Source organism: Gymnoscopelus braueri (assembly GCF_963280865.1).
Source record: "Gymnoscopelus braueri genome assembly, chromosome: 23".
Taxonomy (NCBI): domain Eukaryota; kingdom Metazoa; phylum Chordata; class Actinopteri; order Myctophiformes; family Myctophidae; genus Gymnoscopelus; species Gymnoscopelus braueri.
Genome location: NC_137625.1, coordinates 18,830,947 through 18,933,504, shown reverse-complemented (window position 1 = coordinate 18,933,504; position 102,558 = coordinate 18,830,947). Strand labels below are relative to the sequence as shown.

At 41.5% G+C, this 102,558-nt stretch overlaps 4 protein-coding genes and 1 long non-coding RNA gene across 5 annotated transcripts; 1 reads left to right on the top strand and 4 right to left on the bottom strand.

The window, feature by feature from the left end:
• Positions 1-18,036: 18,036 nt before the first annotated feature.
• Positions 18,037-46,041, bottom strand: LOC308079424 (uncharacterized protein). Its single transcript, XM_080420900.1, has 18 exons — positions 45,824-46,041; positions 39,007-39,065; positions 32,305-32,939; positions 30,485-32,177; positions 30,132-30,398; positions 29,535-29,951; positions 28,870-29,259; positions 27,017-27,409; positions 26,185-26,577; positions 25,337-25,729; positions 24,574-24,825; positions 24,224-24,472; positions 23,730-23,990; positions 23,230-23,532; positions 22,724-22,993; positions 22,521-22,604; positions 22,275-22,386; positions 18,037-22,046 (listed from the first exon to the last, which is right to left on the bottom strand). The coding sequence occupies exons 3-18, from the start codon at positions 32,636-32,638 to the stop codon at positions 20,730-20,732; spliced, it is 7,128 nt and encodes a 2,375-aa protein (XP_080277026.1). The 5' UTR covers positions 32,639-32,939; positions 39,007-39,065; positions 45,824-46,041; the 3' UTR covers positions 18,037-20,729.
• Positions 46,042-46,752: 711 nt separating this feature from the next.
• On the bottom strand, positions 46,753-61,776 carry LOC308079518. The gene is made up of 7 exons (XR_013932615.1): positions 61,674-61,776; positions 60,653-60,677; positions 57,748-57,789; positions 57,152-57,231; positions 54,416-54,478; positions 54,122-54,168; positions 46,753-48,982 (listed from the first exon to the last, which is right to left on the bottom strand). It is a non-coding gene; the product is annotated as an uncharacterized lncRNA (long non-coding RNA).
• Positions 61,777-64,479: 2,703 nt separating this feature from the next.
• Positions 64,480-75,534, bottom strand: LOC308079352 (heat shock 70 kDa protein 14-like). Its single transcript, XM_080420804.1, has 14 exons — positions 75,436-75,534; positions 74,929-75,009; positions 73,426-73,508; positions 72,214-72,262; positions 71,600-71,705; positions 70,701-70,791; positions 69,755-69,859; positions 69,062-69,223; positions 67,659-67,814; positions 67,102-67,204; positions 66,371-66,586; positions 65,679-65,840; positions 65,153-65,220; positions 64,480-64,663 (listed from the first exon to the last, which is right to left on the bottom strand). The coding sequence occupies exons 1-14, from the start codon at positions 75,490-75,492 to the stop codon at positions 64,585-64,587; spliced, it is 1,518 nt and encodes a 505-aa protein (XP_080276930.1). The 5' UTR covers positions 75,493-75,534; the 3' UTR covers positions 64,480-64,584.
• A 712-nt stretch (positions 75,535-76,246) lies between these two features.
• On the top strand, positions 76,247-84,096 carry cdnf (cerebral dopamine neurotrophic factor). The gene is made up of 4 exons (XM_080420524.1): positions 76,247-76,430; positions 77,122-77,249; positions 83,264-83,405; positions 83,855-84,096. The coding sequence occupies exons 1-4, from the start codon at positions 76,361-76,363 to the stop codon at positions 84,025-84,027; spliced, it is 513 nt and encodes a 170-aa protein (XP_080276650.1). The 5' UTR covers positions 76,247-76,360; the 3' UTR covers positions 84,028-84,096.
• Positions 84,097-84,768: 672 nt separating this feature from the next.
• On the bottom strand, positions 84,769-98,981 carry LOC308079760 (DNA helicase B-like). Its single transcript, XM_080421352.1, has 14 exons — positions 98,687-98,981; positions 95,869-96,249; positions 95,148-95,440; positions 93,220-94,155; positions 92,439-92,616; positions 89,802-89,943; positions 88,779-88,924; positions 88,538-88,622; positions 88,290-88,349; positions 87,652-87,790; positions 87,338-87,496; positions 86,396-86,706; positions 86,108-86,273; positions 84,769-85,456 (listed from the first exon to the last, which is right to left on the bottom strand). The coding sequence occupies exons 1-14, from the start codon at positions 98,901-98,903 to the stop codon at positions 85,259-85,261; spliced, it is 3,411 nt and encodes a 1,136-aa protein (XP_080277478.1). The 5' UTR covers positions 98,904-98,981; the 3' UTR covers positions 84,769-85,258.
• Between the last annotated feature and the right edge of the window lie 3,577 nt (positions 98,982-102,558).

The following is a 102,558-nucleotide window of genomic DNA, read 5'->3' as shown; positions in this document are numbered from 1 at the left end:
CTATTTTCACATGGGGGTCCGTGGACAAATACGTATTAATTTCGGGGTTCTTGACATGAAAACGTTTAACCACTGCTTTAAATCTAACCCTAAATCAAGTCCTCATTTCCTTAATTTTCCTCATCTTTCTATCCTTGTGAAGACATTTGGCTCTCACAAAGATAGCAGCACAAGTACACACACACACACACACACACACACACACACACACACACACACACACACACACACACACACACACACACACACACACACACACACACACACACACACACACACACACACACACACACACACACACACACACACACGTACACATCTCCATTAGTTAACTTGCGTTTCCTCTGGTCCCATTTCCCTCCTCGGGGCAGCAGACTGAACCCGGACCTCCCACATATGAGAACCCTGAGTCTGTATGTGTGTGTGTGTGTGTGTGGACCTCCCAGGTGGCCATGGCTTTAGTTCCAGACAGGGCTGACTGAGTTCATGAGGTCATGAGAAGCACCCCACGATGGAAGCAGCTGACTGTGTCTACCTGTACATACTGTACACATGCGCGCGCGCGCACACACACACACACACACACACACACACACACACACACACACACACACACACACACACACACACACACACACACACACACACACACACACACACACACACACACACACACACACACACACACACACACACACAGACAGTTTAAATGTCTGAGTGCTTGTGTGGCTAGAAATCTATGCAGAAAGTGGTGAGTAATAAGTCTGCCTGTCTATCACCGTTCCAGTGACTTATTTTCTTAGCACTGAATTTCCTCAACCACTTATCCTGTTCACTGACTATAGCATTCGCTCGGGTGGTGCAGTGGTGAAGTGGCCTGCCCACCACCACGGAGGCTGGGTTCGAATCCACCGCGGCACATCCGGCTTTGTCGAGCATCTATATCTACAGTAGGCTATAAGAACACAATTTGGCCCGTGTTCGGGGGCGGGAAGCTCGGCGTGGAGGGTGATAGTTGTCACTGCACGTACTCCCAGGGGCTGGGGCGGCACCTGTCAGCAGGGAGTGTTGGACGGGAGCAGTAGGACGGAGGTTCTACGTCCTCCCGGTGAGGGCTCCTCACTACAGCAGCAGTGACAACACACAGCAATGTGTGTGGGGAGGAAATAATTGGCACAACGACTAAATTGGGGAGAAAATGGGGTAAAAAGCTACAACAAAAACAAACTTTGTACGTTGCTCTGGATAAGACCAAGATAAGTTGAAATCTTTTCATCCATCCATCATTACCAGGTCATTTACTGTGTCGCTGAAGTGTGTGTGTGTGTGTGTGTGTGTGTGTGTGTGTGCCTGCGTGCGTGCGTGTCTTGACTTTACCATGTCGGAGGCGCGCAGTCTCAAGCGAACTGGAGCCACGTTGCGACGTTCACTTGAGCCTACTCAGCGCCGTTCGAGTTATACCGATAGGCACAGAATGGTAAATCATGTTGTGGGGACTTCTCTGCTTCAGGGTTGCAACCTATGTTATTTCACCGTGGGATTCGCGGCTCATATGCCCGGGTTTTCTGGTTTTCTAGTCGTCTATTTACGGAATTTTCATTCTGTGCTATTTCACCTACAGTATGGAGCGTGAGATCAGGCCTGACTTAAAGTATACTACTTTTGTTACATTGATCTAAGCAGGAACGCAACTGATTGATTGATCATTAAAATGCTCTGAAAATGCACCTATCTGACCAGTTAAGTGGATGGGCAGATGGGTGGGCGGCGCGCTGCGGACACTTCTAAGATTTTCAAGTGGGCCCTGATCCAGAAAAGGTTGAGAACCACTGGCCTAGATCATGAACTATATGGCTTTTTCATTATCTTGATGTTTCATCTCATGAATACTTTAGTACATTACTTACTAATGCTGAGTAAGCATTAGTAAGTAATGCTTACGGATCCCACATCCTGAAGATTAGTCATTAACCCATTCAATCCGGGAACACATACTGTGTCATTTTAGATTTTTTTGCTATAACCATTATTTTATACTTTGGGCAATTCAAAAATAGCAGATTGTTTATTGTTTATTTTAGATCCCCATTAGTGACTATTCTTCCTGGGGTCAAACAGTACAATTAAAACAATTATAGTGCAATTAAAAATATATAATTGATAAGCACAGATAAAATAATAAAAAAACCAATAGAATTCCCATGGCAGGGGCATCCTCTTCCCTGAGCCAGGCCTAAACTGACCGCATACCAAAGCTACGAGCTTGTAGATCTGCTTTTATTTTATTTTATTTTGTATCTTGAAAATGTGTGCACATCTTTGAATAGATATGTTTTCAAAGCAAAGATAAAAAAATAAATAAACAAACTTATGTTATAATATCAGTGGTTCTCAAACTTTTTTCAAGGACCACTCAAAATGATATGTATTTGTCCGCGGACCCCCCCCCCCCCCCATCTCAAAATATTTAGTTCCAGGGACCCCCGGAAGCAAAGATTTGAGTTAAAAATGTATATATACAAAGATGTGCCCAAATGTTCAATTTCTTTCAAAAATAGCAGATCTACAAGCTCATAGTAGATCTCGGTGCCACGCTATGAGCTTGTAGATCTGCTATTTTTGAATAGCCAAAGAAATCTAAAATGACAGAGATGCGTTCCCAGATTGAATAGGTTAAAGTTCACAGGATGACAACAAGAGTGTCTCTTATTACTTGGTTTGGTTTCTGGGATCACAGGAAAATCGGGCTGGACATAATATCAGTCAGTCAGTAGGTGTCATCACTCAATCAATTCATTAACCAATAGGTACTGTAGTCTAGGTGAGGTTCCCCTCCCATGAAAAGGATCGAAAATCTGTCAAGGGGCCATTCTCCGACCTAAGCAATAATATGTTAGAAACATACAAAATACACCAAAACATACAAGAAACGGTCTGATATCAAAGGCCAAGTTCATACCAAAAGGTTAAAATGTTTTAAGTTTATATATCCCAAAATTCTCCAGTTTAAGTAGGAGAGGTTCCCATTTGATCTATCTTTTCCAATCCAATCATCAATAGGCTGCCCCACAGTCTGATCAGAAAGGTCAAGGTCACAGTATTGGGGCAAGTTCAAATGGGCAGATATTCATGAAACTTGGGAGATATTTAACTTTGTAGCTCCCCTCCGGTTGACATATACGATCACAAGGTGTTCTTTTCTTTTACAGACATTTATTAAATGCCGTGAGAATAAATAAACATAAACAGTATACATTAATTTAATTAATTTGGTATAACATTTTCTCAAACAGAACAAAACATTCAAAACCATACAAACAAATACACTGGCAACAATGTTTACCTCATTGACAAAATATGGGGAAACAATCTTGAACTCTTCTTTAAATATTGACCTAAACAGCATCCACAACACTTGACATCCTCTGCTTGTTGCATGTTCTAATGCTCTGTACAAAATGAATGCCTCTTCCTCTGCTCTGGTAATTAACCATGATCTAAATCACCCTTGCTGATTGATTGATTGATTGATTGATTGATTGATTGATTGATTGATTGATTGATTGATTGATTGATTGATTGATTGATTGATTGATTGATTCAGCTGCCAGAGGTCAGTGTGGCCCTATTCATCACCAGGAAACACAAAGCAACTCAATACACAGCTAAAACAATCTAAAACATGAATAGAGGCTATGCGCGTGACATCATCGTACCCGGAAGTTATGCGGGAACGCCTACTGAGTGGCAAAAAAATACTTTCTGGCCTTCACAGCCCATACATCCAGACAGAAAAGTCCTATATGATTGTATCAAACAACGTTAAACTCACCAACATGGCAGCTGTAAGGAAAGCTTGAATTATCCTCTTTCTATCTGCAAAGTTTGTGTTTCTTAATAAAAAATCCACCATAGACATGTTCTGAGCTACTTTCTGTCAATAAATTCAAGTTAAAGGGCAAGACCACTTTGGTAGAGGTTTGGTTTGTGTAGTTACCTTGCCATGATGTAACTCCAAAGGTGAACAAGAAATGAAAAATAATTGCTCCATTAATTAGAAATTGATCATTAAAAATATGCTCCCCATTGACTTACATTGTGCACTGAAACAGCTCTCAAAGTCACTCTTTTAGCCCATAAACGAACACAAACTAAGCTGATTCAGACAATATAGAACATCAATAAACCCAGTACTGTTTATTTTCTTAATAAAAATGTAAACTTCCTGATGATTTTATTATTTGAAGATCCGGATCCGGATCCGCCGATCCAGTCCAGGTTTTCTTTCTAATAAAAATAGCTAAATCAACAGTAAGTTAACATTTTTATTTAAAAAAAATACAGTACTGGGTTTGGTAATATTCTATATTGTCTGAATCGACTTTGTTTACATTCATTTACATGCTAAAAGAGCGACTTTGAGAGCTGTTTTACTGTACAATGTAAGTCAATGGGGAGCATATTTTGAATTATCAATTTCTAATCAATACAGCAATTATTTTTTATTTCTTGACCACCATTGGAGTTACATCATGGCGAGGTAACTACACAACCCAAACCTCTACCAAAGTGGTCTTGCCCTTTAAGTGTCAGAGTTTGGAAGCGCTCGTTTTAGAAACAGGTGGTACGCAGGACCGTTGAGTGATTTCCAACGAGCGCTTCCAAACTCCAACGCTCCATGCTGCTCAATGCTTTGCCTTTGACTAGATGAGGGGGGCGTGTCCCGGTGGGAAAGTGACGCATGTGCATACTCTCTATTGACCAAAATCCAAAACAAAAACATTATGAACTTCTTAACTTATTTACTTGTTTATAATAAAATGAACTTTTAATCATGACGGCAGCTACACACTTCAACCCCTGCATACGTGTTGTGGGGAAATCTTTTGCAGAAAACGGCCGATCTACAAGTTAGTGTACTGTACTGACAATGGGTACAACAACGTTATTGCATAACTGAAGGGGCATGCGTTCCAGTGGGCCTCGTCCTATATATTAAATTACCCTTGAGGATACCACAGTGACGCCACCACTTACTGCGCTGACCACAGAGCGGGTGTCATGCACGAATGCAGCTGAGGATGTCTAGCTCTAGCTAGCATCTCCTTTCTCCTCTTTGCTCATCTCTCTCCTCGTTGTCCTAGATATATAAAACAGAAATGCCTGAACCACTTCAAGCCTATTGTTGCTGTTGTGCAGAAACGTCTTTATATATGCTAACTTTTTGTGCTTTTTTCGTAAATGAATGCCCTACTTGATCATACCACAGTGTCACACAAAAGTAGCAGATCCACAAGCTCGAAACGCGGCGCGAAGCGACGCGTTTTGAGCTTGTAGATCTGCTACTTTTGAATTTGAATCCTGAAAAGTAACAGTTTTGGGTTTCACCCGACAGAGACGATTATAGTTCGTAGACTAGGGTCACCCAGGGGTCTCTACTCCCCCTTTTCCTCTCTATATCAAATATACCACATCTATACCAAACATTGCAAGCGCCACGTGTTGCGAGCTTGTAGATCGTCTACTTTCGCATAATGTTCGCCTATTATGACACACCCAGAATAGGGACTCCAGGGTTCGTGTGGTTAAAACAATACTCCTATAAAAGCAGCGGTTCCCAACCTTCTCTGGATCAGGGACCCATTGAAAATCCTAAGCGTTTGCGGCGCACCCATCTGACCACTTATCATACAGCGGCTGCCGTGTTAAGTGGTCAGGTTAATGATCAATCAATCGTGTTCTGTCTTGGATCAATGGAACCAACGTAGTGTACAGCACTTTAAATTGCTATTTATCAATGAAAACACATTTTTCAATGTTTAAAAGAAAAAATAACATGACTTCTTTTTTTACATAAATTGTTTTATATTAACGTTACATAATCAATACAATCGTATGTGTTTTGCCAATTAGTTGGGGGCCCACTTGCGATAACCTCACGGACCCACCAGTGGGCCCCGGCCCACAGGTTGCGGATCGCTGCTGTAAAGAGAAAAGTGAATCATCCAATAAGCAAAGCAGAGTTTTCAGCCTTTGTGTATGCAGTGGCATGTTTGGACAGGCTGAGTGTGTGCTGTCACTGAGGACTTTATGGGGTTAGTATGCTGAATGTTCCAGCCTGCACATTACATAAGTTGAGGTGTTTAACAAGAGTACACACACACACACACACACACACAAACACACAGGAAGACAGGAGGGAGAGATGTCTGATGATCTGAGATCTGAGGGCGTGTGGGTGTCAGAGAAACATTTAGTGTGTCTGGCTCTCTGACAGGTTACAGAGCACTGTGTCAAAGTGCTCATAAGTGCGTGTGTTCGTCTGCGCGAGCGTGCGTGCGTGCGTGCGTGCGTGCGTGCGTGTGTGAGTCTGTGTGTCATAAAGATAAGGACAACACTTACTGTACTGTATGTTTTGCTTGTCATAATAACTATCCGTCAGCTTCTAAGCTAGTTAGTTCGGAATAGGGTTAGTGTCATAATAATGCTAAGAGGAATGAGGCAGGTAGTGGATGAAGGGTAGGGGTTGGTAAGTGAATGCATTCAAAGGTTGTCACAAGAATTCTAAAACCAAGTATTGCTTGTCTAAGAGTGGTGTGTGTGTGTGTGTGTGTGTGTGTGTGTGTGTGTGTGTGTGTGTGTGTGTGTGTGTGTGTGTGTGTGTGTGTGTGTGTGTGTGTGTGTGTGTGTGTGTGTGTGTGTGTGTGTGTGTGTGTGTGTAGGAAAGAAAATACATTATGTGGAAAAGCCACACAAATAACACTATAAGATGAGTTCATGCACGTTTGAAAACACATTGCATGAACAGTCGCATGCATACGGTACGGAATCCTGTGCATAAAAGCAGTTTTGAAGTCAGGCACGGCCTCGTAGCATGAACAGGTGGCCACGCTCTCCCTGGACCAGGTGTGCTCACCGCTGACGAGCCCGGTTAGCGTGCTAATCAAAAGGTGAAAGGGCAAGAGCACGCCATTAACACGCTCGATCCAGGCACGCTATGGGAATCAACTGCAATGACCTCATCATGACACAGTTTGATGAGAGAAACACAGATCACAGCACGCTATTTTACCTAATGTCCCCAGACAAACACAAGGGTGAAAAGGATCACTTGCAAGGTGTAAACTTCAGACTATTTATATCAGTCATTCACAAAACTTTTTAATTTCAAGGACCCTAATAACCCCCTCAAGGAAGCCTGAGGGTCCCTGCCCCCTGATCCCCACTTTGAGAAACCGCTGATCTAAATACAGTGGCGTAAAGTAACTAAGTACATTTACTTAAGTAATGTACTTAAGTACAATTTTGAGGTACTTTTACTTTACTGGAGTATTTCCAATTTTCTGTACTTTTACTTCTACTCCACTACATCTCAGAGGCAAATATTGTACTTTTACTCCACCACAATTATTTGAAAACTTAAGTTACTAGTTACTTTGTAGATATAAAGTATTACATTATAAAACATACATTAACCACTTTAGCCCTATTTTATACCTAGGCTATTTGAAAATAGCAGATCTACAAGCTCACAACGCGTCGCATCGCGACGCGTTGTGAGCTTGTAGATCTGCTATTTTCAAACATTTTAGTACTTTTACTTTTGGTACTTTAATTACATTTTGAATTTTTTATTCCGGACTTTTACTTGTAACGGAGTACTTCTACATTGCAGTATTGATACTTTTACTTAAGTAAAACATTTAAGTACTTTTTCCACCACTGATCTAACTAAATATATCAAATCCAAATGTAAAAATGCTTCTCAGTAACACGCTCAGTGTTAATGTATCAATTTTTAACTAACACAATTAAACACTCTGAGTTAAACTAACTTTTTTTTTTAACAATGTAAAGTAGTGGTTCTCAACGTGGGGTGCGGGGACCCCCAGGGGTCCTTGATGGGGTCCCCAGCTAAAAGGTTGATGGTTAATCTTCATCATTATCACACGTGTCAGTAAATACAGCCAGATAATGTACAAGAATGGCGTTGGAGCTTGTATATATCAGCTACTTTTTGTGACGCTGTAGTATGATCAAGTAGGGCATTCATTTATGAAAAATGTTCTCAGACTGGGTTCCCAGATAAAAGAAACATATCAAATGTAGTCAGGGGATATTAATTTTTTTGGGGAATAAATTCCTTACCAAAAAAAATCTTCACCAATGTGTTTGTAAAGGTGTCTAGTAACACATCTCACAAAGACTGAAATGCAGTTTCCCTAGGAGAATTTGTGACAGCTCCTGAAAGTTAGGTACCCACCATAACCTTATGCGGGGGGGAAAAGAAATCTAAATGTAATTCTGTTTTAAGTAGCATGTGAGGGGTCAAACTAGGGTGTTTTTATGATTCTGAATCCATTGCAAGCATTTGTTTTGCACCAAAACCACTCCTTGGGCTAAAAACGGCCATAGCCATCCTTTTCCAGGTATACTTTTTGTGTAAAAAGCCCATTGAGATTGGGCCGTTTTTAGCCCAAGGAGTGGTTTTGGTGCAAAGCAAATGCTTGCAATGGATTCAGAATCATAAAAACACCCTAGTTTGACCCCTCACATGCTACTTAAAACAGAATAAAATTTAGATTTTTTTCCCTGCATAAGGTTATGGTGGGTACCCCTTTGGTAAGGAATTTATTCCAAGATTGAATTTTTTTCTGCTAATATCCCCTGACTAATGGGGGTCCATGGCTAATGCATGTCAAATTGAGGGTCCTTAACCCATAAAGACCGGGAACGCATCTGTGTCATTTTAAGATTTATTGGGCTATTCAAAAATAGCAGATCTACAAGCTCATAGCGTGGCACCGAGTGCCACGCTATGAGCTTGTAGATCTGCTATTTTTTTTTAAATGTGTGCAAATCTTTTATATACATTTTTAACTCAAATCTTTGCTTCTGGGGGTCCCTGGAACAAAATATTTTTAGATGGGAGGGGGTCCGCGGACAAATACATATTATTTTGGGGGTCCTTGACATGAAAAAAGTTTGAAAACCATTGATAATATAGCAACATAAGTAAAAAAAAAAAGAAAACAAAAAATAAGATTTAGAAGACATTTGTAGAATCCCTAAAAAGAATCGCTTTAAAAAAAGTATATATATATTGTGATTTGCACACATTTTCACGATAAAAAAAAGCAGATCTACAAGCTCATAGCGCGGCACTCGGTGCCTAGATCTGCTATTTTTGAATAGCCCAAAGAAATCTTAAAATGTCACACAGATCCATTCCCGCTCTTAATGGGTTAATTAAAAAGAAGTCAGAATCACTGGAGCAATATTCTCTGACAGGGCAGAACATGGCTGTCAGTTTGGGAGCTCCTCACATGTATCCCAAGCGCTTGCAGAAGTGACCTCATACCTGACCTCTGTGTGACTGTGAAGAGGAGACCAGCGACTAATGAGAGATTTTTGGGATTCTGTACTTGTTACATAAGGAACATTTAGTTAAAGGCCCTTCTGTCCATCCATGTAATGGATAGCCATTTAAACAAGCATACACATGTAGAGTATGAAGACACACACACACACACACACACACACACACACACACACACACACACACACACACACACACACACACACACACACACACACACACACACACACACAGTTTAACCCTAAACCTAAAGCGAGCTTGTAGATTGGCTATTTTCGGTATAAATCAGGCACAACCTAATATAATCAGGTCATCGCCATGCTGGCTTGTGGTGGACATTTTTTGTCAAAATGCTACTGTATCTTTGCGATGGACATACAAATATGTGGGAAATTATATTACCAGAAACACACAAACCTTTACAACTCTGAGAGCGCACAAATGGAACCAAATGGATACCTGGATACTGAGACATTCAGTAAGTGAGTCTTATGATCAAAATAATGTAAAAATCAAAAAATTGCCACAGACAAGGCCAAGTCTAGCCACGGACACATTTGTCCGTGTACGGACACATTGATGACCCCTGGGCATAACTCTTACCCTGACCCCCAAACCTAACCTCTAAATGTCTAATCCTAGCCTGAATCTTTAGTAATTCTAACTCTAAAAATATTTTAACCACAAAAAGGTAAAGGTTTGTGTGTTTCTGGTAATATAATTTTCCACACATTTGTATGTCCATCGCAAAGATAGCATTTTGACAAAAATGTCCACCACAAGCCAGCATGGCGATGACCAGATTATATTAGGTTATGCCTGATGCACAACCACACAAAAACAGTCATTACTCTTATGAGGACCAGGGAAACTGTCCTCATAATGTGTATTTGTCAAATACTACTATACTTGTATATACAAGCGCACGCACACACACAGAAATGAGTGCTTGTAGGAGTGAGCAGGTCAACCGTAATAAACACATAGCACCTTTCATCTCAACATGCTTGGATGTGGAAGGAACACGGCTGCCAGGAGATTGTAATATTGAAGGTAATTTTCGGTGTGTATAGCTCAGAGGGACGAACGTACCAGAGAAACAACTTCAAAGGGCCTGGGCATGTTGTGACATCACGACAGACACACATGAAAATACCAAAAGGGTAATAGTTGGTTTACACACGCACATGCGTTGTCTCTCTCTAACACACACACACACACACACACACACACCCCTGGTAACTCCTCTCTGAAGCCCATTCTGCCTCTCTGTATGTATGTCTCTGTCTCCCCATTTCTCTCTCTCTCTCTCTCTCTCTCTCTCTCTCTCTCTCTCTCTCTCTCTCTCTCTCTCTCTCTCTCTCTCTCTCTCTCTCTCTCGCACAGCTGCAGATGAGTCACGTATCAGACGGAGCTGTTGTCCGTCAACAGGGTGGTACTGTACAGTCATCTTTCTCTCATCCCTCGTTCCCATCTCTCTCTCTGCCGCTGTCACGCAAACCCCCGGCACTCTAATGTCTGCACACTCTCTCTCTCTCTCCCTCCCCTCAATCTGAATTCAATGCTTTTTGTTGGTATAACTATATTAGACCAAAAGGATGCATTCCTTTTAGTCTAATATAGTTACACCAACAAAAAGCATAAGAAAATAATTAAAAATAAGAATGAAAATAAATGAATGGCACCTAATTCACATGCGTTTGTGTTGCGTTGAGCTCTTATTCACTACAATAGAACCTCTATCATTCGGCGTATCAGTAATTCAGTTCATGTGCCTACAATGTCTTTATACAACACAAATGTAAATAGAAACATTCCAACAATTAATCACAGAGAGCCCTTACTGGTCCATTTCTACACTGGCAGGTGACATGACCTCTCAAACAACAGGGCCTGACATGTCTCTCTCTCTCTCTCTCTCTCTCTCTCTCTCTCTCTCTCTCTCTCTCCATCTCTAGGTGAACGCCCACAAACTTGTTATGTAAGGTTAAGGTAGACTCCAGGACAGAGAAGATGGACTTGTTCCTCCAACTGTCCAATTATTCTATTAGATAACAGCTGGAGTCAGCCATTAAATTTGCACAAAAACACATGAACATTCTTCATGGCCAGCTCAGTGGCCTCGTGGTTAGAGTGTCTGCCCTGAGACGTGGAGGTCAGGGTTCAATCCCTGGCCAAGTCATACCATCCAAAAGACCATACAAATAATACCCAATATTTCTCTGCTTGGTTCTCAGCATCAAGGGTTGGAATGGGGGTAAGTACCTGCTGAATAGTCATGTTCAGGAGGTTTACTTGTGCATCAAGCTGCCTCATGCTATATGAAAACAGCCCGACACTACTATGCATGCGAGACGACGCGCAGAGTGACGCACATTTCCCAACCGGGAAGAAGGGGTGGAAATTGGGGAGTATGCGCCGGGTGAGAAACTCCATACAAGTGGATGGGCGGGGATTTCCAGTGCCCTCTCTATTATTTTTAACTCTATGGTACATTTGCATCCATAGCCTTCACAACACACACACACACACACACACACACACGTACAGTCACATCATATTGCAAACGGCATCAATCACTAGCCAGTCAACTATATTTGTCTTCATCTGCGAGCATTTGGAAAGCTGAGGAGCCCGCGTGGGGGGCCAGGGTGAGCAGGCCAGGGTTTGTTGTGGTCCCTAAGGTGAGTGTCATAAGTTATCAACAGGCATTTATTTGCAACATGTGTGCCTTTTCAACAGACAGAAGATAATACCCATGAGTGCACTGCACACGGTAAAATCCACAGTGTTCATTTATCCAACTGTAACTATGAGATTGTGCAGATGTTACCAAACAGACCTTTACGGGTCTGTTTGGTCTGTTGGTTACATTTTTACAATACACTCACAGTCACAGATGCACTTACTTTAACAAACACTTGACAACAGAAAGACAGGGTGTTTTGACTGTGCTCAGTGCTGACTACAACAGACAGAGGTGACCCACCTTTGACCTTGGTGGACCAATTTTTTTCTGCTTGGCTGGCGGTCTCTGGCCCGTGGTGTCATTATGCATTATGTTGATTTCGTCGACTAAAACTATGACGAAAAATGTTGGTCGATTAGCTTTTTTCACTCACGAAAACTAAATAAAAACTAAATAAAAACTAAGCTATGATGACTAAAACTAAGACAAAATAATATATTGACAATTTCGTCAATAAAAACTAGATTAAAATGTTAGTGAGGGACTAGTGGAGAAGAGATCCAGTAGAACTAAAAGACAAGCCATTTGATCTTTGGTTGCGCTCAGGTGTTGCACTCTGAAAATAGCAGATCTACAAGCTCACAACGCGTCGCGCTGCGACGCGTTGTGAGCTTGTAGATCGGCTATTTTCAGCATGCAACCAAGTGTAAAATCAGCCATTATGACGCCATCAAGGCACCGCCAAAATACATTTTAGTCGAATCAACTGTAGATTTAGTCGACTATAATCTTATGATATTTAGTCAACTAAAACTAGACTAACAGTAAAACATTTCAGATGACTAAAATATGACTAAAACTAAATGGAATTTGATTCAAAAGACTATGACTAAAACTGAATCAAAATGTCAAAATCAACAACACTATTATGCAACCTGACCCCCACACACAGTCACACGATCAGATTAGATCGTTTTCATATTTTAAGCATTAAGCGGGTGCTTTCTTCCAGAACAACTGACAACAGGTTCAGGTTGTAAACACTTTAGTTCCTGCTACACAGTAATAAAAGCATCATGTATGGTGCACAAGGGTCACAGCCATAAAGCAATATTTCCCGTCATATACTACTAGATTAAGCCAGTGGTTGCCAAAGTGAGGTGACCCAGGGCCAAGGACCCCTTAGCTGAGAGATAGATGAAGCAGGGACCCCCACTATATATTGGATTCATGTTTATGTGTATTTTCAGACTTTTAACGACTTAAAACCCTCAACTTTGTAAACTTGACCTTTGGATCTGTACTTGGTCTGCTAGGTCCCCTAGGGCAGGGGTCTTCAACGTTTTCAGGCCAAGGACTCCCTAGCTGAGGGAGAGATGAAGCAGGGACCCCCCACTCTATATTGTATAAAATTGTGTTTCAGATGAAAGTTTTTTTTACTTAGTCTGCTCTTTTTTCCCTCTACACCTATAGCCTCTTTGCCAAAAATAGCCGATCTTCAAGGTCTCAACGCCATCAGCTATTTTCAGCTAATGTTCCCCTCAGAAAAGGAATTCTAGGGTTCAAGTGATTAATGTAAAAAAAACTAAATCCTATCACACAAAGATTTGGCAGACCCCCTATAGTAGCTCTGAGGACCCCCTAAGGGTCCCGCACCCCCTGTTGAAGACCCTGCCCTAGGGGTACCGGACCCCCTGTTGAAGACACCTGCTTTAATCCATCAAATTGCTGTTTGTGCGGCTCTGCTCACAACCTTGCCTGCAAACTGAAGTAGGACATTCAGTAGAAGGGGGAACGCTTCTTTGACTGCAATGTCATGTCTCAGAACATCCCGTGCTAAGTCACTTCAAAGAGCCACCAATTCCCGGTTTTAAGTGGGTTATGAGGTCTCTGCCTACAGAACTCTCTGCTCCTCTCCAATCCTTTCATTTTCTATTTCCTCTCATGTTTTTCTCCTCTCCTGAAACCATTTATTTTACTCTTCCTCTCGTCTCTCTTTCCCTCCTCATCCCTCTGCTGGTGTCCTCTCCTCTCCCGTCCTCCCACCTGGTCTCCTCCTTTGACATATTAGTGACTCATGTCGACCTCTCCCTCACTCTGCATGCAGACCTAGAAACTATAAATTCAACGGAGGCTATATCAGTCAGGACTATCTATCACACCCAAGTACCATCTCCCCTGTGCATCCATCTGGGTCAAGTTGAAAGATGAAATGGGTCATTTTGCTCCTGTTCTGCAGGCAAACCGCACCATGGAATATAGTGTGCTTACTGCAGCACAGCACCTGCTCAGAATTGAGAACACACTCCAATAGAATTCAATGTTTTGTATGTGTACATTCATAGTTAGTTATGCTATATTAGTCTATGCTTAGTCTGTGCTCTTCAAGATTATTTCAGTAGATGACATGAGACAGGATCATCATCACATTGGTGGGAAAAGTGATAAGTGGGGAACGACTATTTGATTGTGAGACACCGCCATCTAGTGGATAGGGAAATAACTGTAGGCTGCTGTAAAAGTCAAGACATTTAAAAGGAGAGAGGAGGTGGGGAATGATTGACACTGTCATGTCAATCATTGCTCAACTTGAACTGCTCATTTCAACAGTTGTTATCACTGTCAATTTGACAGTGATAACAACTGTTGAAATGAGCAGTTCAAGTTGAGCAACATCAGTTATTTTCGGCAAGTGACACGGTTGTACAACAGAAGAACAAGGCTTTAGTCTCAGCAAGTTGGAGATAATTAATGGAAAATGGAGAACTGTAGTCACCATTTTCCCCACAGCTTTGGGAAACAACAGTTTATGTTAATGTGGCCTTTTACATGGACGCACAGAGCTTCTAGAAGAGTTATGTTGGTCCCCTGCAGCGCTGTGAAAATGGCATGCTATCAGCAGGACCACCTGCAACAGTACACACACACACACACACACACACACACACACACACACACACACACACACACACACACACACACACACACACACACACACACACACACTGTCTCTCTCTCTCTCTCTCTCTCTCTCTCTCTCTCTCTCTCTCTCTCTCTCTCTCTCGCACTCTGTCTCTCTCTCTCTCTCTCTCTCTCTCTCTCTCTCTCTCGCGCACACACACACACACACACACACACACACACACACACACACACACACACACACACACACACACACACACACACACACACACACAAACAATAGAGCCACTGTTTATCCAACACAACATTTGCCCTGCACTTTTTCACTATGCCTTTTAGAGCGCCACCAGGAGGCTGAGTTTTGTAAAACTAATTTTTTGCTCTTACTCCTTCAGATTCTGTCCAAAAATCACGCAAATCGGTACCCAGTATCTTTATAGTCATGTGATCAAGATGGATGTGTCCGATATTTCATATTCCATCCTACTTGGCTAACATTGGCTTCCAAAGTTTGCAGGATAGGTCCGTTTTTAACAAAATTCCTCAAATCATGAACGCAGTGTGCGATTTGCATGCACATTCCCACTAGGCCGAGGAAAAAATGCCACCCTTTTCACATTGGCCTGTTATAGCGCCACCAGCAGGTCTAATTTAGCAAACCACATTTTTGGAACAAAATGCCTCAAATCATGAATGCAGTGTCCGATTGTCGTGCAAGGCCTAAGAAGAAATGGCACCCTTTTCACATTGGCCTATTATAGCGCCACAAGGAGGCCACAATAATATACCTGACCTGGCGGAGACTTGTGCTCCGAGGAGCACTTTTTCTAGTTTTGTTTATGTTTTGTTCTATTTCTGGTGGTTCTCAAGACGACCAGAGCAGCTCCACTTCATCATCTGAGCCGTTCTCCAACATCCAGACAACATGGTCTACCGTAGAGTGTGGATACACCAGCGAACATGTGGAACAAACTGCCCTTTAAGCTTGGTACAGAGCCCCTAAAGCAGGGGTCTTCAACCAACACAGGGGCCCGGGACCCCTAGGGGGTCCTCAGAGTTACTACACAGGGGGTGCCAAATCTTTGTGTGATAGGAACTTTTTTTGGTACATTAACCACTTGAAACCTATAGCATCCCTATTCTGAGGGGAACTTTAGCCAAAAATAGCTCACAATTGAGCTTGTAGATCTGCTATTTTCGGCAAAGAGGTTTTTGGTGTAGGAGAAAAAATAGCAAGTTTTACAAGTACAAGTTCTCTATGTATTGACTGTTTAAATATTTGACTTTAAAAAAAAATTGTGTCATTTTATCATCTACTCAGGCTTTTGGGAGCACCCCGGACAGTTTTTAAGTTGCTTGATTCAGTGTTTTTTTTATTACTTCATTTTCCCCAAAAAATATTAAAACTAAATGGAAAAAGTAATTGAAAGAACACGTTCTCACGTATTAGAAGGACAATATCAGTCACCAGACACAAGGACGGGTGTTTCCGATGAATCTAACATGGTTAAAATGGAGTTTGAAGTTATAATGGGTTTGTATAGGAAGGGGGCGTGTCTGATAAAATTCATATCAAATATCTAAATACTGAATCAAGCAACTTAAAAACTATCTGGGGGTGCTCCCAAAAGCCTGAGTAGACGATAAAATGACACACATTTTTAAAGCGAAATATCCCTTTAAGCCAGACTTTTCTGGCTCTTCCTGAACACACCTGTGGATTATACCAGGGACAATGACTTGGACTTTAGCCCCCCCTCGGACACACCTGTGGACCACACCAGGTACAAATGACTTTTTGTTGCACTCCCTCATGGAGCTACATGCGGATTATACTAGGGTCAGTCCACTCTAGGTGGACACGCACTGACCTTTTGCACCTTAATCCCTTGTATAACGCACTGACTTTTTTTGGGTCTTTTTTTATTGTGCTCCTTTTCCTCTAAGCACCTTAACGTCCATTGTCTATCATGCACAGTATAAGTATAACATGCACAGTATACAATACATTGCTGCTATGCTCAGGCACCTTAGTTTAGTTTTTTTAGTTTTTTTTATTATCTCAGGTAATTTGTAAATATGTAGATAACTTGTCTGGCCTTCTGTTGCTCTCTTGTTTTTGATCTCCTTCCCACCTGCCCCCCACCCTCTTCTTCTCCCCCCCCTCTTCTTCTCCCCCCCCCCCCCCCCCTCTTCTTTCTATGGAAACTAACGTTGCGATGGGAACGATGTACAAAAAAGAATTTCACCCACTTTTTTACCTTGTAAACCTGTGATGTGACAATAAAACTGATTCTGATTCTGATTCTGATTCTGATTAAGTGGTTAACTGTCTGAAAATGCATATACAACAACTCTCTCTCACCTAAGGGGTCCTTGGACTGAAAAACGTTGAAGACCCCTGTCCTAAAGGGACATAGCGTTGTTATCGTCTTAAGTCGTAGGAACATCATTATGTTGTGGCCACGACTTACAAGCAGTGATGGAAGAAGAAGTACTCACATATTGTTTTACTGAAGTAAAAGTATCGATACCGCAATGTAGATATAGTCTACAAGTAGAAGTCCTGTATTCAAAATGTACTTGAGTAAAAGTACAAAAGTATCGGCATCAAAATATACTTAAAGTACCAAAAGTAGAAGTACTAATTGTGCAGAATGTCCCATTTCACAAAATGTATTATAGCAGATCTACAAGCTCACAATGCCTTGCATCGTGACACATTGTGATAACAATCAAAATCTACAAAGTAACTAGTAACTAGTTTTCATATACTGTAGGTGTAGTAGTGGAGTAGAAGTAAAAGTATTGAAAATTGTAAATACTGATGAAAATGAAAGATACCTCAAAATTTGACTAACGTACGTACAGCACTGTTTAGAAGTAAACCATGGCACATATGTGGAATGGCCTTGTTTTAACTTAATCAGTTCAAATATAATCTATTTTGGGGGGTCGCAACCTGAAGTTTGACAACCACTCTGTTAGAAGAATGGAGGATCAATCTGGGATATTTTTTTTTTTCATTCATAAAACCACAAAAATGCAATTTTGTAGTTTTTATTAATTGAAATGTATAAAGGCACTGTAGAAAACTGTAAAATAAATAAATAAATAAATAAATAAATAAATAAATAAATAAATAAATAAATAAATAAATAAATAAATAAATAAATAAATAAATAAATAAACTAGAAAATGTGCTCCTCGGAGCACAAGTCTCCGCCAGCAGACTATAGCAATTATATTATCATAGCAATAACTAATGAGATACAGTAGAGTAAAAGATATATATTTTAGTTAAATAAAAAGGTGTATGTTAAAGAAATATTTATTCAAAAAAAAATGATTTAAAAATCATATTTTGTCTTCTAATGTTTAAAAAAATGTTTAAAAAAATGTTTAAAAAATGTTTAAAAAAAGATAGGATGAAAAAAAGAGATCCAAAAAATTATTTATTTATGTATTTCTTACAAAAATTTATATACTATGACGCATCTGATATATATCAATTATATTATCATAGCAATAACTAATGAGATACAGTAGGGTAAAATATATATCTTTTAGTTAAACAAAAAGTTCTAATACTTCTAAAAGTTCTAAAAGTTCTAATAATTAAGATGATTAATTTCATTCTTTCTTTATGATACTTAGCTCTGTTTAATTGAAGCAATGCTCTGTTTACATTGAAGCAATCTATCATATGGGAGTCGTCGTAATTGACTGGTTTGTTCAAATACTTGTCTGTCTTCTTCATCTTCATTGTCTTGAACAGTTTCAGCAGTTGATTGGTGTGTTTGATCTATGTCAGTTTTCTCTAGTGCTACATAATGTATTTGATCAAGGTGGCCAATTGTTATAGTATTAAGACTTCGGCCTTGTTGTGGGATCAATTCAACTCTAGTCCTCTTCTGTGTTACTGTTGTAGATGAGTATGCTTTCTTAGCTTTGGCCTTCTGCGCCTTTGTTTGACCAATGTTACACACATACGCACGAGGGACACACACACGCACGGACGGGTGATTTGGACTAGAAGATACTGTTCCAATCAAGACTGATTGATCCTGTCTTACCTCGCTTCAAAAACGTAAACGGCTTTTTGAAGGTACACACCTATTTATAGAATTGTATTTCGTCATGCATCCCTCTAGCCAATCAAAGGCATTGGTGTCAACATATTAACACGTATTAAGACTTCGGCCTTGTTGTGGGATCAATTCAACTCTAGTCCTCTTCTGTGTTACTGTTGTAGATGAGTATGCTTTCTTAGCTTTGGCCTTCTGCACCTTTGCTTGACCAATGTTAGGTGTTCTCAGAGGGACACACACACGCACGGACGGGTGATTTGGACTAGAAGATACTGTTCCAATCAAGACTGATTGATCCTGTCTTACCTCGCTTCAAAAACGTAAACGGCTTTTTGAAGTGACACACCTATTTATAGGATTGTATTTCGTCATGCGTCCTTCTAGCCAATCAGAGACATTGATGTCAACATATTGACACGTATTAAGACTTCGGCTTTGTTGTGGGATCATTTCAACTCTAGTCCTCTTCTGTGTTACAATTGTAGATGAGTATGCTTTCTTAGCTTTGGCCTTCTGCGCCTTTGCTTGACCAATGTTAGGTGTTCTCAGAGGGAAACACACACGCACAGACGGGTGATTTGGACTTACTGAAGGTACTGTTCCAATCAAGTCTGATTGATCCTGTTTTACCTCACTTCAAAAAGTAGAGGCTTTTTGAAGTGACACACCTATTTATAGAATTTTATTTCGTCACGCGTCCCTCTAGCCAATCAGAGGCATTGGTGTCAACAAATTGACACGTGTCACGTGGAGCTTGCCCAATGTTAGCTTGGCTAACAATGTTTGCTCACACACGGCGGGACGAAGCGAAAACATATTCTCCACCTTCGGCGGAGACAATAAATAAATAAATAAATAGAGAATACATTCAATGGCTTTGAGTCATTAGACACATATTTATCACACTGTTGAGCAATGACATCATTGTCAAGAAAATAACTCGGCTCTCCAGCTCTACAGGGGGGTCACGTTATATAAAATAAATATAACATTACTATACAGTAATCGTCAGTCGCCCATCTCATCCTATAGCTTGCCTATAACAAATTTAAGATCAGATTAAAAATACATATCATTCCAGGCAGAGGGAGCACAGTACATTCACACACAACTCAGTGCAAGTTCTGGGTACTGAGGCATGTCAGTAGTCTGTTAGCCCAGTGTTTATCTCTAGCCCTGTGGACTGCCTGTGAGTCACTTGTATCATGCGGTATATAATGTACAATAGAGAGTCGCGCGCATGCGTGGCTGTCTGTCTGCGTCTCCAAGCTGTTTGCGCGTCTGGGTCTCCAACAAGTTAGGTCTGCGCATGTGTAGCCCCCACAGTCAAATTAGCCAGAACCGGCGTGCAACAGACCTGCCAATCGGGCTCAGCCCTATTGGCATGACTGGTAACACGTCGGACTGGCGAGTGGGAACCTCGGGTTCAATCCCAGCTCACTGCGTTCCACTACACATGCTTGGCTGTCTAAGTCTCCAAGCTGTTTGTCTGTCTGCCTCTCCAACAAGTCAGGTCAACGGCTAGACGGGAGGGCCGCGCAGCGGCCCGAACCTCTATATTACATTCAGCATTCTGTGAGGTGCACAGTAAAATCCTGTAGCCAAATTTAGCCAAATGTAGCCTTATGGAAAGATGGAAAGATATCAACTAACATATCAACTTAAGATGTTTAGCGAGTTGTGGGTCGATATCACAGAGAATCAATATCATGCTTGAACTCGCATCAGGTCCTTTTTTCCTCACTGTAGTAATGACAAAACGAGCTTTGTCCTCCCTCCCCCGCATATCTTTGGTCGCATCCTGCTCAGACTCGTTTAAAACCCTCTTCTCATACAGTTTGTCTATGATCCATGAGAGAGTGGGATGTGAAACGCTTGTTATAAAGCTGCTCTGACAAGAAAACAGTCTGTCTTTTGGTGAATCACTCAGTGTTTGCTTAACTTGTTGATTTCTTAAAAAAGGGGCTGAAAGGCATACATAGCGTTCCAATGCACAGTCTGAGGTGTTACTGTCTTTTAGACACACTGTAACATGATCCCTAATCCCTCCCTTGAAAATTACTTGAAATGTGTCGATGTAATTCTTATAGGATGATTCGTCAACTTTAAACGTTTTTTCACGTGGTTGAATGATGATGGAATCATCTGTAGGGGAAGTGGAGAGGGTATATTTCTGATTTGGGATTAGATCACATGAAGGTGTTACAATGTAAATCTCTTCTGGATGTCTGGTCCCCCTTTCGTTCAGCACTTCACGCAGCACAACACTCATAGGAAGCAGTAATACCTTCAGGAATGAATGAGGATCATCAGCAATTGGTGGTATATAAAACAATAACACCAATGCCTCGATAGGACTTTGGCTGTCGGCATCAGTGACGTTACCATAGGCAGAAAATCCAGTTACATTTATGATAACATGAGTTTCAGTGATCACATCAGGCCTGATAAGCTCAATCTCCTCATCCATCACATGGGCAACAGACAAGGATCTGTCTCTACCCATGGAGAGGATCTGACAATGTGGAAGGTGTAACTGACGCACAGACCTCTGAGTACATTTGATGTCAAACAGTGGTCCTGCAGGCCTCTTGCCATGCTGGGCTAGAAGCCTTCGGTTCCAAGGGACTGTCCTGTAAGTCACATCTCCCTCTGCCACCATCTTAAACACCAGGCCGGTCACGCTGCATTGGAACAGTCCTAATTGGGAGCAGTGGAATGTGTAGCTTTCCTTGTTTTCAGCAACAATGACGTCAGGTGTAATTTTCTGTGTTTTGTCCAGTAGTGTAACGTCATTTAAGCTGTGGGACCGCTTTGCTCTGAAACTTGCCTCGTTCTCTATAAATGGAATTTGGCTCAATGAGGGTAAGCTGCGAGAACGAGGCAGGGAGCTTGATTCTCCCATCCTACAACCACTGATGCGTGGTCCATCAGTTTCCATCTCACCATGCAAAGGCATATTTCCCTAAAAAAGAGAACAAAGAATATCAAATCAAATCATGGATATACAATAAAATAATAAAATAAAATAAGCAAAAAAAGTAATAGAAATCACCCTCCCCGTCTGGCTTCCCTCCCCTGAACCTGTGCCAATTGTGTTTGTATAGATGCTCAACACAACAATGTACAATTTCAGATAAAGACTCTCAAGTTTGATCCATTAAGGACAGTTGACTATAACATTTACATTTACCATGACACATTTGTCTTCTTGGAACAAAGCCTGCTGTTGATTGGTTGACCATATTTCAAAGCGTTTGTCTTTCAGGAAGGGGCTTGTGTCCACGAAGCAGTTGTTGAAGAGTCTGGAAAGACATCAAAGGACGGAACATTTGACTTCAACAGGCATGATGTGTTTAGTAAACCATGTTGATGATTGATTCTCTACACGCCTGAGAACAATACGTTCTTCTATTAATAATGCACACATTCTACTCACCGTACAGTGTGGATGGAGGTATTGATGGAGAGCAGCTGGAGTAATCGCTCCGTTAGAGCATCAGTGAGTTGATTGTGACTGAGACTACAACAACACAAGGAAGACAAAGGAATAAATTAGTACCTCATGGTCACGCACGCACGCACACGCACACGCGCACGCGCGCACGCGCACACACATACACATTCTATAAGACGACTCACTCCAGGACGTGTGCTTTGTGCAGGTGGGGGATCAGAGTCTCTAGTAGCTGGTCAGTGAGTTGAGAGTGACTGAGGTCCAGTTCTGTCAGTCCCTCAGAGTGTTCCAGAACCAGGGCCAAACATCTGCAGGCCTTCTGATCTAGTCTGGTCTCACTGAGGTCCAGCTCTCCACCCAGGGCTCCAGCCAGGGAACCTGCTCTCATCACTGTGTTCCTTTCACTGCCCACAAAGACCAGAGATAGGAGCTGGAGAAGGAGGGGTTTGCTGCATCTGGAGAAGAAATGCAGAACATAGAGATAAATGTGGTTATAAACCGCGCCTACAGCATCCCCGGCGGGAATTAAACCCAAGACCTTTTGCTGTGAGGCGACAGCGCTACCGACTGCGCCACCGTGCCCCCTCTCATCTTAGATTTAACCTAATGTTCAAACACTGCGTCAAGTCAACACATAATGAGACCAGTGATGAAAAAGCAACAGCAGGCAGCAAAGTGTTGTCCTTCTCACCTCAGATGGACTCTGTTGAGGACAGGGAACAACAGGTCCAGTCCACTGTCCTCTACCTCACAGTCTGATAGGATGAGCTGTGTGTCCTGGCTGCTGCTGTGTCCCAGGACAGTAGAGATGTCCCTGCAGTGTGTGACAGTCAGAGACAGAGACACCACCTGCTGTTGCTCTGACAGGTCCACAGAGGAGGAGCAGGACAGATCCAATCTGTACTGTAGAGCTCTGAGCATACCTGCTGCCCCCTGCTGTGTCTGACAGGTAGTGCAGCAGTGGAGGAACGCCAGCAGCAGACTCCTGTCAACACTTGTATGAGGATGTACAACATAACACATTAAATCATCACTTTACTAATTAATATCATTAACATGAAAATACATAACCATACAAAGCAACTAGACAACTTGAATGATCTAGGATGTATACAACATGTTTATGTTCACACTGCTTATTCTACTGTAAAGGCATGTTACAGCATTGATAATTGGCTACATCCCACTTACCTGAGATGAGAGACTTTGTCCAGAGAGTACAGGATGTTCTTAACTGCTTCTGGTGGAATGGAGGTCCACAACAGACTGAGTTCTGTCACTTTGTCACAGTGTTTGAGGGTAAAGAGCAGAGCATCACAGTCCACTGTGTCCAGCTCTGTGTTGTTCAGGTTGATTACATATTCTAAGGACCTCAATAAACTGGACACATAGCTACTGGAACGACATTTATATGTCTCTCTGATGGCACCCAATGTAAATCTGGGACTGGGTCTGAAAACATGGATTATTGTTAGCATAGAATACTGAGCTACAATTACAGTAACACTGTAACTGTAATATGTACTACATTTTTTTTATTGTAAAAAAAACATTTTATATATATATATATATATATATATATATATATATATATATATATATATATATATATATATATATATAAACACATATATGGTCTACAATACAAAAACTATATTCCGATACAGTGATCATTTTAAACTCACCTTTTAAATACAACTCTGTCCAGAAAGGGTAAAAGACCTGTGATGTTTCTCTCTGAGATCCTGTTCTTCCTCAAGTCCACAGTGAACATTTGGTCTGATGACTGCTGTAGCAAATAGAGAAGAACCTCCCTGTCTAGAGAGCAGGAGGTCAGATCTCCCCCAACCTTCTCCAGGAAAGACTTTGCCAGGTCCTCATCCTGAGCTGTAAACACAACACCAGCCAGCTCCTGCAGAACCTCTGGACACAGTCTAATGGAAGTATGGATCAGAGTATGTGGACAAATTAATTAACATGTTTAGAATGGAGTTAGTTAAGGTGTTTTATTGCTCAACAAAACAAACTGATTTACTTGATTGTCAGTTGATCATGGTGACTCAACAGTGGAAGGAGGAGGTATGAATGGATGCTGGACTTGGTCAAGTCCAAACATCTGACTGACCAGTGTCTCAGCAGGGATGCCACATTACTAACAACTCTGGACAATAGTCTCTCCGATTGTGGTGTGGTCTTTAGAAGTGAAAGCTCTTCAATAGCTACTGGACAGGGCAAACGTCCTGCCCTTACCGATCGAAAAAGTAGCAATACCATGCTTTCACACAGTCTGAAAATCAAGGAAAAATAAATAAAACATTTTAGGTATGAACTCTACTAATCCTAACTACACAGCTACAGTACATCATATGAATCAGAGTCAAGCTTACATTTAGATTTTAGGAATAATGGCCAAAATCTTAACATAATCTAAAACAGCCTACCCTAGACTTTGGATTCGTGCAACATGTCTAAAAAGAAGTTACATCTGGTCTCAGGACCAGATCCACTCTAGAGCCACAGAAATGCAGAAGATATATTTTCTACTTCATCATTTGACACTGTCCTGTGGCGAAAATAGCCAATCTCGAAGTTCACAATGCATCGCATCATGTCACGTTGTAAGCTTGTAGATCTGCATTTGCGTTTTTTTGTTGTTGAAAAGTAAAATGTTTGCCTATAATAACATGCCCAAAATAGGGACACCGGATTGAAAGATAAGATTACATAAACCATACCTCATTATCTAAACATATCTATTGAGCTTTTATATGTAAACAAATATTAATTAAAAAAATAACCTGAGTTTTGAGATGTAGGGTAGACACTGAAGGAAGATCCTCACTTCACTCTCTTCATCTGACCAGCCTCTCAGCTCTACTGGTTTCTTCTCTGGTTGGAGTTTCAGCACCTCTAGGAGAAGAGAGACCTTTCTCTCTGAGAGGTCTATGGACCAGACAGTAGGAGCTGATTGGTAAACTGGTTGTAATGCTGGAAGAACACTCTTGCGTGTTTGAGTCTCATAGTCTTTAACATAGGAGTACAGGTCTAGAATGAAGTCCCATTTGTGAGACCAATATTCAGACAGTGAAAACACTTGCTCTATTGTTTGTGTGTTTAACCTCTCATGGATAACTGCTTGCACGCACAGATTCATCAGAAACCTGTGTCCTGTTTGATTCTGAGAAGTAAACCTGTGAAGTTTATGAAACATAAAAGGAATCAGAATGAAACACTTGATCTTAAAACATCATGTAATTATACAAGTAACAAAAGGTAATCATGTGTAGCTAAAATACCAGAATTACATTTGAACTAGCTTTCATCAAATCTAGTATAAAAGACTAATACATAAATTAATGATACAGGATAGCAAGATCCATAAATGTCAACATAAATTTATAGCTGTATGCTAATAACAAAGATAACTTTAAGAGAAAACATTTTAAGCTCCTGCTCATACTGTACGCTTGGAATTCCACACAATGAATAACCATAACATCTTATTCAAGTTGGCCCTAAATGAACATTCATGTTAATTATTCAAATACCCCTTTGTGAGAGATGCCGTTGCCTTCTTTAAAAATAATGTAATTTCTGAAAGTTTAAATGTGATGATGTAAAGAGTATTCAATATAATCCCAGTTACCTGAGCTTTGAGATGTAGGGTAGACACTGAAGGAAGATCCTCACTTCACTCTCTTCATCTGACCAGCCTCTCAGCTCCACGGGTTTCTTCTCTGGTTGGAGTTTCAGAATCTCTAGGAGAAGAGAGACCTTTCTCTCTGAGAGGTCTATGGACCAGACAGTAGGAGCTGATTGGTAAACTGGTTGTAATGCTGGAAGAACACTTCTGCCTGTTTGAGTCTCATAGTCTTTAACATAGGAGTACAGGTCTAGAATGAAGTCCCAGTTGTGATGCCAATATTCAGACACTGAAAACACGTCCTCTATTGTTTGTGTGTTTAACCTCTGAGATTGAGCTGCTTGCACGCACAGATTCATCAGAAACCTGTGTCCTGTTTGATTCTGAGAAGTAAACCTGTGTAGTTTATGAAACATAAAAGGAATCAGAATGAAAAACTTGATTCATGATCTTAAAACATCTTGTATTTATACAAGTAAAAAAAGGTTATCATGTGTAGCTAAAATACCAACATTCTATTTGAACCAGCTTTCATCAAATCTGAAGTATAAAAGACTAATACATAAATTAATGATACAAGATAGTTAAGATCCATAATTGTCAACACACATTTATAGCTGTATGCTAAAAGAGAACTCCTGTTCATACGCTTGGAATTCAACACAATAAATTACCGTAACATCTTATTCAAGTTGGCCCTAAATGAACATTCATGTTAATTATTCAAATACACCTTTGTGGGAGATACAGTTGCCTTCTTTAAAAATAATGTTATTAGTATTACTGAAAGTTTAAATGTGATGATGTAAAGAGTATTCAATATAATCCAAGTTACCTGAGCTTTGAGATGTAGGGTAGACACTGCAGGAAGATCCTCACTTCACTCTCGTCATCTGACCAGCCTCTCAGCTCCACGGGTTTCTTCTCTGGTTGGAGTTTCAGCATCTCTAGGAGAAGAGAGACCTTTCTCTCTGAGAGGTCTATGGACCAGACTGTAGGAGCTGATTGGTAAACTGGTTGTAATGCTGGAAGAACACTCTTGTGTGTTTGAGTCTCATAGTCTTTGACATGGGAGTACAGGTCTAGAAGGAGGTCCCATTTGTGAGACCAATATTCAGACACTGAAAATACGTCCTTTATTGTTTGTGTGTTTAACCTCTGAGATTGAGCAGCTTGCACGCACAGATTCATCAGAAACCTGTGTCCTGTTTGATTCTGAGAAGTAAACCTGTAGATAATGAAAAACATGGGGAATAAATATAAAACATGAATCTAAAACTAATCTGTGTCATCGAGCCATTGCACCAGTGCAAACCTGATTTTAGTGCCTAGTTGTTCTAGCGTGATCAGGACGCATGCTATCTTCCCCACAGACTTTGCGCTTCAACTTAATACCAGCTTCGACCTAGTCTTATTCTACCTATATTAGAATTGGCTTAAGGGAGGACCGGCCAGCAGTTGGGCGGGCGGACGGAAGGACATCGCGCTCATGTCACAAATATGGAGTGTGTTGTCTAACCTCAATGCGTCGTCATGGCATCAGGCGCAAACAAATCACTCAGCTCCATATATGGTCACAAAAGGGGCATGCCCATATATGGGCATGTACTGATGACATCAGGGATCTTCATATACTGACAGATAAATATAATACAGTATGTAACTAGAAAATGTGCTCCTCGGAGCACAGGTCTCCGCCAGGCGAGGTGGTAAAAGAAAGTACTGTTCCTGATTAATCCTGTCTTACCTATTTATATTACATATTGTGATGTCACGTGAAGCTTGACCAATGTTAGCTGTGAGCGGACGGACACACACACGGACGGACAGAGGGTAAAACATGCCTTCAGCCTGGCGGAGACAATAATATAACTTAACTTAAGAATGTCATCAATCCATAGGGTCATTGTGCCATTCTTTACTGTATCTGTCTCTGTAGTTATCCACATCAATATCCATTTGGAGATCTGAGGGTGCACATAACGCGGATAATAATAATAATACGGATAATTCATTATCCGTATTATATGGCGAGTGTGCGTTTCCATCAGCCATTTTCCGTATGAATGTATAATAAATGTACATTGTTTTTGTGCTCAAACAGCAGATAAACAAATGTTCAAGCACTTGTGTTCCTTCATTAATCCTATTAGGCCTAATAATTAAGTTTGTGCTGTTATGTGTCTCCAACATGAGGAGAGACACGGAGAGAAACATTAACAAAGTCGTCCTCACACCTAATTCTCAACAAATATCTGTGATTCAAAGTTTCCTGTCAGCTGCAAAAGTGTGACTGTTAATTCCTTGTGTCAATTGTGTTTGTATCACCACCATTTAGGCTATTCAAAGACAATGATTTGAAATGTGAGTGGTGCTGCGTTGTGCATTTGCTCCAAAACAAACCACTCAGTTTCATTAATCCATCTATCCCACACCTGTAATCAGCAACAGGTGGTTCTTAAGTCAATTAATCAAATATGATAGCAAAAACCATAGCAAAATACATAGTTGTAAACATAGATGTATGCTAATACTAAAGAGAAAACATTTCATGGTATAAGTTTTGATAATTCAAATTCACCTTTGTGAGAGAGCTAGAGTAACATTATTTGTGTTAAATGTATTACTGAGATTTTAAATGTAATGAGTTGAAACTAAAACTATTCAATATAAAACAATCCCAGTTACCTGAGCTTTGAGATGTAGGGTAGACATTGAAGGAAAACTTTCACTTCACTCTCCTCATCGGACCAGCCTCTCAGCTCTACTGGTTTCTTCACTGGTTGGAGTTTCAGCATCTCTAGGAGGAGGGAGACCTTTCTCTCTGAGAGGTCTATGGACCAGACTGTGGGTGCCGGCAGGTCAACTCGTTGAAATGCTGGAAACACACTCTGGTGTGTTTCAGTCTCATAGTCTTTGACATGGGAGTACAGGTCTAGAATGAAGTCCCATTTGTGAGACCAATATTCAGACAGTGAAAACACTTGCTCTATTGTTTGTGTGTTTAACCTCTCATGGAGAACTGCTTGCATGCACAGATTCATCAGAAACCTGTGTCCTGACTGACTCGAAGTAAACCTGTATATTGTGAAAAATGTTACTCATGTGTTAATGTTAATCATGTTACTATTGCGACTGAGCAGGGATGCAGATAATATTGGGTAATGAAGTCGTTGGTTGCCATGTTATTTATTATTTATTATTTATATATAAAGAGAAAAAATATCTTGCTCTAAGCAGGGGAATTAACATTCATATAAATTATTCAAAAAGTAACCTTATCCAAATAAGGTAAAACATATTTTATTACTGAGATTGGTCAATTATTCAATTTACAACATAATCCCAGTTACCTGAGTTGTGAGATGTAGGGTAGACACTGAAGGAAAATCTTCACTTCATTCTCTTCATCTGACCAGCCTCTCAGCTCAACATGTTTCTTCTCTGGTTGGAGTTTCAGACATTCTAGGAGGACAGAGACTTTCCTCTCTGAGAGGTCTATGGACCAGACTGTAGGATCTGGTGGGTAAAGTGGCTTCAGAATCGGAATAATATGTTTATATCCTTTACTGCTGATATGTAGGTAAAGATCAAGCAGGATGTCGTATCTCGTAGTGTAAACAGAGAACAATGACAGTAGTGTATTCACTGTACTCTGAAATACTTTCCTCTTATTAATTGCTGCATCCAGGCACAAATCTAGTAATAGCTTTTTTTCTTCTCCCTCCAGTAATTCAAGGAAACATTCCTGAACCTTTAAGTCTCTGAAACTTAATTGCAGTGGCAAAAAAAGAGAAAAGGGTCAGAAAACACATTTGTGGAAATTCTTTCTTAAAACATGATTGTTTCAAAGACCAGCCATTCAAGTGGCAAAGGGGATGTTGCTACATCTAATGAATTTAATTATTTAAGGAAATAATAAAGTATCATCATTACACTAAATCACACACCTGAGTTTGCTAATTTGAGGCACAGACTCCAACAGGGTCCATCTCAGATCTGCATAGGCACTGGTCTTCCCGTCCCAGAGGAGGCAGAGATGAACCCTCTCTGGACTGTTCTGCATGACTTTTACTGCTCTTTCAAACACTTGTCTTTTACCACAACTGGCTGGGAGGTGCAACTCATTTCCACCAAGGACAAGTAAACTGCTGTAGTCCATCTCCTCCTCACTGAGGAATAAAGCCTTCCAGAGCTGGCTTTTCAAGGTGTCACACCTGGAAGATGTGTACAGTAAGTGCTATGGTACATAAATTAGCTCAACTCTAGACCATATTGAGAGAAAATCAAAATCCATGCTTACCCATCCAGTTGAATATTTTTCAGGCAACCAAGTATTAAACTCAGTCCTTCTGCTGATAGAGTGTCCCCAAGTTTTAGCTGTATTTTTCTCTCTTGGGACTGACTGATTACATAAGACACAGCACAATAATGGTGAGGATCCAGATTCTCTTCACTCAAATCAAGGCAAAAATCCAGTTTGTCCAGAAAGTGAAGACAGGCCTCAGTTGACTGAGATTCATACAAGCATTTGCATAAGAACAGTATGTTGCTGTCATCAGTGTCACTGTGATCTTGGTTTAGTGGCGAAGAGAGAAATGTGTTTACCACATCTATGATGAAAGACTTGGATATCTCCTTCACCTGCTTATCTGGAGCCAGACATTTCAACATGTCAAGACTTTTCTTGCTACACAAACCACACAAGAATGGGATCAAATGTTTCATATACTTCTTCTCTTCAGTCAAACAATAGAGTAGAAGTTCAGTTATTTTGGCAGGATTCTTCAAAAACGATAATGCTGCAAAAAACTCCTGTATGGTATAGTGGAGAAATGCAGACTGGGGTTTCCATCCTGTAGATTCGAGTTGAACTTTAACGTTAACTGTGTTTAGTATGGGTGAATAAACACAGGTTATTTCACAAGGCAGATCTGGTATGTTCAGATATTTGCCTTTAGTTGCATCCAAAGCAGCCTGTGCCAAATCAGATGTTGCTTCACTGTATTCTTGGATATAGTTGTCTAGATTATTTTTGGTTATGTTCTTGCCACTGTGCTTTTCGATACAGCTGCAAAGAATCTTGAGGTATATTTCAGTTAATGTGCATGGTTCTTGAGTAGCCATAGAGTTTGTAATAGAAAAGCAGGCAACCACCATCAAGGCATATGCTGGGACATGGCAAAGACTGAACAATTCCAGATTGTTTTGAACATTGCTCAACTGCTCAGAGTTCAACATATTAGCCAAGTACTCTCTAATGGACTTTTTGCTGAAGCCTTTCACCTCCACTCTGAGAGAAGCCCAGTCATATAGAAAGTCTTCTGATTCATCCTCTGGTCTGCATATGATTATGATCTTTGCATCAGGTAGCAGATCCCCGTCCACAAGTTTCTGTATCACTGAGGAAGAGAGATCTGTGAGTCCATCAAAAATGATAGTAACCTTTTCAGAATTCCTCCTCATGTCCTCCAAGACCTCTTCTCTTGCTTCATCTAGTTCACTAAACGTATCTAAAAGATCCGCCAAGTTCACGGGATTTGGGATTATTTTCATATCGAAATAGAACATGTAATCTAGGTCCTTGTTGTTGCTTCCTCCCCACATTTTCAGCATTTGACATGCAGCTGTTGTTTTTCCAATTCCAGGCTTACCAACAAGAAGAAGTTTGTTCTTACGTGTTTTGAGCAAGTCATCTATAGATATTTCATGTTCATCCTCAGGAATGCAGGTCTTCAGTTTTTTAGACCGGGTTTTCTTGGTTTTCTTTTCTTTTTTGCTCTTGAAGAGTAACATTCTTTTATTTTTATGTGGCGTTTTTTCATTTTCATGCGTGTCTAACACCAGTGGAGTGTAAGTCAGATTTGAATACTTATACTTTGGCAGGCCTAGAAAACTGTTGCTTTTTTGAAAACTGTTGCTTTGTTTCCAAACATCTGATAGATGAACAGCTTTTTTCTTTAACTTTGCCTGGTATCTGTGGCATGGTCCTGCACCTAAAATGAAAATAATAGCAAATGGGTAAATGTTCAACTCTCACAACTCTATGTTCACAATGCAAAAAGTTATCTCAATATGTGTGTTAAATACTGTATTTGCTTATTTCGTCTTTACACACAGTACCTTCAGAATAGTTGATATCCATTTCAACATCCTCTTTGAAAGGAAAGCAGCTGATCCATTGGAGTAGTTCTGGTCCCAAGGTACTCTTAGTTTTGTCAATGATCTTTAGCAATTCATAGCAAGCTGCCTCCCCTTTGTATGTGACCCAGTCCAGTATTGTTCTTGTCTTATCAACGTCATCTTTCTCTGTCTGTATTTTGCTGACCTCCTCCTCAGTGAACACTTCTCCCTTATGCAGATCCTCAACAATAACAGAAAGATTTTGAAGTCCCCCCTCCAGGCGGGTTCTGGTGGTCTTGATGTAGTTCACAGCTGACTGACTTGTTCCTGCCATATCACTTTATTCTCCTATACTCCTAACCTATACTAATCTGAGTCCATAGGCTAGAGAAATGACAGTGTAAACTGACATTAAGTGTTTAATTCAACACTTTCTCCAAGCATTATCTGTTGTGTAAAAGTACTAAAATGTAAATACTGAAAACATTTAGTTACAGGTATGACTGGTTCTACCAGTCTTGTCCGTTATCTTCTGTGTTGTGTTCTATGCACTTCTGTGCTGATTGAAGTTCAGATCCAGACCACAAACATCTGCTGCTTGCTCTTTTAATTGGAACGGTATGGAGGTTGTGTCTCTGTACAAATCAATTAAAAAAAGAACAGAAATGACCAGTGATATGAAGTTCTTCCACACACAGATCAGATAATTACACAGACAACTCTCCTCTCGGTTAATACAGCGTGGACTCACATTTGGACTCACAAGATGTACACTTTGCATACTAATCACTGCATTCTGTTCTTGACTCCAATACGTAAATATATTACTAATTACTAATAACGTTACATCTCGTCATAACATAGTTACTATATACTTCAAATAATGTAAAATATTCTCATTTGTTATGACATTTTATCACAAGGTTGTATTGTGGTGACCCACATCGAGAGACATTGAGAGACATTCACCAAAGAGGGCTTGTCCCTTTAAGAACGGGGGTTAAAGGGACATTTCGCCGATTTAGCATCAAACCCCTATTTTTATGAAGTCCAGGACCCATAAACATGATCCTGGTGTGTTTTTTGTGTTTTATCTGTATTTTTAGATTTTTATCCATGTCACCGGCAACTCTGGGCGAAAACATCTGGGAACTCAGATTAGAGCTGTAAAAGCATGGCGTCAGCAAATATTCCAGAGTCCGACCATTCCATGGAGGAGGAAGACTACTTTGACATCATCTCGGAGTCAGAAGTACATTCGGGTTACTTATTTGAACCCGAGTACTCCGAAGAACAGCTTCAGCGAGGAGGAGGCAGCGGCCGCCGCTGCTCATTCAGCCAGGCGGGCAGCAGTACGCGTCGGGGGCGCTTCTTGGTGCCTGTGCACCAATTGTATGCCCATGGAGACAGAAGACGAGTCACTGTGTTGCCATGAATTCTTCCGTGCACAATTCCTGCTGGATGAGCTGCTGGATGAGCGAGATGCCAGGGGGGGACCAGCAGGGCAACCGATCTGTGTAACTGCGCACAACAGTTTTGGAGCTCACTTGGACCAACATAACTTGGAAACCTACTTCAGGATTCCCCAAAAGAACTGGGAGAATCAACCAGAACCAAGGGGGGCAGGTGGACGGTTGTCTCTCGAGTAAGTAACCATTGCTGTAAAGTTGCCACTATCACTATAATCTCACGTTGTATAGCTCGGGTAGACTAAACTAGCTGATGAAGGTACATGGAGCCAACACGCGTCCTGATCTGATTGCGTTGTTGCCTCTTTTCTAATAAAATAATAAGTAGCCTGTCCTATCGTACACGAGGGACACAACGTGAGCGCTGGCGTTATTGGATTTGTGGAGCCGTGTAAAGTTTGTTATTGTTTACTTTGACTGTAGGCTGTAGCCCTGAAACATGACTGTCATGGCGGAACTTCAACCTGGTTTTGGCACTTTCTCCATTTACAGAATACGTTCAGATTTCAAATATAAAGTTCTTACTCCGTGGCCACGGATGTTACAATTCGAATCGGGTGGGTCTAAGTACCCGTATCTTCCGTATTGTTTAATAAAAAACATTGTAATCGTTCGGATTACAATGTTTTTTATTAAACAACCTGGTGGCCATTTTCTCCTACTTCTCCTTGTGCTTTCAACTTTTACCTTACCTGATACCTATCCACTTCGTGCCTTGTGGCACATAAGGCCTTCACAGAGCGCTTCCACTTCTCACGGTCAGCTGCTGCAGTCCTCACTTCAGACCATGATTTCCATCCTGCTTCTTTTCTTTCCTTCTCAACGGTACGTCTCCAGGTGGTCTTTGGTCTTCCTTTTCTTCTTTTCCCTTCTGGTGCCCAGGTCATTGCTATGTTGCAGTCGTTGTTGTGGTCCTGCCTTAGTATGTGTCCAATCATCTTCCATCTTCTTAGCTTCACTTCCTCACTCAGCGGCTTCATCTCAGCTCTTTCTAGCAGGTCTTCAGTACTGACGTGATCTTGCCAATGTATACGGAGTATTCTTCGTAGGCATCTATTATGGAACACATCAACTGCCTTGTTGTCTCCTTTGTTCATTTTCCATGTTTCACATCCGTATAGCAATACTGGTACCACTAGTGTCTTGTACAGTCTTAGCTTGGTTCTTCTTGTGATGCTGTTGGAGCTCCAGGTCTTTTTAAGTCTGATGAATGCACCTCTTGCTTTTGACAGTCTATTCTTTAGGTCCTTCATACCGCCTCCCTCTTTACAAAGTGTGGCTCCTAAGTAAGTGAACTGGTCTACCTCTTCAATATCTTGTCCATTGATGTGAATTTTTTCCTGGTTTCTTGCGTTAATCCTCATTGTGCTTTCAACTAGGCGACCTTATCGGTTGGAAGGTGTATTGCACTCTGATACTTTATAACTCTATAGCAAAAATGGCCGCCGATCGGATTGAAAGGCTTTTTATTGAACAATACGGAAGATACGGGCACCTACACCCACCCGATTCAAATTGTAACATCCGTGGCCATGGGTAAGTATTTTATATTTGAAATCTGAACGTTTATGTAGATGTACGGACTGTACATGTAGAAAGTGCAAACACCAGGTTGAAGTTCCGCCATGACAGTCATGTTTCAGGGCTATTTTGTCCATAGACTTCATCTCATGACGTCGCCGGGTCCCGAAAATAGCAGATCTACAAGCTCACAACGTCTCCTACTCGACACTTTGTGAGCTTGTATGTCTGCTATTTTCGGCTCGCATGCAAGGCCAGATGGACAGAAGTCGTTGAATCAATCGACTTCACCCATTCTAGTCGCAAGGCGTGGCAGACCATCAACCAGCTCACAGGCAGAAATACAACACCCCACAGCTGCCCAGTCACAGCAAACGCCATCGCATCCCAGCTCCTGAAGAACGGCCGCTTCCCGGATGCTGACAAAGACTTTTCCCGACTGACATCGCGTGAGGTGTCTCGCATCTCGGGAGCGGCCAGTGTCGATTCCAACCTCTCGGGAGAATTCGCAGCAGAGGAACTCAGTGAGGCCATGAGCAAGCTCAAGCCAGGCAAATCCCCTGGCCGTGACAACATCCACCCGGAGTTTGTCATCCACCAGAGCACAACAACATCTGACTGGCTCTGTGCTTTCTACACATCATGCTACCGGAGATTAAAGCTCCCAAAGACTCCCAAAGTCATAGCTCTGCCGAAGCCAAATAAACCTGCAGAAGACCCCAAGTCATACAGACCAATCTCGTTGCTATGTGTCCCATTTAAGATCTTGGAGAGGATGATCCATAGCCGCATCGCCAGTGGTGGACTCACAGCTCCCACGGGAACAAGCAGGTTTCCGTCGCGGAAGATCAACAGCAGACCAGGTAACACTACTCTGTCAGGACATTGAGGACAGCTTCCAGGACAAAACGAAAGCTGGGGTAGTGTACCTGGATCTGACTGCTGCATATGACACTGTGTGGCACCGGGGACTCCACCTGAAGCTGCTGAGGACAATACCGGACCGCCACATGGTGAAATTCATCATGGAGACTCTTTCCAACCGCAGCTTCATCCTCCAGACCAGCAGTGGCCAGTGCAGTAGGCTCAGAAGACTGAGGAACGGGGTACCGCAGGGGTCTGTTCTCTTGCCGATGCTGTTCAATGTTTACATCCACGACTTACCTGATACAGCATCCAGAAAGTATGGCTACGCAGACGATCTTGCCATCATGCTGAGCCGACCAACGTGGAAGGCGATGGAAGAGGGTCTTAACGAAGACATGGGCACACTGGTAGCTTACCTTCGAAGGTGGCGTCTACAGCTCAGCGTCGGAAAGACAGTCGCAGCAGCATACCACCTTAGCACCAGAGAAGCCAGGAGGGAACTTGAGGTGCGCGTCGACAACAAATGTCTGGAGGTCCAGCAAGCCCCAAAGTATCTTGGAGTGCGTCTGGATCGGACATTATCCTTCAAACAACATCTGGAAGAAGTCAAGGCCAAGGTGACATCCAGGGTCGTGCTGATCCGCTGCCTCGCTGGAACAACCTGGGGAGCCTCCGCTAAGATGCTGCGAATATCCACCCAAGCCCTGGTCTTCTCTGCAGCAGAATACTGCGCCCCAGTGTGGAGCAGAAGCCCTCATGCGAGAAAAGTCGACGTGGCTATCAATACCTCCCTCCGGATAATAACTGGATGCTTAAAGCCTACCCCTGTGTCCTTCTTGCCAGTCCTCGCGGGAATAGCACCGGCCGGCCTCCGACGGGAGGCTGCCACCCTCGCCCTGGCCAGGAAGGCACAAAAGTATGACTGGCACATCCTGCACAACACCACAATAACACCAGCACCTCCAAGCAGACTCAAGTCCCGCCACCCCTACAACAAGGCAGCACAAGAGATGCTCAACTCCACCTCTGAGGACATCTCCAGAGATGCATGGTTGGCAGCAGCTTGGAAGCAGGAGTGGGAGTCAGCCGGGCCCTCCCGAATCCACCGCTACATCTGGGACCCAGGAGATGGCGCTATTGGAGGAGACGACCTACCACGCCGGCAATGGACCACACTGAACCGTCTACGAACTGGGGTCGGTCGCTTTAAAACATCAATGAAGACGTGGGGCTTGGCGGACAGTGCAGCATGCGAGTGCGGTGACCCTGAGCAGACCACTGACCATATAATCACCATAAGCCCCTTATATAGACCACCCTCCGAAGCCAGCCTCTTCGACCTTGGACCAGAGATGCGGGCATGGCTACACGACAGAGTTGGACCTCTGACGTTACACGAAAGAAGAAGAAGCCTGCTCTCCGACAACGTGGAACAAGCACTAGAGTGTGCCAAGGTTGGCCTTAGGCTAAATGCCAAGAAAACTGAGGTGATCACCTATAACATCTTACTGGAACATCCATCTCTTACAACAACAGAAGGCACTGTGCTTAAGGAAGTCATGGACTTCAAGTACCTGGGCTCATGGGTCAACTCAACCGAGCAAGATCTTAAAATGAGGAAGGCACTTGCATGGAGAGCCCTGAACGGCATGACCAGTGTATGGAACTCCAACCTCCCCCGTCAAATCAAACTCAGCTTCTTCTATGCAACGGTAGAGTCTGTTTTCCTCTATGGCAGTGAATGCTTGACCCTGAAGCCAACCCTGCAGAAGTCTTTAGAGTTTAGACGGATGCTACACCAGAAGGTTGCAAGCAGTACTTAACATCAACAAGAGTGTACATGTAACCAACAGGATCCTGTACGAGGGAATACCAAGGGTGAGTGAGAAAATTGCAGACAGGAGAATGAAACTAGCTGACACTGCAAAAGGCATCAAGAGCTGCCAGCCAGCAAATTGGTGCTGTGGGAACCAACACACAGGCATCGGTCACGAGGACGTCTCACACTAACATAAGTGGATGTACTCAAGTATGATGCAGGAGCACAAAGTACCAATGAACTGGCCAGATGTATGGAGAACCAGGATGACTGGAAGCAACGATGGAGGGCTCGTCTGAGGACGACCTAGAGAGATTGAGCCTTGAATTCATGGAGACTTTTTTGTTTTTGTGGCATTCCTAAGCCAATAATTTGATGACGCGCAAGTCTATGGACATATTGCACAAAGACAGGTGCAACTGTTACTTAAGGCTAATGTGTTTTGGGGGACTGGAATATTAAGGTCTATTTAATGCATATTGGTAAGTTCCCTCCTTGATGAAAATAGTATAAATAAATTAAACGTTTAAGGATATCTGGCTATTAAATCTTGAGTTGCGCCAGTTTAGATGAAAGGGTAATAAGCCAAAAACTACAGAAAGACTGTAAGAGATAATGATACAATCACCTCCATGTGGGCACCCAGGTGATTAAGTACGGATACACGTTACCATGACAACCACATGCCAAGTTATGTCCAGGACACAGACCCACAGGTTCCATGAATGTAGATAGATAAATAAAACAAGACAATGTTGAGTAGTTGTTATAAAATGAATAACAAATGAGAACATTTTGTGATTTATGGTTCTTGAATACGTACTGTAACATATGTACAATATAACAAGTAACTACAAGTGGTGAGACATAACTCATGTGTACCTTTGGTAGGTAATATAAAAGTATAATATAAATACAGGGAATAAAATGAATACATGCTCAGTAGTACAGTATTTGAATTCTAAGCGTGATAAACACAAGAAGTATAAATGTACTGTAAATAGTGATCAGACAGAATGCACATACCTGTACAAGTCAATAACAGCAACAGAAATGTTCTGTAACATGAAGTCTCCTTATCAATCCTGTTGGAAAAACACACAGGGAAGCCTGTAATATTAGGACACATTTCTACTATCAAACTTGAACAATTTGTTTGAATGACACAGATGCATGTTCACAATCGTACGACTAACATTTATAATGTTTATGTTTTGTAGACAATGTTTACATTGTGTACAAAACAAAATAAAAGTGCATTGTATCCTATATGTCTGCTCTATGTTGAGCACTCAACAGTAGACACTCCCTACACAAGTTGTATCAAGTTGATCAACATCTACTGTATCTATTTCTCTTCTGACCACATACTGGTAACCAGAGGAGTGATGTTAAATTGGCAATTCTGTCAAAATGTTTGTCTTTAAGGTTTCATGTCATTCATTTTATTTTATTTTATTTTGATTTTTTTGTTTTGTTTTATGACCTCAATCACACCAAAAAAAAAAACTGAACTTTGAACTCTCAGTGGATTTTCTGTCAGGGGTTTTCTGAATAATTTGGCCCCTGGACTTTGACGTCATAGACCATTAATCCCGCCCCCTCTCCTCCCCTATCCTTCTCCCCCTGGGAGGGGGGGCGGAGCAGAGGCGATGATTGACAGGCAAAATCCCTCAACAGCGACACCCGCAGGCAAATTGTTTTTTTTTTCATTGCAGCTGAAAAGGCCTCAGAACACAGAGAGAAGAAAACCTGCCATGTCTCACTGGAGTGGATTTTTATACACATTTGAAGGACCATGATAAAGACTTTTAATGTTTTGTAAATCTGACTGTCATGAAACTTTTAAGTAATATAAAGTATGCATGAGTAGAACATGATTGAACATTGAACATTTAATTTGCTTCAAATTGCTGCAAAACCTGGGTGACTGGGGTCAAAAGTACAGGGGTCAGAAACAAGCTAGAGGGGTGAGACTTCTTTTGCACATGCTCAGTAGGGTCCTCTCTCTGCCTACGGAAGGGAAGAATGATATGTATAGGGGGCGTGTCTGATAAAATGAATATCAAATATCTAAATACAGAATCGAGCAACTTAAAAACTGTCTTGGGTGTTCACAAAAGTAGATTACCCTTTTTTTAAATAAAGGGAAATATCCCTTTACAGGGTCCCCACACATTTTTAGCAATGAATTTCCAAAACTTTTCCAAAACTTTTCCAGAATATTTAGCCCAATTTCCAGGCCTATATAACAATCATTCAGCGCAATAATGTGTCTCTTACTCCTATGTAGAATGCCCAAAGATAGGCAGTGTAGCAAAAATAAAGCATAGAATATAGAATAGTACAATTTCATTCAAAATTTCGTGCAAAATTAGGGCATAGCTCACTGGAAGACTCATTATGGCATCCGTATGACTTATTTTATTTAAATAATATATGCCATAACACAGCCCGTTCGGCGAAAAACTACTTATGTTACATATTTCGTGTAATGTTATACATGTTTATGAAAATGTTTTGTATTAACAAAATCAATAGCCAAAAACAATGCATAGCCAAATATTTTTCCAGGACCCTTGATAAATTCCAGGACCTTTGATCAATTCCCAAACTTTTCCAGTACTGGATTATTTTATTTTCAATTTCAAAATATTTCCAGGAATTTCATGACCGTGGGGACCCTGCCTTTAAGAGACTTTCAGTTGCAGTTCTTGCCCAGCATGGGTCTGAATGCAACAGTGGTTACTCATAGCAACAACAGATGTTGCAATCAAGAAGGGAACACTTAGGTTACTTTGTGAATGCTTACTATTTTAAAAGGGCTTAAATGAAACAGTGACAATAGTCAGGGAATATTATCAGAACATTTTGCCAATCTGGGATAAATTCCTTGCCAAGACATTTCTTCACAAATGTGTTTGTAAAGGTGTCTAGTAGTAGCCTCGCGTAGCGAGAGGGCTTCTTTTTTTTTTGGGACTGGCAGATTCGTCTGGTCCCAGGCTAGTCTAGTAGTAACACATTACAAAAAGATTGAAATTCGACAACTTACAGCTGCTGAAAGTTGGGGTACACGCAACCTTAAGGGCCATTCACATCAAGCACATTAACTGTAACTATAACTATAAAGATATAGTTATAAAAAAAACGTCGAAAGTCAAGTGGATGGCAGAGTTCACACCAACTATAAGAAACATACAATGGTTAACGACGATATAGTTATAGTTATCTTTAGTGCTCAGTGTGAATGGCACTTTACTCAGGTGGATGGCAGTCCACACCACAACTACAACAAATACAATGCTCCTCGGCTGTGGAATGCCCTCCCTAAAAGTGGACTAAAAACCTTTCTTTTTAACAAGGCATTTGCCTAGATGGACTCAGTGATGCCATGTGTGTTTGTTTCACTTTTTAAACTTCTTCTTAACTGTGTTTAGATTACCTTTGATCAGAATTGTATTCATTTCACTGTTTTATTACTGCTGCTAGAATCCTCCCTGTGGCTGTGATTGACCATAACCCCCCCCCCCCCCCCCCCCCCATAGACATACTTTGAAGTTTCCATACAGGGTCGCTAAATCATTACCTTGTTTTGTAGCAAAGCTGAGAAATAAATGTGTAAACTGAGAAGTAAGTGCGCTATTTTATACACAGAAGAAGCAGGCAGGCAAGCGACTTTATCTCAGGCTCTAGGATTCTGGTGCCCCCCCCCCCATGTGCATGTGCAACCACAGACACGCATGCACACACACGCACACACACGTCAGTCAGTTTATAATTTATACGTTAAGTATACTGGAAATAGTAGATATTGGCCAATATAGTTTTCTAATATAAAAACACTGTATTTTCCACTGTATTTTCTCATCTGTTTCAACAAATAAGAAGTAGAAGTGTTTGTCTCCAGAAAAGAGGTACTTTCCACTTAAAAAAAAGAAAAAAGAAAAGTATTCTAAATGTCATCTTCAAGAGGAAGTAGTGCATGCTGCATTGTCATTTCATATCAGCTACAGTACAAGCTACAGATTCATGCCACAAGCATGTGGAAGTGAAACCCACAAACCCAAACCCCACCTCCCCACCACACACACACACACACACACACACACACACACACACACACACACACACACACACGCGCACGCGCGCGCGCGACACACACACACGACACACACACACGCGCACACGCGCACACACACACACACACACACACACACACACACACACACACACACACACACACACACACACACACACACACACACACACACACACACACACACACACACACACACGATGGACGAGTGAATTAACAGCAAACTCTCTAACAAGAAACAAGCTATAGGATACTGTAAGTAATACTATAGCTGCCCCCTGTCATCATTTGACCACCAACACATGGATGATCCATGTGCAGATGTTGCTCCAAAATATTTCAGTAATGCCCCTGAAATATTAAAGGTCAAATGTATCTTACAGGCCTTTATGTGATGCCAATGCCATTGTATCCAAATATGTCCAAATAATATTATATTATCTACAAAAATGCAATTTATTATCATAGCTAGAAAGCAGAGATTTAGCCTGAAAGTATTCGGGCAATTTGGACATTGGACATTGTTAAAATAGCAAATCATAACATAAATAAATCAGTTAAAATCAATATTACATTAATTACTTTATAACCAGCTTGTCAGTTAAAACACATTGTGGCTGTATTCAGATTAACTTGTTGCAAATCAAAACATGACTTTAATATCGTAATAAGACATTGGTTGGTAGGTTAGATTACTAACAGTATTAACTATAGTGCTTTAACCTTTGAATAAAACCCTTTTCGTTTTAACCAAAACATATCACTTAACTAACTACAGGCCTAATAAACAGGAGATTGGTATAGAAGTGTCACGGTCCGCTCCTCGGGCCGTGGACGGTGACCTTATTATTTGGACCTTGTATGCCCTTATATGGTGTCGGACTCCTAAGGGCTATTCTTTAGGCCTGTTTAGGCCGTTCATTATGTTCGGCACTCTTGTATTGTAACTCTGTTGCCTTTGCCTTGGTTTTCCATACTCTTGTTTTGTAGTAGTGTTTCCTGTCTGCCTTGTTTACTGTTTCCTGTCTTGTCTCACCTCCCTGTGATTGTTGTAAACCTAGTCACCTGTGCTCGTTGCCTGTTAGCCTATCCTGTGTTGATTGTCTGTTGTGTTCACCTGCGTCCTGTTAATCCCCTGTCTATTTAAGTCCTGTGTTTGCTTCAGTTCCCTGTTGGTTCGTTGTATATGGTCGTGTGAGTCCTTGTTAGTTTGTGCCTCTTTGTTTCCTTGTATCTAGTCCACTTAGCTTGCCCAGTTTAGTTCTTGCCCTACTCCCTCCTTATTCTGACTGCCTAGCTGTGTATTGACCTTGCTTGTACCTGGACTGTGATTACTGCCTACTCCCTTTGTTTGGTGTAAATAAACACTTTAAGCTACGCTGCCTCTGCCTCTCATCTTGCGCTTGGGTCCTACACCTCCCTGCCTCGCACGTGACAAGAAGAGGGAAGTTGCTGAAGGAGGGAGGGGGAGGGGCCACAGGTAGACTGCATTCAACTGCATGTGGCTTATTATAAAATTAATTCTGTTATGAATATTCTCGTTTTATTCCATATTAAAATAGCAACGTCATTTTTGTAATGGTGGATACATAACATAATTAAATTAAACGGTTTAACCGTTATCGGTTTAACTGGTAACCATTAAAAGGATCCCTGGCAAATAAGCCAGGGATGCCTTAATACAGGGGGTCTGGGACCCCTAGGGGGTCTTCTGAGTTACCAATGGACGAGTTTGATGCACCTCTCATACACTATTCTTCAGGGCTTCTTTAAAAAAAAAATACCTGTGATTTGTACATTATCTTAATTTCTATTTTTATTATTATTATTATTTTCACGGTATTTTCATTATTTTGTTGTCATATTGTTTTTAATAAACTTTGTCAAAAGATATATTTTCTACAATTTTGCATCTTTTCAAAGGAACCAGTGCACACACTTAATGCCCACATGGGCATCCCAGTCAGGACCCACTTCGGTCCCACATAAAATTGCCTAGTTGGGGCCCACCTAAGGCCCAGGTAGAACCCACGTAAAGCCCACATGGGCATCCCAGTTAGGAACCACTTCGGTCCCACATAAAATTGCCTAGTTGGGGCCCACCTAAGGCCCAGGTAGAACCCACGTATAGCCCACACGGGCAAGCCCAAGTGGGACCCAAGTGGATCCCGCTGACATTGCCCACTTGAGGCCCATATGGTTTAGCCCACCTTGAAACCATATGGGGCCACGTCAGCCTCACATAAATTGTCAAGTTGGGGCCAACCTAGGGCCCAGGTAGAACCGACTTATAGCCCACATGGGCATCCTAGTTGGACCCAAGTGGATCCCGCTGACATTGCCGACATGGGGCCCATATGGTTTAGCCCACCTTGAAACCATATGGGACCCACGTGGGCGTGCTGGCTGGGCTAGGCCACATGAGCATCGGTTATTTGAAAATAGCCGATCTACAAGCTCACAGCGCTTTGCGGTGCGACACGTTGTGAGCTTGTAGATCTGTTATTAAAAAATGAATAAATCTTGAACAAAGATTTGAATATTTTTTTAAAGGTTTCATGACGTTCAGTTTTACCACACATTAAAAGTCTTTGTCATGGTCCTTCAAACGTGTATAGAAAGTTTTAACAAAAAATCCACTCCATTGATCCATGGCAGGTGTTTTTCTCTCACATTTCTAAAGCCTTTTCAACTGCAATGAAACAATAAATCTTTGCCTGCGGGTGTCGCTGGTGAGGGATTTTGCCTGTCAATCATCGCCTCTGCTCCGCCCCTCCAAAGGAAAGGATAGGGGAGGGGAGGGGAGGGGCGAGGAGGAGAGTGGGCGGGATTAATCGGCTGTGACCTCACTGCCGAAGGGCCAAGCTCAGATTACTTTTCAGCCTAATTATTCAGAAAACCCCAGACCACAGAAAATCCACTGAATGTTCAAAGTTCAGATTTTTTGGGTGTAATTGAGGTCATAAAACCCCCAAAAAAATGAAAAAAAAAATGAATGTCATAGAACCTTTAAACATTTTAACGACACAAAATACTTTTAGATGGGGGGTCGTGGACAAATACATATTAATCCGGGGGTCCTTGACATGAAAAGGTTTGAGAGAACCACTGGTTTAAACAACATTAGACAGTAAGCCCAAAATAAGCAACTTCATTTTAGGAACAAGCCAGAAAAAATCGCAACCAGCAAACTTCCAATAATTTACCAGTGACTTTACAGAAAAACAAGCACAAAGTTACTTAATAAGCTGACATAGCAACACTGAGAGGGAGGGGGCCGCTCTGCCGTTCTACTCACTATGCTGGGCTACAGAATTTCACCGGCTACGTGGTCCTAGTGCCTGCCTGATTACTCTCTTTTTTTTTAAATAGAACGTACACGACCCAATACTGGTAGAGTCCGTGGCCCACAGGGTCCAAACGTGCCTCCCCCCACCACCTACATCCCTGGTTATGCTCTTAAAGTGTGGGAAAACTTATTTTTCATTTCATTCCTTTTTTAAAGTTAGCCTCTTCTGACCACATAGGCTACCATGCAACACACACCAAAAACACAAAATGAACTTGAGAACAAACAATTTTTTTTCAAGAGGAACAAAAAGTCACTACTGAGGCTCACAACTACAATAATAATGTTCTTAAGTACACAGCATATGCAAAAGTTAACAGCATTAATATAGAGGTTAACATAGGGATCAGCTGAGAATATTTAAACCTATGAATATATAATGTTTTCACATAACCTACCAATTTTATGTCCGTATCAGCTTGATAGCCCTCCGCTCAACGTAGGTGAATGAATTCAGTCCAACCCAGCAATGGTGTTTTTTATGAGAGAGAGAGAGAGAGAGAGAGAGAGAGAGAGAGAGAGAGAGAGAGGACATGCTGATGCGGAAATGAGATATGGTAGACTACTTCCTCTTGCAGCATAGAATACTTAGGGTGTGATCACACCGAAGTTTAATTCTAAATGACAGGAAAGTGCTCCCTTCTCAGAAATGCATCGTCAGAATCCGCCCTCATAGGTCAAATTCCAGTTGGGTGTGACTGCGCGAATAGGGCACGGTCACACCGCACTTTTATTCTACCTATGAGGGTGGATTCTGCCGATGCATTTCAATGGGAATGGAGCGTTTTTTTGCAGAAATCTGCAAATGGCAGCAAACTGCTCCATTCCCATTGAAATGCATTAGCAGTATCCACCCTCATAGGTAGGATAAAGTGTGCTGTGACCGTGCCCTTAGAATACTTTTTTTAAAGTGGAAAGTAGGCCTATATGTCTTTTCTGGAGACAAACACTTTTAGGGCACAGTCACACCACAATATGGTTGTACAAGATGTAACAAAGCGGCAGGCGGAGGGGGATTTAATACTTATTACTCTTGAGTACATTTCCAAGATAAATATGTTACTTTTACATTTCTAGGAAGGCTGTAAAGTACTGAGTACTTTTAGGTTGGCAGTTTTTTTCTCTTGCCTAAAATGCAATTGGCCACACTTCTGCTCTCACGCTAGAGTGTTTCTGGCTTCCCCCTCCGCTCGCCTCTTTGTTACATCTTGTATGGGTGTATAGGAGTAAAAGTATTTAGTTCTGGTGCACATCAGTGCAGGTGGTTTCAGAGAGTTACAGTACTTCTCTGAAACAAGAGTTAGGTCCCATAAATTCATTGTGAAAACATTACAGCAATTCATTGATATAAAAATGTAATATTTACTTTAACTTTTACATGTACTGTACTTTAAGTATTTTTCAAAGCATGTACTTTTGAATACTTAAGTATATTTAAAAGCAATTACGTTTTTACTCTTACTTGAGTAACATTGTGACTGAGCTACTTTTACTTGTAGTGGAGTAAATTTGACAAGGAGTATCTGTAATCTTACTGTACTGAGGTCGAGTACTTCCACCTAGGACTTAGGTGGTGCCTTATCAGTCTCTTTTTTAAATAGAACGTACGCGGCCCACACTGTCCACATACTTCCCACAGATTACAATCACCCAAGGAGAGTTTGAAAACATGACTAATGACAAAAATGCTCCCATGATCCATAACACGTTTCGGGCACGTCTTCAGTGCTGAGGAAGGCCGAAGTGCTGAAACGCAGATTAGCAGATTCTAATCACACAGTGAATGTTTGTCTTTGTGCACATGGCAGAAAGCAATGTTGAGTTGTTGTGGCATTGTGGATTGTATTATGTTTTATGTTGTCTCTGGGTGTTGGTTTATCTGCACTAAACATGCATTTATTTCACAGCATGTTAACATTTGATACAAGTTGACGACTTTACTTAAACCACGTTGAAATAGAATACAGGTTGAGGAGAGGAGAAGAGAGAAGAATGCAAGCATGCACATACTGCACGCACACATGCACAGATATAACAAGGGTTGCATACAGTAAATTGAACTACCGGTATATAAAAACCACAGATACACTGGTCTGACCGTGGCATTGATAAGTGAAACATATTTCACACACAGGTTCTGGGTGTGTCTCCATAACGCTCTGTTTCAGATAGGGTTCTCAGAACCTAAATTGGGCCCTGCTCAGGAGGTGGTACTAACCCTGAGTTCTGGGAACCCAGAAATGATAACTTGTACTAAAAAAAAAATTGGACGCTGTACCTAGCCCTTCAGGCAGGGGTGGTTCTAGTTATAATGGAAACATAAACAAAAAAACATCAAAGAACTTCACGGGTTCTGGAACGTTTCGGGTTCTAGGTTATCCTTTGTAGTGGAAAAGAGATTAAGATGAATTAACATAAACTGTGCTGTGTGTAATGACAGCTTGTTCCCAAGAGATGTTCTGTTTTCAGCTCCTATACCTACATTAATTAGGTTGCAATTTCCTGACAACTGACAGATATCTTGCTGAAAGAGAAAGGGCTCAGTTTCCTGGAATTTCTGTGATTTAAATCTCAACGTCAACGATTTTAAGTTCATGACAACAGGGTCATTTTGCTTCAAAACAGCCCTGGATCAGATAAACTTGCCTGTATTTTCTTTTCCTACCATTTCACTTCTTGTAGCTGTATGAGCAAGTGACAAATAAACCTTGATTGTTGATTCTTATAATTTACCCATGTTTGGTTAAGTAATAATGTGAATTAGCCGAAAGAAGACGAAGAAGTCCAAGCTCACTCTTCTGGCTTGCGCTCCGATTGAGTTGTGTGTAGTGTTGCCAATGCAGTTGACAGTCTATTAAGGCTCATTCTATGATTACAATCTTGTTGTAAGTCATGATAAACCCAACATGTAAATGTAATGCAGTAGTAACAGTAATAATGTAGCAGTGATATAGTAGTCATGTAGTAGCAGTATTGTGGAAGTAACAGCAATAATGCAGTAGTAACATTGTAGCAATGCAGTAGTAATAGTAATAATGTAGCAGTAACATTGCAGCAATGTAGCAGTTGTAGTAGTAAATATAGTTGCAACATAAAAGTAACAGTAATAGCAGTAATGTAGCAGCAACATCATAGTAATGTAGAAGTAACAGTAATAATGTTGTAGTAATGTGTGGATATTCAGTTTAACCACTTGAACATTAGCGACCCTATTCTGGGCAGAACATTCGGCGACAATAGCTTGTCTTGATCGGCTAGTCTCTCCTAGGAATGTAGTGCACTCAAAAAGCACAATATTTGTCTTTAAAATGATGTGGAGTGACAGTCTTACGTACCCAAAAATACAAATGCGTACAGAAACACAAAACATGTACTTAACATGTACAGTACTTGAGTAAAGGTACTTGGTAACTGTGCATCACTGGTTATCAGTGACAAGCTGCTGACATGGATAAATGCTGTACAGGGCCCACTCTCTGCCGACGACGTCCGTCGTTTTAAGCCAACGCTGTACACAGGACCCACTCTCTGTCTCTCCCTCTGAAGACTGGCAAGTTCTAATGAGTCAAGGAAATGGAGAGGAAGAGTAAGTCACTTATATAAAATGCAAATGCCAAAATCCATTTCACATAAACAAAAATAATGGTTTGAATATTGTCGCTGTCAGGTGGTAACCAAAACCATTAGATAATTAGATTAAGTTTAAAATAGATAATGTTTTACACAGACCAAAATGCATTTTAATACTATTTTAGAGTATTCTTCCAATGCACTGCTGCCATTAAAAAAAATGGTGCATTTGGATCTATTTATGTAGATCACTGAAAACATGGTCATTGAAAAAACCCACACTGAACATAACCCACTCCTCATTCATGGTAAAACAGTAAAACAGGTTGACAGTTTCACTTTGGACAATAGACTTAGGTTTGATCAACACATGAAATCTATCCATCAACCTTTTCAGCAAAGACTTCATGTAATCCGCAAGTTAAGATGATTATCTGTTGCCCCTCATCTTCTGTTATTACTGTGCAAAAGCATTATTCAACCTGTTCTGTTGTATTGTTCCGCATGTTTTTTCACTATACTGTCCATGCCTAACAGAAACAAACTTTTCAGTATTATAAGTATTGCTTCCAAGATCATCGGACTTCAGACACCCACACTTTCTTTCCTTTTTAATTTTTTTTGATATTTATGGGGGCTTTTGACTCGAACCCGCGATGCGCTGTCAGGCTACTTTGGAACATAGGTGCCATGACATTACATTTTTACATTACAGTCATTTAGCAGACGCTTTTATCCAAAGCGACTTACAATAAGTGTATTCAACATAGGTAGGGAACGAAAACTACTAATCACCAGAAGTCTTTAGTGCATTATCTGCAAAAACAAGCAACCAAGAGTATACCTAGCGCTACGGTAAAAGTGCAATATATCAGCTACCTATTTCCTTAAACAGATGAGACAAAATAGCTAAATCAAATGAGCATGAGCTAAAACAAATAAGTGAATCGACTAAACAAGATCCAATAAACAATCCAATAATCCAATAAACAATACAGCAATAGAAAACAAGCGTTCGTACAACTAGTTAACAACAAGTAGGTCAGGCAGAGAGGAAGGGTAGTGTTTCCTGAAGAGGTGAGTTTTCAGCCTGCGGCGAAATATGGGCAGTGACTCTGCTGTCCTAACATCAGTGGGAAGTTCATTCCACCACTGTGGGGCCAGAACAGAAAAGAGTCGTGACCGTGTGGATCGGCCAGAAGGACCCTTGAGTGACGAGGCAATCAGTCGCCCCGAGGTGGCAGACCGAAGTGGTCGGGCAGGGGTGTAGGCATCGACCATAGCCCGGAGGTAGGAAGGAGCTGTTCCTTTCACTGCCCTATAGGCTAGCACCAGGGTTTTGAACTGGATGCGAGCCGCTACGGGGAGCCAGTGTAGAGAGCGGAGAAGGATGGTTGTGTGGGAGAACTTGGGGCGGTTGAACACCAGACGAGCCGCAGCTTTCTGAACAAGCTCCAGGGGTTTGATGGCAGATGCCGGAGCCCCAGCAAGGAGGGAGTTGCAGTAGTCCAGGCGGGAGATGACGAGAGCCTGGATGAGCACCTGGGCTGCCTTCTCCGTGAGGAAGGGGCGAATCCTCCTGATGTTGTAGAGCAGGAATCTGCAGGACCTCGTCACTGATGCGATGTTTGCCGAGAACGTCAGTTGATCGTCCAGGGTCACACCCAGATTCTTCGCAGTCCGAGTTGAGGTCACCACAGCATTATCAATGGTGATGGCCATGTCTCGGTGTGGACAGCCCTTCCCCGGGAGGAACATCAGCTCGGTCTTGTCCAGGTTGAGCTTCAGGTGGTTTGTCGACATCCACTCCGAGATGTCAGCCAGACAAGCAGCAATGCGTGTCTCCACCTGGGTATCAGAGGGGGGGAATGAGAGGATTAGCTGGGTGTCATCGGCATAGCAGTGGTAGGAAAAGCCATGGGAGTGGATGACAGCACCCAGAGATGTAGTGTAGAGAGAGAAAAGAAGAGGACCCAGAACCGAGCCTTGGGGAACCCCAGTTGTGAGCCTGTGTGGTTCTGACACAGACCCTCTCAGCATCACCTGGTAGGAGCGACCCGTCAGGTAGGATGCAAACAGGGAGAGTGCAGAGCCTGAGACATCCATCCCCTCGAGGGTGGAGAGGAGGATCTGATGGTTCACCGTGTCGAACGCTGCAGACAGGTCCAGGAGTATCAGAACGGAGGAGAGAGAGTTCGCTCTAGCGGCATGGAGCGACTCCGTCACTGCCAGGAGGGCAGTCTCTGTCGAGTGACCCACTTTGAACCCAGACTGGTTGGAGTCCAGGAGGTCGTTCTGGTGGAGATAGGAGGACAGTTGTTTAAAGACAGCACGTTCGAGAGTTTTAGATAGGAAGGATAGAAGGGAAACCGGTCTGTAGTTCTTGATCTCAGAGGGGTCAAGTGTCGGTTTCTTCAGGAGGGGGGTGACTCTGGCAGTCTTGAAAGTAGAGGGAAAGTAGCCAGATGTCAGAGAGGTGTTAATAAGGTGGGTTAAGAAGGGAAGAAGTTCAGGTGCAATAGACTGCAACAGAGTGGATGGGACCGGGTCCAGAGAGCATGAGGTGGGGCGACTAGAGGTAATAAGGAGAAGGACCTCGTTAGGGGAGAGGGGAGAGAAGTGGGATAGAGAGGGGATGGGGGGGAGGAGAGGAGTAGATGAGGGTAGAGAGGGGGGGGTGGCAGGCAGACGGGTGTGGGTAGTGCGCAGGGCACCAGCCGGGGGAGGAGGGAAGGAGGATCGGATATCGTTCACCTTCTTGTCAAAGAAGTTGGCGAAATCGTCGGGGAGGAGGGACGAGGAGGGAGGAGGGGGTGGTGGTTGCAGGAGAGAGGAGAAAGTTTCAAAGAGTTTTTTAGGGTTAGAAGCAGAAGCCTGAATTTTAGTGCAGAAAAAAGCAGCTTTAGCAGCGGATAGAGAGGAGGAAAAAGTAGAAATGAGAGATTGGAAGGTGAGAAGGTCCTCCAGGAGGTTGCCATTTCTCCATTTGCGCTCAGCCGCTCTCAGGCTCCGTCTCTCAGTCCGCACTGAGTCCGACAACCAGGGGGCAGGTGGAGTTTGGCGTGCAGGCCTGGTGGTGAGGGGACAGAGATGGTCGAGAGAAGAGGATAGAGTAGAGAAAAGAAGATCTGTGGCGGTATCAGGGGATAGAAGAGCAAAGGATTCAGGGGCAGGGAGAGCAGAGAGAACAGAGGAGGAAAGAACAGTGGAGGAAAGTGAGCGAAGATTGTGACGTGAGGCAATCATGTGGGTAGGGAGGGGCTGTGAGGGGGGAGAGGAGAGAGAGAGAGAGTAGGACATGAAGTAGTGATCAGATAGTTTCTTACCCTTTTCACTGGAAAGAGGAGTGACAGACAGGTTAGCAATAGAGCAGCCTCTGGTGAAAATCAGGTCCAGTTGGTTGCCCGCCTCATGGGTAGGAGGAGATGGGCAAATAACTAGGTCAAAGGCGGCGAGAAACGAAAGTAGTGGGTCTAGCTGCTTCTCAGTCGGGAGGTTGAAGTCACCCAGAAGGATGAATCCAGAGCCATCGACAGGGAAGTGGGAGACTAGATTGTCCAGCTCCTCCAGGAAGCCACCAGCAGGGCCCGGTGGGCGATAAACAACTGCAATGGTGAGCTTGACTGGATGAGAGACAGTGACCACATGAAATTCAAATGAGGTAGGAGAGAATTGTGACAGTGAAACAGGAGAGTATTTCCATTTTCTGGAAATTAGCAGACCAGCCCCACCACCTGTCCGCACGGCTCTGGGAGTGTGAGAGAAAGAGTACACATCTGACAGAGCCGCGGGCGTAGCAGTGTTTTCTGGTCTGATCCAGGTCTCAGTCAGAGCAAGGAAGTTAAGGGAGAGCAAGGATGCGTAGGCTGAGATGAAAGCAGATTTGCCTTCCACCACAGCCGAGTGGCAATTCCAAAGCCCTCCCGTTACCACTTGCTCGACGTGAGTGGAAAGAGTGGGATATATTAGATTAGTTGTATCGCGACATCTGGGTGTAACCCAGTGTTTTTGCGACCACCAGGAAGAGGAGAGGACAGGAATAGGAAGAAAACACATCGTAGATCACTAAACATATACACACTACTATAAATACTACTACTATCACACTACTATATATCACTAAACACTGTTGCTGCTTATGAAGAGAAGAAGCACTCAATGTGGAAGGCCGTAAATTGACTAAGTCGGACTTTGACAAAGTCGCCTGTCGCCTTTGGTCGCCTGGCCTTCGGTTGCTGGCCGCCGCTTAAAAGCTGACGCTTTCAGAGCAAGTATTTAAGGTCACTTCAACTGATTGCTAATCGCCTGCGAGGAGTGTAGGCTCCTCCCCTATTTATCGAAGACTATAGAGCTGGTTCAGGTGAAACTGCCTTTAATGGGGCTGTCAGCTGACCTCTAGACCTCTAGACCAGCGACCCGGACCACACCCACTGTTTCTGATATGAACAATAAGACCATGTGTACAGTGGGGACCTCATGTTTCGTCTTGGTATGTTGTTTTGTGCTATATGGTTGTGTTTCTTTTTTTTTTACTTAAATTTTTATCCCACGATTTTGTAACCCCATTTTTTACACCCAGTGCCAATTGTCTATGTAATCCTGGGCACTACCTTCCCTCTGCCAACCTAGGGAGGCCAGGGCCGAGCTCATGCCTCCTTCAATGCATGAGAGCCAACTGACCTTCTTATCACCTGACAGGGGGGAGGTTCCCAGGTTGGACGTAGCGCGTGGAAGGAACACGTTATTCCAACCAGTTCCTTTCACCTCCATCAGGCGCCCCGGCTGGCCAGGGGGAGGCAGTATAGTGACCAGGATTACTGCATGTTTTTGTGAGGGTACCTAACACGGGGAGAACATGCAAACTCCACACAGAGTAGGCCCTTTCGCCAACCCCACCTAGGGTATGGGCACTGATGACGCGGAGGAGAGAACACGCCCCCAGCGCCCACAGCGTCCCCTGCGGGAATCGAACCCAGGACCTTCTAGCTGTGAGGTCTAGATGTGTTGTTTTTCTGTTGTTGTTTTTGAACAGACTTGTGAAGACAAATATCCCTTTGGGGACAACAAACATTATTATTATTAAAATACCAGTGTTCTGCTTGATATACTGTGTTTGTGTAGGCTACCTCAGAGTCCAACAAAGTGCATGTTTTACCAGGGTGTCACTTAGCATCTGAGGAGAGAGGGAGAGATGAGAAAGGTAGTATTTCCACAATCATAATGTTTACAATACATACACACTAGGCCCTAGGGCATTCACAACTACTGAATTTTAATAGCCATCGACTACTAGCACAAAGTAGTCAACTAGTTGTGGAGATACTATACATCATAATTGTTTCATCCAATAACACTTCACATTTCTCATCAAAAACGTCTCAGTAACCAGTAAAAGTTTAAATAATGCAGAAGGGACAAACCTGGATGTATGTGCAGCCTGCAGGGCCATTTAAGGAGTCAGTCTTCTACTTGAGCGCCCCAAACTGAAGGCACAAAATCAAATATGACAACTATGATTTGTTTATCAACAATTACCCATGGATGTATTAAGAGAACAATTGTGTCAGGGCCCACAGATGCTCATATCCTTTACTTATACTGCCCTGATTTATAAAGAAAATATTAATAATAATAATGAAAATAATAATAATTTAAACAAATCCTCGACTAGTTTGACTACTGCCACAGTGTCTAGTGGTTATAGTGGTCGACTAGTGGGTGAAACCCCTAATACACAACACAAGTAGATACATCATGTTACATTATTATGTAATTTCTGTACTTTGATGTGTTTTTTTCCTAAAGCTACAGACAGTTCAGTTCAGAGAAAACCCTAAGAACATATTCACCAACTCTCCAGACTCCCTTCTCTTCATATGCAGAGGTGCACCGTCTGAATGGTCAGAGTGATTCTAGTACTCCCAGAAATGTCCTTCAGGTACTTTTAGACTGGCACTGGTAGCAAACAAAAATAATTACAAGATTCAGCACAAAGCATTTGTCTATACAATGTGTTATTGTATAATACAAAAGAAGGCTTTGTTCTGAAACAAGTACTTTGTACTACCGATGCCAATTTAATAAAAGCACCTGAAGGACATTTCTGCGAGTGCTGGTAATCACTCAGACTCTAATATAACTTTTCTAGACCAAGGGTTCCCAAATGTTTCAGGCCGCGACCCATATTTTCACTGTATTGCCCATGATGGGCAGAGGACAATACCAGTGGATTCAGTTCTTGAGCGGTATGCCCCAGAAGTGTCATTTCAGAAGAATTTGGGGGTGGCAAAAATAACACTTAAAGGACGACTTCACCCATTTTCAACCTATCTTCATATATTTGGTCCTCACTAATAGTCATGATAAAATGGTCCATTTTTTTTTTAGTCTGTGTCTCCTAGGAGGGCTGTGGACACTTCAGAAAACCGCCTACCAGTGACATCATCATTTGGCAGATTTTCTTTTCAAACAAGATTAAAATGTTTTAATTTAGATTTGTATTAACGTGAGAACAATGGCTTCCATTATAGCATGCTAACTTTCCAGGAATAGATAGCCTACAGCTTCTATTAGCTTGGATTCCCCATCAATGATGTCACTGGTAGGCAGGTTTCTGAACTGTCCACAGCCCTCCTCTGAGACACAGACATATTATCATGAGCATTAGTGATGACTTATTATATGAAGATAAGATGAAAATGGGTGAAGTCGTCCTTTAAGCCCCATTTCCAATAGTGGATCTACAAAGTCAGCATGTAGATCCACTATTTTCGCTATTTGTGGAGGGGAAAGAGTAAATGTTTAAAAAAGGTTCACCTATAATAATGACATTCCCAAAATAGAGATGCCAGGTTGAAAGTGGTTTATAAATGTATGGTTGCAGATAAGAAAACACATATCTATCTATGTGCAGCACTCAGCGTTGATCTGAAATCAGATTAATCAGCAAGTTCAGAGTTGGGGAAAATATGCATAAAAGAACAGAATTTGAGGTTACATGTGAACACTAGGGGGTGGCAATTGGCATCCCCTGAGACCCCAAATGACACCCTTTCCCTTTAAGATCTGACTTTACTGGCATGGATCCCTAGGGTGCCTACCACCAAAGTGAGTCCCTGCAGAGGGTGGCATTATCAATTATCAAGCCCTGCGGATCTCACACAAACACACACGCACGCAAAATGCGTAAAAGGAAGCATGCAGCCCCCACATGCACATACTCATTACACTCTAATATCTGGCTTCATCTACATAGAGCATATAGCCAGTGTTCTCAGGAGCACACCCCCTGGTATATATAATAATCTAGATTTATTGTATTTTGCTGTAGTGATTTTGTTAAAAGGATCTGTATATTGATAGTAATCATTGCTGGTGAGTGTTTGTTCAGTAACTGGATTCCCCCCCGTCACGCCAGCTCTTTCAAAAACAGTTAAACATTTTCAAAAATAGCAGATCTACAGCAGCTCACAACGCATCGCTATGCGATGCATTGTGAGCTTGTAGATCTGCTATTCATCATAGGACAAAGTACAGTATTTAGGGCTTAAGTAGTTACATATCCGGCAATAAATTACTCGTATATCGTAATCAACATGTTGTCCAATAAGTGTGGATAAGTAACTTTTTTTACGGAATATATTTCGAAAGAAACGATTGCGGTCATTTAGAAATGGTTCTATTTGTGTTTTTAATAATAGAAAATGTAAATGATAAAATTCTCAGTGAAGTTTACCGTTTCACTGTTGTCGTTTTGGACAATAAAGTTGATCTTTTAAACGGTGAAACATCCTGCCTCGTGTGGTTTTGTTCCCCTAGGCGGACTACTTTCGTTTGTGGATCTACCATGAGGATTTCTCACTAGTTCTTGCTTATGTGGACCTGCCATTGTGCTGCTACTTTTTGCACCTCATGTCTAACCTCAGGTACACACCTGCTGTTTTTGTATGCTATTTATGCTGTGTTTATGTAGATTACTTTTTCTTTGACATGTTTCTTTATTGTTTTTGTCCTTTCTCTCCCTCTCTCTGCCCCCCCCCCCCCCCCCCCATTTCTTGCTTGAACAAAAATGAATTCCACCTCCTGGTTTACACCTGTAAACCTGTGACACAAAACCCTTATTTTTTTCATTGCAAAAAGTGTGTGCTTAGGCTCACCTCTGACTGTAGAGCCAATCTGAACAGGAGGCATATTACTGAGATCTGAGGGCAGACCTACATACACACCTCCGTAATTTCTGAGGAACACACAGACAGACAGACAGACAGACAGATTCAAGGATAGAAATTGTATACATGCCAATTTTAACACTATCCTTAAAGCCTGAGTTATAATTGTTGTGGTGTCAAGAAGGCCTAAGGTGATTCTTAAAAAAAAAAATTGGAAAAAAATCGAAAAATGTTTTCATGAGCTTGAGCTATGAGCTTGTATATCTGCTATTTTTGAATAGCCAAAGAAATCTAAAGTGACACAGATGCGTTCCAGGTCTTAAAGGGTTAAGTACCGGAAATAGCAGATCTACCTCTACAAGCTCACAATGTGTCGCACTGCGACACATTGTGAGCTTGTAGATTTGCTATTTTAAAGTATTACTAATTATAAATAACTCAAACCTTTTCTAATTGTAAGACTACAAATCTTTTTACCTTGAAACATTACATTTCACTCTTATAATGAGACTCATAATTAAATACATAATACTGTAGTGTAGATACAAATTAAATGTATACTCACACACAATCTCAAAACTTACATTTTTTTCTCATCATCTTCGGCTGGAGCCTCCTCTGATGTCCTGTTATTGATCATAATAAATAATGAATAAAGCTTAAGAACACACACACACACACACACACACACACACACACACACACAGACCAGTGAAGCTAAATAAAGATCACTCAGTCTAAATTAACAAAGTCACATCAAAGTAAAGGTCAAGTCAAACTAGGCACTGTTTGAAGTCCAGCCCGTGTGTGTTTGTGTACATGTATTGTGAGTTTGCGTGTGTGTATGTCTACGCGCAGGTGTCTGTGTGTGTGTGTGTGTGTGTGTGTGTGTGTGTGTGTATGTATGTGTACATGCATGTTCATTGGTCATGACTCCTCGTTGCCATGCAGTAATTGGAACAGTCAACAACTTAAAGCATTGGTTCTCAAAGTGTCCTGGGGGGGGTTCCAGGGGGTCCCCAGCAACATTAGTTAATAGCGTCACAATCATTTTAACCACTTTAACCATTCATTTATAACTTATAATATTCAAAAATAGCAGATATACAAGCTCATAGCGCATCACTTCGTGCCGTGCTATGAGCTTGTAGATCTGGTTTTTTTTTAATCGTTGTGGCCCCGCGAATATCATCTGATGTTATTGTTATTATGAACTTCTTCCCTCCATTAACATAAGACACACAATGTACTACAAAAGAAAACAGTCAGACAATCTCTAGGCCTCTAATGATCATACCATGGGATCCCTATAATCCAAGGTTGGAATATACAGTAGCTTTTAGGTTTGGACTAGTGGGAGACAAACAGTACCACAACAAACTACACTGCACTGCAGCAGACAGCAAAATAAATCTACAATGGATAAAGCTTTTTTGACAACCAGTAATGTCAAGGTTGTTATTGTTGCAGCTATAAGAAAAGCCATGTCAACTGGTGTTCATGTTATTAAAAGGGTCTAAGTCTGAGGGTACAAAATGGAATTCTTATAGCCTATCAATAATATCAATCATTTATCTGGCCTCCTAAAGCTCCCCTGGGATGTCCCTGATGACTACCCCAATCCACAAGTATGTTGAGAAGAATCAGTGGTGTACAGTAACTAAGTACAGTACTTGTACTCAAGTACTGTACTTAAGTACAATTTTGAGGTATTTTTTACTTTACTGGAGTATTTACAATTTTCAGTACTTTTACTTCTGCTCCACTACATCTCAGAGACAAATATTGTACTTTTACTCCACCACAATAATTAGAAAACTTTAGTTACTAGTTACTTTGTATATTTTGATTATTAGCAAGCAGGCCCGCAGCTGCACTGAGCTGCAAGCAACACTGACTGAATTGAATTGAAATTGACTGTGGCTGGCCTGGCCTGAGCTTAGGAGAGTTTTTTGTTTTTGCTGCAGCACTTAAGCGCTGCGCTGGCTGTGGCTGGCTGGCCTGACCTGATTTTTGGGAGCCAGGCAGGCCACCGGGAATAGTCCCGGTCCTCCCGACGGCCAATCCGGGCCTTAGTTAAGGAGAACTCCTTCTAACGCTATGGACCAGAGTTAGGCTGGTGGTTCTTCCTGGGCCTATAGTGTGAATGCTAAGTTTGACCATGATTAGCTGTAGGCCTGCACAGACGGCTACTAGATGTGAGGGCCAGGCTACTAGATGTGAGGGCCAGGCTACTAGATGTGAGGGCCAGGCTACTAGATGTGTGGGCCAGGCTACTAGATGTGAGGGCTGCATAGCGGCCCAAACCTCTCTTTGTATAAAATTGTGTTGCAGATTAAACTTCTCCATAGATAGCTTCATAGACTTGTTTGACAACACCATCAATCAGTGTATATTGGATTCATGTTGATGTGTATTTTCAGACATTTAGCAACTTGAACCGTCAATACTTAGTAAACTTGACCTTTCACTCTGTACTTGGTCTGCTTTTTTTTCTCTTCTACACCAAACCTCTTTGCCAAAAAATAGCCAATCAGCGTGAGGCGTTGTGAGCTTGTAGATCTGCTATTTTTGGCAAAAGTCTTCCTCAGAATAGGGATGCTAGGGTTCAAGTGGTTAATGTAAAAAAATAAAATAATACTCCTATCAGACAAAGATTTGGTGGCCCCCCTGTAGTAACTCTGAGGACCTCCTCCGGATCCCAGACCCCCTGTTGAAGACCCCTGGACTAGAGGGCGTCAAACTGGAAACCCTTGCCTTGTTTTTCGAAACACTGGCAGCGGTTATTAGGGTTTTACCGCAACTACTGTGATGTCACAACGAGTCCAGTTAATTTGTTTATCAGAAAAGTCTAGCCAGAGCTGAGTCATGTATGCTGGGAAAGTGTTGTTTTTCCTCTGCTGCTCTGTGACTAATCAGGACAGCTAAACACTAAAGACTATATAGTGAGTAGTAGGGACACAAATAGTCACCTGTGAGGCATCTAGGGCCTACGCGAGGGAGTTTTTTTCCCCGGTCACTTTGCACAATAAGGTGCATCGACAGTAAAGTGGAATGTAAAAATGAATTGTCATTCTTTCAGTAAATCAGACCCGATTCCTTAAACGGCTGGATTTTAATTGTGTGACGATTAACAATAATTAAACTGTTGTTTCTCAAATTTATGATTCATGGTGTCGCTCGTCATTCATACGTACAGTAACAGATTTTTAAATGATTATATTGCATGAAAAGCAGTCAAAGTAATTTGTTTTTTCTCAACCACAAAGGTACAAGTTATTTACTGTAGATAAATTAGACTGCATTTAGACAGATGCTAGGTTTACCTGGCATCCAAGTTTCTTTTAGGCACAATTTTTTTTTCTCTCTGCACTCTAAATTTCAATACAGCAAAGCATTTATATGAAAAAGAAAATGTACGTGGTAATTTTTTACTTACTACTTAATTACTTGAGTATATACTAGAGTGAATGAATCATTGTTACTCACGCTTCTTTTGAAGCTTCAGCTTCACCTGTGGAGACACACACACACACACACACACACACACACACACACGTGACTAAAAACTCCTGCACCATATTGCAAAGCAAGAGTATTTTTTGAGTCAAATCAGAAATCAAATAATGTGAAAGAATGCATGACTTCTTCTGCGAACTAAAAGGATAATTTACATTTACCTCACATGTAGCAAGCATGTGTACACACACACACACACACACACACACACACACACACACACACAATGTCTATCTATCCATTTGTCCACACACTACATTGTTCTGTTGTTTATTTTCTCACACAAACAACATCTATCTATCCATGTATCTATATCAACATACACTACTACAACTGTATTCTGTTGACACAGACACACACACACACACACACACACCCACAGAGACTCCCAGGGTGGGAAACAGCTGAGCAGCAGGAAACCTATTGAAACACAACACCTGTCATTTCAGATGACTGTGCGCTTTCACTGTCCCCGTCTTTTCCACTTGACTCCACTCCTCTGAGAGAACCCCTCACACAAGACTCAACTGTTTATATAAATACTCTTTGTTGCGCTGATTTATTTGTTCATCTCAGGATAGAAATAATAACATAAGTACATACACCAAGACTTCCAGGTATAGATCGTTAATGTTAAATAATATAATAATTGAAGCCTATAGCCAATTCCAGGACTTCTATAAATAAATAACTTCACTAGTTATCTAGACAAGAGCCATACAATACATTGAGTTGTCTAACATGATGACATTTAGTTTATATATTTTAATAATACATTTTACAAGCGTGCTGGTAAAATGTATTACCACAATTATCTCCTTTCTTTCAGTTCACTGTTGAGGATCTGTGCAGGGTAAAACTTGTGTTTCTCTTTGCTCCTCTCTCGTCTCACCGGCAGCGACGTTCCCTGGGGGACTGACGGGCATCAACACAAACGGTGTATTAACACAAACAGCTACAACGCAAACAACCACACATACACTTAACTTACCTCCAGTAGTGGTGTTGGCAGAGGAATTACCACAGCCCATCCTGCATCAATACCCGAGAGAAGAAGAGAGTTGAGAGAGAGACTAGAAAGGGGGATGAAAGAGAGAGAGAGCAAAAAAGAGTGTGGGGGGGGGGACTTGAGAGTGTTCCGAAGATTCAGATCAGACGAACGGAAGGAGAGGCAAGGAAAAGATGGGTGGAGGATGGAGAGGATGACATGGGAGCAGGTGAGGGGATGGCAGGAGAGAGGAGAGGACAGGTGCTGGGTAGCGGAGAAGAGGAGGTGTTAGATGTAGGCTTGTCATCGCATTCCCTTTCCTCTCTCTCTCTCTCTGGGTATTGTGCGGTATGGGTGACCGCAGGACACGTGTGGAAGTGGAGGTTTGAGGGGGTGTGGGGAGGGCGAGAGAAAGAGAGAGAGGCAAAGTTAATAAGACAGAGAGAGAAGACTGAGGAAAGAGAGAAAGGTAGCCACTCCTTCAACCCACGCTGGAGGTTCCTGGGTAACAGGTGGGCTGGGCAGTATTTAAAATTCTGCAATATGGTAGAGAAGAGTTTAAGAACCATATGCATTTTATTAGACAGACAGACACACTATTATATAAGGATGTTTAGGCACCTGTATGCCAGATCAATATTTAAATACAATAAATATTGTGGTAACACGTTCTAGGCATGCATAAAGGACTGATAAATCCTGGATTCCCGGTTGGCCACAGCTGATTGGAAAAAGAAAGAGACTGTTTCAAGAGTCTTTGTCACAAGTCAGAAACCACTTCAAATAAAACACTTAAAGCAATATACATTCACTTTGAGGCCAAGCAGGCTTGGTCGTCTCCTGGCTCGTACATTTCATATTGTTGGTTGGTTAAAGGGTTCATTTATTGTTATTTTATTTACGTTTTTCTGCGAGGGTAGCTGTCAAGCAGTCATGTTACAAATAGTAGCAACTGCTTCAAATTTTTTGCCCAATTCTGCTTTACACGTTAAACATGGAGAAATAAATAGCTTTCAAGTAGTTCAGCGTGACATTACACCATTACACCAAAGAAATAATTATTCTGCATCCATTAGCTAGTTTTATACAGTATGATTCATTTATCCTCAATAGCGTCCTGGGCTGAATGATGGTCTAACTCTGAACCGATTAGATCATTGGAGCTTGTGCCCTTATCAGTCGGACGCTCAAAAACATTTAAAAAAATAGAAAAAGTGCCAGGTCTCCGCCAGGTCAGGTACGTTATTGTGGCCTCCTGGTGGCGCTATAATAACCCAATGTGAAAAGGGTGCCATTTGTTCAAGGGCTTTTCACTGCAATCGGACACTGCATTCATGATTTGAGGCATTTTGTTCCAAAAATATGTTTGCAAAATTAGACCGGCTGGTGGCGCTATAACAGGCCAATGTGAAAAGGGTGGCATTTCTTCGTCGGCCTAATAGAAATGTGCGTGTGAAATTTCACGGAAATCGCAAGCTGCGTTCATGATTTGAGGCATTTTGTTCAAAACGGAACAATCCTGCAAACTTTGGAAGCCAATCTTAGGCAATCAGGATGAAATATGGGAAATCGGATAAATCCGTGTTGATCACATGACTATAGAGATACTGTGTACCGATTTGTGTGATGTTTGGACAAAATCTGTAGGAGTAGTATCAATAAATGTGTTTTACACATATCGGCCTCCTGGTGGCGCTATAACGGGCCAATCTGAAAAATGCCAGAGGTTCTGAGTTGGCATCCAGGGAGTGTGTGTGCACAGTTTCGGAGCGGCCGGGCCAACGGTCCCAGAGATTAGCTGCTAACGGACGGACACACGGACGGACACACGTACGGACGGAGGGGGTAAACCATACTCTCTCGCCATGCCTTTCGGCCTGGCGGAGACAAAAATTACCTTTACCTTGCCAGCCTGCTTCCACTATTCTTCGCACAAAGACGCTTCCATGCCAGGGACATGCACAGAACACACCGAAATATCTACTTCCTATTTTTTTAATATCCAAAACAAAGCCTGAGCACTAAAGAGAACTGGCACAGAAATTATCCTTTCAATCAAAATACATGAATGCAGTATGAAGCAGGCCCTAATAAGTTACTATAAAGGACATATGCCCATTGTTGTGTCCTATATCGAAGTGGTTCCCAAACTGGGGCTCGGAACCCCGACCCAAAGGGGGTCCACAAATGATTTGGGAGGGTCCCCAGATGATTAGCTTAATGTGCAATATTGTTCTCTCTCAAATCAACATACAGTATAAGTGTATATACGGTGTCTGCACATTTCTTAAGTTACAATTTAATTACTTTTAAGACCTTTTTAATACCGAATTCGCCAAATGGTACGTAAGAATGAGGCAAATATTATGAAAATATCCAACCTACAAGCTCACAACGCCTCGCAGTGCAAGGCGTTGAGAGCTTGTAGTTCGGCTATTTTCACAATATTTATCTGTGGAACTGAGTCAAACTAAATGTAATGCCTCAACTCCTACAATTCCAAGTGCTTGTCAGGGTGGGGGGGTCCCCAGTTCAAATATGATAATTTTTTGGGGGTCACAGCCTGAAAAGTTTGGGAACTTGCTATAGCACACACAGCAGACGGTTAACCACAAACATGGTCTTGTGGCCCCTGACCTCAAGTCATTTTACAACTGTGGCCCCCTGCCTAATCTAGTTGAATACCCCTGCTGTGCACATTCTTGAATTTCAGATCAATAAAACCTTTTTATTGTATCTTATTGTTAACATTCTGTTTCATGGTGATCCAACGTTGAATAAAACATTCCCACAGAATACAGTTTGGGTTGAACATTTAATATTGAACATAAAAAGCTTTGTACACCAATTGTGGTAATATGTGTCTACCGTATATGTGTTTGTGTGTGTAAACTTGTAAAAATTCAAGGTGGTTTCAAGATGCTGCTGCAATGGTGATGGCCTCCGACTTGCCACTGATCTGGTCTACACAAGAAACGTGGAGGGAGCCGTCCCTTAAACACAAAGAGAAAACAAACACAAGTCACTCATATTGTCACTGTTGGACAGGAAGTCAGAAACCAATGCATTTCTACATGTTTACAGTTTTCTTTTGTAATAAATATACACCCCCATTTTATACTTTGTGCCATGCTAAAGTAGAAAATATAGCTGATCTACAAGCTCTTGTGAGCTGGAAGGAAAGATTGGAAAAGATTTTGAAACATTTCGATATTTTACACCTACAACATCATGCCCAAAACAGTGGCACCAGGTTATAAGCGGTCAAGTGTGTCTGAGGTTTATAAACATTTAACCAATGAAAAGTATTAAGAGCTTGTGACAAAATAACATTGGAGCCAATGTACACAGCCCACCCCCCCCCCTCCTCCTGAAAAGTAACTGATTTGGACATGTAAGGTTTCCACCCAACATTGACTATATGAATTATGCGCGCATCTATAAATACATTGTTTTAAGCTGTCACAAGAGCTACTGGTTACCTTTTCATGGTCAGCACTGCATCAATGTTGTGATTATTCTCATTAGGCTCCAGGTCGCGCAGGACAATCTGCAGGAATGTAGATACACAGACAACCAATGGTATCATTAACTACCGTGTTTGTCAACAACTTTCGAATGCCCCCTGTGTGGGGTCCACTCATAATTCCGAACTCCCATTATTCCAACATCCTGGGACGTCGGAATAATGACATGGCACCCTTTGTGTCTCGTTAGCAAACGATTTTCTAATGCAGTGGTTCCTAAACTGGCGGTCGGGACCCACAGTAAACAAACGAACATACAATATATAGTAAGTGTATCTGTACATCTAAAAAGTATCAATTTAAGAACTTTTAAGACCTACCTCTAAAATGGAAAAAAATAAACGAATAAGACCCTTACGTCGTCAAAAGTAACCAACCAACTATAAGGCCTGAAAGGTTTGGGAACCCTTGATCTAATGCACAAGAATAGTGACATCTCTTGTCTCCAACAAAACATGAGAACTATAACGTACAACGATACCTTGGCTAGTTTTTCAGGCTGCTCCGTGATTCGCTGATACAGCTCCAGGCAGAGCGAGGACAGTTGGCCCCGCGCACTCAGGGTGTGATGACGGCGTGCGGGAAGGGGCGTGCCCGATGGGAGGAGCACATTGAACACCTCGGCCCCCGATTCGTCCAGCTCCTGTCAATCATGACGCGTAGCCAATCAGAGAAGGTCACAGGCTTAATTTATGGTTTGTCTTTTTTCGTTTTAAATAGCAGAAGGTTAGTGACCTGCCTCTGGCCTCTTAGTTACACCCAGACTACAGTTAAGCCTGTTAGGATGACCTCACCACATAACCTTAGATAAGCCCCAACGCCAACCTCTGTTCAAACTGTCTCAATAGCATACGGGTAAGTTGTATCATTGTGCATAGTAAAATCCTCGTTGTGAGCTTATAGCTCATCTGTTATTTTTGCCGTTTTTGAAATATGTTTGCCTATAACGTCATGCCCAAAATAGGGACGCCAGTTTGAAAATGGTTAACTGCAGAGTCAAATATTTTACTTGCATTTAATAGCCCCCACTGCTCCCAATAGTAAAGCTGGGTAAATGCAAAGGACAAATTCCACACATGTGCAGATGTACTGTGACAAAAAATACCCCAAGGGAGTGAGGGACTAAATTATATTAAGTTCAGTTTGCTGTGTGTTTTGTGTACACCGACATACCTTCACTAGAATGTCTGAGGCACAAGCATCCACGGGGACAGACTCCTCCTCCAGGGAGGGGCCATCTCTTCCGACCAATAGGCCCGCCTCGAGGGCGGCGCCCACTGCGATGACCTCGTCGGGAGGGGCGGAGTTCAGCAGCTCCACATCGGGGAAGAGGTCGCGGATCATCTGCTGGAGACGAGGGATCCTGGCCGAGCCGCCGCAGAGGACCACCTGAAACACACACAGCTTTGTATTACTATACTTGTGAGGACATTTTTTTTTGGATGAATGCTACGTGTAATATATTTTGCCATTTTTAACCGTAAGCCTGAAGCCGAAAAATTGAAGATCTATAAGCTCACAATGTGTCATGCTGCGACACGTTGCGAGCTTATAGAGCAGCTATTTTTGACACTGGAACGCATCTAAGTATAAGTCATGTTTAACTCTAATGCCCAAATAATTTGACCTGGAATAAAAGAGGTTTGCACGTTGCGAGCGTTTTTTAAAAAATCAGCTATTTTCACAATATTTATCTGTGGAAGCGAGGCAAACAAAATTAAATGCCTCAACTCCTACAATTCCAAACGCTTGTCAGGGTGGGGGGTCCCCAGTTCAAATATGATTATTTTGGGTGTGTTCAGGTTGAGAACCACTTATCTACACAATTACTCCCACCACCGGTCTACATGTACAAGGAAGTGCGTACTACTGGCGTACTACCTACGTACGTACGGGCTACCTACCTTGTTGATGTCACTGGCGGTGAAGCCAACCTCCTCCAGCAGGGCTTTGATTGGCTGAATGCTCTTATTGAACAGAGACGAGCAAAGCTGCTCAAAGCGGGCTCTAAGCAAAGAAAACAAACAGCAATAAGCAGTGAGTTTTTATACAGAAGGGACAGGGAGGGGAATGCCCTCACATTTATAATGCATCATAATGAACTTATAATGCTTCATAACACTTTATAAATGACCCAGGGGATGAGCAAGTGACATCAGGACTTCAGTACAATATAACTAAGTAAAGGTAGTTATAATGTGCTGTTCCACTAAGCTTATAATGCATTATGACCAGCACTTATAATACGTTATAAACATTGTTATAAGTTGTCATACATTAAAAGCATTTATAACGTGTTATAATGCCGTATAAGTGCATTATAAATGCGATTATAATGCATTATAGACCCGACCTAAACAAGAAAAGTAAAGTGTTACCCAGAAATCTACCTGTGAGTTATAAGGCAGTATAATAAACCATGGCAAAAGGAAACATTCTAAGTGAGGTTCGGGTTCAGCACCTGGAGACGTTGCATTCAAAGTCCATGCCGTCATGCAGAGAGTCCACGAAACAGGTGGCAGTGCCCAGTGTGGACAGGGAGTGCTTGGCCAAGTCGGCACCGTTCATCAGTTTCATCATAGCCCGAGCGTTGCCACTCACATCCTGCTTAAATGATCTACACACACAAACACACACACACACGCACGACAAAAAAAAAATTAACGTCATGAGCGTATCTGCAGAATGGTGGCTTTTCAGTAGCCTGGTAAACCCTCCCTCCGGAAATCTCATTTCCATTTGATTTCAGGAGTGAGTCTGGCATGAAGGCTTGTATGGGCGTTTCTAGCGCATTACCAAAAAAACGAGCCTATCAGCGTCGTCGCTCATCGTTCTGTGATTGACAGCGACAGTTGGCCAATCAGGTGGCGAGTTCGAGTGAGCCCGAATGGGACCGAGTGCAGCCTGAGTGCAGCCGACAAAAGACGAACGGCAGCCATTGTTGTTGTGCGTTGTCTTCACTTTTTACTTTCGGTTTTAAAATGCTCTCAAACTTATTTTTTGAGGCACGGAATTTACTTTTAAGATATCGTTTGGATAGAATTTAGTTGTTTAACTTCATATATGTGGTCAATTAATCATGACGGAGCCTATTTAAAAATACAAATTTAGAGAACCGGCAGGGGCGGGAAGTGACACGCATGTATCCGAATAAGGAAACCTATTTTGGGCATGGCCGTCTCAAAAGTCCCGTTGCGTCACATAGCCTGGAGGTGGTAAAAATGAACTGCTGAAGGGGAACAACGATCATTGGCTGAAGGGGTTGTCAGTCAACGGTATTACTCCCGCCCAACTCCAGCCCACAGCCAATATTGCAGAATGGGCGATCAGGCCAGACTCACTCCTGAAATCAAATGGAAATGAGATTTCCGGAGGGAGGGTTTACCAGGCTAGCTTTTCAGCACCTACAACAACTGTTCACATGATCAAACATACAGATGATTAGATAGCTCCCGTTACACACACATACTGAGTTTGTGCAATGATGTTCTGAAATATAGTTGGACTACAGGTATGTACACCATATGGCCTACATAAAAAAATATAGACATGTATGACCAGAATATGTACAGCATATATTCTATTGAACTTGCAGTAATTAACAACTTAGGCCCTGTTTTAAACTTATATTGTATTCACAAAATAGTGAAAATAGCTGATCTACAGGCAGGTTGCATCTGCAACATGTAGAGATGTTATTTCCCCTATTTTTTTAAACACCCCTCCCTCTAACACCAAATCTCTTTGACAAAAATCGCCCATCTACAAGCTTGATGCGCTATGAGCTTGTAGATCGGCTATTAGGCACTGGAAGTGGTTTAATAACCTGTGAAGGTTTGCCTGTGCATACTGGCTACTAGTTACCTCTTGAACTCGGCGGCCAGGTGCTGTGCCAGGGCCTGTGTGAAGCTCTCTCCTCCGATGCTGTGGTCGGTGTGCGTGTCGAGGACCCGGAACATTCCGCCGTTCACCTGGAGCACCGTCACACTCAGAGACGTCCCACCCAGCTTGTACACCAGCACATGGCTGTTGGCAACACACTGCAAGTCAGTCTTAATGCGCTCCAGATCACAAACAGGCGTTAATTAAGGCAATTAATACAAATGCTGTAATTGTATATTGTGGGGGGGGGGGGTGTGGCTTTGAGAGCAGCGGTTTCACTGTGCAGTGCAAGTCAGTTCTAATCAAAATGGACTAGTTCAACTGGACTAGTTACATGTTGTGTAATTTAGTTACAAGGTAAGAACACGGCTCAAACCTCGACTCAAAAATGTCATTGCGCTTTAAACCATTAAAACCGGGAAAGCATCCGTGTCATTTTAACGTTGGCTATTCAAAAATAGCAGATCTACAAGCTCACAGCGCGTCACTTCGTGCCGCGCTGCGAGCTTGTAGATCTGCTATTTTAGAACAAAAATCTTGAAAGCGTTTGAAAAATGTTATCACATATCATTTTGGGGGTCCTTGGCGCACAAAACGTTTGGGAACTACTGATTTAGAAGGCATTTGTAGAATCAGCCTCAGGTCTTAGACTGTTCCTCATCCTGTGTGTCGTACCTTTTGCCTGACGGGCAATCCTGTCCGATGTCGTACGCCAGAAGAGCAGCGGCTGGTTCATGGATAAGCCTCAGCACGTGGAAGCCTGCAGCTGAGGCTGCCTCTCTGCAAACCACACACACACACACACACACACACACACACACACACAGATTAAAAGGGAGAAAGAAAAAAACTCAACCGAGAGGTCTTGTCAGGCCAAGTTCCAATCTGTGATTTGAGGAACGATGTGCCACACTAGCGCTCGGTTTACTAAACATTTAGAACAATATGTACATTATATTATAGTGTTGCTATCATCGTTCTAAAAACCTTTCCTCTGTTCCTTCTGTTCTACATACAGCCAACCAGTTGGAAGAAATCGTAGATTTTAGCTTTTAACCTTTGCTTTTATGTTATTTCAGAGACCAGTTTGGGACCCTTCTGGCTCCTAAACTGTGGAACAACAAACTCCCCATTGCAGTCAGGACTGCAGACTCACTCCCAATTTTCCACCGTAATCTAAAGACTCACCTCTTCAGACTCAACCTGTTGCACTTAGACCTAGCCTGAACAACCATGCAGTCTTACGCAAAAGTCAAAATGTAATTTAGATAGCATGTTATTTAGGATAGGGTTATGCGTGATTTATATCTGGTTGTCACGCACCAAATATAGCAAATCTACAAGCTCACAATGTGAGCTTGCAGATCTGCTATTTTGGCATGGGAAACTGGCGCACAGCTATGTATAAATCATCCTTTATAGATAGCAAAGAGTTAGAAGAGAGAAAGACATGCTGGCCTCAACGGAATCCAAATGATTGAAATCAATCGTGGCGACTGAGAACTTTAATCCATGCACACCACACACACACACACACACACACACACACGCACGTAATGCAAGGGATTTCTGTACTTTTTAAATGTGGTGTAGAAGCTCCAGCGGTCACGGTGCGTCTTACCTCAGAGCATTCTTCTGAGCTTGTGCAAACTCAAAGGGAACGGTGATGACGGCCTCAGTGACTTCCGAGCCCAAGGCTGACTGAGCGGTTTCTGAAAAAATAAAAAACGTGTGAGCGCATGTGCTTATATTCTTGTAAGCAGTCAAAGGACCCCCAGTTGGTTAAGCATCAGCCGGTGGACCCCATCTGATACTGTGATGATTTTTTATCTCAGGAAGCCCAGTCTACACAGTAAAATCTTGAGTGTTTATTTAACTCCGAGAGTGTACAAATAGAACCGTAAGGCTCCATTTGGTTCAATCTGAACAGTCCTTGAGAAACAAATGGTTAAGTTAACACTATGGATTTTACTGTGTATGATGCCCAAATTGGATGACTAACTTGAGTTACATGACGTATCTATGATGTACGACTCAAAATGTGGTTTGCGATCACAGCCCCATTGACTTAAACGATACAATTTAAGTTACATATTTCAAAAAGTATTCAACATTTTTGCCAGTGGTTTGCGAGATTAGCTCCAGAGAGAGACAGACACCCAAACACACACACACAGACCCTCACATAGACGGCTAGCCTCTTGCATACCACACCGTAAAAATCAAACAAGTAAGGGACCAATTGGTTCCTCATGATATCTAATAAAATTGCTTGCTCAGGTTGGGTGTCGGGTCTCTGCTCTACATGTAAAGTGTCTTGAGACAACTTGTTGTGATTTGACACTTTAATCAAATTTAATTTAATTGAATATCAACCTGTAGCCCGGGGACCTCCAGGGGGTCCCCGGGCTACACATTGGGAACCATTGAGTTAGGGGTTTCCAACATTACTGTTGTCAGTGGAGCACAATGCACAGCCCTCACACGTTGAGTAACTGGAGCGCGCTTCTGGCAGGTCACCTTTCATTTTGTGGAAGATGAGCTTGGCGACGTCCTCCGGGACGACATGTTTGGTCTGCTCCCCTGCCGTGATCTCGTAATGAGGCTTCTCCCCTTTGTTCACCACCTGACAAACAAACACCACACACTAATTACACATGCTTCCTGTTATCATGCGGTGCCAAGTCAGCAAATAAACAATGAAATCACAAGCGGGGATAATGGTCTCATCGACGCATAAGAGTGCTTTACCCCTGAGAGAGGATAATCACATTGGTACAGCAAGACAGAAAGACAAGTAAGGTCACATTTAAATAAAAGCAACAACAAAACAAATCCCACACACATGACAAAATGATAGGATTCCATTGAAAAAAACAACATCAAGAGAGCGTCTTAACAGACAGATCCAGAGAGTTGTGATTTCTTAAACATTTTTCAATACAATATAATAGACATTTCAGAATTTTTAAATGAAGATCTCCAGTTTTAAAACTGATTGTAGACAGTTCCACATGCGAAGGGCATAATGAAAGGCAGTTTCTCAGAATTAATATTGGGAATGTTTAAAACCAAGTAATCTTGTGAACGGTATGGCAATTGCAAACTTTAAGTTATAATACAGAGATACTCACTGGACATTTACTCTCTGCTTTGTGTTTCTGTGTTTCAGAGTCATCAAAGCTGATGAGAGAGAGTGAAATATAGACACAGAATATATCAGCTTCTTTACCACATGGCAGATACACATGGCAAGACAGAGCATTGGTTTCCTAGCGATGCAGGTAGGGCTGGGCGATGTGGACAAATCTATTATCACAATATTTTTGACCAAATACCTCAATATTGATAGTGACAAATTGATAAAATCATTTATTTTTTTCAAACAAAATTGCAAAAATACACAAAAACAAGCGAAATCTTTGACAATAAAAAAAAAACATAAAATAAGGTTTAGGTGATTAAATATGCCATGTGAAATAAAAGGTTTATTGTTGAAAAACCATGTTCTGATAATAAGTAATCGTTGCTATAGAGTGTTCAGTAACAGGTCTCACTATCTCTCCAGCTTTTTAGTAGACAGAAACCCCCTTCTTCAGGTGGGTTACAATTACAAATGTCATACCAGCAGGAGAGAGAACCCCACAAAGACCAGTTATCAACTTCCAACGTTGCCTGCTTGTTTATTAGTTTCTCATCACTTCCAATTTCACTTGTCTATCCTGTATCCCGTACGAGTTCACTCTCGCTGTCTCACTTAGCTCGATGATCAGAGATCTCTGCCTGGTGGTACGTCTGGTAACACGTAAATTCAGCGAATGGGCTAAAACTGGATGGAAACTATTAATAAAATAAATGACAGCAGTACAGAACCAATGCAAAGACTTAGGAGTGGTCCTTTAAATGGGACGGTATCAGGATTGGTTTTCAAAGCAGAGGACGTAGGTTTGTCATTTCTGGTTTTCTCCTGCAGTCATTGAATTTAGATGTCACCAGACACATCAGTAGGCGGAGATCTCTGATCCACTATGCAAGACTAGATTGGATGAAATTGGTATCCTGAGTGACCTGAAAAGTACTTTTTGTTTACTGGAGAGATGGGGAGACCCCTGTTACTTACCACTCTACAGCAATTATTACTCATGAGGTAATACAGAGCTAAAGTATTTAGCACTTATTTTAACAAAATGATATCGCTTACAGCACCTTTAAGACCAGGAAAAGACTTATGCCATATCACAATATTATGATCCATCCAAAATCCCAGAAGATATCTAGTCCTGTCATAGCACAATATCTATAGAATATGTTGCCCAGTCCTAGAGGTACAGGATGTGTCTACTCACCTTCTGCCCAGCACCTGTTTAACTTTGACCACAGTGTTATCAGCATAGCGCACACGGCCCTGCTTCGCTGCAATGCCTACGATCTGAATGGAGGGAGACACAAACAACATGCCAGTCTATAAACAAATAGAAGTGTCGACTACTTTGCCAGATAACCAGGCTCTTTTTTATTCTAAACATAAATTAAACAGTTTAACCAACTGATAACTGTTGGGACTCCATCGGCCTATGTACAGTATGTGACTAGCGAGTGTAAAAGGTAGTTGTCTAACTTGCATGTAAAATCAGAGGATAGAACAAGGCCATAGTATTTGAAGTGGTAAGTGTTTTCATTTTTGTTGTTCTTAATTATATGAATACTGTGTAGCCAAATGTATCAAAAGAAAAAGGTAAAAGTCAGCAAAAACAGCCTGTGCTCCAGTTTTGTACAGTAAAACTTTTACAGAGCATCAAGCCATTTGTATGGACCAAACACTTAAAATGACATAGTTTGGGGTCATTCCAATGCCCTATGTAGCCACAAGCAACTTAGATGGTAAGATAATCTAAGTTAACCAATTTTAGGGGGGGAACCCCTATTTGTAACTATACCTTTCAGGACAGGAACCCCTTTTGGAGGTTCTTGTTGCTATCCAGTAACATACATTTGTTGCTATATACAAGTTTTTCAGAAAACTTAGGTCAGGATTTTAGAAGGCGTTTTTAGAAATCGGCCTCAGGTCTATGGGTTAATACCCTCCATTGACAGCCCCCATTCACGAAACACAAAAGTCTGATCTGATTGTATTAAACTACTATAATGCAGGACATTAAAAGACCACTAACTAACTCGAACACTAAAGAAAGAATCAAAGCTGCATGGAGTTTGACAGAGAGTTGCTCATAACATGAAAACAGTGAAGCCTTGGCAGAGACATAATGACTGGATAATGAATTTATCATCATTTAAAAGCACACTGCCAGATACTTTTCCGTTTCATGAATGGGCTGTCAATGGAGGGTACTGCAACTTAGATGCAGCGAGCATCCAAGGTGCTTGCGGCTAGGTCCTATGACGATTAGGGTTTGGGATTAGGGGTTAAGTGGTTCTCAACCTTTTCAGGCCATGACCCCCCCCAAAATAATCATATTTTAACTGGGGACCCACCAAAATAACCATATTTGAACTGAGGACCCCACCCTGACAAGCACTTGGAATGTAGGAATTGGAGCATTCAATTTAGTTTGACTCGGTTCCACAGATAAATATTGTGAAAATAGAAGATCTACAAGCTTATAGATCGGCTATTTTCACAAATGTAGCCTCTTTCTTATATTAGACAATTTGGCTATTATTATTATTCATTAAAAAGGTCTTACAAGTCCTTAAATTGTCACTTCACTGTTATCTGGGAAGCCCCCCCCCCCAAAAAAAAAGAATCATGTGGGGACCCCTACCCACAGGTTGAGAACCACTGGGTTAGGGTGAACATGGATGCTCCCATCATTCATCTCATCACTCACCTGTTCAGTGTCCCTGTATGCCACCACAGCTGGGGTGACCCTGTCACCTGCATCATTAGCAACCACATCAGCACGGCCATCCTAGACAAAACACACATCCATCCACATGTTGATTATTAGTGATGCTGAAAGCTAACCTACGTCACTGTGCCCAACATTAGCTGAATGTAGCAGAGATAACAAACCTAATTCATTGTATACGAATCACTGGTGTACTGTAGCCATCATAGATGTATGAAATACATTTTTACATTTTTGATATATTTAATCGATTTTTTAAATAGATAATATCGATTAAATACATCTATGATAGTCTTGATCAAAGGCTACTGGTGTACTGTACTGTACTGGTGCTGACCATCAGCTACCACTAGCTAGCCTAGCCTAGCAGGAATGTTGAAGTACTTGAAAAGGACGTCAGAATTCAGCTGAATCTTAATTAAACATAGGATTTAAAGCAACGGAGCATATTATTACATTAATTCGTTATATATGTATTTATATTACCTTAAATACCGCCACACACGCACATGTGTAGCCAAAGTGCACTCCAATAGCAGCCATGCTTGATGAGGTATTTCTGCTGCTAACTGTGTGTGCCTGTGGTGCCGGTGGGCGGAGTCAAATGTTTCTCCAGTCCTTCCGTATGTTTGGACCAATCAGAGTGGCGTGTGAATGATTGACTGAGGCTCCTACCAATCGAGTCCAAAGCTACGACTTTGTCGTAGAGTAGACGGTGGGATCAATTCAATTTGTAGTTTGCATATCCGGTCCAAAGCGGATACAGAAATGGTCTCTGTATGTGTGTTACGTGGACGTGGAAATTACCGGATATAGTAGGCGGGCTGTAGACCGGATCTAAGCACTGAACAGAAATGTAATAGAAATCGGCACTATGAAATTGAATACATTTAAACGTAATAGTATAATAAAATACATTTAATAAAATACATGTATCATAAAATAATAATACAAATAATAACAATTTAAATACAAATAATAATTTAAATACAAATAATAGATTTAAATGTCCTCGAAATGTAATGTGAACCAGCACTGGTGATGACGCTTAATGTATTATACTTCTTCGTACGACGATGTCGCGCAACAGAAGTAAATCGCAGATCTACAAGCTCACAGCGCGTCACTCCGGGAAGCGTTTTCGAGCTTGTAGATCGGCTATTTTTCACCGCCGTACGACGAAAGTGTGGCAAAACAAAACCAAGCGTTATTATTACCACAGCGACGCTGTGAGGCCACCAGTGGGAACTGCAGTTCTAAAGGAAGGAAAGTTTACAGTCGCTGACGGCGTTTGGGTCTCTCTCCCACAGTCTACTCTATGGTCTCTCTCCCACAGTCTATGGGCTCTCTCTGTGGGAATAATAATATCTATTATAACCAATGTGTTCATTATTTGATTTATTAAGAAAACATGCTTCTCTCCTCGGTCGCAATTCTGCTCTTTTTGTCAAGACCCGTTTCTGCGACAGGCAACTGTGAAGGTTAGGCAATCACAGCATGCAGTGTTATTAATAGACTACAGCTGTGTGTGCATGTATCTCCAGTGGTGGAAAAAGTACTCACATTATTTACTTAAGTAAAAGTATCAATACTGCAATGTAGAACTACTCTGTTACAAGTAAAATTTACTTGAGTAAAAGTACAAAGGTATTGGCATCAAAATGTGCTAAAAGTACCAAAAGTAGAAAGTACTCATTATGCAGAATGTCCCATTTCACAAGTTCTCAAATGTATTAAAATCTTTTGAAAACAGCAGATCTACAAGCTCACAATGCCTCACATCCATAGCTCGCATCATGACGCATTGTGAGCTTCATGTAGATGAAATGGCCAAAATGGGCTGAAGAGTGTAATGTGTGTTTTATAATAATAATCAAAATATACATTTTTGGCCATTCATGCACATATTTTTATAATTTTCTTAATCATAAAGGGATTTTGGTGTGTAAGAGGTCCTTATTATACACCAGTGGTGCGTGCGTGCGTGTGTGTGTGCTGTTTTAACAACACAAATCTTATCTTATGGTATGGGGGTCCCTGGAACAAAATCTTTTCAGATGGGGGTCCACGGCCAAGTACAATTCAATGTGGGCGTCCTTCAGACAAAAACGTTGAAGGAAAACCCTTGTTGTACACAATAATGTAATTATGGTTCGTCTCCCCCCCACCCAGTGTGTGAAGGCTTCCTACAGAGAGTGTATGACACTCTGACATCTGCTCACAGAGACCTCAGCCCTGCCCTGGTAGAAGCAGAACTGGAGAGGGCCTGCTCTGTGGCCCAGGGGAAAGAAGCTAGACTGGTGAGAAACAACACACACATCATTACATTACATTACAGTCATTTAGCAGACGCTTTTATCCAAAGCCACTTACAATAGGCCTAAGTGCAAGTGCATTCAACATAGGTATGGAACGAAACTACTAATCACCAGAAGTCTTAAGTGCATTCTCTTCTAGAACAAGCCACTAAGAGTATACCTAGCGCTAAGGTAAAAGTGCAATATATCAGCTACCTACTTTCTTAAACAGATGAGACAAATAGGAAAATCAAATGAGCAAGAACTAAAACAAATAAGTGTATCGAATAAACAAGATCCAATAAAACAATAAAACAAGAGCTCATATAACTAGTTAACAACAAGTAGGCAAGGCGAAGAGGAAGGGTAGAGTTTCCTGAAGAGGTGGGTTTTCAGCCTGCGGCGAAAGATGGGCAGTGACTCTGCTGTCCTGACATCAGTGGGGAGTTCATTCCACCACTGTGGGGCCAGAACAGAAAAAAGCTGTGTCCGTGTAGATCGGCCAGAAGGACCTGACATGTTTCTCAACATTTTACAGTTCAAGGTCTCCCCTTAACTCTGACAGTGTACAAAATGGAACCAAATGGACTCGTCAGGGTCCATTTGGTTCCATTTTGTACTGTTGGAGCTGAATTTCACCTTATGACCCACACAAAGTACAGATACTTGTAGCACGGAGACAATAAGGAAAGACCAGACTCAGACAGGCAGCGAAGGGTATAAGGAAACATGTTTGTATTCAGATCAGAGAGACAATAGAAGGTTTACAGTATATCACAGGTCCGCAACATCGGCCGTCCGTCTCTCCGTAGTGTAACAGAGCAAGCACGAGCTTTTAACATTGTCCAGTAACATAAACATATGACATCATAGGATGTGACATCGATGAGGTTCCGTGTGAAGGTGGACTTCTCGGATTGGATGAGAGCGATGGTTACGTCGTCGTCTGATGATGGTAGATGATGGTAGATGATGATTGTGTTAATGATGGTGTGACAGTTTATCTCTGGACAACAGCGTCCCCATGTCTGGGTCAAACACGTTTGACATCTCTGACCTGTCACTGGTCAGTGGAGATTTGGTGACACTAAAGGGAGACAGCTGTAGAGAAAAGAACACCCAGATACTGTGTTCCCAAAACAAGATTGCCGCAGAGAAAGCCTGTAGCTTGGATTTGACCTTGGCTTGCAGACACAGAGACTGCTAGTAGAGAGTACAGAGTACTTTTACCATGACAAAGTACAGGCCCATAATGAGACCATAATTAATATGACATTTTAACCAGGTTAAGGACCCTAGACACATTATGATAATTAAGATAAGAGATCAAATGAAATGACTCTATCAAGCCTACATCTTATCATGATTTGGATAGGGTCAAAGGTCAAGTTGATTGTACCTTGTGACATTATTCAAAATCAAATCAGACAGGCAAAGATTTAAAGGACTTAAAGGCAAAAATAAATGGTGTTAGATAACATACACATTTATACTTCTTCAAAAGGACTGTATAATTTATTTATTCAAATAGGAAGCAAAACAGGGTTTATAGTTCATGAGTAAATAATCAGCGTTAGTAGGATGAAATCTTACATAGACTATAGAATAATTAAAATGGTAAGTGGGTTCTATATGCTGTTAAATGAGAAAAATGACATCACCTCATAAGTTCCCAGAATAAGGTATTATAATTATGAACAGATCTGTCAAACCTTTCTTTATTTTATTTTATTTTGAAGGCCATCCCTTGGCAGGATCTGAATTTTTTAACTTTTAACTTTTCCTGAAAATCCCACAATGTATGTACCACCAGGAACTTTAGCCAGCATAGTCTTGTTTCCAAGAAGCTGTTGTTTCAGGTCCCGCCCCCAAGTGTGTATAGGCTCATTCGAATTTTAGCCCTACTTCTCCTTGAAGCAATACTGTGGGTAGATATGTTAACCCTAAGCAAAATAATTTATGGCGGGAAAAACTCACGTGATGCCCCTTTACTCACACAGACGTATAGGACCTACTTTTCCTCTTTGGCATGTGGGCATCAAACATCTGTCTATCCAAGACACAAGTTGAAATCTGTAAGACAGAATGGAAATCAAATTTACTGTTTGGCAGAGTTTAAAACAGTTTGTAACCAGATATAAAATTAAAGTTTAGCCCTGTATGTACAATTGTATGTACAATTAGCAGGTATTGTGACCAGTTGTTGTCCAGGAATTGGATTAATGGGGTGGTTTACATTCTCGTTCTAAAATGAAACACAAAATGAAAATGAAACACAAAACACAGCATTTAAACATTAAATCATATTTAAATCATATATTCATCAAACTCCCCTCTATTTGACACCCATATATCTATAATATAGTGTGTGTCAGATGATTTGTTGATGAGAAAGGGGATGAGAAAAATAATAATAAAAAAAAATTAAAATTAAAAAGTTATAATTAAAACTTTTAAAATTAAAATATAACAATGAAAAATAAGGAATAAACATCTTTGTTCTGAAGAGTATATTGAAATGAGATAAGTACAGAAAAATAGCAAATCTGCAAGCTTACAAAAAAATCTTAAGTTAAAATGATAAAATATTTTCAAAACTTTTTAAAATAAATCAAAAATGACTTTATAATAAACTTAATATTATAGTTAATGTTTCCCAATATTGATATAGAACAAATTGAATCTTATTAGGGTAAATTTAACGGATTTATGTTTTGAATGGAATTCAATAGAGACTGTAACCGGTAGGATCACGTTGTCATGGAAACGTGTCTAACGTACCACAAAGCTAACACTTCCTGCTGAAGGAATTATGGGAAATGGAGTCTCAGACCAGAAGGAATTATGGGAAATGGAGTTTTAAGAGACCAGAGTGACTTTGTTCTAACTGACTGGAGAATGACTAAAATTTTGACTAAAATGGTTAGAACTAGCGAGACAGACACACGCATTCATTCACGCATGCCTGCATATCACTCATACATAGATGGCAGGGAGAAAGATAAACAGATAGACTTTCACTCCTTAGCTCTCTCGCTCGCTCGGACACTCACACACCGTAGACGACAGCTTGCTGACCCATAGAGAGAGAGAGAGAGAGATAGAGAGAGAAATCGTTCATTACTACACACAGACATACAAACATACCGAACATAGATATCTTCCCAGCAACAAACTAATTTTTGGAATAATTTTTTTTTATACTGACTGGGTTCAGTATTTCTTACTAGTTTAAATTATATTCAAAAATATTTAAAAGAAATTAAAACTTATTATTAAGGCTAAATATATTTACTGGTTGAATGAACTAGAACAGAAGGTTCAAGTAAAGGAATATAAAATGTATTGTTTAAGGCATTTAAAACTTATTGTTAAAGCTCAATATATTAAATGGATGGATGATTTAAATCTACAGTGGTCAAAATAAAACAAACCATATAAGACAACAGGCCCCCACCCGTCAAACAAAGCCCTCTCAGTGGAGTATCGGACGAATTGGTAGAACACGTGCAGGCCCCTACCCGTCCCTCTTAGTGGAGTATCGGACGAATTGGTAGAACAGGCCCCTACCCGTCCCTCAATGGAGTAATTTGGATTGAATAATTGGTGGATGGAGGGGTTGATTTAAGGATATATTCATGCAGGCACACAGACAAACCCCCCACCTAGTGTAAAACTAATATTAGATAAATTCACCCGCACCGAAAACCAAAGCGTGAAAAAGTGGTATTTCGAGGTACAAAAAAATAAATCCATATATTTATATATATAGCCATGCATTGCTCGAACACCCAAGTTGAATTGTGGGTTATTCTAGACGCCTTGACATAAATATATATATAAATAAAGACAAATAACTGTAAGGAACAGCTGATAGTCAAAACATCAGTGTAAAAAAACTTCGGGGTGTCTCCGGTGGTCTCATAAACATATACAGAGACAAAGACAAACTATATAATGACCCAGGTAGATAAGAGAATTTATGAGACATTCAGGAATGTTCTCCCAGGGATAAAAGGTGATAAAACATTTTTACTTGACTCACTCCCTAGCGGAGTTATGTTAAACAGTAATTTACAAACAGGCTGATAATTATGAGACAAATGGTTCGGTAAAGACAATAAAGAAAAAGGTATACTCATCAGATCAAGGTTCACAGGGAGAAGTTACACGGAGGTCCCAATCACTGGACCATGGTACAATAAAAATAAAAATATATACTCATCAAATCTGATGTTGGTTCAGGGATCCCGACCCCGATGGCTGGACCATGTGGAATTTGAGACATGTCGAGGGTCCAGTCCAAAGGTCCAGCGATCGCGTCCGGGGGGTCCAAAACAAAAATAAATTGTGATACTGTTCAAAGTTAACCTTCATCTGAATAGAAGTGATAAGTCGTTACACCCAAGGCCGGTTCGTTTGATACGTATTAAAATATGGTCTGCCGGGGAAAGAGAGTCTGATAATAGCTCAGTTCCCCCCCCGTACACCATATTTCAAACATATCCTGGCTCGATATGGACCAATTATTGGAGTTGAATTTCACCTTATGACCCACACAAAGTACAGATACTTGTAGCACGGAGACAATAAGGAAAGACCAGACTCAGACAGGCAGCGAAGGGTATAAGGAAACATGTTTGTATTCAGATCAGAGAGACAATAGAAGGTTTACAGTATATCACAGGTATGGTTCCGCATCATCGGTCGCGTCTCTCCGCAGTGTAACAGAGCAAGCACGAGCTTTTAACATTGTCCAGTAACATAAACATATGACATCATAGGATGTGACATCGATGAGGTTCCGTGTGAAGGTGGACTTCTCGGATTGGATGAGAGCGATGGTTACGTCGTCGTCTGATGATGGTAGATGATGGTAGATGATGATTGTGTTAATGATGGTGTGACAGTTTATCTCTGGACAACAGCGTCCCCATGTCTGGGTCAAACACGTTTGACATCTCTGACCTGTCACTGGTCAGTGGAGATTTGGTGACACTAAAGGGAGACAGCTGTAGAGAAAAGAACACCCAGATACTGTGTTCCCAAAACAAGATTGCCGCAGAGAAAGCCTGTAGCTTGGATTTGACCTTGGCTTGCAGACACAGAGACTGCTAGTAGAGAGTACTTTTACCATGACAAAGTACAGGCCCATAATGAGACCATAATTAATATGACATTTTAACCAGGTTAAGGACCCTAGACACATTATGATAATTAAGATAAGAGATCAAATGAAATGACTCTATCATGTACACTGTCAGAGTTACAGACTTGTAAGGGACCATTTAGCCCCCCTAACGGAACCCAGAGAGTCCCCGGAATACACTTTGAGAACCACTGTCTTACATTCTTCTTGAACATTCTTCTTGAACATTCTTCTTGTAGCTTGTATTGGTTCTGTCACTGCTGAGGGACTTACTAAGAGCCGGCACTCAACATAAAGGATGCCTGATTCTTCATTTTTCTCACACATCTGTCTGTTAAAGGCGCTGTAGGTGAATCCTTTTTTTTGTTAAAACAAAAAGTTTGTTTAAAAGTAAAAGCTCTGTATTTGTATATCAGTGTTCAAATGGAACCAAATGGACCCGTCAGAGCTATGGGGATGGGTGTCCGTGGCAAACTACCAAACTGCGGGTCCTTGAAATTAAATTATGTATCTTATAGGACCACAATGGAAACAACAAGTCTCCAGGCCTTTTTTTGTGTTATCCTTTTAGCCCAAATGTCTGACTGTACCCCGTGCTGTTCACATTTCTGTCTGATAAAGTATTCAATCAATCAATCAATCAATTGAAATCATGTGTATGTATCTATCTTCCCAGTGTTATTACCTGGGTGTATGTATCATGTGTATGTATCTATCTTCCCAGTGTTATTACCTGGGTGTATGTATCATGTGTATGTATCTATCTTCCCAGTGTTATTACCTGGGTGTATGTATCATGTGTATGTATCTATCTTTCCAGTGTTATTACCTGGGTGTATGTATCATGTGTATGTATCTATCTTCCCAGTGTTATTACCTGGGTGCCAGCAGCGACGCAGCAACTCGGGTCACGACCTCCGTGTCCCGCCCCCTCGCATTCCACGTCCCCGTAGACAAGGTCTGCCAGAGACTCAGCAGCTCAGACACACAGATCTGTGAACTCAAATACGGTAAAGTGTGTTTATGTGTGTGCGTGCGTGTGTGGGTTTGTATTATTATACCTTTGGGTCAGATGTCCACACAAGTATAGTTGAATTTGAGAAATAGACATTGTGAGAACCATTTTCCTGGTCCTCACAAGAGAAATGGTTGTTTTTATGGTTTTAAAAAATGCAGCAATTTTCTAAAACTTTGATGTCCTCACAAGCATAGTAATACAAACGTGTGTGTGTGTGTGTGTGTGTGTGTGTGTGTGTGTGTGTGTGTGTGTGTGTGTGTGTGTGTGTGTGTGTGTGTGTGTACATATGTGAGTGAATAATGTAAAATGCTTTGTTTGGGTGTGCTTTACATTCAGATTTCAATACTGTGTGTGTGTGTGTGTGTGTGTGTGTGTGTGTGTGTGTGTGTGTGTGTGTGTGTGTGTGTGTGTGTGTGTGTGTGTGTGTGTGTGTGTGTTCAGAGCGACAACTCTGGGACCTGAGCAGTGCTGGGCTGTCCAAACTGCGCGTAGCAGAGCTCAGGAGGGTTCTGTCCTCCTGGGGAGAAGAGTGTCATGGCTGTTTGGAGAAACATGAATTTGTCACCCTCATCCAGGAGAGAGCGCCATTCCACAAACATGCCACTGAGCTGTGACACAACGGCCAACATAATGTATAGACTTTACCAGTAGATAATAATGCAATCTGTTCCTGACTGAGGAGCAATGGGCAGCCCAAACCAGACAGTCGATGCAGCGTTTGGAGCAACATAAGCAAGACATTTTGACTCGTTAATGGTCAAATAAAATTCACTGGTTTTGACAGTTCTTCAGCTGTTTTTATTATTGTGCAACAAAACAGCAGCAACAAAAAAACAACTACCAATCATTCAGACAAGTCAAAGGTGCAGTTGTGTTTAAGGAATAATCCTTCGAGATTAACACTAGAGATTAAAAATCAATTTTTAAATGGTCAAATCATTGTGTTTTTGTAAACAATTACAAACGGCACTGTAGGTTTTACACAATTGTTACACAACACTGTACAAAACATTTGCTTTACAGAGTCAGTGGTTAAAATTGGCAGTTCACCAATTCATTTTCATTTTACTCTGAGTTCTACCTACCCATCCAGATAGTTTTAGTGTGATTTGCAGAGATTTCGACACTTCTGCCATACTGATGTCTGTCATCAGAGCAAAACAATGGAGCTCAATAACACTTTGTAAATTTGCATTTGAAATTTGTGTCTCCACATTCTTTGCCACTTCAATCACATCAAAGAAAGCTCCACTGAGCTCCATTGTAGACAGCAGAAAGGTCCAAACCACAGCGGGGGAAAAAACAAGAAATACGTTTTGTTTGTATTTTGGGTGAATTTAAAAACATTTGATTTAAAAACAAAATTTGTTCATATTAAGCTGAGACTGGAACTGCCTGGTGCTTGCATACACTCCACAACAATGAATGGTACACATTTGACAACTTTTAGTCAGAGAAAAGCCACCCTGTGGACAGGTGTTGAAAATTAGCACTCATTCTATATACACTAATGTATCTGGTTCGTCCAATGTGATTGTAATATCCATGTAAAATAAATATAAATTAATAATAATAATAAAAAAGAGAGCAGGTCAAATTTAAGGACGGCACTTCCTGAATCAGACTCCTTGTCCTTAAGGATGTCTAACTAGGCAACTGGTGACTAATTTCAGGATTCCCTCATGATGTTTCACCATGATTCCAACATCCGAGAGAGTTCTGGGAGGTAGCCAATCATTGAGACCCAATCGACAAAGAAATTGCAGAACAAGCAGCTACTACCCGTTAGAACAGTGAAAAATATGTACAAGAGAAGAAAAAAACAGGGAGGGTGTTTGGGGTAGGTTAAGACTTAGACAGGGGCCATTTTCGAATTGCAGCCTCCTGAAGGTGTATCTTTAGGGCAGTTTTGAAAGTGAGTAGGGTTTTACACACAAAGGATCTTCTTTGGAACAGCCTTTTGCTGCTTGTGGGAGTGTGTAGGGAGAGCTGTTGCAGTGTGCTGCAACCAAGCGGTGAAGGGTTCCCCGTCTGAAGCTCCGTCTGAAACCGATAAAAAGAGAAGATTATCATTAGTTTCACGAAAGCAAAACATTTGTATTAGTTAGTACAGTACTAGTTAAAGGCGTTGTAAGTGATGTGTTTTTGTTCAAAAGATAAAGCTCTATATTTTGATAGTAATCATTGCTATAGTGTTTGGGGTCTCCCCATCCCCATGTCTCTTCAGGCACTATACATTTTCAGGTTGGCATACCAATTTTATCCAATAAGGAAAGAGAACCTCACAAAGATAATGTGTCAGATTACATTTATGGTGTTCCAGTCACAATGAGTTCTCTCTCCTGATAGGATAAAATCGCTATTTCGACCTGAAAATGTATTTTATTTTTTACTAAAGTGCCGGAGAGATGGGGAGACGCCTGTTTCTGAACAAACACTCAATAGCAATGATTGGTGAATGAATATTTATTAGCACTTATTTTAACAATTAATATCACTTGTACCCCTTTCACGACCTGTATAATAACAAGTCATCCTATACCGGTGGTTCTCAAATTGGGGTCCAGGGGACCCTCTGGGTTTCTTGAGGGGGTTCCAAGTAGACCCTGAGAGTTATTGTGCATGGTCCTTGAAATTAAAAGGTTTGAGAAACACTGCCCTGTACACAACAAACACTGCCCGTTTGCCCCGTACCTTTATCTGCTTGGATGGACTTCCCATCGTCTCATCTGAATGCAGCCTCTTGTTGCTGGGCGAATGTTGAGAGACGGCACTTCTGACCCGACCCAGCTGCTCGTCATCCACCACACCACTGGCATCCAGGGACAAGGCCTTCTGTGGCCCAGACTGCTTCTCTGTGCTATTCATGTAAATACATTCCATTAAAATTTAAAACTACATTTCTGTTAGGCTTTTAGGCTTTGCAAAAAAAAGCTTAACTTCGATCAGCGATTATGTGATAATTGTGACAGACAGGCCTACCTGACAGGGGTCCGCGAGGACAGAGGGGTGGACGGGATGTGGATGAGACCCGGCGCCGGCCTGCGGGGTGTGGCGGGCGGACTGGGGATGTCTGCCCCGTCGGCTCTGGACTGTGACAGGACCGTCTCCACCAGATGCCTCAGTTGTGTTCTGCGTGGGGTCTCACGTCTCACGATGGTCGACACGATGGCCCCTTGCTTGGCTACCACGTACACACGCTTCTGTCCCCTGGTCACAGCCGTGTACATGTGCTTCCAGGTCTCGAATTTGCTGTTTCCCAGCACGTATACTATGGTCTCATTCTCTGAACCCTAAGAGGATCGGTACGATATCATCAGTGAAATGAGTAATGTGTGAGTTCACAAAACTGCAAGAAATGCCACAGTGGACTGATTATGAAATTATGCAGGCCCGTATATGAACCTTTCATTCCGATGCCCTATTTCAAAATCAATATCTTTGTAATCAGAGAAAAGAGCAGACATTTTGCACGCCTACAGATCGACAGGTGTGTCGGAGAAGATCACAGGCCAACTAATATGGAAGAAAGGATTCCCGCACACTGCCCACTACTAAAAAATATTTATTGCTAACAGGTTGTTTCTGTTACCAATAAATATTGCAGTGTGTGGGAGTCCTTTCATCTATATGGAATCAAAAATGTGCTCTACCAGGCCGGGTTGCCAACCCAGGGCCCGTAAAATTTGGAAGGCAGTCATAGCCAATTGGAGTGGAATCAGAAAATCAGAAAATATGTGTTTTGAAGAAAATGTAAAATGGCGGAAAATCTAGTCTAGCCGCTCAGACACACACACAGACGGATGGACAGACGGACAGGGGCGAGGAGAAAAACAGCGTCCGGCCTGGCAGAGACAAAAGTTTTGATAGTCACTAATTAAAAAGTGAATTGAGCTATGTGTACAATATGAATGGTGAGGGTACCTGGAAAGTGTGGATGGTTCTGGCCCAGGCATGCTGCAGTCTGCACTGTTTCTGCAGTTCCCTGAAGTCCGCTGTAATCACCCGCCCATCACCATCGTCCAGGGTGAGATACCTGCAGCGCCTCTTCCTGGGAGAGTCTTCATCATCTTTTGTCACATCCTTCCAAAGAAACAAAGGTATGGTTGAAACGTATTAGTAACGTATTAGTTTTGTTGCATCCTTGGCCTAAATGACCAGACACTGTCAACAAACAATCAGCCTATTTCATATATTAAGATTACAGTTTAAATTCTAAATAAATACACAATTCAGACCTCCTTGATGAAGAATATCTCTCCATTACAGAGGCGCAATTTGTCTTGGTTTTTAGGATCTCCATGGGGATTGATGTCTCCGTTCTTGGTGCAGCAGACCTTGTCTCCAGGTTGAAACCACAGCTTTCTGTTGTGATCTCTGCAAGCAAGAAGAAGTGATCACAGGAAATGGAAGATTATCTATAAATATGTTTTTCAAAATAAAGGTTTACTATGATGAATAAAACATAATATGATACTGTCAAACAGTAAAAGTAAAAATACAATATATATTTTTAAAGTTATTTTGCAACACTTTATTTATATTTTAACAAAAGCTTACATTATAAAAAATTAAATAAGATCATAATGTTGCCGAAAAGATCAATTTTAAGTGCTTTAATTGATTTGTATAACTTGGTACCTCTAACCGTAATAGTCTATTACTAGAGATTTATATTGTATTCCGAATTAGAGCAATAACACATGCAATAGATGATATTACAGTATAAAAATATAGCAACAGCCTTTTGGTCAGACAGAGGTACAGTAGTGGCAGCAACATCGTCAAAAATCAAGCTGTTGTATTAGCTGGTTGCGCATACAGCCTGTTAATTAAAAGGTAAAAGAAGAAGGTATGAGAATATCTAGTCACTTACTTGGTTGTGTGATTGTTGTAATGCTTACAGCAAAGTTCATTGATCAGTTCAACATCTTTCCTGTGAAAATAAAATAATATGATATGATATGATATGATATGATATGATATGATATGATATGATATGATATGATATGATATGATATGATATGAAATTATATGATATGATATGATATGATATGATATGATATGATATGATATGATATGATATGATATGTCATTATTAAAATTCTTTGTTGATTTTTTTACCTTCTAAAAGCAATGAACTGTGAGGTGTTGTGATCCTTCAACCCAGGAGCAGAGTCTATCAGTAATTTGACAGCGCTCTGTAAGTCTAAAAAACAAACATCATGTACTTTTAGTGTACGCTACAGTAATATGTCTATCATAAACTTGCTTATTTAGTGTCAGCATCTATGTTAACCATCTATGCCACCATTTTATTTTTGATAAATTTTATTCTGATATAAATAATACCGTGACTACTCACCGTCGGCTGACGCCTCGCGAGTTGTCGGTAGACATATATGGATAAACTTTTTTTCAGCAGATGCCATCTTGCTAGGCCTCTTCAGATCCACTATAGCGTCAAACTCCAGCTGACGGTAAGTTTTTTTCATCCCCATGTCTGCGATTCTGGAATTCATGGGGATGGTCATTAGTGATGCTGATCAAAGCAGCCTTCTTGTGGCAACATATTGTCTATTTCAAACATGTTTCAAAACATACAAAAACACTAATATATATATAGAGAGATTTTTTAATTATTTGTTTAGATTTAGATTTTTCTCCTAATAAATAATGTCACTCTTAATCATGACATACAGTACATATCAAGGAGTCATAGGTAAAATGTGCTGTAAAACACTATAATAGTACCAAGTTAAAAACCAACAAAAGTAATACTTATGTGCGGCGTTGAAAAACGTATTCAAGCAGCATTTTTCCGTTTTTAAATTTTCTTTAAAAAGATCTGCTGCCAAATAATTCATCTTGTCTTACTCACAAAAATGTCTTCACAAACCGAATGGGGAGACGTAGACGCCTATTACTTTAAATTGTAGCAGTTTACATAACAACTGTGCATTCAAAACACTGTGCATTCAATCTGTAGTATACATAGCCGAAAGATTCCTTCTTCTCTCTAATTTGAGACATTTTTGTATGCATATATTATATATCACTTCTATGCAGTTCTCCTATCATGGAAATTGATGTGTCATTTGTGATTATAAATTAAGTACATTGGATCTTCTAAGAAAAGCTTAAGCCGTCAACACGTCTCCAAAACATAAGTAATGAAACCATTTTCTTTTAACCTGTTCCAGTGTACATGGATTTTGAGACACATCATTTTGTTATTTCTTGCAAGGCTACCCCTTGACACTCCACTACTTAACACAACTCCATAAATGTAGACATAGTTTTACGAAAATGTTGATAGATGAGGCACCAGATACATAGGCCTTGTGAGAAAAAGGGGAAAAAAGTCAAATGGATGAAGTATATTTACAGTACGGCGTTTCTAACAATGAGCTCCGACTCGGCACGGTGGTTGGTCCTCATCTCGATGGCGCAGTGGGGCACTTCCAGACTCTGGAAGAGGTCACACAGGGTGTTGCCAGGCTGGATGCTGGGCAGCTGTCTGACATCACCTGCAAGCGGTTTTGCATGTTGTCAATGTGGCCCGTTGAATGTATATAATAATAAACAAAAAATACATATTTACACAACTTTGCATCAAACACCCGTCAAAGCACTAAACTGAACCTAACCCAAGCCCAGTATGAAAACAGGTGGCAAATTAAGACAAGACAAAGAGAAATCAAGAGAAAAAAAGACCAGAGAAGAGCAGCACTGTTTAAGTCTAAGTCCACCTGTAGTAGAGGACCTGGCTAAGATATGTATGCACTTCATTTAGGAGAGAATATCTCAACTGTTCTTGGCTAATATGACCCCAGGGAACAACTTAGGAACTTTGACTAATTCTCTATCCGGGACGAAATGCCAGAAAATGACCACGCCCTTTTTATAATGACCATAACTGGTGCACTACTTCCAACATGGCTCTATCTGCTAAACCGTTGGAGCTACAGATTTACTGAGGTGCTCAAAATGTCCAGAATACTTATGTTTAGGGAAACGTGAAAAGTGTAATATTTCTAGAACAGCTAAAAAACGGTTTTGTCTATAACTTTTGAACCAGATGAGCTGTAAATGCAAACTTGGTGTCTAAATCATGTTTAACAAACAATTGGAATGCTTACCTTTATGACTGGGTGTGGCTGTACCTCTATTTTACATATTTCAAAGAAATTTTCGTTTTGAAAATTTGTTTTATTTACATTAATCTTTGTCATTTTTGGCAAACTTTATGCTTTTTGAGCATTAGAAACACATTGGAATGCTCATATTTATGATTGAATCCATCTAGATCACTCTGACTTGCTTATTACAAATATGGCCACTATACCAAACATGTTATGTAACAAAGTTTCATCCAGATTGAGTGTATACAGTAGTTGTAGGAATGAGATCAAATTAAGATCAAACTGGAGAAAACAATGTAATTTTATTGAAACAATAATTTGACTATAGAACCCAAAGTATACAGCAACAGCCAGTACACTATGCACATCAATGCTCAGCATGCATTGAACACTATCATAATAGTCAAAGGTGTATGGAATTTGAACACTATGTTTAAATTAGAATCAGAAAAGTTAATTGCTAAACAACAAATGGTTGTAGGAATTTGTCTTGGTGTTACTACAACAACAGAACTGCTCTGCAATAACTGATACATACAGTACTGCACCACACACACACACACACACAGTAGACAGTAGCCAGTAGACAGTAGCCTACCTTACTACAATAAGCCAAGGTACTTGTCTTCACAACAATAACGTATTTTTTTACAGCTGTACTGTATCACTCTGGTGTACTCTGGCCTTACAATAAAAAGATTACTTGCATAAAACAATCCACGTCAATGCCGTATCAACTTTTAAATGAGCCTATAAATTTAGACAGTATCTTATCTTGTCTGATATGCACCACTCCATAGGTCACTGATCAAACACATTGCATTATGTTATAAATATGGACTCAAGGTTGACTGTTTCACTGTTACATTATAAACATAAAACATTTGAGTACATACGGATGGATGGAGGAATGCTGATGGATGGGGGGATGGGGGGCGGGGGGGGGCATTTAGTTTTTCTTTGAGGACTTGGCGGGCCGGATTAAGATGGTCAGTATATAGTAATACTATATAGTATTACATTTTATGCTGAGCATTGTTGCACATACTGTACTAGCTGTAGCTGTATCATTAGGAATGAGTTCTACTCTTAAATCATTCTATTGTTTCAATAAAATTACATTGTAAGATACATTGGTTGTTTCATAACATAGTGGCCATATTTGTGATAATCAAATTAGTGTCCTCTAGATAGATTAAATCATAAAGATAAGCATTCAAACATGTTTCTAATTGTCAAAAAACATGATTTAGACACCAAGTTTGCATTCGTAGCTCATGTGGTTCAAACGTTATAGCCACTTTGGCAGGTGGCGGCCATATTGGATTTGGCCACTATGATGGCCCTGAAGGTCGCTGGCTCGGGCACCCTTGCTAAATCATTAGAGCATGCCCTGGGTTACATCTGGGACAAATGTAGTGCTTTTAGGGTTAGCACAAAGAAATCCCTATGCCCCTGGACTGTAATCCAGACTGTAAGCCCTGGCTGTTCTGTCATAAAATATCAAATTAGAAATGTTACACATTACTATGTTTCCCTAAACATAAGTATTCTGAACATTTTGAGCAACTCAGTAAATCTGTAGCTCCAACGGTTTACCATGTTGGAAATAGTGCACCGGTTATGGTCATTTTAAAAAGGGCGTGGTCATTTTCGGGTATTTCGTCCCGGATAGAGAATTAGTCAAAGTTTCTAAATTGTTCCCTGGGGTCATATTAGCCAAGAACAGTTGAGATATTCTCTCCTAAATTAAGTGCCTATATCTTAGCCAGGTCCTAGACTACTGGTTAGAACATAAAACTTCATTTATTTCTTGAAAATGTTTGCCTATGATCACATGCACAAATTGGGGCAGTGTAGAAGAGATGTGTGAGCCTCACCCAGAAAGATGAACTTCTTGAGCTGGGCGTACTTGATGAGCATGGGAAGAACGGAGTCCAGATGCTGAACGCACACCAGACTGCCCTCATCCACCACCAGAACACGCACCGACTTAAACTTCCAGTTCTTGGGACAACCGACTTCGTCTTTCTCCGTCTTCATGAAACTCCACAGCACCTTGAAGTGTGTGATAATGAACACATTCAGTTTCCATCACAAAGAGACCACAGGGATTTCCCACCAAAAAAAACGATGTAGCTCATAACAGTAGCATGCAAAAATAAATAGATAAAAAGGTTTCCATTTTCCATCCAAATATCGTGAAAATGCAAATCAATGTGTTTCCAACTACTAATTTTATGTGAATATTAAGAGGGTGTAACAAGATTACAATTTAATTAAAAAAAAGTGCCAGCCAAACAATAACAGGAGATTAGCAGTTCTATGCCTTTAACCACTTGAACCCCAGCATCCATATCGTGGGGGAACACGTCGCATTGTGATCGGCTAAATTTGGCAAAAGAAAATCCAAGGATCGTAGGTCAGCTAAGGGTCCATGTGAGTTTGTCAAAAGATCTTCATTAACCACATGAAAAAGCACTTCTACAACCTCACATGAACTTGTATATCAGCTATTTGTGACGAATATATCATTTAGAGTTCACTGAAAATATCAGGGGGCCTAGTAGAACTCTTAGGAATAAGTATAAAGTACGTTTAATTGGTTAACTTTCATAATCCTATAATAAGTTAGGTTTAAAATGCCCACCAGCCCCATACATGATGCAGAGTGTATGCAGTGAAGCAGGTCTTCTTGGTCAGCAGAGAGGCAGCTCTACCCGTCGGGGCAGTCAACAGAATCTCATCTTCGTTGTGGATGGCTTTCTTCCCCTCCTCCTCCTCCTGAACCGCCCCTTCTAAACGGGAGAGGGAGCCCGGCGGGGAGACGGGAGCCTCATCCCACCCCTGGGATCCGCCGGTGTCGTTCTCAAAGTCGGCGCAGGCCTTCTTGATCTCCTGGCTCTGCTGCAACAAGGCTTTGAACACCAGGCAGATCACCGTGGTCTTCCCACACCCGCCCTTTCCGCTGATCACGGTCACCGAGTTGGCGCAGATCATCTCTGCCGCTCGCACCTGGTCTTCATCCAGCTCTATAGGGGGGAGGCTCTCTGGGTCCTCGCCATCACCGCTGGGCTCCGATTTGACCAAAAAATTGTTTCCGTCATGAGGCAGCAGGACCGATAGATCTGCATTTTCACCGTGACGGTCCACAGCATGCTCCGCGTTCACGGCCTGCATTTTCGACCTGCGGCGCTCTACGGCTGCCGCATACAGCACCTCTCTTGCGTTCAGGGGGATTATCCACGGCTCGCCCTCCACCAGGTCGCGCAGGCACCTGGCGATGCCCGTCTCGTAGTAGTGGAAGTTCTGCAGCGCCACCTTCTGCTTGTCACGTACGACCACACCAATTTCCTCGAGGAACTCAACGGCCTCCCATGTCGCATCGTCTGCCATTCCTGTGTCACCTCTGAGCTTGTAACACAGGTTCTTCTGCTCCATGTATGTACTGCCTGTGCTACGGCAATGCTCCTTCAGCTTGTCATAGGCCTGCAGAGCGTTGCGTTGTAAAAGGGGGATACGGTCGAATAGGTCGCAGTCAATGAAGGCCTGGAGCTTGGCCTCACAGCGCATGACCTTCAGTTCCTTATTCATCACCTCAAGAGACGAGAAGCAGAAACAGAATTAAGCCTGATATAGGAATTAGGATTACAAACGCATTTCCACTTTCATCAACTTTTTTTTTTTTTTTAACTTAAATTTTTATCCCACGATTTTGTAACCCTATTTTTTTACACCCAGTGCCAATTGTCTATGTAATCCTGGGCACTACCTTCCCTCTGCCAACCTAGGGAGGCCAGGGCCGAGCTCATGCCTCCTTCAATGCATGAGAGCCAACTGACCTTCTTGTCACCTGACAGGGGAGAGTTTCCCTGGTTAGACGTAGCGCGTGGAAGGAACACGTTATTCCAACCAGTTCCCTTCCCCTCCATCAGGCGCCCTGGCTGGCCAGGGGGAGGCAGTATAGTGACCAGGATTACTGCAGGTTTTTGTGAGGGTACCTACCCTAGGAGACACGGGGAGAACATGCAAACTCCACACAGAAAACTTTCATCAACTTAATAGATTTGAATTGCATCTTAAAGCAGTTTTTAGGTCTGATTGGCATGGCGCTGCCCTTCCATGCACATGTATGGAATGCCATAGGACAGGGCACGGCTAATACAGTATGTGACACCAGAATTCACACTGTGCTCTATTTGTATGGCTTTGATGCACGATTTTTGACTGTTGACACTAACTTGAGCCCGGCCGATATATCGGTCATTATTTTACTTTTTTGACAACATCGTTACAGCAGATGTGTCAGCTTTTTTACCTCTTTCAACCTTCCGGTCTTTATAATTGGGGCATGTCATTCTTGGTGAAAATGTTCAAAAGTTTTCAAACAAATGTACAAGCTCACAACGCGTCGCGGTGTGCCATGTTGTGAGCTTGTACATCGGCTAGTTAAATGTTCTCAAATAGAAGCTTTACTCAAATCTCCATTTTCCAAATTGATTAGAGCATTTTTGGACATAATATCAGTTAAAATGGGCAATCGTGGTCTAGGACTCTCTAAAATCGGGATTGGCACAATGGAGCCTTACATAGTTAAATCCCAGCTTCCAAACATCAGTTTCACTTCTCAAGATCTGCTCCAGTTGGTTCAGCAAGCTCAGATCCTTTTGCAAATCTGCTTCCATCTCCTGTTCATTCCCGTTCTGTACGGCCGGGCTGGCCGGCGTAGCTTGTGTGGACGGAGTAGCTGGTTGTGGGTGGCATGATTTCACCCTGCCCTTGCCCTTTTTAAGCAGTTCAAGAAAATGCCCAGGCAACAGTGTTGGCAGGTACGTCATCACTAAAGGATAGAGCGGCGCTGCATGCACTTGCATCCCTGCAGCTGTGATACAACAGAATGAGTAGGAGAAAAACAATATTAGAAGAATGTTATTTAAAAAAATATATGTATTAAAATGTATTGAAATTGTTAGACAATATCCTTAAATAAGGATGCCAGATTGAAAGCAGTAAAATTAAAAAAGTGGGTGCGGGGACCCCAAGGGGACCTTTAGGGGGTTCTAAAATGAGGAAACGTTTAAATACTTTTGGCTAAATAACCGATCCACAAGCTCATGTTGTGAGCTTATTGGTCTGCTATTTTCAACAACAAAACAAATGGACAAATCTTCTTTTATGGGGTCCCTGGCACAAAAGATTTCTAAAATGGGGGTCCACAGCCACATCACCTGTACATACCAAATTGGGTGTCCTCAACATTAAAATGTTTGAGAACCACTGTTCTATGGGTGAGGGGAGGGGACAACGTACCTGAGTCTGTGATTCTGGCTCTGAGGCACTGGGCTGCTCCTCCATTGCCCCCTTGCTCAAATTCACCAAGGATCTCCATCAGGTTGAAAAAGGTCACATGTCTATTTTGTAGCCTCAGCCACTCAAAGAACTGTGTGAGAAGCTCTGGTGGCTTGACGTCGCATGCTGTTAGGAACAGGGACACCATGGAGCGCCAGCCTTCCCTGTCCAGGTCAGAGCGGAGTTTGTAGGAGGGATAGCGCCGCTGAACCTTTAGCTTTTTATTATCCCAGCGCCGTGCGATGCAGGTGACCTCCCACCATGGACTGCGCAGAGCAAATTGTCCCACCACTTTGTGCCTCTTATTGCCACATCTACCGGATCCAATGACCTGGAAATTAACTGGAAGGGGAGGATGAAACACAAGATGAGCAGTTGTTTAAAATGTTAAACTACCTTTAAAAAAACTGACTAGCCCTGGCAAGCATTTCTTTCATTTGAATACAAAGTCTCTGATGACTTAAAAAACACTTTGGCACTTCACACCTGACCTCACATTGGCACTTCACACCTCACTTACTTCCTTAGGCCTTTGTGTGGGGATTGGGGGGTTGTGGTGAGATTGGTTAGGCCAGGGTTAAGTAAGAGCATGTTCGAATAAACTCACTTATCTGTTGAAACAGTTAAGAACCAAATGGACCCTTATGGTGGGTCTGTAATGAACTTAGCTCAGTTTGGAACCTCACTCTCCTCCATGATAGCTTGTGGAGAGTCACGAGTGAGGTTCCAAACGGGCCTATATTGAACTGAGGAGTTTACAGTGTAGATATAGGGGTCCCAGAGCCAGAGATACAAATCGTATCAAATGGGCGCCCATGGCAATAATGCATATCAAGGGGTCTATTTTACAGACATAACCTGCATTTAAGTACGACGTGAAAAAGCACAGCAAAGTAGCAACAAAAGTCTCAAGGCCGTACACAGCTCAATAGTACCATGAAACCGAGAAAACAGCCTGCACACAATAAATGTCCTTTTCACGAGTGGTGGAAAGTAACTACTCACGTGCTGTACTTAAGTAAACAAATTGATATCGTTTTACTTTACTGGAGTATTTCCAATTTTCAATACTTTTACTTCTACTCCATTACACCTCAGAGGCAAAAATAGCACTTTTACTCCACTACAATTATTGGATACATAACCACTTCAGCCCTATATAGACTTTGGCTATATTTGTAAATAGCAGATATACAAGCTCACAACATCTCAAGACGCATTGTGAGCTTGTAGATCTGCTATTTTCAAATGATTTTATACATTTGAAAATAGCAGATCTGAAATGAAGATTTCTGCATATTGAGTATTTTTTACTTTTGGCACTTTAAGTACATTTTGATGCCAATACTTTTGTAGTTTTATGCAAGTATTAAAATTCTGAATACCAGACAGTAACAGAGTATTTCTGCATTATAGTATTGATACTTTTACTAGAATGTAAAGAATGTGAGTAGCTTCTTCTGGCCAGTGGCCAGCACACAATGTCCTTTTCAGGTAGTTTTATTTACCTCTCCATAGGAAGACTATAGGTCAGTCTGAGCGTGGAAAGGTAAATACCTATTATCTCAACCTAACAGCTGTTAGGTTGAAACGTGTGTTGCTCTGTTCGTGGAGAGGTCAATACAACTATGTGAAAAGGACATTTATTGTGTGCTGGCTGTTTTTTCAGTTCTACAAATAACCACGTCCTTTTGAGGTGTACAAAGATTGAGGGGACAAACTAGCTCTGGTCCAGAGCGTTTAAAGAGTTGTTCTTTGGTGCGTTCGGAAATGCCAGGAGCGCACTCACTCGTGTCCAGATCCCTTCAACCAGATCTGTAGGGGACGCAGTGGGGGAAAAAATCCTTCCAATGAAATATTTTATTTTTCTGGCCAAAAAAGTGTATTTTAGACGTGAGGTGGGAGGCTCAGAGTGTTCCCACTAAAGAAAGTAGACTTTCAACATCTTAAGACCGTCTTTGTTTTGGTGAGTAGCGAAAGGGTATTTTTCATTTTTTACTAAAGACGAGAGGCTGCGGCCACTGCGCTACCGCGGGTGTGCAGGCAAGGGCTGGAAAGTAACATAGCGTTAAGGAGAAGTCCTTCCTTTCAGGCGGCAAGCGGCCAACGCGCCTAATTCACTTTCAATGAGAGGCGGGCGATTATTTGGGACGCGCGGAGAAGTTGAGGGCGGAGAGGTAGGCGGGCGCGGCAGTGGTGGTACCGTGGTACAGTGGTGTAAAGTAACTAAGTATATTTACTCAACTACTGTACTTAAGTACAATGTTGAGGTATTTTTTTTACTTTAAGGGAGTCATTTTCAAGTTTCAGTACTTTTACTTCTACTCCACTACTTCTCAGAGGCAAATATTGTACTTTTACTCCACTACAATTATTTGAAAACTTTAGTTACTAGTTACTTTGTAGATTTTGATTATCATTACAAAACATGATACATTAACAACTTCAGCCATAGGCTAGAAAATAGCAGATACAAGCTCACAAGGCATCGCTTTGGGACGCCTTGTGAGCTTGTAGATCTGCTATTTTCAAAGCATTTTTATACATTTGGAATCTTGTGAAATGGGACATTCTGCAAAATTAGTACTTTTTTACTTCCAGTACTTAAGTACATTTTAATGTGAATACTTTTGTACTTTTACTCAAGTTACATTTTGAATACCGGACTTTTACTTGTAACAGAGAATTTCTACATTGCAGTATTGATACTTTTACTTAAGTACAAAATGTGAGTACTTTTTCCACCACTGAACATCACACATTCACATAGGCTACATACCTTCATCACGCGGAGGCACCGACGACCGAAACATGTGTCCACCAGCCTCAGCCTGCATCATCTCACTCATGTCCAGGACCTCCAGATGGGTCTCCTCCTCTGACTCCTCTGATCCATCCTCATCATCATCTCCTCCTCCGTCCCCAACGACCGTTTCGGGGGGTAAAATGTAACCTCTCAGGATGATGTCCCCTACAGGAGTCCCAGAAAGAGACATGTTGTTTATTAAAGATCTCTAGCTAAACTAAGCAATAAAAGCCTGGAGATCGAGGCTAATCTCTAGCTGATGGGCTACTTCTTAGAACAAAGAAACAAGCAGACGTATTGTTTTGGTTGCTACTTGTTGCCACAGATCTCGCGGTGTGTTTGTTTGTGGTTGTGAAGTTACTCAGCTCCCTTGTGAAGTGAGTCGCTTGGACGCAGATAGCCTACTTATACAGCATACAACAAAAGTGAAGATTGCTGCCGCCAACTGGTCAGGAATGTAAGTGCATATACTAGTAGGGCAGGGGAGCAGGGGTCATCAACATGTCCATACATCAGTGGTTTTCAACCTTTTTCGTGTCAAGGACCCCCAAATTGACACATATATTAGCCCTCTGACCCATAGACGCCGGGGTCACACGGTCCTCTGTGTCCCCCCACTTTTCAGCTATCGACTTATTTTTTTATAGGCTATATATATATTTTTTTCTTTTAATAAAAAAAAAAAAATCGTATTTTTTTTCTCTACCGGCGCTGTAGCAGTAGCTCCGCAGCCTCCGCACACCCCACCGTTCGCATTGTCAAGCGGCCCCAGCCAGACATGCTAATTGCCTCTAATAAACAAGTCGTGATCACTGTGGCTGTGCTAAACATGTTCTGCAGGTTTTGGCTCTGCCGTCTGCCCTTATTGAAATGAAGGGTCGCTATGCTGTGTCCCTCGACTCCCTCGTCCTGTGTGCACTAACAGTCACTCACTGCATGCACTGAATACCAGTGGTGGAAAAAGTACTCAAATGTTTTACTTAAACAAAAGTATCAATTCTGCGATGTAAAAAAACTCTTTTACAAGTAAAAGTAAGGTATTCAAAATGTACTTGAGTAAAAGTAGAAAAGTATTGGTATCAAAATGTATTTAAAGTACCAAAAGTAAGTACTCATTATGCAGAAGGTCCCATTTCACAAGTTTTCAAATGTGTAAAATGTATAAAAATTCTTTGAAAATAACAGATCTACAAGCTCACAAAGCTATTTTCAAATTGCCAAAGTATATATACTGTATAAGTAGTTTTGTAATAATAATCAAAATCTACAAAGCAACTATAGTAAATAAAGTTATCAAATAATTGTAGTGGAGTAAATGTACAATATTTGTCTATATGTAGTGGAGTAGAAGTAAAACTGTAAAAGTATTGAAAATTGGAAATACTCCAGTAAAGTAAAAGTATCTAAATTCTTCTATATGGTATAGGTATTTTATTATTAGGCTATAATATTATTGCAGTTTGTCCAGCTGTGCACAGTTATTTTTTAATTATTATTAATGCATGGGACACACTGAAGGATGGGTAGAGTGTTGTTAATGTTGTTTTATGGTCATTTAATGAATTAATTAAGCAAAAAAAAAAAAACGCCCACGCCCGCTATGACATCATCACTGCCCCCCACTATTTAACCCCTTCCGGCGTGCCTGCTCTGACCCCCATTTGAAAAGATATGCCAGGGACCCCTGATAAGAGAAGATTTTTACGGCTCTAGCAGTGATTCTCAAACCATTTTAATTTCAAGGCCCCCAGTTTGACATTCATTAACATGCATGGGACCCCAATTTATATTATAAAATCAATGTTAATTTAACTCTGAGAGTGTACAAATGGAACCAAATGGACCAGTTTTTTTCCCCTTGCGTTTATGTCCTGAAACAGAGTCAAGCTATGCTTGAATCTTAATAATAACCACTTTAATGAATGCCTTGGGTCCAAATAATATAGAAAATGTGTTCATTTGTCTCTGTACGTTGTTTACTTCAAGAGTTATGGTACTTTCTATTATCTCCATCTTAAGGTTCGGGTTGGGGATAGGTGTAAGAAAGGGTTAAAATGAACCCCATGGGACATTCGTTGACCTGGGCAACAAGAAGAATTCTTAACCAGACACCATAAGGGTCCTGAAAAACAGGTTACGAAAATGTGTCGTTCGGGTGCTGTAGGAGCCTCTCCCCTGCCCTACTAAATGTAGTTGTGTTCAACGTATGTTCAGGAGTAGAGACCACCCTCTGCTTATCACGGCCACTCCCCGTTCCCTATCGCTTCCCTATCTACAGTACCACATTTTGCCTTCACTCATTATAGACCGGGAGCCAGCAGGCCCAGCCCTCAGGATGTTCTCTGCTAACTTTTTTTCACTATTATTTCCTGTTAGCATATACCTTGGGCCATCACAAGTTCATACTGAACTGCATCTATAGCTGTATGAGACCATAACTGTATTGCATCTAAACCACTGTGCTGCCTGCATCTATATCCCACTGTACTGAATCTATAAACCACTGTACTGCATGTATAGACCAATGGTCCAGTGGTCTACAGAGCCTGGGGGGCCCCAGGCTCTGGAACAGCTTGCCCTCAGTGGGGGGCGGTCGCCGCAAAGACTCGGTAGATGCAGTACATTGGTCCACAGATGCACTGCAGTGGTCTATCGATGCACTAGAGTGGTCTACAGATGCACTACAGTAGTCTATAGATGCACTACAGTGGTCTACAGATGCACTAGAGTGGTCTATAGATGCACTACAGTGGTCTACAGATGCACTAGAGTGGTCTATAGATGCACTAGAGTGGTCTATAGATGCACTACAGTGGTCTATAGATGCACTAGAGTGGTCTATAGATGCACTACAGTGGTCTACAGATGCACTACAGTGGTCTACAGATGCAGTATAGTGGTCTACAGATCACAACAGTGGTCTACAGATGCACTGTGGTGGTCTACAGATCACGACAACGGTCTACAGATGCAGTATAGTGGTCTACAGATGCACTACTGTGGTCTATAGATACAGTAGTCTATAGATGCAGTACAGTAGTCTCATACAGCTATAGATCCAGTGCAGTGGTCTCTAGATGCAGTACAGTGGTCTTAAGATGTAGTATAATGGTCTCTAGATGCAGTACAGTGGTCTTAAGATGTAGTATAATGGTCTATAGATGCAGTACAGTGGTCTTAAGATGCTGTACAATGGTCTATATATGCAGTACAGTGGGATATAGATGCAGCACAGTGGTCTAGATGCAATACAGTCATGGTCTCATACAGCTATAGATGCAGTACAGTGGTCCAGATACAGTACAGTGGTCTCATATCAGCAATATATAAAGTACAGTGGTCTCATACAACTATAGATACAGTACAGTGGTCTCCTTTTTAAAATAGGCAGAATACGCAGTACAAATATTATACATATTTGTACTGCGTGCAAAGAACTGCATGGTTCTTGCCCAAAACTGCATGAGATTTGGAAAATGGCTGTTTTTCCCTCGCCAAAATGTGGTCTAGCATGACAAGGTTGGTCCCGTTGGAAACCTGAGGTTGTCTAGAATCAAATGATATCTCTATCTTTGGGCTACGTCTAAATTTGAACGTGCCACAGTCTCCGAAAGACAGTCTCGCCGGCGTTCCAGCCAGCAATCCCGCAGGTCTCATAGGGGTAATAAATCATTGAAAAAAACACACATTGGACCACTTTTTTTCTTGGGATGATCAAAATCCCTATATTAGAGGTCCTATGGATGCCAAAAATCCAAACTAGGAAAATAAATAAGCAATCGCGCGTGGACCCCTCCTAGGGCCTCTACTATGACTGAATATTCAATTTTCTCCGATTTGAGGTA

Coding starts and splice junctions, on each gene's coding strand:
- LOC308079424 (XM_080420900.1), bottom strand. CDS start 32,638: ATGGCAGGAACAAGTCAGTCAGCTGTGAACTACATCAAGACCACCAGA. Junction 27,410..28,869: donor CCCTACATCTCAAAGCTCAG/GTAACTGGGATT, acceptor CATTATCTACAG/GTTTACTTCTCAGAATCAAA. Junction 24,826..25,336: donor CCCTACATCTCAAAACTCAG/GTTATTTTTTTA, acceptor CTTGATTTTCAG/ACTGTGTGAAAGCATGGTAT.
- LOC308079352 (XM_080420804.1), bottom strand. CDS start 75,492: ATGGCTGCTATTGGAGTGCACTTTGGCTACACATGTGCGTGTGTGGCG. Junction 75,010..75,435: donor CGTGTGTGGCGGTATTTAAG/GTAATATAAATA, acceptor TGTTTTGTCTAG/GATGGCCGTGCTGATGTGGT. Junction 73,509..74,928: donor CATACAGGGACACTGAACAG/GTGAGTGATGAG, acceptor CCCTCCATTCAG/ATCGTAGGCATTGCAGCGAA.
- cdnf (XM_080420524.1), top strand. CDS start 76,361: ATGCTTCTCTCCTCGGTCGCAATTCTGCTCTTTTTGTCAAGACCCGTT. Junction 77,250..83,263: donor AGGGGAAAGAAGCTAGACTG/GTGAGAAACAAC, acceptor CTATCTTCCCAG/TGTTATTACCTGGGTGCCAG. Junction 83,406..83,854: donor GATCTGTGAACTCAAATACG/GTAAAGTGTGTT, acceptor GTGTGTGTTCAG/AGCGACAACTCTGGGACCTG.
- LOC308079760 (XM_080421352.1), bottom strand. CDS start 98,903: ATGTCTCTTTCTGGGACTCCTGTAGGGGACATCATCCTGAGAGGTTAC. Junction 88,623..88,778: donor TCGCGAGGCGTCAGCCGACG/GTGAGTAGTCAC, acceptor TTTGTTTTTTAG/ACTTACAGAGCGCTGTCAAA. Junction 86,707..87,337: donor GAACCATCCACACTTTCCAG/GTACCCTCACCA, acceptor CGATCCTCTTAG/GGTTCAGAGAATGAGACCAT.